Here is a 141,700-nt window from a genome sequence, read left to right on the forward strand (position 1 = left end):
ACTCTATACCAGCAAATACCACAACCACCATTTTTGGACCAAATAATTATTAGTAGTAGGGTTGTTTTCAACCACATTTGCGATCGATCGGTCCATTTTGTCAACTTAGTTAATATGAATTTTCGGAAGCATTAGTTCCTCAGTCCTTTTCACATTATATAAACTGCAGGGACTGTGTATCATTAATTGTTAGAGATTTTGATACCTTAAAATATGCAGATGGTTATATTTTCGTAGTAATTTTGGGACACCAACTGATGTGTTATTAGCGTTTAATTTGTTTTCTTTTTAGGCTCGCCCTCTAGACTTTATTCATTTACAGAATATAAGATATTGCTACATCGGTTTATATCTCTTGTATTTTCTATATTTTTGTCACTAGTGTAGGCCCCCAATAGTACAAGATGGAGACTTCCAACCCGAGTTACATGTATTGTCTAATTAAAACATAACACGAGTTTTAAGTTTTTATTTATAATTTTCAAAATGTAACACAAGTTATGGAGTTCACTCATCTATGGTCAAATTCTGCCTACCACCAAAGTTACCATTTTTCCTTCCTTTAAAAAAATGTCAATGGAGGAGCCGGGATTTCAACTTCATAATACCTCTTCTAATATCAGGATAGTCTTTATTTAGATTTAATTTTAGTTGGTTAAAACCATATTCCAATGTATTTAGTACTAATTATGCTAAAAGAAGTGCAAGAGACAAAGGAAGTGACTATTTCCTATTTGGAAGTTGTGACATGAGAGAGCTGAGACTTGATAATTTGGGATCTTCTATATGACTATGACTCAGTACCAACAGATATCTCTTCACATTTTGCTTAATACAATGTCAATATGTCTATTTGAACTTTACACATCCTTCTTGCCCCTTGGCATATATGGATGTCAACTAATTAACTACTACACTTTTTTTAATCAATTGACAATACCTTTACATATACTTGTATAGTCAAGAGACCTAAATTTTCTTTTTTTTTTTAATTTTTGATAGCGACTTAGCTGATACATAAAGAGATATTCTTTGATTGTTTTTTCATGTAGTAATACATAAAAGATGAAGTTCCTAATAACAACATTTCTCGATATAAACTATGCACCGAACATGTTACAAATAGTCAACTAAACTATATGTACAGTATGAAAACATAACGTGCTACATGACTCCTCGTTTAATCTAAAATAACACGAGGAAAACATAGCAAAATAGTAGTTACAATATATTATATTTGTATACCACAAAGCACTTTAAAGAAAGGGAGAGCATATTAGATAATAAAAAGTAACAACTCAATTAAGCTTCTGCACTAACTCATTCATCCTAAAAGTTTTACTTAATCTAGTGGTAGTGGTAACAATCAATGGGTACTTTACATAAAGTACAGAAACAGAAAGAAAAAAAATTAAAAAAAATCATTGAAAAGCCATCATGATCATGTGGGGGGGGTAAGAAAATGGCATGGACTCTGGAGCTGGCTTCAAATAATTTACAGAAATGAAAAATGGAATTAAGCTTCCACCAACCCTATTACTATTATTATTGTTGTTATTATTATTTTGGGGATGTCTGACATTAATTTCCGTTCTGCGAGTTATAAAAGGCTGACATGCTGCTGATACGCAGCCATTACTTGTTCACTCGTTTTCTTAGGTGAGGAATTTAATTGGGATTTTATATGCTCGCATTTGTATGAACCTATTTATATCTCTTTTTGCTTTTATTTTCGTTTTACTTTTTTTTTTTTTGGGGGGATAATTTGATCGAATGGCAACCAAGTCCAGATCCCAAGGTTTGTCATATTAATAGATGAAATTCGATGTGATAATATGCAAGTACCACATGTAAGAGCATTTTTATCTCTTCAAAATTGTTGCATTCAATCCAAAATTTTATTATTTTGGTTAATTTTCTTAATAATATTACACTCATAAGACTCGATTGCTACCTAAACAAAAATAACATGTCTAAAATTGTCAAAATTGACATGACGGGAACCAAAATGAAAAATAGATCAATAAACAAGGGGCTAAGTTATATTTTACTTAGCCCCTTGTTTAATCCTTTTTTTTAATTATAGAAATTATGAGATTACATTCATAATTCAGCCAAAAAAGTCACTAACCTCAAAGTGTCATTACAATAACGAAGTGATCTAATATAAAAATTAAGACAAAATGGGGCTCCTCCACGAACGATCGTGCATAATTGAAGAACATATGCATCAAAACTAAGAGTGCAAACTCAAAAGAACCAAAAATAGATAAAGCTTGAAAAAAAAAGAGTCATAATACTACAAATAAAACTCGCACAAATGAGATTTGAAATCTACACAGAAAACACAAATAGTCTTTACAACTTATTCCAAACATGAAAAAACTGCAAAAAAGATGGTGGTAGAGATCCAATACTGAAAAGCAGGTGAAGATCCGATGTCGAGACGCATCCGCCTGTGATGAGTGGAGGAAAATCATTATAAAACGAAAACAAATAAGGGAAACCTTGGTCTTGACCAAAAAAAAAAAAAGAAAGTGAAACCTTCTGTCTCTGAAAACGGAGAAAAAGAGGAGAAGAGAGGGGTGGAGGAGAGGAGGAGAGAGGGGAGGAAGTTCTTCTCCCCTCAAAGTGAAAATGGTTGTAGAATATTTTTTGGGAAAGAGAGAACTAGAATTTTCCGTTTATGTACCGTTTCTTAGATTTCATAGAATGTAATTAAAAAAAAAAACTTTGTTAGAATTAATTTATTACTGAATAAAACGTGAGTCATAGATCAAATGTACAACAGTCGGTTAAACTTGATCACTCTATTATTTATTTAATTTTATGGGCAGTTTAGGACTTATCAGAATTTATGGGAAATTTAGTAGTTGAGATACAAAATTAAAACTTATATCATAAGTTGATTGTCGTAAATACAAAAGTTAATTAATTGGACATCAAGGACCTTTTGACAGACATCAAACGATGCCATTCCGCTAACTTTTTCTTCTTCTCCACTGTTGCAATGCAAGTTCATAAACCCACAGGCTTAAGATTAGGGGTAGTAATTTGTGACACAACTCGATAAGTGATTCAAAACCGCATAAAATTTATGGAGGTAAACTTGCACGATAAAATAATTTGGGTCAATGTCAATCCACTACTAGGGTTGAATTTTGGATTAACTTTTTAATTCGTTAAATAAGTGAGTTGTGTCTGTTTGTGACCCGTCACATTTAAAATGTTTCATTTTGTTCATATTTTAGACATTTAATTTGTATTTTTTAATAACATTTTCAAGATGAATGTAATTTTTATAGTATATATGAGTAATATTATTGATAAAATAAATATTTAAAAAAGTAAATAAGTTTAAATATGTTAAATAGATTAAATAGATTAAACATGTTAATAGACATGCTACATGGGTCCTGTAAACACGCCATTTTCGGCATGACACGAAGCAATACCACCCAAATTTGAGAGACCAAAGTTTATCTACTAACAAGGTCAACAATGGAATTTTGAATTAAATGCGCAAACAAATATTATATATAATACTAATACTCCTTGATGAGAAAACTATCGATGTTATCATCAATATTTGATTATGATTGTAAATAAGTACAAATAAGATATATTAAGAATTATAAAGTTTAGCAAGGGCTTGTAGTTCAATTGGTTAGAAGCATTTACATATGTATTCAAGGTTATAGGTTTGATTTCTCCTCTCCTAATATCGCTTTATGTATATATAAAAAAAAAAAGAATTATAAATTCCAGATTGACTCACAACATAAGATGGATATATATGTTGCCAAATTCAAAAATTCAAAAATTAACAATTAATCAAATTGATTATTATATAAATGTTAGGTCTAAATTCATAATCTGACAACACATACATAACAAAACAACTTTAACAGTATAAGTTTGGGAAAAAATATTACCATTTATATATATGTGTATATATGGTCGTGTGTCATATTTCGATTTGATTCGGTTCGGCGCATCAATTTGCTGGTGTTACCGTGTAAGTGCCTGCTCTCAAACTTTCCCTAGTTTGGGCCAAAGTTTTTCTCCTTAAATTTTTCTAACTCAAATGAAAGAAACATGACCTAAAACTTGATTGAGAAAAAAATAAGAGATATTTAGTCATATTTTCATTTTTAGCACTAATAATATGGGTAAACTGCACACAATTTACTTTTATAAACAAACATAAAAAATGACAGCTGGCTCTATTGAATTTAATTTTGATTATTAAATTATTTTGATACCCTGTTGAGTGTTTTGAGTTTTTTTATGACATTGGGATTGCGTTTATTTTAAAAAATCAATGACAGTTTTGTAATTTAAAAGAAGTTAAAAATCTTTTTGTTATGTTGTAAATGAATTTTAAATATGTTTCTAAAATTTATTTCATATAATTTTTTTATAATTTAGATTTCTATATTGATTATAATAATAAATCTTCCAAAAAATAATTCAAATAAGGCGGACAGACAGCAACGCAATAGATGGCCATCACTAGCTAATCTTTTCTAAACAGCTGGGGCTCAATTTCTCGCGATATTTTACCAGTCTTTCGGTCACACGTTGCACGAGTCACACGTGACACTCATCAGCGTACTGTGAACTGAGTTTTGTTGTGTTGTCTTTTTGGTGAAGAGAAAGACTCATCAACTTCTTCTTCACTCTCTCTCTCTCCCCTCTGAAGAACAATTTAAAAACTCCAAAACTTTCTCTCTCATTTGACAACAGACCCCACACAGAAACCGTGACAGAGAGAGAAGAGAAAGAGAAAGAGAAAGAGAAGGAGAAGGAGAAAGACATCGATTTCGAGCCACCGACACTTACATACGTACGTACAAAAACAACCCAACAATTCTCTCTGTTTCTCTGTAGTGAAAATACGGAAGTACCCCTCTCCCACCTCCACGGTCCAGCGCCACCGACACTCCGGTGGGGCACCACCTTCGCCCCACCACCACCACCACGACTGCTGCCTTTGGCTTCCATAATCAAAATCTGGGGCCCACCCAAAAACCCATATTTTGAGAATTAGCTTTGGGGTTTAATTTAGATTACAGTGATATTTTAGATCCAAATTATATATTGTTCTCCTCTGTCTCTGTCTCTATCTCGTCCCATCTGTGTTTATGTGTTGAAATTTCAACTCCCACTTTTAGATTCTCTCTCCATCTCTCTCTCTCTCTAAAACCAAAAGTTTTTTCTTTTTATTGCTCTATATAATTTGGCAGCAACCCGTGTCACAGATCGAAAGCACCAAGTTTTCTTTGCAGACAGCCAATTTGTTAGAGGACTAGGTCTCTCTCTCAAGCAAAGAATCATTCATTACACACAAACAAACATTTTTCATTTTTTTCTTATTTTAATTTCACCCTTTTTTATATTCACTCGTTCTCATTTATCTCTCTCTCTCTCTCTCTCTCTCTCTGTGTAAAGCTGTGTTTTTTATTCATTGTGTAATGTGGGGTTGGTGTTTCTTGTAATGGGTGCCTTTGAGAGTGTGTACTAAATTAAGCAACCTAGAAAGAGAGACACACAGAAGAAGAAGGAGAAGAGGAAGAGAGAGGTCAAGTGGTCTTCCTTGGTGGTTTTTGAGTGATGAGAAAGACAGAGAAAGTGGTTTTGTGAAGTGGGTCTCTTTTGAGTTTCAAGGCTCAGTCTGTGTGTTCTGAGTGCTATGGATACCAAAGGAAGACTTGTTGCAGGTTCTCACAACAGGAATGAGTTTGTTCTCATCAATGCTGATGAGGTTTCAAGAGTAAGACTTTTACGTTGTCTCTTCTCCCTTCCCCTTGTGCCTTTTGCATTTCCTCTCAACTCCATTTCTGATACTGGACATGTTGAGAGCCTTCAAAATCTGTTGCTTTTGTTCACTCTTTGTCCCAGAAATCATTCCTGGACCCTATGTCTACATTTGGAAGATACCCATTTGCTCATATTGACTCTCTCTCTCTCTCTCTCTCTCTCTCTCCCCTAAATTTGTTAGATCTTGAAATAAAGACAGTACATTTTTCCTTCTCTTTCTACAACTCTGTTTATGCTGTTTCCTACCTATTGATGAGCAAAATTTGTCTTCTATGTTTTCCTTTACCTCCTCTCTGATTTCAACTGAGATTTAAAGTTTCAGTTACTGAATTTTGGTTCACGGTTTTTAGTATATTGGATTTGACTTTTCTCAGCCACAATCTCTTTCTGGGTTCTGTGCATTGGTTGTGGTACTCTGTGGTTTCTCTTGAAACGGCTTCCGTAAAATTACTTTTTTTTTGGGTGTCTTGTTCTTTCTTGGTTTTCAGAGCTGGTCAATGAACCGGTGCATAAGGCCTTCAACTTTGCTTCTGCAAAATTTATTTCATAGTTTTCTAGTAAATTAACTAGTTTCCTTTCCAAGCAATTCAGATGTGTGTTATAGGATTTCTTTCTCTTCTTCTGATGCTTTTGGTATTATTTTAGTCTTCGATCTGACGGAGATTGGTATTGCTATGGTACCAATGAATTGCAGGTAACATCTGTCAAAGAACTGAGTGGGCAGATTTGCCAGATCTGTGGGGATGAGATAGAGATAACAGTGGATGGGGAGCCATTTGTTGCTTGCAATGAATGTGCATTTCCTGTTTGCAGATCTTGCTATGAGTATGAAAGAAGAGAGGGCAATCAAGCCTGCCCTCAGTGCAAAACCAGATACAAGCGCCTCAAGGGTGAGTCTCTTCCCCATATCAATCATGGTTTTGGTGATTTTTTATTTTTTGTTATTTTTTGAAGAAAGAATACTGAAATTGCAACTTTCTGTTAGGGAGTCCAAGAGTTGAAGGTGATGAAGAAGAGGATGATATTGATGATTTGGAGAATGAGTTTGATATTTCAAGCAATGATAGGAGAGATCCTCACCACATTGCCGAGGCAGTTCTGGCTGCTCGCCTTAATATCGGACGGGGATCCCACGTCCACGGTTCAGGGATTAGCACACCAGCAGAATTTGACTCTGCCTCCATTGCTTCCGAGATCCCTCTGCTGACCTATGGCCAAGAGGTGAGTTAATTTAACTGTGTGATGTTCTTTCCTTGACAGTGATGGTTATAATTGATCTGTGTCTGATAAATTGATAATTGTTGTTTTTGGTGAAGGATGTTGGGATTGCCTCTGATAAGCACGCTCTTATTATTCCTCCATTTATGAGTCGAGGAAAACGGGTTCATCCAATGCCGACCACTGATTCCTCTATGTCCTGTAAGTTCATTGAATTTGCCTCAATATTTGCCTCAATTTTTGTAGCTGTTCGGACTGCTTAATCTTTCTTAGAGTCTGATTGTGGTGTTGATGATGCAGTTCCACCCAGGCCAATGGATCCTAAGAAAGACTTAGCTGTATATGGTTATGGAACTGTTGCATGGAAGGAGCGAATGGAGGACTGGAAGAAGAAGCAAAATGAAAAACTTCAGGTGGTGAAGCACCAAGGAGGAAATGATGGTGGAAACAATAATGGAAATGAGCCGGATGATCCCGATTTACCCAAGTAGGTGCTCCTTTAGAATAGTTTTATATTCCTGGAACTATTATGTTATTTTATTCTAAATTGAAATGCGAAATTATTATATGAATTATTCTTTGAAAAAAAAGAGAGATGATAGTTTATATTTTATTGTGTGAAATTGTATGCTTTAGGTGTTAGAGATTGGTTATGTATATTTTTAGTTACTCAAACTTTGCAGTTGTTAAAAGAGAAGGTAAACGTTTGTTTAATTTAATGACAGTTTATATGAATGAAAAAGAAAAATCCAAATGGTGCAATATTATTGTCCATTTTGGCACAAGTTTAAAATTTAGCTGTGTCACTACTTAGAATGATGTAATTTTGTTTCAACCAAAGAGAGTTGATTTTTGTAATTCTTTTTACAGGATGGATGAAGGCAGGCAGCCGCTTTCGAGGAAGTTACCCATTCCTTCGAGCAAGATAAATCCATATAGAATGATAATCTTACTCCGTCTTGCAATTCTTGGCCTCTTTTTCCACTATAGAATTCTCCATCCAGTCAACAACGCATATGGATTGTGGTTAACATCTATCATATGTGAAATTTGGTTTGGCTTGTCGTGGATATTGGATCAGTTTCCTAAGTGGTATCCGATTGAGAGAGAAACATACCTTGATAGATTATCACTCAGGTAGCCACTTTCTCTCTCTCTCTCTCTCTCTCTCTGTATGTGGCTTTTTGAAATATCTGTTCTAAGCTAGTGTTATTTTATTTTTTTTGGGTTCAGGTATGAGAAAGAAGGGAAGCCATCTGAGTTGGCCGATCTAGACGTATTTGTTAGTACTGTTGATCCTCTTAAGGAACCGCCACTTATCACAGCAAACACAGTTCTGTCCATCCTCTCTGTAGATTATCCAGTTGACAAAGTTGCATGCTATGTCTCTGATGATGGTGCTGCAATGCTCACTTTTGAAGCCCTCTCAGAGACATCTGAGTTTGCAAGAAAGTGGGTTCCATTCTGCAAGAAGTACAGTATTGAACCCCGGGCCCCAGAGTGGTACTTTGCACAAAAAGTTGACTATTTGAGAGACAAAGTAGATCCGACATTTGTCAGGGAACGTCGAGCCATTAAGGTTTACCACTTCTTTCTTCATTTGTTTGTGTTACAGTCTGACAAGTTTCTGGTCTGGCATCTTAGCTTCTTTGATAACCATCTTTCAGTTTAAAAAAGAAAAAAGAAAAGATGATTTTCATTATAAAAAAAATTGCTTAAATTATAGTGACAACCTTGCAATGATACACACACTTTTGGTTGGTGTTGGATGATGACGTTTCTGATCTGGTGTTGTCATTTTGTGGGTATAGAGAGAGTATGAAGAGTTCAAAGTTAGGATAAATGGGTTGGTCGCCACAGCACAGAAAGTTCCCGAGGAGGGTTGGACGATGCAGGACGGGACTCCATGGCCTGGGAACAATGTCAGGGATCATCCTGGAATGATTCAGGTGAGGCGGTGTTCATTTAATCAATTCATGATGAAGAGCCAGTCCTTATTGAGTATTTCTAATCTTTATCTTTTTTTGGCAGGTTTTCCTTGGGCAAAATGGTGTTCGTGATGTGGAAGGAAATGAATTACCACGTCTGGTTTATGTGTCCCGTGAAAAGAGACCAGGTTTTGATCATCACAAGAAAGCTGGAGCTATGAATTCTTTGGTATAGCTCTCTTGTTGTCTCTGTCTCTCCCTCTCCCTATCTTTCCCTCTCTCCTCTCTGAACTTGTTTAGGTTTTCAGTTGTCTAATTTTTATTTACATGCTGGCGAATAAATCAAGGTACGGGTGTCAGCAATCATCTCAAATGCTCCTTACATACTGAATGTTGATTGTGATCACTATATAAACAACAGCAGAGCACTTCGTGAAGCAATGTGCTTCATGATGGACCCCACGTCCGGAAAGAAAATCTGTTACGTACAATTTCCTCAACGATTTGATGGGATTGATCGTCATGATAGATACTCAAATCGCAATGTTGTATTCTTTGATGTAAGCACCTTGTTTGTTTGTTTATTTTATTCAAAGAGTAGGTGAGAAGTTGCAAAAGCATGATTTTTTGTGTGAGAAGCTAATTCCTTTCATAATTTGAATACAGATCAATATGAAAGGTTTAGATGGTATCCAAGGACCCATATATGTTGGAACTGGTTGTGTCTTCCGAAGGCAGGCACTGTATGGATATGATGCTCCTACCAAGAAGAAACCACCAGGGAAGACTTGTAATTGTTTGCCAAAATGGTGCTGCTGGTGTTGTGGATCTAGAAAGAAGAACAAAAAAGCAAAGTCAAATGATAAAAAGAAAAAGAACAAGGATGCTTCAAAGCAGATACATGCACTAGAAAATATTCAGGAGGGAATTGAAGGTAAGAGGTGCTTTACAAATGGATAGTATAGTTGTTTTCCTCCTTACAGATCAATCTTGAATTTCCTTGCTCAGGCTACTTGTGAATGCAGATTATTAATTTGATTTCTGTAAGTGATTGGTTGTGTTAAACACAGATGCTTATGATTTTACTGAAACTTTTTTCCAGGAATAGACAATGAAAAGTCATCCCTAATACCCCAAATAAAATTTGAGAAAAAATTTGGACAGTCGCCAGTTTTCATCGCTTCTACACTCATGGAAGACGGTGGAGTTCCGAAGGGAACAAGTTCGGCATCACTCTTGAAGGAAGCCATCCATGTCATTAGTTGTGGCTATGAAGATAAAACAGAATGGGGAAAGGAGGTATGCTGCACCATTTATGGAGTTTGACTTATGAATGACTCAAGCTCTTATGATTTGAAGCTTGGCATTTTTCTGTTTTCTAAATCTTAATTCTGTTCCAGGTTGGGTGGATATATGGCTCTGTTACAGAGGATATCCTAACGGGCTTCAAGATGCATTGCCATGGCTGGCGATCTGTGTATTGCATGCCCAAAAGGCCTGCATTCAAGGGTTCAGCCCCTATAAACTTATCTGATCGGCTTCACCAGGTGCTTCGGTGGGCGTTGGGATCTGTTGAAATATTATTGAGCAGGCACTGTCCAATTTGGTATGGATATGGGTGTGGTTTGAAATGGTTGGAGCGCTTTTCTTATATAAACTCGGTTGTCTATCCTTTGACATCTATCCCCTTGCTTGCCTACTGTTCCTTGCCGGCTGTCTGTCTCCTTACTGGGAAATTCATTGTCCCTGAGGTAATTTTCCCCCTTATTTTGGTCTGGACTATATATATGTGTGTGTGTGTGTTAGAACTTTATTTTCCCTGCCCCTTTTTAGGAAATATATATTTTTTGAAAGGCCTAACTTGAGAATGCTGTGCTTGCTGTATTTATTTCTGTTGCAATGCTTTCAGCTAATATTGGCTTTCTCCGATTAACAGATTAGCAACTATGCCAGTATCCTTTTCATGGCTCTCTTTTTATCCATAGCTGCAACTAGCATACTTGAGATGCAGTGGGGACATGTTGGCATACATGACTGGTGGAGGAATGAACAGTTCTGGGTCATTGGTGGTGCGTCATCACACTTTTTCGCACTCATCCAGGGTCTGCTCAAGGTTTTGGGCGGAGTTAACACAAACTTCACTGTCACATCTAAAGCAGCGGATGATGGAGAGTTTTCTGATCTATACCTCTTTAAGTGGACGTCACTTTTGATCCCTCCCATGACCTTATTGATCATAAACATTATTGGAGTCGTTGTTGGGATTTCTGATGCCATCAACAATGGTTACGACTCATGGGGTCCTCTCTTTGGTAGGTTGTTCTTTGCCATATGGGTCATTGTCCATCTTTACCCATTCCTAAAGGGTTTGGTGGGAAGACAGGAGAGACTCCCCACAATCATTGTGGTCTGGTCAATTCTTCTCGCATCGATCTTCTCTCTATTATGGGTCCGAATCAACCCATTTGTATCAAAAGGTGGTATTGTATTAGAAGTTTGCGGGCTGGATTGTGACTAAGGTCCACTTATACAGAAGGTTTAGATGGTGTGAGTTCTATAAAGTAGCTGTTTGGGCAAACAAAAAGAGATCGAGTTCAAATGCGCGATGTTGTTCAATCGAAGGTAAAATTGTTTCGAACAGTTCTATTTGTAAGGATAAATCTTGTGGTAAAAGATGAGATGGGAAGAAAGAGCAATCCTGGGAGGTTGCATGTAGATACAAAGGGACTGGATCTGACACATTGATTGTTTTGCAAAGTGTTCATTAATTCTTTAATACATGGATTTTGTGGGTTGGAAGGGGATTTGTATTCAGGTCTGTCTGTAATCCCATGAGAAGATAAAGTTAGTTTGATTCATAATTTATGTTCCCTTCTCAATAAGGGGGTTGGTTCATATATGTTAGTGTCATAAAACCTTGTCCTTTTGTGCAGTATTTGAGAGGAAATAGCTGCAATCTTAGGGTGATGTATTTTTTGAGATGTCCAAATGTGTTTGCCAAACAAAGGCAACTCTTCTTGTATGTGTGCTTATTTAAGAACAACTCAACATTCAATAAATGTTTGATTTTCTTTCTTCTCTTTCTTTCTTCTGGCTTGTTTGGAGGAAATAATGACTTTTTTCTCACCTCTATGATACTTGAGCGGCTGTGCCTAAAAGTTTGACTTCAGCTTTTGCAATCACATTGATGGTGTGATGACATTGTGACAAGGTTTTGGAATGTCTAACTCAGAGTTTTTGAATGTCTGCTTTTTTCTCCTAGGAATCCTATGGAATTAATTTCCTGGCTTATTAAGTAAAGCCTTAAACTAAATCCACCTCTGAAACAACAAATTAGGGAGGAAATAGGCCTCATTCGCCTCCAAGGATCCGGATCCTCTATTGTGATATGCGAACCTCATTTTTAAAATTAGCACATTTACATATTTGCATATAAACCCTAAAATTGCAATATACGCACATTAACGAACTTTACATATTTGCATTTGCAAACTTTTGTCGCTAGACATTCTCATATTTAAAATAAGCAATCCAATACAACACCATACTTACACTGGACCCCACAAAACTAACTGTACCATTAACAAGTTCATTTACAAGCAATACTGTAAATTACCAAAACACTCTTGAAGATCAGCATGAGGTATGCTTCAGCTGAAAATGAAGGTCACTTTAACTCGTATTTCCATGGCCAACACTAGCAGGTCTACTTCTTTTGGAGATCCTTCAATGCCGGCCTAGGCTGCAAAGTTTTCACTGCTGAGTTGGAAACTTTGTCGTTCTTTGTGTTTCTGAAATTTTCCTTCATATCAGCAGTATTGACAAAACTCTTTGGAGGACTAGGGACCAGACTATCTGTCTTGTTCTCCCTTGGCGCAAAAGAAATACTGATACTTTTGTCCGAATCTGCCTCCCAACTCCTTACCCTAGGTGATTCCAAATTGTCTGAGAAGACATGAGCAAGAAGGTCAAAGAATCAGCTTGCATTTTCAAGTAAATCATGCCCAAAAAAAATACTCGGAGAACCAATAAAGAGAAAAAAATTGACGTTCAAGTGCAAGATGTGTACCTTTTCTCAAACCTGAATCTGCAGATATGGGACATTGATCTGCAGTTACATTCTGTTCTGACACAATCTCACTCTCAACTGAAAATTTAGCATCTTCAACATCAGGGTTCACATTACTTCGAGCTTGCATTAAGTAATTTGGATAACTGTTTGCTGCTGGCACATCAATTGGCACATCAAAAGCACCAGGATTGCTGCCACTCATCTCAGAATCATCTACCGATTTCCCTGTACGTGCCCACACATTAGAATATTCAATATCACCAGCCTCATCAATATCCTCATGATCAACAAACACTTGGTTGATAGGCCTGATTCCTTTCTCCTTTGGTCTTTCATTTACACAGGTGTTCCCATCTGAAACAGGAGGATGAGTGGATTTCAGAAGTTCATCTGCCATTCTCTGCCCATGATGATCACTGTGTTTCTTGGCAACAACTTGAGCAATTCCCAGATCATTTTCTAAACCTTCCTTCACATGCTCACCAACTTCATTCATCAGATTGGCTTTACTCAGACCTGCATCTAATTTCTGAAATTCATCTCTTTTGATGTCCCCTACAATCAGTTCCATCTCAAAATCAGTCAATCCAAACAATTCAACATTTAACTCCAAGGCTTTGTTATTCCCCAAAACACATTATAACATTTGTCTTTACAGATCCTACTACTCTACACTTTTGGAGGCATGGATAAATAAAAAGTATAACATGGTATCATGAGATCAAAGTTCGAAATCCTAAAACTATAACTTCCCAATCTATAGACTTCCACATGTTGGACTATTCAAGAAAAAATATAATAGCAAACTCTTGGAGTCGTAGACTCATAGTTAATTAAAAGTATTACCAGTGAAGTCCAAAATTAAACACTCACCACAACTAGAAAAGTTGGTAACAGGAGAACCAACAGGGTAATGAATACCCATTTCCAGAGTAGATTTTAGCTCCATAACGTCCTCCGATTTATGCTCATGGTCAGTAAGTTGCCCTGCAGCAACTTGTGCAATACCAACAGCACTTTCTTTCCCTTTCTTCACAGCCTCACTATCTTCAATCACTGAATCGACTTTTGACATGTCTGGATATGATTTTGAAAATCCATCCATTTTGTCATCGCTGAAAAGTTGTTTTATCTCATAACTGCTAAATAAAGGCGAGGCAGCATTTAACTCCAAGGCTTTAGTTTCTGTTTAATCACAAAGATACAAAAACCGTTAGAGACGGAACTGTTTTCAATAAAAAGTTTAAGTTGAATGAAGATTAATTTTTTATTTTTGTTAAAAAATAACTACAAGATATATAGATACTCCTTGGGCTCAAACATAGATACTATTCTTCCCCCCACTCCCCACCCCAGGCCACGTGGCTTAGGAAATGAAGACAAATATACATAAGAGTTGAAAATTTTGGAAACAATTATTAACCTGCAGTTGCTTCTTCACCTTGATGCAATAAGCACTGACCATGACTAGAATCGGTAGCTGGAGAATCAGCAGAGCAATCGACACCCGTTTCAGGTTTAACCATAGAGATGGGATGCAAGTTTTCAAAACCAGGGGATTCCTTTGAGTCACCAGAAATGATATCCCTATCGTTAAGATTAAGCAGATCAATTACTTCCTCAGTCTCTTGGGAGGTCCTCGTACGATTAATGCCAACATTGAGACTTTCAACAACCTTTACGCCTGAGACTCTTTCCAGCACTCCAAATTCATTGCCTTGTAATTCAAGATCATCACACTTCGCTGGATCTGGTTGGAGAACAGATTGTATAACTTCATTTGATGCTCTCTCTTGAACTTCACTATCTACCGGCACCACCATATTTGAAGGACCTGGAGATTTGTTCTCATTTCCAAGCTGCATTTTTGCCAAAGCAAAATCAGAAAGAGACCCCGACTGTGTTTCGTCCACCAGGGCATCCATAGAACTTCCAATATCATTTGCTGCCACTGTGTGCTTTTCCAGAATATCAACCTCATCAAAGGATAAATTCTGGTTTTGGCTTCCATGTAACAAGGCCTCAACTCTTTCACAAATTATTCCGCCTTCAACTGGTGATTCGAATTGATCTTTAAGTTGATCTCCTTCTGCAGATTAAATAATTGTTATTGTCTCATAACTTACTGGATGGAACACATTTTTTTCTCGAAGTGCCAGAGAATATAACAAGGTACTGTCATTGCCTATCAAGTGATAAGAATAAACAAGAAGCATATGAACATACAAATTTCTCAACAAGATTAACAAGTTTCCAACCTAAAAGAGAAACTGTACCCCTATCCTCATAAGTCATCTCCTTTTCTTCCGCATTGTTTCTACCCTCACTTTCATTTAATCCACTTAGATCTCCTGCATTTGAGACAATATAAAAACTTGAGTATATACAGTTACTCAAATAAAAATATCATTACAACCAGTAAAATCATATATTCAAGATTAATCATCGAAAGATACCAAGAGATGAAGAATCATTAAACATGAGACAGTGGCACCACCTGAATGCATTTGACGTTTGGCACAAAAGTTATCAGCTGATAGATTGACTTGTGTAATACTTTCAGTATCAACTATTCTATCTGTGTCAGCCAAGCCAGGTTCGTTTTGTGACACTCTATTATTCACACCGGCATTGCCCAAAATAATCCCATGATCACAGCAGCACAGATCACCCAACTCATCTCTGACCAAGAAATCACCAGTATTATCTGAATTAATTGCAGTTTTCGAACTCACATTTACAGAATTTATACCACCATCCAGTGTTCCAATATTATCATCCATATCAGCATTGCCATCCGTGTGCATACTATCAACTGAAGCAATGGAAGGATGTCTCTTCATCTCTAAAGATACTTCCTTATGTATGCCAGGATCACCATACTTCCCTTGATCCAGTAGGAGGACAGATTGCATAACATTGTTTAGTGCTCTCTCTTGAACTGCACTGTCTACCGACACCACCATAGTTGAAGGATCTGGGGATTTGTTCTCATTTCCACGCCGCATTTTTGCCAAAGAAAAATCAGAAAGGGACCGCGACTCTGTTTCGTTCACCACGGCATCCATAGAACTTTCAGTGTTATTTGCTGCTACTGTGTGCTTTTCCAAAATATCGACCTCTTCGAAGGATAAATTCTGATTTTTGCTTCCATGTAACAAGGCCTGATTTCTTTCATGAATATTTCTGCCTTCAACTGGTGATTTGAATTGATCTTTCCGTTGATCTCCTTCTGCAGATTAAACAGTTATTATTATCTCATAACTTACTGGATGGAGCACATACGTTATATCTCACAGATGCAAGAGAATACCCTATCAAGTGATAAGAATAAACAAGAAGCACATGAACATACAAACTTCTCAACAAGACAAGTTTTCAACCTAAAAGCGGAATTGTACCTCTATCCTCATAGGTCATCTCCTTTTCTTCGGCATTGTTTTTTTTACCCTCAATCTCATTTAATCCACTTAGATCTCCTGCGTTTGAGAAAATTTTCTTACTTGAGCTTACTTAAATCAGAATGTCAGGTTATAAGCAGTAAAATCATACATTCAAGATCAATAACCAAAATATACCAAGAGATGAAGAATCATTAAAAACATGATACAATGGCAGACCACCTGAATACATTTGAGGTTTGGCACAAGAGTTATCAGCACATAGTTTGACTTGTGTAATACTTTCAGTTCCAACTATTCCATCTATGTCAGTCAAGCCAGGTATGGTTTGTGCCATGCTATTACTCGCACCAGCATTGCCCAAAATAATGCCATGATCACAGCAACTCAGATCAGCCAGCTCATCTCCGACTAAGAAATCACCAATATTGTCTGAACTTATCTCAGTTTTTGAACTCACATTTAGAGAATTCATACCACCATCCAGTGTTCCAACATTATCATCCATATCAGCATTGCCATCCATGTGCATACTGTCATCTGAAGCAATGGAAGGATGTCTCTTCATCTCTGAAGTAACTTCCTTAAGAATGTTCTCATTTCTATGTTGCATTTTTGCCAAAGCACAATCAGAAAGAGATGTTGACTCTGTTTCAACGACGATGGCACTATCAATTTTACTTGCTGCCACTGTGTCATCTTCCGGATAATCAACCTCATCAAAGGATAAATTTTGGTTTTTGCTTCCATATAACAAGGCCTCATCTATTTCACAAATACTTCTGCCTTCTACTGGTGATTTGAATTGATTTTCAAGTTGATCTCCTTCTGCAGATTAAACGATCATTAATATCTCATAACTTACTGGATGGAATTCACATGTTTTTCTTAAAGATACCAGAGAACAACACAAGTTATTCATTTAGATAAATTAAAATTTTCAATTATCACTTCTTTGCCACTGATTACTAGGAATGAGAAAGAATATCCATCTCTTCTATTCACTTTACAGATAAACCAATATAAAGTAAAAGTTAAGAGTGTCAAACTTAGTTAAACAGCATGGTTCTATACTAAGTCGGGACTAGTGTTGGTAATCTAGACCACAAACACAATTTAACTCAACCTCAGTCCGCAAAGTAAGGTCAAGAGCATTTAAAAAATGTCATGTAACATGGTACTATTAGGAGGAGAATTCATGGAACTAACCATTGCAAATAACGCTCAAACGAAATGAATCATGAATAACAAGATCTAACAGCTGAACTATCAACAAAAAAATTATCATATGAACATGAAAAATTAAACAAGGGAACATCAAATACCTTGCTTTAGTAGTGAAGATTTGGGCAGAGTTACAGCAGTATCACTGGGTACAATTCTATCCAGATGGATATCTGCAACTGTCTCTTCGCTAGTTTCTTCTACTACTTCAGAGGATTTCGCTGTATTTCTGTCTGACTCGTTATTCTCATCACATTCAGTTAGATGATCCTCAACAACTGGCTCAACTAGTACTGGTTGATTAATCCCTCTAGCATCCAATTGAACTAAGTTATGATCCTCAGGAACACTAGCTTTGCTACCGTCTTCTAACTGGTCATCCACCACATCACTTTTTTGGTGTGACGTCTTAACAGTCCATGACTCATCTGTCTCCAGTCCTTTCAAGTCCAACAGGTTGGTACATTCACCTACAAATTATAAGAGCACAATAAGCAGAGCACCAAAATTAATTAGTACATCTATTTGACACCAAAACTTGAATAACTCCCATACCTTCACAATGTGGTTGACAGGTAGGTGAGTGACCATCACCTAGACAGGTCAATCTGGAAAAACTGACATTGCTGAGCTTATCCATACATTCTTCCGAGGTTTGTTCAACTGCAATAATATGACCAGTATCACCTCTGTCCAAAGACGGATAGTAATTATCTTCCATATCACGTACAGTAGCGTTCTCTGGGACATTCAATCCACTATCTACCATAACATTTTCCATCACATTAGTCACGGGTTCCATTACATTCTGTGCGTTTTGGACTGTAAATACACCTTGTAAATTATTATACTTTGATAGCTGATTTTCCTTCAGATGAGCTGAAATGTCCATGGTTTTCTCTATGCTTGAATGTACAGCAGATACTTCAAAACAAACAGGCTGACCCATTGCAGCAGATTCCCACTTATTGCTTGATTTTTCAACAGCTTCTTTGCTGCAGCAAGAATCAGTAGCTGGAACAAAGAGAAGATACAAATATTAATCATGTGAAAAAATACAAAGTGATAGAGGTTTAATACTCCAAGTAGTGATTGAGCCGGACAAAAAAGGTTTAAACAAAGGGAATTTGTTGAAGGCCTCACAGTTGAAAACTACAGTGCCTGAGCCATAGCACTTTCTTGTAAAGTGATTGAACTGTTTCTATCACAGTCAGGGAGATCATGCACATACTTCCCTTTAGTGATAGGAATAAATAATATGATTGATTACCAATAGCACTAAGTTCTACAAAGTAAATCCATCCAAACGATTTAACTGATGAATAACGAGATGAAACAGCTGAACCTATCAGCAATAAAAATATCACATAAACATGAAAATTAAAGAAGAAACCAAACAAGGGAACATCAAATACCTTCCTTTACTAGTGAAGATTTGGACAGAGTTACAGCAGTATCACTGAGAACAATTCTACCCAGATGGATGTCTCCATCTGTCTCTGCACTAGTTTCAGCAGTAGAACCTACATCAACCTGAACCATTTCTTCTCTGTCACAAGAACTGAAAGCACATATTTCTTCTACTAATGCAGAGGACTTTGCATTATTGCTGTCTGACTCCTTATTTTCACCAAGTTCAGTTAGATGATCCTCAAGAACTTGTTCTACAAGTACTGGTTGATCAATCCCACTAGCATCCAATTGAACTAAGTTTTGATCCTCAGGAACACTAACTTTGCTACCACCTTCTAACTGATCATCCACCACATCAATCCTTTGGTCTGACGTTTTAACGGTTAATGACTCATCTGTCTCCAATCCTTTGTTCAAGTCCAACAGGTTGGAACATTCACCTACAAGTTAGGCGAACACAATAAGCACCAAAAACTAATTAATACATCTATTTGACAACAAAAGTAAATAACTCCCTTACCTTCACAGTCCGGTTGATAGGTAGGTGAGTGGCCATCACTTAGACAGGTAAATTTGGAAGAAACGACATTGCTGAACTTATCTGGACATTCTACTGGGTTTTGTTCAACTGCAATAGCATGGCCAGTATGACATTTGTTCAAAGACAGATAAGAATGATAATCCATATCACATGCAGTAGTGTTATCCGGGATGCTATTTTCCATCTCGTTAGTCAGGGGTTCTGTCACATTCTGTGGCTTCTGCACTGTAGATATACCTTGAAACTTCATTGATTCTGAGATCTGATTGTCCTTCAGATGACCTGAAATGTCCATGGCCTTCTCCACGATAGAATATGCAGTAGATACTTCATCATAAACAGGCTGACCCCTTCCAGCAGATTCCCTCTTCTTACTTGATCCCTTCCTCTGCTTGCTTGATCCTTTCCTCTGCTTGCTTGATCCCTTCCTCTGCTTGCTTGACCTTTCCAGACCTTTGCTGCAGCAAGAATCAGTATTGTTCTCATTTCCTGAAGCTTCTGGAATATTCAATCTAATATCTGTACTCAGATTTTCTTCAAGGGGTGAATTGATTTTAGCAAACGAGACCTTTTCCTTTATAATTGGCATCCTAGATTCACTCTTTTTGTTCTTTCCAGCAGCTATACCAGTGCGTCCTGTAGGTGCAACCAAGCCACTTTTGGAAAGAATACGCGAGGATCGTCTTTGTGGGCTTTTGTTTAAAGAATCATGCACAATTAATGAACTTTCCTTCTCATATGTTGGCTCTTGTATTTGCTTCACAAGACCATCCTTTTTAACACCATTGGCAATTCCACACATGTCCCCAGTGGCTTCTGTTAGTATCTTTTCACAAGCATTCCGACTAGACCGCCTTAGAGATTGAGACACATTGGCACCCTTGTCAGGAACTGGTTGCTTCACTGTTCCAGCAGCTGTTGATTGCTTCACAGTTCCAGCAGCTTCACAAATTCTAAACTCCCTATCATCATGAGCAGCAGAGGAAAACAATGTAGTTTTGCGTCTGGATCTCCTTAAAGGACCATTGGGTAGGACAGCAACATTTTCTTCCATTCTTTCTACACTTGACTCAACTTTGGAAGCTCTTTCCAAATCTATATTCCTTGGTCTTTTTCTAGTATCACCTTTTGCCAGTTCCTTGCCCTTCTGGAACACAGGAATTTTCTGCCCGTCCTTTGATGGTTCTTCAAGTTCACATTCTTCTTGGCCCGAAGCTTTTCCCACAAACTTGGTTTTAGACTTTTTGCTCCTACCAACAAGTTTGGTTTCTGCCAATGGCCCACATGCAGAGTCTCTGTCCCTGGCTACTTTTCGTTTTGACCTCCTCAGGGTCTTCCCAGGTACAACAGCTTCATTAGCAAGGTTGTCACCTTCCAGACTCCTCTTCAGAGGTACAGCAGACTTCCTCCTCAAATGCTCTCTATCTAGGCCCTTACAGGTTTCTTTAAGTTGAAGAACTTCTTGTCCCTTTTCCTGAACTATGAGAATATCTGTTTTACTTTCAACTCCAGAACTATTCCCTCCAACCTGACTCCGAGACCGTGTGATCCTACTACCACCAAGATCAGTTTTCCCCGATTTTGTGACATTTCCTTTACATTGCTTCTGGACTTTTTCAGGTTTAATACCTTTTCCTACAGGGACATTTTCTTCATAAGTCTCAGTTGGTAAAAGATCCCCATCACTACCTTTATTTTGTTTGGGTTTCTTTGAACCCCTTGGCACTAGATCCTTCCTCAAAACCAGTGAATTTCCACCATCATCACTCACCACCACCCTGTTTCTCAACTGCCTTTGAATCAACCCTCCATTCAAATTAGCATGTTCCGCATTACTATCCACTCTCTCAATTAACTCAACCTCCGGAGGAGGCTTATCACAGCTATCAACCTTTTTCACTCGATTTGTCAATTTCTTCTTCCCAGGAAGAGGTGAAAAAACTGCTTCTGCATTGCCTTCATCCATTTTTTGTGCCCTGGACCTTGTAACTCTACCTGGGGAGTCAATAATTTTGTGAGAGTGTTCGAGTCCTCTGGAATTTTCAAAAACCTGAACCTTCTTAACAACCATGGACGTCCTCTTTCTCCCCTGTTTCTTCTTTGGATTGTAATCACAATCCGAGTTTGAGTCATTATCCGTACCCACAAAGTAAAACGTTTGATTTTCTGGGCTGAACTTTACTTTCTTCACCTTCTTTGTCTCAACCTCAGAATCAATTCCCCCTTCATTTTCTTCTAAATTTTTGCAGACTGGCTCACTGAGTTTTTCATCTTCCTGTTTATTAGGGAAAATAAAAGGAACAAAAAATATTACCAAAACAAACCAAAACCCCATTGCAAAGTACATAACAAAAGAGAGAAATTGCAACACAGCCAACTGATCCCGTACACAACAGTTGCCCTAATTGGTTTAGGGGTTTCACTTTCTGGAAATAATAACATGAAACCCACAATTTTCTTTTAATCAATTTTATCAGGAACCAAAAAGAAAACAAAATTGAAATTTAAAGAAAAAAAGAAGAAGCAAGAACTATAAGTTTATAAACACAGATAAAAAGCTTTCGTTCTTCGGTGATGCTATTACCTTGAGAAGCAAAGTAAGCTTATGGGCCATTTCAGTGTTCCTTAAATTTGCAGGAATTCCGTGTTGTTTACAGAGTGATTGAAGTTGCTTCCTCTTCATCGCATAATAATCCATCTCTGTAATCAAAATTTTGAACAAAGAAAAGATCATAAATTATTGAAACCAACAAAACAACTAAAAATGTAAAAAAACAAAAACAAAAACATTACAGTTCGAGAATCTTCCACTTACTTTTTTCGCGCCAACGCGAAGTTGGCTTGGCTATGGAGAGAACTCAGAAAACTCAGAACCTTCTGAGAGGAAGATTGTTGATTGTTGATTTACTTTCGATGAAATTAAATTCGATTTTTGCTTTCGATGTTCTAATTTTCTCTTCTTTTTTTCTCGAAGAATCGGTTTGATTACCTTTTGCTTTTTTCTCTGTACTTTTTTAAATTCAAACTGGATGAGTTTCCCGCTTTCCAAGACGGGTTTTATATAACTTGCGATTTCAAAAGGGAAATGGATTCTGTACTTGCGGAATGAGCGACGAAGGAGACGATTGTAGGGGTATGATGGTAATTTTAAGGACAGGCTTAAGCAGGTGCGTGGTACAGGTGTCGGCCAAGGAAAGCGAGTGTGTAACTTTTGTTCGCTGAGACAAAAAGTGAGTTGAATCTTGAGGGAGAAGTCAAGTGAGAAATGCAAATTAACGATATTGTTATAAAAATAACCTGGAATATGTACGAATATTGAGCTGCACGTAAAGTAGATGAGACACAGCATTTAATGAGGTTCGGCTATGCCTACGTCCTCGGAGAGCAGTAGCAGTAACTTTTCACTATATAAAATAATATGGCTACAACTTTAGTGTTTACAATATGTGTGGCTCACTGAATTTTCTCTCTAGGAGAATTTCTCTCTGCTCTCTCTTTCCTCTTTCTTCCTTATCTTCCTCTTGTCTCTTTCCTTTTCTCTCTTTCCTCTTTTCTCTTTTTCCTCTTCTTTGTTTCCTCTTCTCTCTTTCCTCTCTTCTCTCTTTCCTCTTCTTTGTTTCTTTCCGTTTTTTTTTCTTCTTTGCAGACAGGAGGATTGCCTATTTGTAGGCATGATAAATGGCACCCGTGATGTTTCTATCCAATCATCTTCACTATTCACTATTCACCCGTGAATAAACTCATGCACCAAAGTCTACAAACAAATAGTAAGTGGGCTCCACTACTTTATACTTTACAACACTCCCCCTTGGAGACCACATGTCCCTAGATTGGTTGCCTCATTAAAATCTTGTTTGGAGAAAACCTAGTAAGGTAGAGAACTGATGGAAGGAAGAAAGAAGAGTACAACAATCTGTATAGCATACTTCTGGATGCTCCCCCTGATTAATATCTCCCCCTGATGTCTTCATGACTATCTTTTGGAGTGAGAATCTTTCGGAGTGAGTGGAGGATGTAGCCATTAACAATTCTCGTAGTTGAGTAAGTAAATATATTTCCAGTGAGCTATCTCTATGTAAATCATAGAAATTTTCAGAGTCCGCGTTTCTAACAAAACTTGGGCTATTTGTAAGTTCACTTGAAAGAATATGCCCGTACAAGGTGTTATGCGGAGATAGCATTAAATATACCTCACATCATTCCAAAATGATGGTGATGGAGTTGAGCCCTATCTGGAAAATATGATGTCCGGTCGAATATACTTCCGGAAAATCATTAAAGTGTCCAACGGATAATCCTCATAAAAATGCTTCAATACTTTCTTAGTATAAGCAAGAATCTCGTTGGCATAATGCTTGATCCTTAAGTCGAGACAAATATTTCTTGAACTCTTGAGAAGCTTTAATGTGTTGCAAACACATTATAATCAATATACTCACTGATGTAATTTATGTACATTAATATTGAGTACAAATTTTGTGCTTCAGGCACATGTCATTCAGGGACTTGCTTCATGCAATTTCAATCCTTTCAAGGATTTTGTTTAAAGGGATTAAACTTTATGACACATTATATAGCTTTAACCCAGCTATTTATACATCTTTAGGGAATCACTTCAGGTGATATGCTCTGTGCATTTAATAACCCTTAAAGATAACATGTTAGTCTCCGTAAATGTGCAATAAAGGGGCACAATTGAATCTATAAATATGGAGAAAACCCAACATTCCTTGTTTCTGCCAGAAACAATGTGTCATACAAAGTAGGTATATTCCCTTTTATTCCGAACACCTAAGTATAACATTCAGTATTAACAAATTTTGGGGTTCGTACTGTGGGTTGTTCCTTCACGTTCATTCTTATCTATAATGGAATTACCTCATTCCATTTTGGCCAATGATATTGTCGACATTTAATAATTGAACGTGGTTCCAATCAACACAGCCCATTGATGATTTGAGTAGCTACTCCAAAATCAAAATTTGTCATTCATCAATTTATGATCCAACCATTCTCATTTGCATACGCATACATCAATTATAAGCATTTCTTTGCTTTTGGGTACCCAAGCCACTGCAGGGGGCTTTTATTATGTGAGAATGTGGATTATAACCTCCAATGGAGCGTTATTTTATAGTAGGGCGTGGATAATCTCCATTTAGGGAGTTGGAACATTTAGAACCCATATATCTGTCATGCTGCAGGCATGCCACAGATTAATACATACATGTCAATTAATTTATGGGACTTTAACCCATACAATTTGCTACGCATTAGGCGTGCACAATATCAATATTGATATGTCAAAGGATTGTCCTTTCGGGACTTCAATCCACATCATTTGCTACGCAACAGACGTGCATCATATTGATCACTGCTATACCCATATTCTGTTCTTATGGGACTTTAATCTGTGCAGTGTATTATCAATGTATCCAACTTGCAATCTGTAAAATTTGCGTTAATAATTCATGGATACATACAAGCCATTCTTTTGGAACGGACTTATCTCCCCATTTGGTTACCTTTCAAGATAAAATATCAAATAAGTATATAAGCATAAAATAACACAAGGATTGCTTACATCCTTAGGTGGGAGAAACTTTTCTCAAGTATCATTCAAGCTCATATCGGCCCAGTAAATATAATGTAGCGCTTGATGATCTAGTTATATCCTGCAAGAGCAAAAATCACAACTCTTTTGCCTCTGTCAAAACAAATAACCCTCATAGTTAGGATTACTTCATGGATTCATTCTTCAGATGTTCATTCTAAAGAAATAAAATCTCTTATGAACAGAGAGTTATAAAAAGAGAAAAAATGCAAAAATAATGTGATATTGATTGCAAGAGAAGGTAAGCAATCAAGGAAGGAAGCTGGTGGGAGCAGACAATAAGCTCTCATATCTCCTAGTCTAGAAGGACTTCCGGAGATTAGAGCATAAGATCGCCTTCACAGTTTCCTGATGTAGCGGAAACGTGATCAGGGATAGTCTTGCTTCCTGAATGGATGATCAGAGATAATCTTGCTTCTCAGGCATATTGAGTGCTCACTGATAAGAAAAATAAGTAGATATCGCATCACTAGGTATGGAGTAAACTGGATGTCTTCTGCAAAGAAAATTTCGTTAGTAACACATTTATACACAAATACAATGAATAGGTAGAACCGGTGAATTTCAAATTAATCATAGGAAAATTGCGAGATTCTCGGGATACTTTTGAAAAAGTAGCTCCGTGAAATCCGTAAAGCAAGATCGGCTTTGACGAAAATAATACTTGAAAACGCCGAAAGTGCCGACAGGCATTATTAGAGGCCACGTGAAGTTTTGGACTCTAGGAAAGAAAAAGATAATATGGGGATTCGAGAAGATATTGGAATCCTGAAGATATTGCCATATTTTCGTCTATAGATATTGCCTTTGCAAAACTTGATTGGAGCAATTGCGTTTCAACTTAACTTCCTTCATTTTCTGAAACTTTAGTTTTCCTAAGGCTTTCTTCGAAACATTCTTAAAAATGGCTTCCTCTTCTTTCTGCCCAAATTATTTCAATTTAAATGATGCTCCCACAACAACCAGTGACGCCAAAGTTTGGCGTCCATCTTTTGTATCCCAAAATCGTCATATCACAGTTAATGATTCTGTGATGATGAATGATGCTACTGCTGTCATAGTAGCTAGGAATTTCATTACTCCAATGGATGAAATGCTGTTAACAGGGAGGTCTGAGGAAGAGGCTATTGATGACTCAATGGCTTTTAGCATTCAGAGTGCTGCTTCTGTTTCTAACATGGCTGATCGTTTGCGTGCTAGAGCAAACGAGGTTCAGAGGCTAACAACTGAAAATTCGTCTCTTCAAAGAATGCTTCATGAGTCTCAACAGGAGGTTGAGAAACTTAAAGGAGAGAATAATTCCTTGTTGAAACTGGTGAGTTCGTACTCTGTTGATACACTGAGAAGGCTAGACATGCTGCAGGTCTCCAATGAAAGAATTTTGGGAGACCACGAGAAGCTCATGGCTAAGCTTAAGAGGCGCCGTCCTCTTCCTTCAGAGGCTTCCAGAACATAATGTAATTTTATAGATTTTACAGGGCCTGCACCTCATTGTAGGTGGAAAAAATCTATCTGTTATATGCTTCTTTCCTATTATAATAATTGCGCACATTCTTAAACTTACACCTGTGGTTTTTACGTCTTTTCAAAATGACGGTTTGGAACCTTGTGTCTTATAGGTTCAAATAACCACATTGTCTCTCCCAAATTTCATATTTTATCGCATGGTAGCCTGGAACTTTTGGCCTGAGCTAAACACAAACTCAGAATTTATTTGCCCTTTTCAAATGGACATGAAATATGAATTGAGTAAAAGCCACGATAATATCGCAATATAGTAGTGAAGAGCATTAACTACTATATACCCACAACTTCAAGTTCAGGATCTCTCATATATTTGGATCCATGGGCTTCCGGCCCAGATATAACAAAATATGTGGGGAGCCTCAATTCATTATTTGAGGTTTATATTAATATTATCCATTTCGCGGTGTATTCTTAACAACCGAAATTCACAAAATATATTTCTTTCTTGAGGTGTCGATTATAACAAAATCGAACTTTATTAAATTCATCATCTTCTTATGCCAAAGAAATATGTGGCATACCACAATTTGCAATAATACCTCAAGGGTTGTCCTTTTAATTGTTGGAACTTCAGGTTCTCAACACTGTTAAATTTTGAACTTCAGGCCAAAGCCACATATTCTCATGGTATGGACATTTTTACAATTTTCTGTACACATTTCGGGACTTCAAGCCCTTACATAATTGTCCATATTTTGAGGAACTTCTGGCATCTCATTTAATTGCTCATCCATGAGTTTAAGGAACTGCAGGTTCCTTTTTGTATATAGTGACGGTTTACCCAAAATGGTTAATATTTATACATACGTCACTATTCATGTGAATAGTACTATTCATCAAGTCATGAATACGTATCTATTCATGTGTACAGTACATCTGCCAGTACAGTTATCATCCATGTGTACGGCACTATGAACCAATAAAGTACTGTTACATCATTAAGGAACTCTAGGTCCTTATTTACATGTCAGGGATCAAGGACCCTTAAGTCCAATCACATGTTTACAAATATAGTACCGGAGAGACTGCCAGCTCTCATATTAATATCATCATCAAGGATCTTCAAGTCCTGATGTAATTGTATGATGAGGATCAAAGAACTTCTGGTCCTGATCTGCATACTGTAAAAACTCATCATACAGCACAATTAATCCATAAAATAAATTGCTGATAAATAAATTACTGGTATGGACGATAAACCCGCACCATACTTTAAATAAATGTAAATGTGCGGTAAAATAAATTCATAAATTAAATTGCTTGCTGTATGGACGTTAATCCCGCACCATACCTTAAATAAAATTAAATGTGCGGTAAATTAAATTCGTAAAGTAAACGTGCTTGTATGGGCACTAATTCTGCTCCATACATTTAAATAAAAGCAAAGGCGTGGACGATAAACTCGCACCACCCTTTAAATAAATATTGCCGTATGGGTAATAAACCTACACCATACCATAAATAATACTTTAAGTAAAAGTAATTTGCGATAAAGTAAACGTGCTTGTATGGGCACTAATTCTGCTCCATACATTTAAATAAAAGTAAAGGCGTGGACGATAAACCCGCACCACCCTTTAAATAAATATTGCCGTATGGGTAATAAACCTACACCATACCATAAATAAAATAAATGTGGGGATAAAAACCTCCACCTAATATATATGAAGTGCATAATATATTATATAGTGTGGGCAATATAACTGCGCCACTATTCAAGATATAATAGATGAGTTTTAAGATCACACCATCATTTTATTACAATAATTTGTATTACAACGCGATGGGTAAAAAAATACACCACCATAAAATAACAGGACTGATTAAACAACATAGAAATTACAAATTACGTTACAAAGAAGTAAATTAAACAAGCATGGATTAAACAACATAGAAACTGTGAGAACACAAAAAAGAAAGTTTGCATGTCGTTGTAGTAGTAAAGTGAGAGTAGACATATGACAGAGAGGAGACAGAGAAGTAACCACATAGTGTTGAGTTGAAAAAATTTCAAAAATAAAAGGAGAGACTATCGTGCTGATAACGTGTTATAAAAATAACCTGGAATATGTACGAATATTGAGCTGTACGTAAAGTAGATGAGACACAGCATTTAACGAGGTTCGGCTATGCCTACGTCCTCGGAGAGCAGCAGCAGTAACTTTTCACTATATAAAATAATATGGCTACAACTTTAGTGTTTACAACATGTGTGGCTCACTGAATTTTCTCTCTAGGAGAATTTCTCTCTGCTCTCTCTTTCCTCTTTCTTCCTTCTCTTCCTCTTGTCTCTTTCCTTTTCTCTCTTTCCTCTTTTCTCTTTTTCCTCTCCTTTGTTTCCTCTTCTCTCTTTCCTCTCTTCTCTCTTTCCTCTTCTTTGTTTCTTTCCGTTTCTTTTTCTTCTTTGCAGGCAGAAGGATTGCCTATTTATAGGCATGATAAATGGCACCCGTGATGTTTCTATCCAATCATCTTCACTATTCACTATTCACCCGTGAATAAACTCATGCACCAAAGTATACAAACAAATAGTAAGTGGGCTCCACTACTTTATACTTTACAACAGATATTTTAAAAATCGTATTTATTGTTAGTTTTATTTATATTTTCTCTATTCCAAGTTCACAAATCTCTTTTACCAAAAAAATCCCTAAATATACATCATTCTTGAAAAGAAACATAAAACTTACAAGATAATTTATCAATTAAGGCATACGCAGGTTACACCAGTTAGTGATGGTAATAAGTCCGTTCTGTTGCACTCAAGTTCGAATCTTTATATTAGATTAATTTGTAATAATTTAAATTAAAAAAAAATCAATTAAGTGAAACTTAAGACTTTCTTGAATTAAGCAGAGACAACTGCCGCCCAACCAAATATACAACAAGCCACTTAAATGTCCTCCCTTGATTTCCTTGTTTGATGTACATGCATTTCTCTTCTTGATATTTTTCCCTTGTAATTTTTTAATGCAACAATGAACCTTCTTGTTTAGATGTGCTTGTCCTCTCTCCCTCTATCCTCTTAGATCAGAAGATATATTCAAACCATTTTCTTCATTTTCTTATTGTTGCTAAGTTTATGAATTTCTATTGTTTCTACAGTAAAGATGTGTAAAATTGAGAAATCGTTTTACATGTGGTGGGAGATTCCAGTGTTTGGTAGGTAGTAAAGTTGCCGAGAAAATTAGTGAGAAAGTGATAAAGAATGAAAAGGGTAAAGTGATTTGTTTTAATTGTCTGAGTTATCTTTTTGAAACAAAATTCTTATCTATTTATTTTCTAGGGTAAAGTGATTTGTTTTAATTGTCTTACTTTAACTCCTGAAATTGAACTTTTCTCACTTAACCCCTTATAATCTCTGAAACTAGTTTAACTGTTTTCCAACAACTAAATTGACTCATAATTAGGCAAACTCGCAATTAAAGTATGATGCGGCCAACTGAACAAAATAAATTAATAGCCAACTCATAAGAAGGCCAAATTAAACTGAGTTAGCTATACAGTTAGTTATCAGGTTCATCCAGCTAATTAATGCTGTCATATATTTGTGAGGAATTTGAATTAATATCCAAATTTGTTACTAGAACAAGAAATCTAATGCCCCTTTAATTGGAATATAAAAAGAAAAAAAGAAAAAAAAAAGAAGTAAATTAATCTAAAAGAAATTGATGCAAATTGCTAATAATTATCATTAGTTGACAAAGTGGAATTCATCCGCAGCTTTACATCACGATGAACCAATCTACCCTTTCCTCCATGAAAAAATTCAACGTCTAACACATCTAAACTTCTATAATCAACGATGGTAAATCTTCCTCCAAAAGCTGATTGAATCATGGCAGATGAAATCACCATCTTCATTTCCAAGCTCAACCTCAAACGCCTTCTCTTCCTTTCCCTAATTGCCTTTTCATTTAGCTCAGGTACCAAATAGGGCTTCTCAGCACATGCTGAGTTGCTAATGTTCAGCTTCACCGTCCTCTGCTTCAGGCTCCCAATCTCCATCGGTTTTCTCAACCCCGAGGCGCATGAAAATCCGTAGTTTTTGTAATGAAGGAGGGTTTCGAGGTCCGACACGAGGATCCTGAGCTTGTTCTTGTGATAGTTTTGTATGGTGAGGCTGGCTTCCCATTTGGTGGTGTTCAATGGATGTGTGGATTTGGCATGGAAATTTGATGTTGTCAAAGAATGCAAAATCACTTGAAGAGATTTTGATTTTGGACAATAGGTCTCAGACATGTATAGGACACCCACAAACAAGTACCCAAGAAACCCTAGAAAAGCAAGCACTGAAAGTACAATTTTTGTGATGGTTACTTCGGGTACTTGATCAATATAATTGGCTTGTGAAGAAACCCTTTCTGCATGAGGGAAGGATAAGGAATGAATATTTCCCTCATAGTACTGTGTACTCATTTCAGAGTTCGAATCTCGCTCTTTTCTGACCTATTATATCTCCTCCTTAATTCGACACCGAGGAAAGAAAAAAAAAAGGCCGGGAGGGGGGAAATTAAGGAGGCCTACGCAAGTAGGCAATGGAAAGGAAAGAGTATATTCATATAAAGGTGGTTTCATTAGCTGTTTGCAGTTGGAAAGGTTTTGGGAGTTTGGAAAGTTTTGTACCCAAAAACTAACTACTTGTGTATATTCTAAGATGTAATTGTCCATTGGTTGATCAGCAACTGAAGTTGTTTCTAATAAAACTAAAAACTAATTAATTGGATAAATGTGTAGTAAATCATCATTTACCCAAATCATGGTAAGTTTATATAACTCACAGCTGGTACTTTGACTATGAATCTATGGTCTAAAAAATTAATAATAAAAGTTTTTTCTTTGTTTTGTTATTTGACAATGTACTCAACTCTCGAATCTTGCTGGCGTTAATAATTGCTAATTCATGTCATACTCATACCAACTCATGCACTAAACTAATTTCTAATGACATTTACATTATACAAAAAAATATAAAGATCGAACTTGATGCAAGCCTTCCCTCGACTACAACCCGGGGAAGTCCTTGGGCTAGTTCGGTCCCTAGTTTTGACAATATAGCGATATTCTAAACACCTTAATTTTTTTTTTTAGGGCGACAAATTTTTCTACAAAAATATAATTTAAAAATAAAGTGGGTGAGAAAATAAGATATCAGGTGAAAATAATAGATAATGGTTGATTTCATAAAATTTATTAATTGACCCTTCATATTCATTTAATCTACAGTTGGGCCAGCCCCATATAATTAAAGAAACATTTTGGCCACAAAATAAATAAAGAAACTATGGCTGCGATTCGAGTATAAATACCCCAAAAGCACTGAAAAACCGGAGTCGTCACCTGTAGCTCGTTTCACTCCGCGCTTCGAGTCTTCCTCCATTGAAGCCATCCTCGCCCACCACTTCTCCGGTTCAACCCATCATCGCCATTTCTCCCATCTTCAGGTATAGTCCTCTCCCTTGATTGGTTTCAGTCGATCAAGTATTTTTTTTCTTTTTTCTTTTTTCAAGGTTTTGATTATTTTTCCTCTCCTTAAGCCCTGATGCTCTCCCTCCCGCCTTTGATTTTTTCAAATCAAAACTCTCTCTCTCTCTCTCTCTCTCTCTCTTCATTCTCTGTTATGTACGCGTTTTATTTCGTCGTCAATTTAGGGTTTTCTTCTCAGTTCAAATTTCGTTCTTTTCTTTGGCGGGCTAGTAATGTGGGTTTTCATTTTTGTATTTTTCGGGTTTTATATGATTGTTTCTATGGGTTTTTAGATGATTATGATGGTTTTACGATCTGGGTTTGACTTTTTATTTATTTTTAATAGATGGGCATCATATATAATTTGTATGAAGGGTCCGTATTTTGAATGCGAAATGTGTTGCTTTCTTCTGTTAAATATTTAAAAAGTGATTACCAATTAGGGTTTTGAGGGACCTATCAATTTTGATGGGGTTTGTTTGTCTTGAAAGTTTATAGAAGAAAAAATTGTTCCTACTTGCTGTTTCCTGTGCTGTTTCGTTTAGTTTTCTGCTTCTTATTCTGAGCGTGTCTAATAATGTTTGAAAACAGGGTCTTCATTGCACATCCAATGTCTTTTGATCTCAACAACAAACATTCATCAATTATTGGAAAATTTTATTTTATGAACCGAGGGAGGCTCTGGTGTTCGCGGAGGATCTTGTTCCGGCACTGGACTTGACCTAATTTTTTTTTGGGAGTGGACGTTGTTTATAATAGTGCATTATTTTCCTCACATCTTGTGAGGAATTTTTACAGTGGGATTTAAGGCTATTGTTAGATAGTTGAGACTTTACATTTGGATTTTGTGATGGGGAAACCACCGTTGCCTCCTGGTTTCCGGTTTTCTCCAACTGATGTAGAACTTGTACGGTATTATTTGAAGAGGAAGGTAATGGGGAAAAGGCTCCATTCTAACTTCATTGCAGAGGTCGACATTCACAAGTATGCTCCTTGGGATCTTCCAGGTATATGTCATTCTAATTTCTCTTATTTGTTTTCTTCACTGTCATTTACCTTGGTTTTCCTACTTTGTATCATTTAGTTTCTGACTGTATTGTGCTTTTTATTTCTTCAGAAAAATCTGGCTGGCAGAGTGGAGATCTAAAATGGTACTTCTTTTGTCCAACAGCAAGGAAGTATCCAACTGGAGTTAGAGTGCAACGTGGCACCGAGTGTGGTTACTGGAAGTCCACGGGAAAGGATAGATCTGTTCTTTACAATGGTGAAGTTTCCGGGTGGAAAAAAATATTGATCTTTCATAAAGGTCGATCCCCAAAAGGAGAAAGAACAGATTGGGTTATGCACGAGTATAGGCTTGAAGCTAAGGACCTGGCTGATAGTGGTGTGCCACATGTAAATGACACTCTTCCTCTCACTATTTTGTATGCTTCTTTGTTTTCAATAAATTAGTCTGACACTCTGCAGTGATTTAGTAATATACTCTCCTTTTGTAAAAGGTTTGTTATTCTTTAATGTTTTACGTGATTAGAATTTTTTCATGCTGCTGAATTGGACTGATAATGTTAGATTTCCTTACTTCATACAATTTGTTTTACTGCTTTTCATGGCTTGTGGGTTTTTGTTGAATAAGTTTTGTGGCTTTTTGGTGTTGCAGGACTCATATGTGATCTGTATGATTTTCCACAAAGATGGGTGGGGGCCCAAAAATGGTGCACAATATGGTGCACCCTTTAAAGAGGAAGACTGGACTGATGATGAGGCTGAAATTTGTTCAGAAGCAGTCCCACATGAAAACATGCCTGAGCCAAACCTTGTAGTGCAGAGCAACTGTAATAGTTCTGTCACTACTAGCGGACATTCCCCGAAGGATATACACTTAGGTCCTTCTGAATCGTGCATATCAGATGTTTTACCACCTTCTTGCAATGCTCTCCAATTGGTTTCCAGTAATCATGTTACAATGGAGAAGCTTCGTGGTTCCGGTGATGACATCCTGCCAATGTTGAATTGCTTCACTGAAGGAAGCACTTCCTTAATGAAAGTAAATGACAAAAATGAGGTGTGTAATGCGCCCTTCTCTTTTTTCTACATGTAGTATATATCATTCCTGATCTATAGCAAGTGGAAATGCAAATCGCGCAATCAGGATAGGTTTATGTTGTGACACTCTGCTCGTGCCATAGATTTCCAATTTCAGATGTGCTAATGTGGCACAATATAGTTGGGTATATTTTACTTTTGTCATTGATGTCATCCACGTTGTTGAAATAGACAAATTAGCCTTGTTTTTTGTTTGTTTTTTTCTTCTGATGAGGGTCTTGTGTGCTCTGCAAATTCCGTGCATCTGTAGTTTGCTTTATTTCCTCTCTCTCTCTCTCTCTCTCCCCCCCTCTCCAGGTGCTTCTCTTACTGGTTTTCTGTGTTTACTTTTCCTTGCGCAAATTTTCCTATTCTTTATTCATGGAGAAATGATATGTTATTAACTATAGTGCAAATGTTATTTCTTGAAGCTAGAGGTTTAATCTAGATGGCGTAACTAGAAAAGTTGATGGAGCCTCTTGGATATTCTTATATGCTCCTATATCTGTTAAAATAAACAAAATGATTCCATAAGTACAAATAAATTATCTTGCTAATGTTCTTTAAACTTCTAATGTATGCTAATTTAAAACTTCTTCACGGTTTGCAGGAGCTTGGTAACGTCATTCATTCTGGAAATGCTAGTGCTACACCTAATGTCAATGGTGATGATATTTATGAAGATTTAGGAGACTTGGGGAAGATGGCTGGAGTGAGTGAAGATGGATTTTATTTCTCCAATGTGCATAATTCAATCTGTGCTCCGGCTCAAATGCAGCTAGGTGACAATGACCAATTCTTGGAGCTGGATGATCTATCATGGTAAACCGTTGAATTGCCATGATTTGACATATACTCAGCCTCCTACATTGATGGGATAGACGCCTTTTCCGGTTGAAGACGAGTTGAATGTGTTTGATAACGTGACCTCCTGAAATTATTATTGCTCACCAGTCTTTCAGATCAAATTTGTTAACCGGTTTGTTAACTTTCAGAAGTTCACCTTAACAGACACAACTTTGAGTTGCTTCTGCACATTCATTTTTATTGTTGGAACGGAACTACTGTATTGTATTAACAATTATCAGGTTTACCTGGGATTACAATGCACTTGTTTTATGTCTATAATCTTAAACTAGACTTGTGTAGTTTCGTAGTTTGTTTCTTTTGGGTCAATAACGTTGAGGTTATAATCATGAGGTTGTGACTTGGCTTATGTTTTTACTGAACCGTCTTTGGGTCAATAACTCTAATTTTGCACTTTGGAAGATCAAACCAAACTCTCTTACAAGAGTGACAACTTCTACAATTTTTTTTAGTACAAGCGATTCGAGAAAAGGGAACAATGGACTTTACATTAAGCTATATATTTTGGGTTTTTCCAATCTTATATTTTCCACGACCTCTTGTCAAAACGCCAACAACCAGCAATACATTTGTTTGGGGGTTAAATGTCAAGACATTCTAGACCCACTTTTAACACATTGTGAACCAAAACTTAGTAAGTCTCAAGACATTCTAGACCCACTTTTAATAAAAACGAAATGAAATACTTTTAAATTAATTTTAGCAAATACCCCAATAACAAAAAAAAAAAAAAAAAACCTTGAAAATCCAGTTTTACATCTCAAAGCTCAGAATATTTTGAAAGAAAAAACCCACAAAAAAAAAGAAGAAGAGAAAATTGATTAATCATTTGTGAGAGACAGAGAGAGAGTCAGAAATCTCGTGTGGAAGTGCCGCTCATAGAAACCAAGAGATGCCTGGTACTGCGTTTGCACATTGAATATCATCATCCCCTCTCCTTCATATATATATATTAACACGAAACCCTAATTACAGAACCACACAACGCCATTGAAATTTAGACGAGCTTTGTTTGGATAGAATAACAGAGGCTGATGAGGCTTGCCTTTTATAAAGAACGCTGCTCTCATAGCGGTGCCCTAGCCTCGGCTTACGGAGTCGTTGGCCCTAAGCTCTTGCTACGTCGTCGTTTTGAATTAGAGTTGGCCCTAGCCTCTTACTACCGGATAGAGTCGGCCCATATTTACGCTGGCCCAAACAAATAAGAAACTCATTTTAAAATTCTTTTGGGGTAAAAAAATAAATATGGGTCATAAAATAAATAAAGACATTGTTTGGGCCAGAAAGTAAATAATAAAACTTTGAACGCGTTATAAATCGACGAAGTAGCGTGACGAAAACAAAACACTCCGCTCTCTACTGCTTTGTTCTCAGTTCGCTCGTCGTCTGTTCCTGCCTTTCAATCTCGTTCTCCATTTTAGGTATTTCTCTCTCTTTCGATTCAAATTTTCGATTTCTCTGGTTCTTGTTTCTAGGTTTGGATTCATTTTCTTTATTTATCTCTCTCTCTCTCTCTCTTTTTTTTTTGGTTCACGTCTTTGTTTTTCGTCAATTCAAATATTGTTATCTCTTACGGGTTCGTGGGTAGGTGACAGAATTTGAATATTGAATATAATTTAAGGAGATTATTCGCATAGGTTGATTCTGTGTTTCAATTTGGGTTCTTTCTTTTTGCGATCTAGGGTTTGTGGATTTTTTTTTTTGGGTTTTGAATTTTATTGCTTTACGATTATTGATATGATATTTTTCGTGAATTATGCTCATTTTACGATCTGGGTTTGAATTTTTTTTCCTATCTGGTTATTTTGAGGATTCGTATGTGGGATTACTTCTTTTAAATTCAATGTGTCTTGCTGTTGAATATTTTATATCGATTATCAATTAGGTTTTTTGACAATTCAAATATCAATTTTTTGCGATGTTGTTTTGTCTTGAGTTTTTAATATATAAAAGAGTTTACTGCTTCCTGTGTTTCATTGCTTAGTTTGTAGTTATTTTGCCTTTGGTTTTCTGCTGCTTAACTAAGTTTATGTGTAATAATGTTGGAAACAGGGTCTTCATTTTGCACCCGATGTCTTTTGATCACAACAAGGAACATTCATCAATTATTATAGCATTTTGTTTTATGAACCGAGGCAGACTGTGGTTGCGGAGGATATTGTTTCGGGACTGGACTTGAAACTCCTTTTCTTTGGAGGAAAGGTTCTTGATTCATTCACTTCTTGTGAGGGATTTCTAGTTTGAGATTTAAGGGTTCTTATTAGGTAGGGGGACTCTCATGGGGAAATCATCCTTGGCTCCTGGGTTTCGTTTCAAGCCAACTGATGTTGAGCTTGTGCAATACTACTTGAAGAGAAAGTTACTGGGGAAAAGGCTTGGTTTTAAAGTCATTGCAGAGGTTGACATTTACAAGTATGATCCTTGGGATCTTCCAGGTATAGGTCACTTCACATTCTCGCCTTTGTATTCTTTATCTATCATCTAGTTCATTCTTTGTATTATTTAGTTTCTCACTGTGTTTTTTTTTTTTTTTCATTTCCAGACAAATCTTGCTGGGAAAGTGGGGATCTGAAACGGTATTTCTTTTGTCCGAGAGAAAAGAAGTATCGTAATGGGAATAGAATTCAACGTGCCACTGAAGGTGGTTACTGGAAGACCACAGGAAAGGATAGATCCGTTCTTTACAGTGGTGAAGTTGTTGGGTGGATAAAAACTTTAATTTTTCACACTGGTCGAGCCCCACGTGGAGATCGAACAAATTGGGTTATGCATGAGTATAGGCTTGAAGATCAGGGCCTGGCTGATAGGGGTGTGCCTCTGGTAAGTGCTACTCTTCCTCCTTTAATTATTTTTATTTATTCCTTTTATTCAATGGAATATTTTCGTGCTACTGAATTGGACTTGTAATGTTACTTCTTCTTACTTTATACAATTTGTTTTACTGCTTTTCATGGCTTGTGGGGTTTTTGTTGAATAAGTTTTGTGGCTTTTTGGTGTTGCAGGACTCATATGTGATCTGTATGATTTTCCAAAAAGATGGGTTGGGGCCGAAAATTGGTGCACAATATGGTGCACCCTTTAAAGAGGAAGACTGGACTGATGATGAAGTTGAAATTTGTTCAGAAGCAATCCCGCATGAAAATATGTCTGAGCCAAACCTTGTAGTGCCGAGCAACTGTAATAGTTCCATCACTACTAGCGGACATACCCCAAAGGGTATACACACAAGTCCTTCTGAATCATGCATATCAGATGTTTTACCACCTTCTTGCAATGTTCACCAATTGGTTTCCAGTAATCATGTTACAATGGAGAAGCTTCATGGTTCCGATGATGATATCTTGTCAATGTTGAATTGCTTCACTGAAGGAAGCACTTCCTTAATGAAAGAAAATGACAAAAATGAGGTGTGTAATGCGCCCTTCTCTTTTTTCTACATGTAGTATATATCATTCCTGATCTACAGCAAGTGGAAATGCAAATCATGATCTAATTTATGCAATCAGGATAGGTTTATGTTGTGACACTCTGCTCATGCCATAGATTTCCAATTTCAGATGTGCTAATGTGGCATAATACAGTTTTGTATATTTTACTTTTGTCATTGATGTCATCCAGGTTGTTGAAAGAGACAAATTAGCCTTGTTTTTTTTTTTTCTGTTTCTGATGAGGGTCTTGTGTGCTCTGCAAATTCCGTGCATCTGTAGTTTGCGTTATTTCCTTCATCTCTCTCCTCTGTTGCACCGATACGCCGGATTTTTGGGGTATGCTCGTATCCGATACGGCGCCGATACGATACGGTACCGATACGGCATCGATACGTATCCGATACGCCATGTGGCGTATCGTAGACTTTTCTAGGATGTTGACTTTACGATACGGCTCCGATACTCCATTGATACGGTCCCGATACATCAATGGGTAACTTTGACGGCAACTAAAAGATAAGAGGAAGAAGGAGGAAGGAGGAAGAAGGAAGAATGAAGAAGAAGATAACTTACTTGCGCTTGCAGCTGCTGCAAATCTGCAGTTGCAGATAGTTGCTGTGCGAAGAAGAGGCGGCTAACTAGTGAAGAAGATGATGTTGGGTGCCCTAATTACAATACTCACCGTTTTAGTTGCATGTTTGTTAAAAAAATTGTTTTATACCTTTTTAATGGTGCCCAAAAACTGAAACAAGTCATATATGGCCTAGAAAAACATAAGGAACCAGAAAAAAAAGCCCAAAATGCTAATTTTACATATATATATATATATAATTTTACATATATATGTTTATATTTTTATAATTTTTATATTTATATTATTTTAATCGCCGTATCGGTGCCGTACCCGTATCCTATTTTTTAAAAATTTGCCGTATCGACGTATCGTATCGTATCGTATCGCCGTACCCGTATCCGTATCGGTGCAACATAGTCTCTCTCTCTCTCTCTCTCTCAGAGCATCCTAATTGGTTCCTTTTTCCTTTTTCATACTGCTTTATTTTGGAGAGGTTTGGTGTTTCTCTGACTGTTTTTCTGTTTTTACTTTTCCATGGATGGAGGGCAAATTTTCCTATTCATTTATTCATGGAGAAATGATATGTTTTTAATTATAGTGCAAATGTTATTTCTTGAAGCTAGAGTTTTAAACTAGATGGCGTAACTAGAAAAGTTGATGGCTTTGAATTTCAATTTTGAAAATGTCATTATATCTGTTAAAAGAAAAAAATGATTCCATAAGTACATTAGTACAAATTAATTATCTTGCTAATGTTCTTTAAACTTCTAATGTATGCTAATGTAAAACTTCTTCACGGTTTGCAGGAGCTTGGTAATGTCATTCCTTCTGGAAATGCTAGTGCTACACCCAATTTCAATAGTGATGATATTTATGAAGGTTTAGGAGACTTGGGGAAGATGGCTAGAGTGAGTGAAGATGGATATAATTTCTCCAATGTGCATAATTCAATCTTTGCTCCGGCTCAAATGCAGCTAGGTGACAATGAGCAATTCTTGGAGCTGGATGATCTATCTTGGTAAACCGTTGAATTGCCCTGCTTTGACATATACTCGGCCTCCTACTTTGATGGGAGAGACGCCTTTTCCGGTTGAAGACGAGTTGAATGTGTTTGATAACTTCACTTCTGAAATTATTTTTGCTCTCTAGTCCTTCAGATCAAATTTGTTAACCAGTTTGCTAACTTTCAGAAGTTCACCTTATCAGACACAACTTTGAGTTGCCTCTGCACATTCATTTTCATTGTTGGGACAGAACGGTACTGAAAATTGTGTTTACCGTATTGTATTAAAAATTATCAGGTTTACCTGGGATTACCGTATTGTTTTACTATAATCTTTTACGAGGGTTTACGCTTAAACTATGCTTGTGTACTTTCGTAGTGTGTTTCTTTTGGGTCAGTAACGTTGAGGTTATAATCAAGAGGTTGTGTGACTTGGCTTATGGTTTTTTATTCACGTGTACTGGTGTTATTGTTGCTTTTGCTTTGAGAAATTCTTTGTTGTCTTTTGCCTCAATCATATTATCCTAGTATTTGAACATTTTTTATTTATATTTAAAAACTATTTTAGCGAGGTTTTATTTATTTATTTGCTTCAATATTTTGTTGAATTTAACATAATGAATTGAACTTTTTAAATGTTTTTTCATTTTGTTTTTAAAATGTTTCTTTTATCAAGTTCTGAGCGTTTTTCTTTAATTTTAATCTTTAAAGATTTGATTTTACCTTATTTTTATTTTTCTTTAAAATATTGTATGTGTTCCGGCACACAAATATTCGAAGAGGATCAAATCTAGGGATGGCAATAATATCCGTCGGGTCGGGTCCCCATCGGATTAACGGGGGGAGTTTTTGGAGGGAAATCGGGGCCGGGTACAGGGATCCCTGAATTTGCAAAATCCCCGACCAGGGATGGGGCGGGGATGAGATTGTTATCCCCATCTCCGAACCCGGCCCGATAAGTAATATATTTATTTATAATCAATATATATTAATATAATATAATAAACAAAGTTACCCTAGAGACTAGATGGATTTATTGTGCTTACTGAAAAAGTTTCTAAAGATTTGGATAGAAATTATTTCAAGTTTTGTGTCCTCTTTCTTTGCCTTGTTGAGTTATTATTTTAACAAGAAATATCTTGTGGTGGTTGTTTTTAAAATTTCACAATGATATGATTGTGATTTAGAAAATTATTTTAACAAGAAATATCTTATTAAAAATCGGGGATTGGGGCGGGTATATGAGGCACTTCCTCGAGGGGGACGGAGTCGGGGATTCCCCGAAAAACCTAAACTGGGGATTGGGGCAGGGATGGGGACGGGAATGGTGAGCGGGAACGGGAATAGTATTGCCATACCCGGCTCCTAACCGGCCCGTTGCCATCCCTAATCAAATCAAACCTGTTCGAAGTGAGTCGCACATTCCCTGTCCGTAGTAGAGTTTGGCCTAAACATGACTCTAGACAACATGCGGAAGTGAGGATTTCTGAAAAATTAATTAGAATAAATAAATAAATAGCCATCCCAAGAGTAAGTTCCAACGCAAATTTTGATGATATTAGCATCATGTGGAGCAAAACTCTAATTTTTAACTTTGGAAGATCGCACCATACTCATGCAATCTATTCATTTCACTTTTCCGACGAGATCACACTTACAAGCTTTAGCCTTACAAAGAGTGACAATGGACTTTTAAAAGACGAGTGAGAACATACAATTTCCAATAAAGGGAGTGTAAGTAAATAAAAGAGGAGTGGAAAAATCAGCTTCATAGATTAACTTAAAGAGTAATGCTACACTTACCATATTTTTATCTTACATTTCTATATCACATGATGTGACATGTCCATATTATTTGCCATATCAATTAAATCAATGAAGTGTATTTTAATAAAGAAAGTTTAATTAACAGTTTTTTTTTAAGTGTTAATAAATCATTAAAAAAAAAATAATAATAATTGAGTAATGCTACACTTACCATATTATTATCCCACATTTCTATACCACATGATGGGGCATATCCATATCATATGTCACATCAATTAAATGAATGAAGTGTATTTTAATAAAAAAAATTAGAAAAACATAAACTAGTATTTTACATGATGTGGTACGTACACATCAGCTGCCACATCATGTAGTATAAAAAATATGGTAAGACTAGTATTATTCTAAATAATTTTAAGAGTAATGCTAGGCTTACCACATTTTTCATACCGCAATTGTACCACAACCTCTCTAATATAATGAGGCCCACCTCTATTAGAAATGTGGTACAATTGTGGTATGAAAAATATAGTAAGCCTAGCATTTTCCTAATTTTAATTGATGTGGCTGTCCACCTCATCTGCCACATAAAGTGATATGGGAATGTGGTATACAAATGTGGTAAGAGTAACATTATTCTAATCTAAATAGTTTGGGTTTTTGCAATCAAACTTTCCATAGCCTCTTCTGGTCAAAATTTCAACAACCAGCAATAAAAAGCAGTACATTTTTTTGGGTCAAATGTGAGGTCGTTGATGAACTTTAACCAGCAATCAACAGTACATTAGCAATGGAACTTTAACATAATGTGATATTGTTGATGAATTTTTTTATATTTTTTATAACGGGGGTAATGGAGGTTTCTAATGAACTTTACCAAATGGAGATTTACACTCTCTCTTAATTGTTATTTACTTAAAATCCAATTCCATTCAACGCAAATCTAAATTCAAATTGGATGAATTTGAAACATTTTCTTTTAATTTGTTTTTTTTTTTTTGGGTTTTTGACAGAAACGGTCCCCTAATTGTTGCTCAAATAGCATTTTGGTTCACCAACTAAAATTTTCATTTTAATCGTCTTCCAACTCTTCATTTAGTATCAAAACAGTCCTACCATTTAATTTTCAGTTAAATTGAATCACGTGCTCCAATTTTAAGGATAAATTGGACTTTTTAATCATACAGCAGAAATTAAAATTAAAATTAAAATGTATAAATATTATAAATTTAAAACAAAATTTTAAAAAATAATAACACACAAAACCCCCCCTCCCCCTCTCACGACGCCATTCCCCCATCTCAGCTCTCACTCTCCCTCTCCCCTTCCACACAAAAATATGGGTTTGATTGTTCATCGGTTACAGTTTTTTAATTTTTCGTAATTTAATTTTTGTATTTATTTGATTGAACTTTTTAAATTAATTTAAACAATAGAGAATTTTTTAAAATTAATTTTTAAGTCATTCTCAGCCAAAAAAAAAAAGGCTGGTGAGATTCAATTTTTTTTTTTTTAATAAAAGTTTTATAATATTTTTTTTTAATTTTTATAGACAATTTCCTTTCAATTTAACGGCAATATTAGCAGTCTTTAACGGTGAGATTGTTTTGATACCAAATAAAGAGTTAGAGGACAATTGAAACGAAAATTTTAATTGGCGGACAAAAACAATATTGAGGCAAAAGTTAGAGGGCCATTTGGGTCGAAATCCCTTTTTTTTTTTCCTGCTTGAAATAAAAGAATTAAAACAATTCAACCCAGCCAATATATAAACCACAAAACGGAGATTCAACAATTCTCACTCTACAAAACTGTTAATTAGTTCAATTTATCTACTCACAAACAACCAATTAACCTCTAATTTTCTAAACTGAAAGAGTAAGGGTTTATGGCCAGGCCCGGTCCGGCCCATATTTAGGCTGGCCCAAACAAATAAGAAACTCCTTTTTAAATTTATTTGTTTTGTGCCATAAAATGAATAAAGACATTTCTTTGGGTCCAAAACTAAATAAACAATTATTCTGACAATAAAGTAAATAATAAAGATTTAACCGCGTTATAAATTGACCAAGTAGCGTAGCGAAAACAACACACTCCGCACTCTACTGCTGTGTTCTCAGTTCGCTCGTCGTCTGTTCCTACCTTTCAATCTCGTTCTCCATTTTAGGTATTTCTCGCTCTTTCGATTCAAATTTTCAATTTCTCTGGTTCTTGTTTCTAGGGTTTGATTCATTTTCTTTATTTATCTCTCTCTCTCGTTCAGGTCTTTGTTTTTGGTCAATGTAGTTTTTTTTCGTCAATTCAAATATTGTTATCTCTTACGGGTTCCTGGGTAGGTGACGGAATTTGAATATTGAATATAATTAAGGAGATTATTCGCATACGTTGATTCTGTGTTTCAATTTGGGTTCTTTCTTTTTGCGATCTAGGGTTTTTGTGTTTTTATGTGGGTTTTGGGTTTTATGATTTTGGTATGATTTGTTTCGAGAATTCTGCTCATTTTACGAGTTTATCGTTCTTTCTTTTTGCTTGCTAGGGTTTGTGGGTTTTTATTAGGGTTTCCAATTTTATTGCTTTCTGGTTTAGATGATCATTTGTATGATTTTGTCTTGAATTTTTTTTTTATATATAAAAGAGTTTACTGTTTCCTGTGTTTCATTGCTTAGTTCGTAGTTATTTTGCGTTTGGTTTTCTGTTGCTTAACGAAGTTTATGTGTAATAATGTTGGAAACAGGGCCTTCATTTTGCACCCGATGTCTTTTGATCACAACAAGGAACATTCATCAATTATTAGAGCATTTTGTTTTATGAACCGAGGCAGACTCTGGTTGCGGAGGATATTGTTTCGGGACTGGACTTGACTCTCCTTTTCTTTGGAGGAGGGGGACTTGATTCCTTCACTTCTTGTGAGGAATTTCTAGTTTGAGATTTAAGGGTTCTAAGAAGTGAAGGAATTTCTAGTTTGAGATTTAAGGGTTCTAAGAAGTGAAGGAATTTCTAGTTTTTTCTAGTTTGAGATTAAAGGGTTCTTATTAGATAGGGGGACTCTCATGGGGAAATCATCCTTGGCTCCTGGGTTTCGGTTCAAGCCAACTGATGTTGAGCTTGTGCAATACTACTTGAAGAGAAAGTTACTGGGGAAAAGGCTTGGTTTTAAAGTCATTGCAGAGGTTGACATTTACAAGTATGATCCTTGGGATCTTCCAGGTATAGGTCACTTCACTTTCTCGCCTTTGAATTCCTTATCTATCATCTAGTTCCATACTTTATATTATTTAGTTTCTTACTGTGTTTTGTTTTTCCTTTCCAGACAAATCTTGCTGGGATTGTGGAGATCTGAAATGGTATTTCTTTTGTCCGAGAGAAAAGAAATATCGTAGTGGGAATAGAATTCAACGTGCCACTGAAGGTGGTTACTGGAAGACCACGGGAAAGGATAGATCCGTTCTTTACAGTGGTGAAATTGTTGGGTGGATAAAAACTTTAATTTTTCATACGGGTCGAGCCCCATCAGGAGATCGAACAAATTGGGTTATGCATGAGTATAGGCTTGAAGATCAGGGCCTGGCTGATAGGGGTGTGCCTCTGGTAAGTGCTACTCTTCCTCCTTTAATTGTTTTTATTTCTTCCTTTTTATTCAATGGAATTTTTGTGGGATGTTAAACAAATCAAATTTCTTCTGCTGCAACTGATTAAAATTTTTTCATGCATCCAAATTGGATTGATCATGTTGTATTTCCATTTCCTTATCCTTTGTTATATTGCTGCTGATGGTTGGTCAGTTGATATTGATCTTAGTTGTCTCTTTTGATGTTGCAGGACTCATATGTGCTCTGCATGATTTTCCAAAAAGAAGGGCTAGGGCCAAGAATTGGTGCACAATATGGTGCACCCTTTAAAGAGGAAGACTGGAGTGATGATGAGGTTGAAATTACTTCAGAAGCAGTCCAAGTTGCAATCACGCCTGAGCCAGATCTTGGGCTGCCTTGCAATAATGTCAGCCCAACTGCTACTAATGCACATTATGTTGGGGATATTGGCATAGGTCCATCTGGATCAGGTATTTATGATATTTTACCACCTTTTTGCGAGGTTTCCCAGCCGGTTTCCAGTAATTACGTTACACTGGAGATGCCTCTTGCTTCTGTTGGTGATGATATAATTTCAATGTTTGATTGCTTTACCGAAGAAAGTACTCTCTATATAGATGAGCCTAAAAAAGTTGAGTCGGAAGGTCGTTTAGAAACAGCCCAAAATGCAAACATGCCTAGTACACATTCCCCTGAAGTTATATGCGCAGGTCCTTCATTCGAATCATGCGGATTTGATGTCTTACGACCTTGCAATGTTAACGAATCGGTTTCCTGTAATTTTGTTACAATGGAGAACCCTCCTGCTTCTAATGGTGATGAGACCCTGCCAATTATGGATTGCTTTGCAGAAGAAAGCGCGTTTCTTGTGAACGATAATGGCAAAAATGAGGTGCATAATGTGCTCTTCCCTTTTATTTACATGTAGTATTGGCATGTAACATTCTTGATTTTAGTGGCAAGTGGAAATGCAAATTAGGATTTAATATTTGGATTCAATATTTTTTTTTCTGAGTACTGTTATCAGTTACCGCATGTATTGATGTGTTTGCCATTTTCATGAAGTGTGCCGATTTTTTATTTGGTTATGTGAGTCTTGCAGTGCCTTTGGTGTTTATTTGACTAAGAAGTCTTTTCTTTCCTATTTGTGTTATCATTTTAAAACACTCTCTGTGCATCTGTTGTAGCTTGGCAATACATATTTGCTGTAACTAATTAGTGTCCTTTATGCTATCAGATGCTTCTTTCAGATATGTTTGGTTCTTGCCACTGTTTCCTTTCCCATAGCTGGAGAGTAAAGAAAAACCCTGCTTTATTTTGCTAGGAGTAATTATATTCTATTATCCTCTGCTGATGAGGAGTTTCTTACTCTTCCTGCCTTCTTGATCATGCTCTCTTGTTTTTCCAATGAGTAATGATATGTTACTGCTTATAGTAATATCTGACTGTTCTCAACTACAGAATGTCATTGCTTGAAGCATGAGTTTTAAACTAGATGGTGTAACTTCCATACTCTTATTACATTTTAATTTTTCTTACATACATCTGTATCAGTTAATACAAGTATATGGCTTCCCTAAGTGTATTAATGTGTGCATATTATCCTGCAGGAACTTAATAATCCTGAACATTTTGGCAATGCTACACCTCATTTCAATACAAGCAACATATATGAAGATCTAGGAGACTTGGAAAACTTGGGTAGAGTTGGTGAAGTTGGATATAATTTCTGCAGTGAGCCTGATTCTAGGAGCCATTTTCTGGAGCTATATGATCTCGACCAACCTCAGCATCCTAATCTCTTCTTTTAGTCATGAAATTTTTATGGCAAGTTTACTTTGCATTGATGGTTACCGATTCCGGATTTTATTTTGATTTCAACTATATTATCCAATCATGTATCCCCTTGTGTTTCTTAGCTTGTATTACCTTTGCTGCCTTTGGGCTTTTTAATGAATTATTCACTATTGACCAAAGGAAAATTCTTGAAGTTTAAATTTTAGCCTGAGCATTTCCAGAAACACTACTTTTTTTTTGGGTTGCTAATTCTTATTAGTTAAAATGGCTAGAAAGTTATTTTGAATGAAATAGAAAGAGGGAAGGATTTTGGCTGAGTTAGGATTTAGGATTCAGACCACGTTTTCTTTTTCTTGTTTTCATCTTCCCTCATCCTCTCATAATCTCCATCCCTGTCTCACTTTTTTTTTTCCCTTCTTATCTCTCTCGACTCTCTTTGAAAATTCTAGTTTTATTATCTACAACCATGGCAATTAGGGTTATGAAAACAAGACTTGCTGATTTCCATAAAACGTAAATGACAGATTTGTCTCAACCATGTAAAAAGTCCCCAACCAATTCAAGAAATATTACTTGCAAAGGGACTCAGTCAAATTGGTAAACATCATTTGAAGTTAAAGCACCATCAGTCCAGTCGGATTGAACTGAGGTGTGCCTGCCAACTATCTGAATAACAACTGTGTTTTAGGACCAAAATAAGAGCAAAAAAAAAAAGAAAAAAAGAACAAAAAAAGAAACACCAGCAGCTAAAACCCCAAGTGGGAAAACAGAGAGCAAGACCAGTTTCAAACCAGCTAGAAGGTGAAAAATGAAACAGAAGAAAAAGTCATGCACTCAAATTTCTAGGGTGCAGGTGGAAATGACAGAAGCAATTGGTGGAATGGAAGGACTGTAAAATTTTATATTGAGGCAAATTGTCACCATCAATGTTAATGGGAGAATGAGTTTCATAATTCATTCTCTTTGGCAGAATGAATCCATTCCATATATAGCATAAGCATTGAACATTTCCATTGGTTAAATACCACTGGGTTTAAACTTAATATTAAGTAGAAGAAAAAAAAGAAGCAAACTTAATATTAAGTAGAAGAAAAAAAAGAAGCAGCAATTAATTTGAAGTAAAAGATTCAAACCCTAAACTATATGGATCTGTATACCTTCTAGTTAAAATATAAAATTTTGGTCAATATATACCTTCTAGTTAAAGGTGAGATTTAATCAAACACCAAGTCTTGGTGAGATTTAATCAAACACCAAGTCTTGACTTGGTTCTAAATACTAAGTATATATATATATATATATATATATATATATATATATATATATATATATATTCAAATCCTTACCTGCTTCGACATGGAAAATCATATCCAAGAGTACAAGACCAGTTCATTCTCCCCAGTCTATAAATAGGCTTCTAACCCATGAAGGATTTTCATCCCACACCCTCAAACCAAATCTTTATTACGTACCTAGCAAATTAAGCCAACTGCAATGAAAGCTGTTTACTTCCTCATAAGCACTCTTGCCATATTGGCATCTGCAACCTTCCTTGTCTCTGCCTCTGACCCCAGTCCTCTTCAGGACTTCTGTGTAGCACTGAATGACACCAAATCTGCTGGTATGCATGAATATATACTTGTGTTAATTATTTATATTCTGCCCTGCAATTATTCCCACATGAATTATTTTCATTAGATATTAGTTTTATGAAGATCGTTTTTCTGTTAACTATAGCTTCTTCTCATGCATGAAAAATCTATTAGTACGTAATTTTACATATGAATAATGCTATTTGTACTGCATTTACCGGGCATCTTAGTGATCATCTCTCTGAGATACATTAAAGTGGTTTCCACTTACGTACGTGGATTTTACCTCCGAATAGTTCTAACACTAAAGTTTAATATAAATTTTTTTTGGGTTGTAGAAGCAGTGTTTGTGAATGGGAAGTTCTGTAAGGACCCAAAGCTTGCCAATGCAAATGATTTCTTCTTTTCTGGCCTCCAAAATCCAAGAAACACACAAAATCCGCTTGGTTCAAATGTGACAGCCGTGAATGTGGACAACCTACTAGGACTGAACACTCTCGGCATATCCTTGGCTCGCATAGACTTTGCACCAAATGGCCTAAACCCTCCTCACACTCACCCTCGTGCCACTGAAATCCTTGTGGTCTTGGAAGGAACACTCTATGTTGGTTTCGTCACATCCAACGGTGATGGCAATCGCCTATTCACCAAAGTGTTGAACAAGGGAGATGTGTTTGTGTTCCCAATTGGCCTCATTCACTTCCAACTCAATGTGGGACACGTCAACGCTGTAGCCTTTGCTGGGCTTAGCAGCCAGAACCCAGGAGTGATCACCATAGCCAAAGCAGTGTTTGGCTCCCAGCCTCCCATCAACCCTGATGTTCTAGCCAAGGCCTTCCAAGTGGACGACAATGTGGTTGACAATCTTCAGAAACAGTTCTGGTACGACAACAATTAGTAAAATACAACAAATAATTATAAGGCCAAGGAAAGAACAACCAATCGATGTGCTTGGTTGGATGTATTAAGTTGGCCAATATGTTTTTCACTACGTACCTACAATAAATTACTATGATGTAATATTAATTGAATAAGATTGTTGGATACTTACCCTCTGGGTTTTGAAATAACATAATTTCATACTTTAGTTTTGAAATAACATTATGCATTAATTCAACAAAGTTATTATGACAGCTTAATAATACTAAAATGGAGGAGCCTTGCCATTTTAACATTGATAAATTTGGCCCATGCTCTAGGGCAAATCAAGTAGAAATTTCTCTCTCTCGAGGACAGCTATTTGCGTGCAATTAGTGCAGACATTAAATTCAACCGTTGGATCGATTTTAAAAGGTTACATGTGTTAGAATTCAAAGCTTCTAGTAATTAGTTTTGAATATTTTGGATGTTTGGGAGGAAGGAAGAAATCACAGAGAGAGAATGAAGAAGAGAACGTTGCTCTGAATAGAAAAATGGAGATTACTTTTCATTTCTACTCCACTAGCCAATATATCGTCAGGAAAGAGAGAGAAGTGAGATGCTTCTCTAACAGATTTACATCAAGATTGAATCCTTGCCATTGCTCCTATCATCCTATGAGATGCTCACATTTGTCACAAGCTATCACTTAAATCCTAGGCTAGAAACAGAGTCCACTTGGACTATGATCCAATGGCTCACATTACAAACATAAATTAAAACATATAAAATGAAATTCAAAAAACTTTGTGACTTTGGCTCCAAGGTTTTCAGCTCAAGGGTTACACATCAACAACATGTAGAATCTGGTAAAAGAAAACACAAATAAACCTAACTGAGACCCAGTGACCCACACAATCATCTTCTCTTTCCTCTTTCTCTGCCTTCTTCTATTTTCCTCTCCTTCTCCTATCCTCTCTCTTTGGGCATTCAAATTGAAAAATTGAGCTTAATCGAGCAGAAAAAAATCGAAATAACCAAAAATCAGACCGAGTTAACCAAAAACTGAACTAGACCGGTTTGGTCCGATTTCAATTCCAGTATCTTGTAGTGAAAAAAGGGACCGGGCGAACCGAACAGATTGTGGTGAATTTCAGACAACGGTTTTTTTTTTTTTTTTTTTCATCTTCTCATAATCTTCATATCTGTTTCACATTTTCTTCTCCCTTCTCATCTCTCTCTACTTTCTCACTTTGAAAATTCAATAATCTACGACCGTAACAACTCGGGTTATTAAAAATATATATATATATATATATATATATATTCGACTTACTAATTTCCATAAAAATTAAATGACACATTTGTGTGTTTGAAATATTACTGGAGGGACTGTTTAAGAGCTACTCAGTCATGTTGGTAAACATCATTTGAAGTTAAGCAGCATCAGATTGAATTCAGGTGTGCCTGCCAATTATCTGAATAACATCTGTGTTTTAGGATCAAAAAGAAAACATAACAAGAAAAAAAAAAAAAAAAAAACACCACCAGCTAACCCCAACGGGAAAATAATCAGGAGCAGCGGCTGCTTTGAGCAAGACCAGTTTTTTTTTTAATCGGTGGACTGACTGTAAAATTTTATATCGAGGCAAATTGTCACCATCAATGTTAATATATAAGGAAACGAATTTCATTCTCTTTGTAGAATGAATCCATATATAGCATAAGCATTGAACATTTCCATTGGTTAAATACCACCTAATTAAAAAAAATAAATAATTATCTCCTAACTACTCTTTTTTTTGGTACAACTCCTAATACCTGGTCTTTCATCATCATAATTATATGAATATATTCTCCCTCAACTGACCTTGTCTTATAATTAAACAACCCTAATAACCCTTTACAAAAGGTAACTTATTTTATTGAAACACCAAACAGTAGAGCTGAGTCAAAGTTCTTCAAAATTCTATCACAACTGAATTTTCTTTTTCTAGTGCTAAAATATATGTAGGAAATTTATTGTTCAATAGTTAAACTTAAAGGTGAGATTTTGTCAAATACCAAGTCTTGACTTGCCTCTAAATACCCCTATCTCAAGGGTAAGAAAATGACCAAAATACCCCTATCTCAAGGGTAAATTTGTAATTTCCCTTAAATAATGTAAATAACTTAAATAAATGGTTAAATTTGGAGTCGGGGTGTTACATAAATACCACCTAATTAAAAAAAAAAATATAATTATCTCCTAACTACTCTTTCTTTTTGGTACAATTCCTTGCAATGTTATCGAATCGGTTTCCTGTAATTTTGTTACAATGGAGAACCCTCCTGCTTCTAATGGTGATGAGACCCTGTCAATTATGGATTGCTTTGCAGAAGAAAGCAAGTTTCTTGTGAATGATAATGGCAAAAATGAGTCTCTAGGCAACATTGCCAACATCCAAATATAATTTGCATTGTTTATCAGATTATCTCTATCATCATAGACTTATATATATGTGAAAATGCCCTCCATTTTCCAGGTTGTGCCAGCACAGGTTTTGTTCACTGGTTAGCTAAAATATTGTACTTAAATTCGTTTTAATCATATGTGGGCTTGCTTAGGAGACTTTCATGGGGGCCCAAACCTAGCTTCAAAGGATGGCTCAAGCCCAGAATATTTTTTTGATATTTTTCCCGAAAAGATATAAAGCAGGCTTTATGATGTTCCTTGGCCCTCAAACACCAAAGCATACTAGGAGTTGGTAAGGAGGCAACAACCCACCTCTGCAAGCACAACATGTCAACTATATTGGCTGCACATAAGTAGAGCACATACTTTTTGGTCGTCCATTAGAGTTGTTGAAATATCAAGAAGATACAAGAGCACTTCTCCTCATTCTAATCCCTCACACACTCATTTTAGATGGGGTGAATACTTTAGTGTAAGTTACATTGATCGGTTGAGCATGAACACTTGTATTCATATGCATTTGTTTAAGAGTTTTTCCCATCAAGAAACTCTCTAACAATCCTTATTATATTAGGTTAGGTTAAGTTATTTCAATCCATATAGAATAGGGAAGTATCACAAGCCTTGTTTAACTTGTACTACACGTCTGCAAGGCTATCTGATTGGCTATTAGTTAATTTCTTCTGCGTACTTTTATCAGTTACCACATGTGCTGATGTGTTTGCCATTTTCATCTTGGCTTTTTCCAGTCATAAGTATGCCGATTTTTTATTTGGTTATGTGAATCTTGCAATGCCTTTGGTGTTTATTTGACTAAGAAGTCTTTTTTTTCCTATTTGTGTTATCATTTTAAAACACTCTCTGTGCATGTGTTGTAGCTTGCCAATACATATTTGCAAATGCTGTAACTAATTAGTGCCTTTATGCTATCGGATGCTTCTTTCAGATATGTTTGGTTCTTGTCACTGTTTCCTTTACCATAGCTGGAGAGTAAAGAAAAACCCTGCTTTATTTTGCTAGTAGTAATTGTATTCTATTATCCTCTGCTGATGAGGATTTTCTTTCTCTTCCTGCTTTCTTGATAATGCTCTCTTGTTTTTCCAATGAGCAATGATATGTTACTGCTTATAGTAATATCTGACTCTTCTCAACTACAGAATGTCATTGCTTGAAGCATGAGTTTTGAACTAGATGGTGTAACTTCCATACTGTTAATACATTTTAATTTTTCTTACATACATCTGTATCTGTTGGCTTCCCTAAGTGTAATGTGTGCATATTATCCTGCAGGAACTTAATAATCTCGAACATTTGGGCAATGCTACACCTCATTTCAATACAAGCAACATATATAAAGGTCTAGGAGACTTGGAAAACTTGGGTAGAGTTGGTGAAGTTGGATATAATTTTTGCAGTGAGCCTGATTCTAGGAGCCATTTTCTGGAGCTATATGATCTCGACCAACCTCAGCATCCTAATCTCTTCTTTTAGTTATGTAATTTTTATGGCAAGTTTACTTTGCATTGATGGTTACCGATTCCGGATTTTATTTTGATTTCAACTATATTATCCAATCATGTATCCCTTTATGTTTCTTAGCTTGTATTACCTTTGCTGCTTTTGGGCTGTTTAATGAATTATTCACTATTGACCAAAGGAAAATTCTAGAAGTTTAAATTTTACCCTGAGCATTTCCAGAAACACTACTTTTTTTTTGGGTTGCTAATTCTTAGTTAAAATGGCTAGAAAGTTATTTTGAATGAAATAAAAAGAGGGAAGGATTTTGGCGGAGTTAAAGTGGATTTAGCATTTCCAGAAAGACTTACTGTTTTCCATAAAAAGTAAATGACAGATTTGTCTCTCAACCACGTAAAAAGTCCCCAACCAATTCAAGAAATATTACTTGCAAAGGGACTCAGTCGAATTGGTAAACATCATTTGAAGTTAAAGCACCATCAGTCCAGTCGGATTGAACTGAGGTCTGCCTGCAACTATCTGAATAACAACTGTGTTTTAGGACCAAAATAAGAGCAAAAAAAAAAAAAAGAAAAAAAAAAGAAACACCAGCAGCTAACCCCAAGTGGGAAAACAGAGAGCAAGACCAGTTTCAAACCAGCTAGAAGGTGAAAAATGAAACAGAAGAAAAAGTCATGAACTCAAATTTCGAGGGTGGAAGGACTGTAAAATTTTATATTGAGGCAAATTGTCACCATCAATGTTAATAGGAGAATGAGTTTCATAATTCATTCTCTTTGGCAGAATGAATCCATTCCATATATAGCATAAGCATTGATCATTTCCATTGGTTAAATACCACTGGGTTTAAACTTATAATATTAAGTAGAAGAAAAAAAAGAAGCAGCAATTAATTTGAAGTAAAAGATTCAAACCCTAAACTATATGGATCTGGAAGGAAGAAAATTAATATAAAATTTTGGTCAATATATACCTTCTAGTTAAACTTAAAGGTGAGATTTTTTCAAACATCAAGTCTTGACTTGGTTCTAAATACTAAGTATATATATATATATATATATATATATATATATATATATATATATTCAAATCCTTACCTGCTTCGACATGGAAAATCATATCCAAGAGTACAAGACCAGTTCATTCTCCCCAGTCTATAAATAGGCTTCTAACCCATGAAGGATTTTCATCTCACACCCTCAAACCAAATCTTTATTACGTACCTAGCAAATTAAGCCAACTGCAATGAAAGGTGTTTATTTCCTCATAAGCACTCTTGCCATATTGGCATCTGCAACTTTCCTTGTCTCTGCCTCTGACCCCAGTCCTCTTCAGGACTTCTGTGTAGCACTCAATGACACCAAATCTGCTGGTATGCATTAATATATACTTGTGTTAATTATTTATATTCTGCCCTGCAATTATTCCCACATGAATTATTTTCATTAGATATTAGTTTTATGAAGATCGTTTTTCTGTTAACTATAGCTTCTTCTCATGCATGAAAAATCTATTAGTACGTAATTTTACATATGAATAATGCTATTTGCACTGCATTTACTGGGCATCTTAATGATCATCTCTCTGATATACATTAAAGTGGTTTCCACTTACGTACGTGGATTTTACCTCCGAATAGCTCTAACACTAAAGTTTAATATAAATTTTTTTTGGGTTGTAGAAGCAGTGTTTGTGAATGGGAAGTTCTGTAAGGACCCAAAGCTTGCCAATGCAAATGATTTCTTCTTTTCTGGCCTCCAAAATCCAAGAAACACACAAAATCCGCTTGGTTCAAATGTGACAGCCGTGAATGTGGACAACCTACTAGGACTGAACACTCTCGGCATATCCTTGGCTCGCATAGACTTTGCACCAAATGGCCTAAACCCTCCTCACACTCACCCTCGTGCCACTGAAATCCTTGTGGTCTTGGAAGGAACACTCTATGTTGGTTTCGTCACATCCAACGGTGATGGCAATCGCCTATTCACCAAAGTGTTGAACAAGGGAGATGTGTTTGTGTTCCCAATTGGCCTCATTCACTTCCAACTCAATGTGGGACACGTCAACGCTGTAGCCTTCGCTGGGCTTAGCAGCCAGAACCCAGGAGTGATCACCATAGCCAAAGCAGTGTTTGGCTCCCAGCCTCCCATCAACCCTGATGTTCTAGCCAAGGCCTTCCAAGTGGACGACAATGTGGTTGACAATCTTCAGAAACAGTTCTGGTACGACAACAATTAGTAAAATACAACAATAATTATATGCGAAAAGCATAAAAGGCCAAGGAAAGAACAACCAATCGATGTGCTTGTTTGGATGTATTAAGTTGGCCAATATGTTTTTAACTACGTACCTACAATAAATTACTATGATGTAATATTAATTGAATAAGATTGTTGGTTTGCATTACTTACCCTCTGGGTTTTGAAATAACATAATTTCATACTGTGGTTTTGAAATAAAATTATGCATTAATTCAACAAAGATATTATGACAACTTAATAATACTAAAATGGAGGAGCCTTGCCATTTTAACATTGATAAGTTTGGCCTATGCTCTAGGGCAAATCAAGTAGAAATTTCTCTCTCTCGAGGACAGCTATTTGCGTGCAATTAGTGCAGACATTAAATTCAACCGTTGGATCGATTTTAAAAGGTTACATGTAGAATCTGGTAAAAGAAAACACAAATTCACCTGACTGAGACCCATTGACCCACACAATCATCTTCTCTTTCCTCTTTCTCTGGGCATTCAAACTGAAAAATCGAGATGAATTGAGCAGAAAAAGAATCGGAATAACCAAAAACCAGACTGAGTTAACCAAAAACTGAACTAGACCGGTTTGGTCCGATTTCAATTCCAGTATCTTGTAGTGAAAAAAGGGACCGGGCCGAACCAGACAGATTGTGGTGGATTTCAGACAACGTTCTTTTTCTTTTTTTCATCTTCTCATAATCTCCGTATCTGTTTCACATTTTCTTCTCCCTTCTCATCTCTCTCTACTTTCTCACTTTGAAAATTCTATAATCTACAACCATAAGAACTTACTGATTTCCATAAAAATTAAATGACACATTTGTCTGTTTGAAATATTACTGAAGGGACTGTTTAAAAGCTACTCAGTCATGTTGGTAAACATAATTTGAAGTTAAGCAGCATCAGATTGAATTCAGGTGTGCCTGCCAATTATCTGAATAACATCTGTGTTTTAGGACCAAAAAGAAAACATAACATGAAAAAAAAAAAAAAAAAAAAAAAAACACCACCAGCTAACCCCAACGGGAAAATAATCAGGAGCAGCTGCTGCTTGGAGAAGACCAGTTTTTTTTTCTTTTTTCTATGAACTGGGGGGTGTAAAACCCCAAGAAAGAGCAACTACTCACTACAGAGACCAACCGAGTCCTAGTGACACCTAGCAAATCATGAACAAGGCTAGAGCCAATCCAACTCGGAGCCATATCAAGAAAACAAACACCTAGGTCCAGACTGTAGCTCCGCTGAGCAATACAATCAGCAACCACATTTCTTTCTCTATAAACATGCTGAAGAGCCCAGGTGCCAAACTTTCCCATAAGCTCCCAGCAACTTGAAACCAGAGACACCACAGGATGTGAACCAAGAGCAGTAGAATTCTGCATCAACTTAATAGCCACAGCAGAATCCATTTTAGCAATACCACTTTCAACCAGCTAGAAGGTGAAAAAATGAAAAAGAAGAAAAAGTCATGCACTCAACGTTAATTGGTGGACTGACTGTAAAATTTTATATCGAGGCAAATTGTCACCATCAATGTTAATATATAAGGAAATGAATTTCATTCTCTTTGTAGAATGAATCCATATATAGCATAAGCATTGAACATTTCCATTGGTTAAATACCACCTAATTAAAATATATATATATATATATATATATAATTATCTCCTAACTACTCTTTCTTTTTGGTATAACTCCTAATACCTGGTCTTTCATCATCATAATTATATGAATATATTCTCCCTCAACTGACCTTGTCTTATAATTAAACAACCCTAATAACCCTTTACAAAAGGTAACTTATTTTATTGAAACACCAAACAGTAGAGCTGAGTCAAAGTTCTTCAAAATTCTATCACAACTGAATTTTCTTTTTCTAGTGCTAAAATATATGTAGGAAATTTATTGTTCAATAGTTAAACTTAAAGGTGAGATTTTGTCAAATACCAAGTCTTGACTTGCCTCTAAATACTACAATATTCAAATCTTTACCTGCTTCGACAAGGAAAATCATATCCAAGAGTACAAGACCAGTTCATTCTCTCCAGTCTATAAATAGGCTTCTAACCCATGAAGGATTTTCATCCCACACCCTCAAACCAAAACTCTCTACACACGAAGAAAAAACAGTAAAAGAAAGTTCTGAGGCAACCTAGCTCTAATTAAGCCAACTGCAATGAAAGGTGTTCATTTCCTCATAAGCACTCTTGCCATATTGGCATCTGCAACCTTCCTTGTCTCTGCCTCTGACCCCAGTCCTCTTCAGGATTTCTGTGTAGCACTTAATGACAACAAATCTGCTGGTATGCTTTAATTATATTCATTATATTCTGGCATGCAATTATTTCCACATGAATAATTTTCTTCCTAAGGCATTAGGAATATTATGAATATTGTTTTTCTGTTAACTATTTGCATTTGCATGGCTTCTCATGCATGAACAATATATATATATATATATATATATATATTGTCCCTCACACATGTATGTGCTATTTGTACTATATTTACCGACCATCTTACTAATCACCTCTCTAACATATCATGTGGGTTCCGTTTTGCTTAGGTGGATATTTCGGTGCAAACGCAGTGTTTGTGAATGGGAAATTCTGCAAGGACCCAAAGCTTGTCAATGCAAATGATTTCTTCTTTTCTGGCCTCCAAAACCCAAGAAACACACAAAATCCGCTTGGTTCAAATGTGACAACTGTGAATGTGGACCAAATAGCGGGGTTGAACACTCTCGGCATATCCCTGACTCGCATAGACTTTGCACCAAATGGCCTAAACCCTCCTCACACTCACCCTCGTGCCTCCGAATTTCTTGTGGTCTTGGAAGGAACACTCTATGTTGGTTTCGTCACATCCAACGGTGATGGCAATCGCCTATTCACCAAAGTGTTGAACAAGGGGGATGTGTTTGTGTTCCCAATCGGCCTCATTCACTTCCAACTCAATGTGGGACACGTCAACGCTGTAGCCTTCGCTGGGCTTAGCAGCCAGAACCCAGGAGTGATCACCATAGCCAATGCAGTGTTTGGCTCCAAGCCTCCCATCAACCCTGATGTTCTAGCCAAGGCCTTCCAAGTGGACGACAATGTGGTTGACTATCTTCAGAAACAGTTGTGGTACGACAACAATTAGTAAAATACAACAATAATCATATGCGAAAAAGCATAAAAGGCCAAGGAAAGAACAACCAATCGATGTGCTTGTTTGGATGTATTAAGTTGGCCAATATGTTTTTTCACTACGTACCTACAACAAATTACTATGATGTAATATTAATTGAATAAGATTGAAATAACATAATTTCATACTTACCCTTTGGCAGCGGCGGACTTAGGAATTTTTCAGCGGAGGTGCAATTCTTAAAAGCTAAAAGCTCAAAAAAAAAAAAGAAAAAAAAAAGAAGATAATACCTCAAATAGCGTGTCACATAGTCTATTCCCCCTTGAGTTTGCTATTGAGCTTACTAATACAGAGAGTTAAATAAGAAAAAAGTATTTATTAAAAAAAGAAAAAATGCTCAAGAAAAAATATATATGCACCAAACTTACTTTGTATTGGCGTACTCAAGAAGAAGAAAAAAACACAAGACTCTTGTGATGCACACACACTTTGGGTGATGTTAAATTGGTTTTTCATAAAGAGAATTCTCAATCCCTCTTAAATAAGGAATTCCCAAAACCCAATTGAATAAAGAGAAGTTCCAATTAAAACCCAATTATCTAGGAATTATATAAGCCTTTTAGAAGCCCACGAATGGCCCAGTAGTTTCCCCCTTTTTTTTTATATCTTTTTTTTTTAATTTTTAAAACCCTTATTTAAATTGGCTTATCCATGATAGCCCACGAATGGCCAGGTTTTTTTAAAAAAAACCCTTATCCACGAATGGCCAGTTTTTTAAATAAAAAAAATTAAAAAATTAAAAAAAAAAGTAGCGCCTGGTCCAAAACGACGTCGTTTTGGCCAGGCAGTTAAAAAAAAAAAAAAAAAAAAAAGAGGTCGCGCGCAGCACAGCAGCCCTTCACTTGAGCATTTCATCGAACAGCTTCCGTGCATGAGCAGAGGTGCAACTTCAGTAGCTTCTATGGAGTTTTCCGGTGACCGGAGGCCTTGCGCCTGCACAAGTCCGCCACTGCCCTTTGGGTTTTGAAATAATATAATTTCATATTGTAGTTTTGAAATAACATTATGCATTATTTCAACAAACATATTATGACAACTTAATAATACTAAAATGGAGGAGCCTTGCCATTTTAACATTGATTAGTTTGGCCCATGCTCTAGGGCAAATCAGGCCGAAAATTTTCTCTCTTGAGGACAGCTAGTTGCGTGCGAACATCAAATTCAACCGTTGGGTCGATATTGATGGTTGAGATTAAAACATGGGTTTTAAAATGTTACATGTAGAATATGATAAAAGAAAACACAAATCCAAGTGGGATGGTAACGGGTGGGTTAGGAGTCAGGTATCCCCGTCCTTACTCTCCATTCTCACCCCTGTCTCTGTTCCCATCCCCGATATGAAATTTCGGGGAATCCCCGTTCCCATCCCTGTCGGGGAATGGTATCCCAAACCCAGCCTAAATCCTTTTCGTTTTGTTTTTCTTTTTTTAAATTATCCATATTGTAACACTTAAATTTAACCTTAAACTATTATTCAACTCAGTTACATTCAATTGAACTATACAATTTCACTCAACTACTCAAAATCATCTCAATTTAATTTGACAAAACTAATAAAATCATATAATAAAAAACATATGTCAAAAGTTTCACCATCTTACAAAGTTTAGGGTAACTTTTTAAATGTTATATTATATATTTAGTAATTAAAAACGTGATCAAAGTTCTTTTATACATAAATATTTTCTGGATGAGCTTTTAATTTAGTTCACGTAATTAAATCTTCCCTTTGGAAATGGATAAACCATTTATGTGTAAACTAGCTGACATGAATGAAAGTTCATGTCAATTTCATCACTTAATTATTTAAGGTAGTTTTTTAATTGTCATATTATATAATATAGGCTTATTTACTGTAGTACCCCTTGAAACTTCGGTCAAATCTTACTTTACCCCCCTAACCATTCAAAAGACCGTAAAAAATGCTGACGTGGCAGGGTCATTATGGTAAAAACACCCATGGTGGCCAATTGCTTAGCATAGTTAGCATCCTACGTGACACAGTAGACCCCACATGCTTTTAAAATCCAAATCAAAGTAGATCACTTTGGATATTTGGCCAAAAAAAGAAGCTTCTCAGTCGAAATAATTTGGGAAATAGGTTTTAGAGTGTATGATCGGAGAGAGAGAGAGAGAGAGAGAGAGAGAGAGAGAGAGTGTGTGTGTGTGTGTGTGTGTGTAACGACTCAGTCCTAAATAAATTAGTGAATATTAATTTATTGAGAGAAAATACCATTGTGCCCCTAAAATATTTTATTAGGATTAAAGTTGACTACACATGGTGGGCTCGAATCGGAGTTGTAATGAGAGAGATACGATCAAAATACCCTTAGTGGCATAATCGTAATTTTGGCGAAAGGGTTGATAAAAATCTGATTTCTCTCTCTCTCTCTCTCTCTCTCTCTCTCTCTCTCTCTCTCTCTCTCTCCCGCGAGCAGCCCTTCCTTTTTCGTTTTTTTTCCCAGCCGTGGCTTCCAAGACCCACCATAGCCACCACCGGCCACCACTTGGGGCGGCACTAGTCCCAAAAGGACCGTCGTGAGTTCCTCTTCCAGTCCCACCTGGTCTTCGTCGCCAACCACCAGCACAGTCGCCGGAATCTACAGAAATCGCGCCGATTTTTTCAAAAATTCAAACCGCTCATTCTCTCTCAATTCCCCACCAAATTTGATGAGTGAGGTATGGATATCTACCTATTTTCCATGCTCTAGCTGATGGTTGGGTAGGATTTCTTTAATTTTGAGCCTAGGTCAGTCGATTTTCAATTTAGGGTTCGGCCGATTTTGCATTTCCGATTCTGGCCACTTCCGGTCACTTTTTGAGGTAGGCCCGAACAAAAGTGACTCCAAATAGGGTGTTATACCTAGGGTAGAAGTCTTGGCCCGAGATGTTGAGATTTTTCGGTGATGTGTAATCGCTTTGGGCACCTACGCGCTGCCGGCTCCTGGGGCGGAGCGTGGGCACTGTAGAAAAAGGGCACTATATCCCGATGTAATCTCCTGGTCCTCACGAGCACGTAGGTGTGCTTGGATTTCAATTTGGATGTTGTTTGACTATCGAACAGATTTCGCATATTGTGCGTTATCCGGGTTCGATAGGTTTGAACCGTTGGATAGTCTTGAATTTAATATAGGTTAATCTAGGCATTTGTAGAATCGTGTAGGAGTTCACGGGTCATGAATCGGAGCCCCGGATGTTCCGATTTAATAAATTAAAGTTTATGTTTTATAATAACTGTCCGATTGTGCGATCGTGAGCAATCCGACAGTCCGATCTGGACCAAACTTGCAGGACGTTTATCCTAAACCTTGTAGAACCCATAGGAACTTTCAGATCATAATTTGGAGTTCGTAGGCCCCATGGGCCCATTTGACCGAGTATGGGGTAGTTTGACCATTGGTTGACCGTGAGTCTTCCAAGATAGTTTTACCTTCCTAGAAGGATTATAATGACCCTAATGACTGGTCTTGAGCGTTGTTGAGCCATGTTGACTAGGTTGAGATTTTTAGAGTGTTTATTATTATCGTAGGAAACTCTTGGCTATTTTTTAATAATTGAAATTATGAAATTTATGTTTATGTGCATGATCGTTGGTCTAAAAATAATATTATTTTCCTGATTAAATTACGTTGCAGTCTACTATAGACTGGTATCACTAAAGTGGGAATACCTCTAGTATTAGTTTAGATAATTGAGAGTATATCAGTTTGAAGTGCTATACGCACTACCCTAAATATCACCCTGTGATTGTTAGGTCCCACGTGGCGTTATCCGGCATGAGGACAGACCCCATACGTGGCGTTGGAATTTTCGGCGTATGGGAGAGATGCTATGATTGTTAGGGCACACGTGGCGTAGGTTATCCGGTGTGCTGACAGACCCCATATGTGGCGTTAGAATTTTTGGCATATGGGGAGATTATGTGATTGTTAAGTCCCACGTGGCGTAGGTTATCCGACGTGAGGACAGACCCTATACATGGAATTAGAATTTCCGGCGTATGGGGAGATACTATGATTGTTAGGTCACACGTGGCGTAGGTTATCTGGCGTGCTGACAGACCCCATATGTGGCGTTAGAATTTTCGGCATATGGGGAAATTATATGATTGTTAGGTCCCACGTGTCGTATATTATCTGGCGTGAGGATAGACTCCATACGTGGCGTTGGAATTTCTGGCGTATGGGGAGATGCTATGATTGTTAGGTCACATGTGGCGTAGGTTATCCGGCGTGCTGACAGACCCCATATGTGGCGTTGAAATTTCCGGCATATAAGGAGATTATGTGATTGTTAGGTCTCCATGGTGTAGGATTTTCCGGTGTTGAGACAGACCCCATATGTGGCGTTGGAATTTCCGACGTATGGGGAGATTATGTGATTGTCAGGTCACCCGTGGCGTAGGATTTTCCGGCGGGATGACAGACCCCATACGTGGCGTTGGAATTTCCGACGTATAGGGAGATAATATGATGGTTAGGTCACACGTGGCGTAGGATTTTTCGGCGTGATGACAGACCTATACGGCGTTGGAATTTCTGGCGTATGGGGAGATTATGTGGTTATTAGATAGATGAATTAAGGAATAGTACTGAGCTGGGAACGAATGATGTTGAAAAAGATTTTGTTTGGGATTTCTAGAATTGATTGTATGTTGATGGATTTAGAAATTTTGTATGGAAGAACTACGTGTGACTTGATCCCTCAGTGAGGGTACGTAGGCATCCTAAGGTTATTAGGTGCAGCCGCGGACATAGATGTGATTGTGTTAGGAGGTTAAAACCTCGTAAGTTGGAATTGGAAAAGTTAGATGATGTATGTTGTATTTATTATTCATAATTTCATATTTGAGTTTATTAGTTTTCTTGCCGAAGGAAATATTTTGGGCTCAAGGGCTTTGTGGGTAGTTTGGTTTCGCTTCGATTTTTTTTTTAGGGCCGAAGGCCGAGTGTGTGAATTGCATGAAATTATATTGTGCTTGCTGCCTGTTGGGATATTAAATGTGTTTTATGCATGTTGAAAATTTTGGAAAATGATCAATTTACAGGAGAGATTGCCGAAATTTAGGCAGAAAGTCCCGGTCTTTAATAAGTGGGCCCGGCATCGGGGTGATGTCGGGAATTTCACAGGATTCATCTCGGGTTTTGGGAAATTCGGGGCAGGTCCTGTCACAGAGAGAGAGAGAGAGAGAGAGAGGGAGAGAGAGAGATTCAAAAATCTGAGAAGGATCGAATATTGCAAAAGAATTAGGGCAAAAGAATTGAAATCTTGGGAGAAGCGCGAATATTGGAGAGATTGAAAAGGACAATGGCGGTGCCGAGAGAGAAATGAGGTTCTCAACCTGAGTTTTGTAAGTGGCCCTTCTCTTTTGAAATGGAATCAATGAAAGCGAGAGATTTACAAAATGTTGTCCAAGTTTAAGCTTCTTTATTGTCTGCTTGCTTTGTTGGGTCAGGTTCAAAGGTGTTGAGTTTGAAAAGCCTAGAATAAAAATTGTTGTGGTCCCCTATGTTTTGTTGCTATGTATGTTTTCCTATTTACTAGTTGTTTAAAGGTTCTTTTAGTGCTTTAAAATTGTTAGTTGCGTGTGAATCTTGCTCCATGATTGTTTATTGGTAGTTTGGTGATTGTGTTGTCCTTTTTAAACTGTACATATGACTAGGCAGTGTTTAAAGTGTGTGTTTTTTTTTAATGTTCTGTTGTGCAGATGACAAAGGAATAGTCACGTTTGAAGTACACCATGGAGGTAGAATAGTAAAGTCCTTAAATCTCAATGAGTTGTGGTTTTATGTGGGGGAGAGGGGGGTCGGTTGATTATTTGGATTGGTGTCTTCTGAACCACATAAAATTGTTAGAGATATATGAGTATGCAAAAGAGCTTGGCTACCATGACCAAGTGGTTGTGACAAGGATACAAAATGGTAAAAAAGTGTGTATAGATAGTGATGCTTAGCTACTTGGTGCCTCCTATAGCTTTGAAAGAGTGATTGTAATTTACTTGGAACACCCCATTAATGTGGATGAAACTACAGTGCCTTGGAGGGAGAGGGGTCCTATTGTAAGAAATCTAGTTGCTGAATTTGAACATGAAGATGATAGTAATGAACAATCTAGTTATGAGGATATGTATAAGGAGGATGAGGATGATGAAGAGGCTCTTGAAGAGGCTATAAATGTGGAGGATGAGGGTGATGACGCTGTAAATGAGGAGGTTGAGGGTGATGAAGATGCTATCTATGAAGAGGCTGAGAATGACAAAAGGACTGAAAATGAGTATGAAGACAGTGAAGAACATGAGAAGACCCTAAATTTTATGACAATGTGTGAGCAAAGTGAAGATGAACAATGCTTGCTAGAAAAAGATGATAAAGCTTTTGACAATTATGTTGACCACAATACTCCAGATATTGTTCCAACTGCATATGAAAGAGAAAAGTCGAATGATATGGCTGTAAGTTATGTTAATAGCTTGGATAGTAGCTTATGTGATGAGTTTGATATGCTTATGAGAAAGAGAAAGAGGAAACTACCCAAGTTTGATGATTTTAGGCCTAACACAGGTTTGACTAACCTAATCTTTAAGATTGGTCTAAGATTTTCCAGTGTCTATGTATTTAGGAAAGCAGTGAAACTATTCAGTATTTAACATAAGGAAGATTAGATTCTCTAAGAATGATAAAGATAAGGTTAGAGTTGTTAGAGATGGGATCAAGAAAAGAAAATGTCCATGGTTTGTTTATGCTTCAGTTGTAAATGGAAGTAGCATGGTTCAAATTAAGAGTTATGAAGAGGAGCACACTTGTGAGACTATTGAACACAATGTCCATGATAACTCATCATGGTTAGCAGAGAGATATTTTACATAGCTGTCTAGAATAATAAATTGGGATGTATGAGCTCTTAAGGAAAGGATAAATGAAGATCTATTTGTCATAGCTTCAAGGTCACAAATATACAGAGCAAGGCAAAAGGCAACTGCTGCAAGTGAGGGGACTTACACAAAATAGTTTGAGTCTCTTTGGGATTATGTTGATGAGCTAAAAGGGACAAATGTGGGAATTACTATAATCATTAAGTCCAATTTGGAGGATGGCAAATCTGGATTTCAAAGGATTTACATATGCTTGGCAGCTACAAAGAAAAGGTTTATTGATGCTCTAAGGCCAGTTGTTGGTTTGCATACTTGTCACATGAAAGGACAACATGTTGGCCAATTACTTTATGTGGTTGGTGTTGATTCTAACAACGGCATGTATCCAATAACTTATGCAATGGCAGAGGCTGAGAATTATGAAACTTGGACTTAATTTTTGGAACTCTTAGTTGTTGATTTCGGCATTGAAAATAGCAAAGGGTATGTGTTTATTACAGATAGACAAAATGGCTTAATTGATGCAGTGGGTGACATGTTCCCAAACTTTGAGTATAGGCACTGTCTTAAATATCTGTATGCCAATTTTATACTTGCTGCCACAGAGGATTAGTTCTAAAAAAACATATTGAGATTGTTGCAAAAAGTACAACCATACCTTGGTTTCAAGCAGAGATGAAAAATCTCCAAGATTTGTGAGGACCATCTTTTGATTGGTTGGTGAGGCTTGATCCAATGCAGTGGTGTAGATCTCACTTCAAAACACACTCAAAATGTGACATTCTCTTGAATAACATGTGTAAGGCATTCAACAAGTCTATCCTTAATGCTAGAAGCAAGCTTATTATAACAATGCTTGAGAGGGTCAGGTATTACATCATGTTGTTGATGGCAAGTAGAAGAGAAGCTATGGACAAATGGGCTCATGATGTGAGGCCAAGAGTTTTTGCAACTCTTGAGAAGCTTAAGAAGCAGTCAGCCTGATGCATTCCAAGGCTTGCTCGGGAGGGAAAATATGAGATTAAGTGGAGAAAATATGAGGTTAAGTGTTTTGGAGGCACTTAGGTGGTAGTTGATTTGAGAAACAAAAGTTGTTCATGTAGGCAATGAGATTTAACTGGGATCCTAGGTAAGCATGCTTGTGTTACCATTTGGTAGTTAAATGACAATCATATCATCCGTGTACATGATTATTACCAACAAAAAAAAAAAGCCTTTATAACAACTTACAAACCCATGGTTTATCCAATGGCAAGTCAAGACTTGTGGGCTAAAATGTAACAACCCGATCCTAAATCAATTTTTAGTTATTAATTTATTCTGAGAAAAGACCATTTTGCCCGTAGAATATTTTAGTAGTATAAAAGTTGACTTTTTCACCGAGAATGAATGTAGAAATTTTGATCATACTGTTGTGTAGATCACGTTGAAACGAGTCTGTAGACACGTAGTGGGCTCAAATCGAAGTTATAACAAGGAAAATACGATTAAAATACTTATAGGGGCAAAATCATAATTTTTAGAAACTGGTTTTAAAGACCATATTGTTATTTTCCTTCTCTCTCTCTCTCTCCTCCTCCCCCCCCGACAACCCTCTCCTCTATAACCACCACCATATGAACGAACCTGCCCGGTCTCGCTGTCACACCCCAGCCTGCACCCACTGTCAGCCGCCGCCAAACAACCAGAACCACCGCGAAAACGAGCTGGTTTTCACTCTAATTTTTCCAGCTTCATTCTCCGTCCTCCGGTCACCATTTTCGACAATCAAGGTACTCGGGCACCATCAAACCCGCGGGAAGGACCTTCAAAGGGTCAAGCTAGCTCGGACGCCCAGTGAGTGGACTTTTGTTTTATAAATGATTTTATGCAATTAAGTTTCATTATTTGGTCTTGAATAAGTATTATTGACTATGGCTTTCCAAGCATGATTAATTGGATTTAAATATTTTTATTTATTTATTTATTTATATATTGCCATATTTGAAATAAAAAGGGCTTGGAAAGTAAGAGTTGAGATGATTATCGGTTTGAATGGTTCGATGAGGAATAAAACTATAGTTTTTAAGAAAGGCATGTATTTTATTTTAAAAACCACCATAGGTACCCAAGGTTGCCTTCAGATTAAATGTTGCCTTCAGAATGAATGTTGCCTACGGAATAAATTGTTGCCTTCGGATATGACGACATCCACGGACATCCTAGTTGTCTTCGGTTGAGTCAGCGCGCGTTTGACAATGCCACACGAGTTTCGGGGACGCCCGGACTATTTGGAGCGAGGAATACGAATCAGGTTGACTAAATGTCCCTTAAATCCTGTGAGGATTGCGGCTCGAGTTACTTAGTGTTCCCGAGGCCTGCCAAGACGTGTCGCTTAGGTGGCATGAGGAATTGACGGAAAATAAAGGAATTGACGAATATAATAAGGGTACACCTAGGTGGTAGGGAAATCTTTATTTTCAAAGTTTGAACTAATGTGAGAATTTTGTAAATGTGTGAATTACTATATGAATAAAAATATTCGTGCCTGTTTTCAGTACGTGTATGTAATTTAGTTTTCTAACTGTTTTTACGGAGGGGTTAGTATGTTCATATGTTATTTTCCAAACCTTTATTTTTGTCCACTCACATTTTTCAATGTTTTGCGCCCCCAGGCAGTAGTAGTGCACCAGAGCGCCACCACAGGGCAAACACCACACTCCACTCCACCTTTTCTTTATGTAGGATTTCTTCTGTAATCAAATTGATCTGTTGTAAATTTCTGAACCAGTTGCTCTGATATTGCCCTAGGATTACTGTATGGCATGAGGCCATTTATTTGTGGCTGAATTGTTTGGATATAAACAGATGCATGCTGAACAGTTGGGTTATATATATGCTTGTTGATAGGTGGAAAATTTTGGGAATTAGCAAATTAGAGGGGAGACTCTGCCGAATTTTTGGCAGAAGTCAAACTTGTAGAAACTTTGGTTTCTGGTTAGAAGGGCAATTTAGTCATTTGTGCCCGGCACCCTCCAGGTCTCAGACACGCACAGGGTTCGGCTCGGATTCCAAAGTGGAATTTAGGTTGGGTCTTGTCATAAAATAAATTTCCCATCTTTGCTACCACCTATGTATCACAAGCAATTAGAGAAGCCATAGAAAAGCCGGGTAAGGTCAGCCGCTGAACCACCTCCAAGCTCTAATCCTAAAGACAAACACTTGCGAAGGTATAATTTGGAAACCAAGTGTTGCGTATATAATCAAGCGGGCCATAATAAGAGGAAATGTGCAAGGACAAATGATGCAGGGAGTAGCAGTCAGGTATAATCAAAGCATCTGATTTTAAAAGTTTTGTATGTTTAGCATTATGATATGGATTCATATGTGATGTTTGTAGGTCAGGTACCATCACAAAGGCAAAAGAAGAGAGCACCTCAAGGCAACACATCAACTCATAGAGTTATAAGACAATCAAGGCAGAAACAAGCATCATCTTCTACACAATCAAGGCAAAAATAATTAGTAAGTTGAGTTTATTTTATTTAAGTAGCATTATGGAACTCTTCAGTTTTTTATTTTAGTAAATGCTCATGTTAATCTAACTCTGCCACAATTTTCAGATCATATCAAAGGCTAAAAAAAGGATCAATCATCACAAAGCATCTTCTCAGTCTAACCAAGGTCCTCAACCATCTCACTAACCAGCTCAACCATCTCAAGCTTCTCGGTTTGAAGAAGCATCTCAGTTTAAATAAGCATCTCAAGCTTCTCAGTTTGACGACCATCTTAGTTTGAACAACCATCTTAGTCTTAAGAACCAAATTGGTCTCAGCCTCAAGCATCTCAACCTCCACAAGCTTCTAAATAAAGGAAAGTTAGGTTTAAGGAGGTTTAAGTCTCAAGCTAAGAGGAAAGCATTCTTGGCCAAGTTTGAGCCATGAAGATATTGAAAAAACTCTGCTCAATTTTGGTTAGCACATGTGTTTTGGGTCAGAAAAAGCATATGAATGTGTTTTTATGGGTTGAATGTTGGTTTTATGTTTTGTTGTGTCTTGGTGAACATATGTGTTATTGGGTAGAAACTATTTGTTTGGTATTTTGTTGTCTATTTTATTTTTGGATACAAACTGTTTGGCATTGCCATGGGTATCACAGGTGCATATTCAGTCTTTTGTATTTTGTTTTGGCATTGCCATGGATTGAAAATGTACAATTTATGTACAAGACTATGTACAAGTTATGTACAAGTTATTAATCAATGGTAGTTCATAAGTTCCGAAAGGTTTCAAGAATTCTTGGTGCATACAAAAGTGTTTAGTCTTAACCATTACAAAAGGGCTTTGAAACCATTACATTTGCAAAATGCTTCAACAATTACATAAGCCTCTCATCTCACTAAATTGTCATTCTACTAGTACATTACATTACACTACATTACCTAACTTTCAAACATACCACATTGCCTAACTTTCAAACATATCACATTGCCTAACTTACATTACATAACATTCCCAAACCAAACCATAAACACAAAGGCCCAAGAAATAAATAGAGCAATCCATAACTTCTTCTCTCTTACTCTCGCACGCCCAATCTGATCTTCAACCTCTCTCATTGTCCTCAGCAACCAAGCCATCAGAGCTCTCTCACGGGGAGGCATTTCAATATCAAGCCATACAAAAAACCTACAAAAGTTTTCCCCCTTTGCATTCAAACAAAAGTTCCATCACATTCTCACAATTTATTGTCAAAATTTTGATAAAATAGCAAATTCAAAACCTACCTCTAACTTTGGACACACAAAACAAAAAATCTCCGAAGTGGGTTAGACTATATCCAAGAAATCTGCAGCCGAGCAAGCCTCCCACAATAGCAATAAGGTGCAGCAACGACCAACTCTTCTCCTCATCTTCACACCTTTTAATCAAACAAAGATGGAGAAATTTTTCTTTGCGTATAAAACCTTAAATCCTCGAAATGGTGGTAAGTAATTTTTCTGTGTTTAGAAACCATTTTATCAAAGAAGAAGAAAGTGGATTGTTCACTGGGGTCCATTTGACCCCTTGAGCTGCTTCCATTTAGATTTTAAAAGCCTATGGGGTCCATTGTGCCACCTAGGATGCTGACTATGCTCAACAATTGGCCATCGTAGGTACTTTTACCATAATGACTCTGCCACGTCATCATTTTTTATGGTGTTTTGAATGGCGTTAATGATGTGGGGTAAAGTGGAACACAAAACCACAGTCAAGGGGATTAAGTGTGCCATTGTAACTTTGGGGGAGTAAAGTGATATTTGACCGAAATTTCAAGGGGTACTATAGTAAATAAGCCTATAATATATTTTGTAACTAAAAATAAATACATCCCTTATTGGGCCAGGTTCATAGATGAGGATAACAATATTATCAATGACTCGTCTCTGATCAGATATTTTAAAAAATCAAGAATCCTCGTACCTACCCCGTTAGGGCCGGGGACCCGACCCGAAGGGGATTTTTGCAATCCCACCTAACTGAGACCTATTGACTAGCACAATCATCTTCTCTTTCCTATTTCTCCGCGTTCGAAAATTCTATAATCTACAACCATAGCAACTAGGGTTATTAAATATATATATATATATATATATATTCAACTTACTGATTTCCATAAAAATTAAATGACAGATCTGTCTCTTTGAAATATTACTAAAGGGACTGTTTAAAAGCTACTCAGTCACGTTGGTAAACATCATTTGTAGCTAAGCAGCATCAAATTGAATTGAGGTGTGCCTGCCAATTATCTGAATAACATCTGTGTTTTAAGACCAAAAGAAAACACAATCAGAACCAAAAAATAAAATAAAAAACCCACCAGCTAAATTGTCTAAATTGTCACCATCAATGTTAATAAGGAGATGAATTTCATTCTCTTTGTCTAAATTATATAGCATAAGCATTGAACATTTCCATTGGTTAAATACCACCTAATTTTATAAAAAAATATAATTGTCTCCTAACTACTCTTTCTTTTTGGTACAACTCCTAATACCTGGTCTTTCATCATCATAGACATATAAATATATTCTTCCTTACCTAACCTTGTCTTATAATTAAACAACCCTAATAACCCTTTACAAAAGGTAACTTATTTTATTGAAACACCAAACAGTGGAGCTGAGTCAAAGCTCTTCCAAATGCTATCACAATTGATTTTTTATTTTATTTTTCTGGTGCTAACATATATATAGGAAATTTTCTTGTTTCAATGGTTTATAGAAAATTAATATCAAATTTTGGTCAACATATATATATATATACACCCCCTAGTTAAACTTAAAGGTGAGATTTTGTCAAATACCAAGTCTTCACTTGCTTCTAAATACTACAATATTCAAATCTTTACCTGCTCAAAGGAAAATCATATCCAAGAGTACAAGACCAGTTCATTCTCTGCAATCTATAAATAGACTTGTAACCCATGAAGGATTTTCATCCCACCCTCAAACCAAAACTCTCTACACACAAAGAAAAAACAGTAAAAGAAAGTTTTGAGGCAACCTAGCTCTAATTAAGCCAACTGCAATGAAAGGTGTTCATTTCCTCATAAGCACTCTTGCCATATTGGCATCTGCAACCTTCCTTGTCTCTGCATCTGACCCCAGTCCTCTTCAGGACTTCTGTGTAGCACTCAATGACACCAAATCTGCTGGTATGCATTAATTACATTCATTATATTCTGCCCTGCAATTATTTCCACATGAATTATTTTCTTCCTAAGGCATTAGGAATATTATGAAGATTGTTTTTCTGTTAACTATATGCATTTGCACGGCTTCTCATGCATGAACAATCTATTAGTACATCATTATATATATATATATATCTGCATTATCCCTTACACATGTATGTGCTATTTGTGCTATATTTAACCATCTTACTGATCACCTCTTTAATATATAATCTGGGTTTGGTTTTGCTTAGGTGGATATTTCGGTGCAGGTGCAGTGTTTGTGAATGGGAAATTCTGCAAGGACCCAAAGCTTGTCAATGCAAATGATTTCTTTTTTTCTGGGCTCCAAAATCCAAGAAACACACAAAATCCGGTTGGTTCAAATGTAACAGCCGTGAATGTGGACAATCTAGCAGGACTGAACACTCTCGGCATATCCTTGGCTCGCATAGACTTTGCACCAAATGGCCTGAACCCTCCTCACACTCACCCTCGTGCCACCGAGATCCTTGTGGTCTTGGAAGGAACACTCTATGTTGGTTTCGTCACATCCAACGGTGATGGCAATCGCCTATTCACCAAAGTGTTGAACGAGGGAGATGTGTTTGTGTTCCCAATTGGCCTCATTCACTTTCAACTGAATGTGGGACATGTCAACGCTGTAGCCTTCGCTGGGCTTAGCAGCCAGAACCCAGGAGTGATCACCATAGCCAATGCAGTGTTTGGCTCCAAGCCTCCCATCAACCCTGATGTTCTAGCCAAGGCCTTCCAAGTGGACAACAATCTGGTTGACTATCTTCAGAAACAGTTCTGGTACGACAACAATTAGTAAAATACAACAATAATTATATGGGAAAAACATAAAGGGCCAAGGAAAGAACGACCGGTAGATGTGCTTGGTTGGATGTATTATTTAACGAATTACTATGATGTAATATTAATTGAATAAGACTGTTGGTTTTTGAAATAATATAATTTCATGCATGAATTCAACAATGATACCATTATTCCAACGTAATAATACTAAAATGGAGGAGCCCGCCTTTTTAACGTTGATAAGTCTGGCCCACGCTCTTGGGAAAATCAGGTTGAGGGCCGAGTTTCAACAACTCTTCAGCCAAAGATCATGGTCCTCTTGAAGTTGACTAGAAATATTAAAAGGAAACATTTTGTAGCTTGTGAAGTTCTTGATTAGTTCTTGGTCAGAAGATTTTAAAACTTGGGTTTGGGTTTTAATCCATAAAAAAATTGGGTTCTTGTTGCAACAGTTTGGTTCCAACTTGGCCTAATTCAAGTCCTCTATGGGAAAGTAATGTACAGGGCCGGAAGAACAAAGTTCATATGAGGAGAAACTGTGTAGACGTAGGCCAAAAAAGCCCAATTGCAAATCTTGAATTCAATAGAGTAAGGATAAATTTCTTTTTTCCTTTTCTGTGGATGCCACAAAATATTAACATAAATTCAAACTCTTCTACATTGAAACGAACCAGTTATGCTGCGTAGTTTTCCTTCCAGCTTAAGCTGGGTACATGCATCATCTAGTGCAATAATCAGGGTAGAAAAAAAATTAACCCATCTGATAATTCATTGCTTTAGACTTCACGATGCTTCTTTCGGTACAAACTTCCACTCTTCGCAGTGATCTTTGCCAAAGAGAGAAGACAGAGTACTTTAATTGAAAACCAGATGATCTTACATGCTCTGTTATTTTTCACTCAAACGTTCATTTGCTGCAGAAAGAAAAACAAGTTATTGCCTCATTGGCCTTAAGCATGGGCACACATTAACTTGTGGCTTAAAATCATACTCTTTTTGGCTGTTCTCCGCGTTTTCATTTCATATAAAAGTTTGTGCTATAAAGAAGAAGAGAACCAGGATTATCAATGACAACAAATGCTGCAAACTGGATAACAGAATAACAGAATATACCTCAATGGAGCAAAAATTGGTCTAACTTTTTCAAATATTTCATCGACTGTTCCCACTGCATTGATCTGCACAAATAAACTTGCCAATTTATTGTTCAGACAATTTATAAGTAGGACCAGAAAAAAATGGAAGGCAATAAGCTCACCAAGAATCTGAAAAGAAAAAAAAAAAAAAACACTAACAATTAAATATACATGTCTGAAACAAAAACATAAAAGGGGAATAACAGAGATCAGCTATTCAGCAAAGAAAACTTCATATAAAAAGATGAGAAACTCTAAGGTATCGAGTGCTACTAACTTAAACACAGGATCCACTCAAACCTTGAATGTGTCATTTACCTTGTGAAGTTTTCCCCTCTGTGAGTAGTAATTGATAACAGGCCAATTTAATTCATCGAATATTTCAAGGCGTTTCTTGATTGTGTCAATATTATCATCAACTCGGCCCTGCAATAAAACATCAAACTTTAGATAAATATGTTCACATAATTCAACCCTACAGAAAATTATAATACATAAGCACCTGATTACGATTTAGTACTCGCTTCACCATCTCTTGTTCAGGACAGTCAAAGAAAAGCACAACATCCGGTTCTGCGCCAATCTGCAACAGTTTGGTGATGCCAGTGATGAGGAATAATTTGGTTGAAAAATGAAAAACTACTAAAGATGTCACAGTTGGATTCATGATATGATATCTTTAGTTTTCTTTCATAAACTTATTTATGCTACGAGTTTGCTATAAACTGAGTTGATCCTTGCAGCCAGGTCTAACAAGAATTGAATTTTCTGAAAGATTAAACAGAGTTGAATAGCAGGAAACTCACAGTTTGTTCAAATGCCTTGCGGTTCTCCTCGCTTCGAGGGAACCCATCAATCAGAAACTTATAATTGTCATTTGATTCCATCTCCTTTTGAATGAGTTCGACTGTCACTTGAGAGGGTACTATTTTTCCTTCTCTAATTGTACTAAGAATCACAGAGCTGAAATTGAAGTTACAAAAATCAAGGAAATTAAGAAGACCACAAAACAAGTACAGAAACTACCATGAACAACAATAATGAACAATTATTACCCATACGCGCTACCGGAAGCTATTTCCCTCCTCAACAAATCTCCTGCACTTACATGAGTGAACCCAAACGCCTCAACTATCTTTGCACACTGAGTACCTTTTCCACTGCCAGGGCCACCTGAGATTGAGAGCACCAACATGTTACAAGCTCTTTGGTTCTCTTCAAAGCAACATAACACTTATAAATAATGCCATAACCTTACCTAAAACAAAAGTTATGAACGGAGAACCTTTCGACTGCATCCAAAGTTCCAAACAACATGATTTAGTCAATATGATTAATTAAAATGGCATCTCTTTTTGATAGATTAAGATCTCATTAAACAATTCATCATTTGTGTATAAATATATAGTCTCCAAAACTGTTTCAGACCCCAACCCATGACTCATAATAATGGAATTCATCCGTACCGGAGTTGGTATCTCTGATTCTGAGGTAAATGTTTCCCAAATCTTGAATGTGCTTGCTCCCTGCGGTCAGTAATCAATTATTAGTCTATCTGGAAACAAATCCTAATTGTTGATTGAATACAAGCTTATCGAATGTGCAATTGTATACCTGGTTAAATTTGGTTGATTTCGAATGAGAAAACAGATGAGAAACTGAAGCTACGCGCCTCCACATCTCTCTCTAGCGTTGTAGCTCCTTTTGGTCTGTCGAAAACTAAAATATGATCCACAATTTTCTTCTCTCAAACAATCCACCCTCATTCCTGTATATCTTCTTCCTTTTTTTTGGTGCAATTATAAAATACATAATGAATATGCGTGATATATAAAGACAGTAACCATAAATTTCAATTTCAATTTCAATTAAATTAAATTAAAAACATCTTACATCACCATCAATTGGGAAGTAGGGTTTAAAACTCACTTGAATGGAGAGATTTGATAAAAGTGGCGGAGGCACACCAGCTTCCGGACGACGGCAGCAGGTGGAGGTTGGGGACCTTGGGCTTAGGACTTGAGGAGCAATTAGACAGAAATGGAAAAAACCTGGGCCGAAACGACGTCCTCTTTCCTAGGCTATAAAATTTAAATTTAAAAAAAATAAAGAATAAAAATAAAAAACAGAGGCTGGCAGCGGACTGTGGAGGTTCGTTGGGGCATTCTATCGAGCAGGTGCCAGGTGGTGAACATAATTTCCTAACCCTTGCAAGTCTTGGACTACTAATTCTTTTTCGAGTAGAACAATTTGTGCATAACATAAAGGGCAACTTTGTTTAAGTCATATACTACGGAGGGTGTATTCAATTCTAACTTTTAAAGACATTTTTTAAGTGAGTGACTTTCCTAGAGTTGACACATTCTTAATGACTTTTATATACTTTAAAAAGTTAAGTAACAAACTTTCATATACTTTTGTCATAGACTTTTATAGACTTTTAAATACTTATTTTTTAAATTTATTTTACGAATAGCATTTATCTTTTATGTTGAATGAACTAGTCGGCATACATGGAACAAAAAATTAGGAAAAAAAAAACAATTGGATACAAATCCTTATTAATTGTGTATATTTTCATAATAGCTTATAGGTAAAATGCATCCAATGCACCTTTTAAATTTTTATTTATCAAAATCTAATCACATAGTAACATATTCTTATCAAAAGAAATAAATATTACTCAATCATCAATAATATTTCATAAACACTTACAAATCAACAGAAATGGTCAGATTACAACTTACAAGAGTCTATATTCCTGCAATTCTCCTAGCCCAATACATGGGATGTAATCAAATTGAGAATATTATATGAAAAAATTATCCACCTAACGAATTATGGGTTAAGAAACAATACCTAAATAATAAATTAATGGGTTTAAGGGCAAAAAATTATATAATAAAATATTGTATGCAAACCTAGCATATGAGACAATCAATATAATAAAATATTTATATGCAAACATAGCCTTGTGATGAAATATTGATAAGCTTCAGGATGCAAGCATGAAGAAAAGAATAGAAGAAATATTCACCAACAGATGGAAAGTACACGTGTGGATGAGAAGAGAAGAAAAACATTCAAGATTTTTTACTAACCTGAAGGAAGTGGATGACAAGATGGGATACCAAATTGGAGCCCTAACCATAAAGAAAAAAGATACATCTGCTTGCTACTTGATATAACGAGGGAAGAAAGAATTGGAGACGTTTTGGTTCTATCTTCCTAGCTTCCCAATATTTTCATAAAGTCTGGTGTAAATTAGCAAGACTTTTGGTAGTAAGAATTAGCTTCAAAAGTATTGAAAAGTCATTTATTTCACAAAGTTTTTAAAAGTCATTTACATTTTGAATACCTCAAAATTTTTACATACTCTTTAAAACTCACAAATGAATACAACTAAACTTATAAAGACTATTTAAAAGTCACAATTGAATACCTTCATACTTCTAAACTCATTAAAAGTCATTAAAAGTTAGAATTGGATACACCCCCCGTTTCATTCAAGACTTAACTCTGATTTTCTCGTAAAATTCAAAATTCAAAATCTTCTTGTGGTACGTTTTCTCATTGAAACTATTGCATTTATCTATACGGTTTTGTTTTTTTAATTTATTTTTCTTGTTTGTCTTGCATGATAATTTTATTGTTTTGTGTAATAAGGCCTTGTTTGGTGAGCCAGTAAGAACAAGATTGGATTCGATTTTATCTTATGAACTAGACTGGTTGAGACTCGACCAGACTTTCAATTCTAGCCATTGTATGATGACACACTTTTTGAGATTGGACTGGAATTATATTTTTTTTAAACTATCTTTTTATCAAATTAATTTTTGGAAATTTATTTTCTAACTCCTCTTTTATCCACTTACACTTTTTTTTTCTTTTTTTTGTTATAGTAAAAAAATATTTTTAAAAAACATTAGAGGAGTGGAAAAATTATAACCCTAATTCTTTCAACATCTTTCTTTATTGAGTAATGCTATTTAGACACACAATATTAACCACCTTAGCTGACCACCTTATGTGGCAGTTGATGTGTCTTGCCATATCAATTAATGAATGTTGCCATGTGTATTCTATTTTTTCTTTTTCTTTTTTCCAATAATTCTTAAAAAAAACAAAAACATTAAAAATTAAAAATCAAATTAAAAAACCCTAAGGTCCCTGGCAAGTGGCTTCACGTCGTTCTCAATTCTTCCTCGTGTCTCCATAGCACTCCATTCCTCCATTGTCGCTGCACTCTGATAAGAGTATCACTAGAACGTGGCTGAGAGTTGGAGCCCCCTCAATTACCGTATTCTCTACTTTGCTTCTCTCATACTGCTTCTCATTCTCTACTCTGCTTCTCTACTATGCTTTTCTCAATAAGAATGAAATTTGCAGTCCTAGGCAATTGGGTGGGTTGAAGAATGGAGAGGTTAACTGGTCTATTTTTCTCCAAAAGCCTGTCTGACAGAGGGTTGAAGATTGAGGTACATACCCAATGTTTAGTGTAATTTTGTTGTAAAAATTGTTGTACAGGTTCTTAACTTTGTGCGCCCTGCTGTTATTTATAACAGATGCCTATAATGCTTTGAACATTCAGCCTTATAGACGCCAAAAGGACAAGGAATTTACAGGTACCTTATGAACAAGGAATTTTAGCTACCTCAAGATTTTTGTCTTAAAAATTGTCATCTACAGTAAAATTCATGTTTGCTTGTCTTCTTTATTTTCCTTTTTCCTGTTGAAGAAACATGCATTGAATGAACAAGTATTTATACTTTGTGAATGAATGAGGTTTTGTTATTCTTAGTCTGTATTTTATTTTCTGGTTATTATTTAGATACCATAAAGAAGACTCTACGATCTGATAAAATTTTGAGTCACTGAGTTTAGATACTATTGCAAATTACTGTTGCTGAACAATCACTTACTAGGTATGTTTGCTGAATGTGTATTATTGCAATTTGTTAGGGTCTAGCTAGCGTGTAGTTCATGGGTACTGGTTACTATAATGTCAACTGAATGTGTATTATTGCATATGTATTACAGGAAGTTTATATTAATATTTGGAATCTTCAAGAAGCCATTCAAATTTGGAGATGAGTGAAGAAAATGATGAGGTTGAGATTGGTGAGACTGGACTGAAAAATACAATAAGTCAGGAAGAAACAACACAAGAACCTAAGGTAAATATGATTTTTAACACAGCTGATGAGGTGCTTGATTTTTATAAAAAAATATGCAAATCGAGTAGGTTTCCCAATGAAGAAGAGATCATCGAAGAAAGGAGATTGTGGGGAGTTGAAATATGTGACTTTATCATGTTCTCGATCAGGGATCCCGCAAAGTACTGCAAGCAATGTCTTAAAGCCATATCCAAGTGTAAAATGCAATTGCAAGGCTCAAAATGCACAGGATAGTCATGGTGGTATGGATGATGATTAATACCCCTACATTTCCCATTCAAAATGTGAGTTGTGAAAAGATTCATCTGATGTTGTTCTATTACTTTTGTATTTAATTGTTTGATTTTTAAATTAGTGATGTATTTGAAATTATTTGGTTACTGGATTTGTTTATGGAGTTTGCTCAAGCAGATCGTCCACATCACTTGAATGGAGAGTATATGATAGAAAGCACACGACACCCTCCTGTTATTTATCTACAACCTCACGAACACATGAAATAAGGAAGTGCTCTAGTCCCATAGTCCCATTTTGGTGTCCAGAAGTAATGGAGTTGATCTTGTACTCAACCACAAAATTAGTTTTTTTTTCTTTTTCCTTTTCATTCATATATATCACTATTATAGCAATTTAATCTACATGGTACTGTTAATCATGTCCATTCGTGGATTGAAAATATCATTATTAATTTCTATAGTTATTCTTCCAATATCAGTGTTGTCTAATTACTTCCAGCATTTCTATTAAGAGTTACTTGGGCCTCCCTGCATTGTTGCCTAAGAGTAGGATGGTTATCATCCAGTCAGAAAGAACCACATTCAAAGAAACGCCAATACTGATCCAAAGAACTAAAACATATATGAATTTCCTTACAAAAATATATGAGTATAGCCACTTATTCATCAGTGAGCATTTACAATCAAGACAGAGAAACCTATCTGCAATTGTAGGAAAAAAAAATAAAACAAACTTGGGGTTGCAGAATTTGGACTTGTAAAATCACTCAATTTCCTTGTCATTGTAGACCAAGCCATGCAACGTTCAGATTACAGAATGTAAATATACTGCTTCAGAATCCAGTGTCACCTGAGCGACCCCTTGTGTGTAAGTATACTGCTACAAAATCCAGTGTCACCTGTATTGAAGTAGAACTTTTCCTGGTAGCCTACAGTAGAGAAATAGTGGCTTTTATCATAATTAAAAGATGAGATCAAATAAGAGGAACATTATGCAACTTGAAAGAAACTAACTGAGTTGTAATGGGCATTATTTGCCTCTTCAAAGAAACTAACTGGTATTACCACACCCAACTCTTTTGCAAGTTTTTGCATCCTACAGAGCAAGCAATAAAATACATAAGTATTACTGCCAAAAAAGTGTTCCCAAGTCAATTAAGAACCTAATTTTTTTTCCTCCATTTTTCTTTCTAAAGGTTCTCCTGGTATGTTACTAGCACGATGCAGAATCCAGGATAAGGACAGCTAGGAAGATCAAACCAAAATTGAAAAGCTATTGCCCAATGCTTTCACCTAAGAATTGTTGGATGATCTTTGTAAGGCTTTGCTCGCTGAAAGAAGTCCTCCCTTTGTGCCTGACAGAAGTAATGTCCCTCAAAAAGTTCCTGCAACAATCCAGCAGCAATAAAAAGAAAAGACCACATATAAACTATCACAAATTGCATTCAATCACAAGTGTTATGATCTTTATAATTCAAATATTATCACATTCAGTGACATTATAGCCACCCAGTACCCACGAACTACATGCTAGCAAGACCCAACTAATTACACTAATCAATTTTTACAACAAATTGCAGATTCAAGAAACAAAAACTAAGAACCTGTACAACAATTTTTACAACAAAATTACTCTAAAAATTGGGTATGTACCTCAATCTTCAACCTCTCTGTCAGATAGGCTTTTGGAGAAGAATAGACAAGTGAACCTCTCCATTCTTCAACCCACCCAATCGCCCAGGACTGCAAATTTCATTCTTTTTTAGAAAACTCTTAACTCTCACCAATAACAGTGGAGGATGGGGATGGATAAATTTGGTGGAGGAAGGGAGGCAATGAGAGAAGCAAAGTAGAGAATACGGGGGGACTCCAACTCTCAGCCACGTTCTAGTGATTCTCTTATTAGAGTGCAGCAACAATGAAGGAAGGGAGTGCTGTGGAGACGCGAGGAAGAATTGAGAACGACCTGAGGCCACTTGCCAGGGACGTTAGGGTTTTTAATTTGATTTTTAATTTTTAATGTTTTTGTTTTTTTAAGGATTATTGAAAAAAGAAAAAGAAAAAATAGAATACACATGGCAACATTCATTAATTGACATGGCAAGACACATCAGCTGCCACATAAGGTGGTCAGCTAAGGTGGTCAGCTAAGGTGGTCAATATTGTGTGTCTAAATAGCATTACTCATTATTTAATTACATGACTATTTTATACGGGTTGAGCTTTTAATACTCTTCTTACCTGACTAACTAATATAACTCACACACTTCGGTTTAGAAGAACACACACGTTCACATGAAAAATCCGACGACGCTATTTTCATCTTCTTCTCCCTAGGGTTCTTCTCTGCTATCTTCTCCAAGGTTATTCTCTTCACTCTTCTCTAGGTATCCATCTCTCTCTCTCTCTCTCATATACTTCTTCTCTCTTCTTCTTTCTTCATCTTCTCTTTCTTTATATATTTCCTATTTTATTAAATCTTAGTGGAAACTAGGTTATGAGTTTTTCCTTTTTGACTTTTTTTTATATTGGTTTAGGATTTTTTTCTTAGCTGTGTATCCAACTCAATAATCAAATAATCAAATAATCATCATGCGGGTGTGTATCCAATCAATACATGTTGTTGAGTTTTTTTTGCTCTTTTTTTTCCTTTATGTATTCATCTTTTTCAAGTATCCAACTCAATAATCTAATTATCATCCCAAGTCAGCAATTAGAACAATACATGCGACTATGTTTTTCTTGCTGCAACTTTTTTTCCTTCTACTTTTGGTGCTTTGTTGTTTTATTTTCTAGTTATTTCCGTGTTGCAACTACTGACTGATGATTCTCTTCTTGACTGCTTTTGTTGGGCTTCAATATATTCTTTTTTTTTCTTAATTATATATATGCAAATTATATTGTCTATATTGCCTATATTTTCACTTAAATTATCAAAGAATTTTTTGTAAAAGAATAGTCTGACCATTTATCCGGAACAGATGTTATCCGAAACAGCACCAAATACAATATAATATTATGGATAAACAGGCAGTACTATATGGAATATATTAATACTATCCGATAGAAATTAGTCAGTACAGTTCGACATACCAAACGAGTCCTTACACTCCATTTTACTTTTTAATACTTTTTAATCAATTTTGTTCTTTCCCTTTCCTATTCTACCCTTAATTTTGTTCTTTCTCTTTCCTATTCTACCCTTAACCTACATTAATTTCTTTTTACTTCACTTTTATATTAGTTCTTTTTCTTTATACTTAATTTTCTAACTTGCACTCTATTTTTAGTATTTTTTTTTTTCCTTTAATCAAGTAAGAAATTAAGGTTTTCTTTTAATAGTGAAAATGGACTGTAGGTTGAAAAATGAAGTATAAAGAAAAATAAATAATATAAAAGTGAAGTAAAAAAATAATAATAATAAAGGGTAAAGATAGAATAGGAAAGAGAAAGAACCAAATTGATTAAAAAATATTAAAAAGCAAAAGAGAGTGTAAGTGGAGAAAAAGGGAGTGGGAAAATCAACTCATTTTTTAAATTATTGTACAACAGTTATAAAAATATAATTACGAGAAAAATCAGGAATCCATATCTACAAAAAAAAAAACAATTCTATAAAAACCTGAAAAGAAGAAATGCAAATTCTGGAACCCCTATTAGGGAAATCAGATATGAAGATGTAACAATAATATCGAAACAAAATTAAGATATATATTTTTTCATTCATTTTATTGACGATGGTTTTGTAACTTTTTTACAAGTTGGGGTGAAGAATTAGGCCAAGTCCAAGATATTGATGATTCTTTCACTACTATATAATTTTAAACTTGAGAGATTATCACTTAAAAAAAAATAAAAAAATAAAAAAATAAAAAAATAAAGAAGAAAAAAGGTTGCAACAGTCACCACTATTTCACAATCGATTCAAATAGTTATTACGACGGCTTCAAGGAAATGGCCAAAAACCAAACATCTGTATTAATACACAACAGATTACAATAAAGAGTAGTTAAAACAAAAGGCATGCACGTAAATAAATGTACTAATTACAAGTTATTTGATCCTGGACAGAATGATCAATCATGAGAGAAACTAATTAAGCAGTTGGTGATTAAACACTAAACTCTCCACTCTTTTTTTTTTTTGGTCGAAAAGATCTTCTATTCAAAGCACAAGAACCTCAAAACAAGAGTCTCAAAACAAGTCTGTCCATGCAAGGAAGCAGACAAAACATAGAGAGTCTAGAAACAAACAATACAATAGACTGATCAAGAAAAAAAGCGCCAGAAAGACGATCCAACCACAAGGATGTCGAAACGATTCAAGACCAATCAACAACCAAATTGGGCATGGTGAGGACAAGGGAGTCCATCTTTGCAAAGGATGTGCACAAGAGAGGTGGGGGGCCATTCGACCCAAACTTCCGTACTCCTCCTCGATAGTGCCAGCGTCGCAAGATGATCCGCCGCTTGATTACAATTTCTGGTCGTCCAAATCCACCTGCACTCTTCAAAATATCGTTGCTCATCGTGGATGAGGCTAAGAATTGGGTACAAAGCCCAACTCCCTCAACAAAAAGAGCCACGAACACTTTTGATAAGCTCCAAAGAATCTGACTCGAAACAGACCATGTTGTGACCCCGCTCCTTAGCAAATTTGCAGCCCTCCCATAATGCTGTTGCCTCAGCAATAAGAGCATTCTCCGCTTGAAAATCCACAGATTTGGCCCCAAGAAATCTTCCTTCAAAGTTTCGAATAACTATGCCAGCCCCCGCACGACATGTGCTTTTCCTCCAAGCGGCATCAACATTTATTTTGACAAAAGGCTCAGCAGGGGCTGCCCAAGGCGCCTGGGCAGAGGGATGAACTGATCTTGTGGTGGAAGGGGTGATTAGATGCTTTAGAGAGAATCTTTCATTTACCTGGTCGAAAATGGCCTTGAAGGTTTGCTGGAGTTGGGGTGTGAAATTGTCAAACACCACCCTATTTCTAGTCTTCCATATATTCCAGCAAGTCACTTTATGCAGTCACTTTTCCGCTTGCATCTCTTTTCCTGTGGTCCCTGTGAAGTGAACCCCAAATTAGTTTATATACATTATCAGAAACTATATAAAACTCATACACTTGTAGAATCTGATTCATTCATGTATTAATTTCACCTTAGTTTCTTCTCCTTTGGGTTCGTCATATCTCTCTCCCTATATTCTTCTTATCTTGTTTTTGTTTTTGCTATAGAATATTTGCATGCAATTTGATTATTTCTTTTTTGAAAGTAAATAATTAAACTTATAAAATTTGATTATGCTTTACAAATATTAAGTTAATTTATTATTGTTATACTAGCCCCTTGACACATGTTTACGCATGTGCCAATTGGTTTTTTTTTTTTTTTTTTTTTTAGAATTAATAAAAGATAACAGGGTAGTTATGTTCCATAAAAGTAGGACCTATTATCTTATTTTGTTTTTAATTTTAATTTTTTTAATATTAAAAAATATGAATTTACCATATTATCCTCATTTAATTAATAATTTCAATTCTTAATGTTTGAATTAACAAAGGACATTTTCTGGTATTTTGAATGTTTCACCATTCTCTGCCTTTTGCTTTATATATATAGATATAAAGTTGGTTATGTGTTTAAAAAAAATTTAATACGAAAAATTATGTAACTAGTTGAATAAAATAAATTTGTTTTGTACAAGAGCATTTTGGTAATCAAATTGATTTTGATTCCGATTCATGACAATAATAAACTGTTTTAATGGAAATTATTTTTATTTTCATTCTGATTCCTAATAGTTAGTAAACAACTTTAATTAGAATGCATGACTCGATTACCATTTAACCCAATTCTTGCTTAACTTGATGCCTTGTTACTCCGATTCATGCTTATCCTGATTCCTGATGAGTAAATATTCCCTAATGATTTTAGATTTGAACCTATATGATATCTTGACAGTGTGTATGAGAAAACCTCCTTATCCCTAATATAACTTGTATAATAATAAAAATAGAAATTTAGTTATATACCCAATCTTAGACATGGTTTTATAAAGAAACCCTACACCGTTTAAAAACTATAAACACACCCAAAAAAAATCCAAAAATTGACAGCTATCAATTTTTTTTAATTTAATAGTTGTTTTTTAGTTTATTTGTGTGTGTTAAATACCTATATTGTCCTTGTACTATGGATTTAAGAGAGGAAAATCAGATCTGCCCAGATCTGCCATAAAACCAAATATTTCCATGTCTGCCAAAAAACCAAATCTGCCAAAAAAACCAAATCTGCCAAAAAATCAAATCATATTTATTTTCTCCTTTCTCGCTGGTGTTTTCTCTGGTGTTGGAGCAAGAGGAGCTTCCATTGAAGCTCAGTCTCAGGTCCAACTATATTATTCATCTTTAATCTACAATTTTCAATATTTCACCTTCAATTTCTTGTTCTAAAATCGTGCTTCTATTGATTTTTTCTTTTTTCGGATTGTTCAAGACCTTGAAAAAACCTCGATCAGATGCTTTTAGCTCTACTCCTCATCTTCGAGCTCTACTCCTCTTTCGTCACATCATTGTCGTTGTTATCGTCGTCGCCGTCGTCGTCGTCGTTTGGTTTGTACTTGAGATTTTTGATCTTTTGCTTCAATTATGTGTTTCTCTTCGGATTTTAGTTGATTTTCGAAATGTATTTGAAGCTTTGATGATCGATTCAACTTTTGTTACTATTTCAGTTATGAATCTCATTTTTGTTTAACAATGTACTTCTGTGATAGGGTATTAACAATGTACTTCTATGACAGAGTATTAACAATATACTTCTATGACATAATAGTATTAACAATCTGGGCTCAGCTTGTTTTGAGTTGGTCTGGTTTGTTCTTTCTTCATCTTTTCTTTGGTGGACATGTATTAGAAATAGCAACATGATAAACATTAATCAACATGACAGTAAACTAGCAGTGTTATTACCCTAGACTAGAACATTACAGGGGTAAACATGCATTAGAAATAGGATGTCATAGGAAATAGCAGTGCTATTACCCTAGACTAGAACATTATAGGGGTAGATATGCATTAGAAATAGAATATCATAGGAAACGAGCAGTGTTATTACCCTAGACTGGAACATTACAAGAGTAAACATGCATTAGAGATAGGATGTCATATGAAACTAGTATTGTTATTACCCTAAACTAGAACATTACAACCATTAATCAGCATGACAATAAACTAGCAATATTATTACCCTAAATTGGAACATCAGCCATTAATCAACATGACAATAAACTAGCAATGTTATTACCTTAGACTGAAACATTATATGGGTAGACATGCATTAGAAATAGGATATCATAGGAAACTAGCAGTGTTATTACCCTACACTGGAACAGTACAGGGGTAAACATGCATTAGAAATAGGATGTTATAGGAAATTAGCAGTGTTATTACTCTACACTGGAACATTACGACCATTAATCAACATGACATAGCAGTGTTATTACCCTAAACTGGAACATTACAACAATTAATCAACATGACAATAAAGGTGTAGAACATTACAATGATTAATTAACATGACACGTTAATGAAACTACGGTTTTCAAGACCTTTTGTTTGTAATGAATTGTTTGGGTTTTTTTATAAAATTGGGTTGGGCTTGTTTTGGGTGCTATTTAAGTTTTTTGTGTTGGTCTTCTTTTTTAAATTGATCAATGGCAGTCATGTAATTTATAAGAACTTAAACACTAATTTTTTATGTAGTAAATGAGTTTTGGGTGTGTTTCTAAAGTGCAATCCATGTGGGATTTTTTTATAATTTCAGCCCCTATTTTGGATATATTAGTGAAGCTCCCTAATAAAAAATTGCCCTGGCCTTGGCCCAAAAAATTGTGGCTTAGCTTTTGCTGGTTTTGGGGCCTCAAATGAACCTAAACAATGTGGTTTTGCTTTTGCTGGTTTTGGGCCTTGGGCTCACAAATATACATGAAAGGGGATACTGGGCTTTTGCGGAATTAAAATAAAGTTGAGGGCATTTTTCGTGAAAGGGGTTATTATTTAAACGCCAACAGACCTGCTAGGGTTTATTCGTGATACTGAGTGGGTGCATTTCGCCGCAGCTAGAAGCTCAGGTTCACCCTCTCTCTGTGCCTCTCTCTGTGCCTCTCTCCTTCTCTCTCACACACTAGTTTAAGTGCTGGTTTGTTTATCTTCTGAGAAAATGGGATTTCTTGTCACTGCGATTTTTACATGAAACTTTGTTTTGGTCTTGAAAAGAGAAAACACTGATGGTTTCTTTTGCTCATATTCTAGTATTTTTCCGCTTATCTGTTTATCTCTCGTTTCGTTGGTGAATTTTGGTAGAATATGTTTTCATTTTGTTTAAACATCTTGTTTCCGAATTGATTTGAATATGTGGAGCTTGTTTGTTGTTATGATTTCTTCGGAAAAAAAAAAGTTATAGTTTTGCTAGATAGTGAGTTCGGTTGAAGCATATATTTATAGATCATTTTGTCTCCTTTAAGATGAAGTGTTAAATCTTGGATTTTATGTGGACTTATTTTTTATTTTGATTTTTGAATGAAGGAGGAAAATGTCGCACAGGAAGTTTGAGCACCCCAGGCATGGATCCCTTGGGTTTCTTCCAAGGAAGCGAGCTGCTCGTCACAGAGGCAAAGGTATATAAACTGATTTGGTTTTTGGTTTTAAATGGAGAGATTCATAAAATATTTATCATCCGCATGGTAATGGTTTATATGTTATGAAGAAGATTCGTAAAACAGTTGCCTTTCTACTAAAATTTATTTTAAATCAGCATTTTTACATTCAATTCCATCAGCCAGGGTTTTTGTATTTGTTACTTTTTATGTGGTATTCTAACTGTTGTCAATGTTGTCGATATGCAGTGAAGGCTTTCCCCAAGGATGACCCATCCAAACCCTGCAAGTTGACTGCTTTTCTTGGTTACAAGGCTGGCATGACTCACATTGTCAGAGATGTCGAGAAACCCGGATCAAGTATGCTACATTCTAATCAATTTCTCTTGTAGATTCATATTTAATTGATGAGTTAACAGTGTATTATGTTATTCCTGAAGACTGCATGCATATTTGTATTATATTTGACTGACATGGACACACAATCCAATCACTAAATGGGTGGTGACAGCACACTACAAATAACTTATTTACTTTAATTTGTGTGTTATTATTTCCTTTACTTAGTTATTTAATGTAAAATTTGTATTGTAAGATTTAATCTTGTAGAAATTTGTATATTATTATGTTTTTCTTACTTAGCTTTTAATGTCTTTAGAGCTTCACAAGAAGGAGACGTGCGAGGCTGTAACTATTATTGAGGCTCCTCCAATGGTTGTTGTTGGAGTTGTGGGTTATGTGAAGACACCACGTGGCCTTCGCTCTCTGAACACTGTGTGGGCTCAGCATCTTAGTGAGGAGGTGAAGAGGAGGTTCTACAAGAACTGGTGCAAGTCCAAGAAGAAGGCTTTTGCAAAATACTCCAAGAACTACGAAAGTGAAGAGGGAAAGAAGAGCATTGAATCACAGTTTGAGAAACTGATCAAATATGCTACTGTCATTCGTGTTCTGGCTCACACTCAGGTGTTGATTACAGTTTATATATTGAATTGATTATATGCATGTTTGCCCTGGATGTTTGGTTTTTTATGTTTTCTATACCCAACTTTCGAAAACATTATGCACTTTTAACTTTTTTTTGTAGGTAGAAACTGTTTGAAATACGTGTTTCTATTCTATGATGGTTTTTCTGTTTTCAATTAGATAGAGTTGATTGTTTATCTGCAAACTTATTGCAGTAGTGGTATGATGCATAAAATGCTCTCTTCTCTGTTTTCCTTACATGTATGCTTGTTTCTACACATACAGATCAGGAAGATGAAGGGACTGAAACAGAAGAAGGCACATCTTATGGAGATCCAGGTGAATGGAGGGACTATTGCTCAGAAAGTTGAATTTGCAAAAAGCTTCTTTGAGAAGCAGATCCCTATTGATGCTGTTTTCCAGAAAGATGAGATGATTGACATCATTGGTGTCACAAAGGGTAAAGGTTATGAAGGTGTTGTTACTCGTTGGGGTGTAACTCGTCTTCCCCGTAAGACTCACAGGGGTCTGAGGAAGGTGGCTTGTATTGGTGCCTGGCATCCTGCTAGAGTCTCATTTACAGTTGCCAGGGCTGGTCAGAATGGATACCACCACCGTACTGAGATGAACAAGAAGATTTATAAGCTTGGGAAGGCTGGGCAGGAGTCACACACTGCTGTCACTGAGTTTGACAGGTTAGTATACTCTATTAACTTGGGTAATTTTAGTAGTGTCTAGTATTGCATTTTGGAATGCTAGCAAGGATTCCTCTGAAAAATTTTGTTGGGTTCATGGATTTGGTTTTATAGAACGCCTGCTTTTGATTATGTTTTTTGGTTGTTGAAAGATTCTGATGTGGATGATGTTTCAGGACGGAGAAAGACATTACTCCCATTGGTGGCTTCCCTCACTATGGTGTGGTGAAGGATGATTACATTCTGATTAAGGGATGCTGCGTTGGACCCAAGAAGAGGGTTGTTACTCTTCGCCAGTCCCTGCTCAAGCAGACCTCTCGTCTTGCTCTTGAGGATATTAAACTCAAGTTCATCGATACCTCTTCAAAATTCGGGCACGGTCGCTTCCAGACAACACAGGAGAAACAGAAGTACTATGGTCGCCTCAAGGCATAAGTATGAGAGAAACTGCCCAAGAGTTTTCAGCTATCAAATTATTAGTCAACTTTTTAGTTTCTATGCCAGTGACGTTCTGTTGCGATAGTTCCGTTTTTTATTGTTATGCATTTTGGTTTGAAGTGCTGAGGATGTTAAACGATATGAATTCAATTTTGTTTTGTTGGAGGTACTTGTTGGATATTTAAATGGTTATTTCTCCAGGATTACTTTTAATATTTTTTCAGAAACTGTTTTTAATTTTCTCCATTCATGGTTAAATTTTTGAAGGATGAGAATCCATGAGGAGAAAAGAAAAGCTTGACTGAAAACTTAATTAAGGTAAGAGTTGTGCTAAACGAATTTTAAAATTAATTGAGTACATCTTATTATATAAGTATATTTTAATATTTTAATCAAAATATAAAATTAACTAAGTATATCTTATTTAATTACCAAAAAGATTTCTAGTACACTTTAATACACTATTAACACAATCCTAATACTCTGTATAACTCTTCGACATCACACATCTCTGTAATTAATTTCCCAATAAACACTCACGTTCATGTTATAATTCTGAATATCGTAATAAATATTTCTTCAAGGGATCTCTACTCTGACCTACCATTTTTAAGGACACAAAATTATGAATTTTTAAATCCCAGCAATATCTTGCTGTGTCTAAAGTAAATAAACAAATTCTATGTAAAACCATTATAAAAGAACAGTTGGTAGTTCCATGGCACTCGCCGCAAGTCCGAGAAAGTTACAAATTTAGTAGGACCAGTTACTTCACATTTTGATGTTGCTTGGCTTCATCCACAACGTGTTTCAGACCGGAGACTTGCTCAATGTTGTGGTCATTCTTTTGGAATTTTTCATTCTCTTTTATTCCAGTCATCCTACTTGCAAATATGCAGTTGCGCCTCCGTTAGTGTTTGCTGGGTTGTTCGTTATATGAAAACTTCTCTACATTTAATTAGGGTTGAATATAGTGTACTTATTAAAATTATATTTTGTACACAATTCAATATATCCCTTTTAGTCATTTTATATTAGGATAAATGAGTAATTCAATAAGTAGTTTAATAGTAAGGTGTACTTAGTTAATTTTAAGGTTCATTTAGCAGCACTCTTAAAGTAATTTTATCTTATTATCCAATTTACCATTTTCTCCATGTGTTTTGGTCAGTCCTAATTTAAAATCAATCACTAATTTGTGTTTAGGCGTTTCTCAGTATTCATAAACTCAAGAAACCCAGCAATTCTTCTTTGTGTATTCATCAATTTCACAATCATGTTCTCTAGTGTACCACAATTGGCCGCCTAATAAACCTTAGGATTATCCGAAAAGATGGGTTTCAAATCCAGGATTCAATCAACAGTGGAGGAGTGGAAAATGGAACAACATAGTTATAAATTTCTTCTATTATTAATAACAAATCAACAAATACACACGGACTAAGGTGTTGTTGGTGGCACATTGAAGCCCGAATTGAGGTCTCTGTCGCATACCAGCGTCGGCCTAATTGGAACGATGGACGAATCGAACACCTTACTATGACAAACAGGGCACTCCATTTGAGAGGTGAAGAAGAAGAAGAAGTGCTACCATTTGTCCAAACAATCCCCGCAATATAAATGACCACATGTTGTGAGTGTGAGCCATGTGCTATACTTACTCGATCTTTTTGTCTCTCACTTGTATGCATACCTGAAATTTAATACTCCTTATTGTTTTTTCTTTTTGTGGTTCTTGTCATCATTGTAGTTGATTTGTTGGTTTAGTGAGGAAGTAGCCCACTAAAACTTATTGACTTGGTGGGATTTACAGATGATGTGGTTTTTGGATGATGACGTATCTCTTAATTGAGGAATCAAATTAATTAGCTATAGAATTAAATTGATTAATTTAATTTAACGGCTAAAAAATAAGATCTCGTCTAAAGAAAGGCACAAGGCCCTCACTACAGAATGACTCGTTTGTTAGCACCAATCGTGTCTTGAACCAAACAAGGGCTTATTTAGCAACTGAACTAGCAGGATTAGAAGCTCCCTAAGTGGGCTTAACTAACAGCAGCCCAAATTTACACACACGGAAGCGAGCCCAAACACGCGAGCTCGGGAGCTCTTCGTCTTCTCCCGCCTTCAACAGCGAACCAAATCTTCGGTAGTCTTCAACAAGTCAAATCTTCGATTGTAGTCAAGTCTTTGTTCGTCTTCAAAGCTTTTTCTTCGCTGTCGACAAACAGGCAAGACCTTTTTGAAGTTGTGTTTTTGACCTGGACAGTGAACTATCAATTGACCTTTTTGAAGTTGTGTTTTAGAAAATAACCCTTTTCTAATAAAGACACAGGATTTACATCCACATCTCTGAATAGTTGGCATCTTTACACTTTAATGGGGGTCACTGACGGATCTACATAGGCGCAAGGAGGTGCACTTGCACCTCTCCTCGCCGGAAAAACCATTGTAGGTGCTTCAAACTGCCCCTTTGCTCAACTGGTGTACAGATTACCTTATTTCCATTTTCAACATTTAAGTAAATGTCTTTGTCATTTTACTTTAATTTATTTTTATATTACTCCATTTACTTAAGTTTACAATGTAAATAAGGAAGTACCCCCCATTTGGATTCAAATAAAAATACTAGAAAATCAAATTCCTATCAAATCAAAATATGAAAAATTGGTTTTAGTGCAAAATACGATTTAGGCTAAAAATGATGGCTCATTAAGTCAATATATACTTCATACTAAAATCCCATAAAATCAAGTTTTCTTATTTAATGTGTAAGGAATAAAAGCTGCCAAAAATTATCTTGAGAAAATGATTATTCCGAAAAACTATTTTTCATACTTAATCAATTTTGCACCTCCGTTAAAAAATTTCTGGGTCCGCCACTGATGGGGGTTGCAAAACTTTTGTGATATTGTCTCTTCCCTTTTCACATGATGTTTCAATTTGGGGTCAGTTCTATTTTTCCAAGGCCTAGCTTTGTTATGAAATAAACCAGTTGCAACTTGCACGCCAAGACCCTTAGTCGAGTACTGCTACCTAGGCAACAACAAAATTTATGTTTCACCAGATTGTTTGTTAAAGCTGCCTGTCTTAATTTATACCCCATGCATTTTTTTGAGTATGATTCCATAAAACAACTAATTTAAATAGCTTTCTTATTCTTCCTGCGCAGCGTCATGAGACACGACTTTGCAAATTATCAATTGCAGAACACAAGAGAGAGAGTCGGCTAAAAGCACAAGACATTGTAGCCTTTCCTGTAGAGGAAGAATCAATACTCTTCGTTTTGGTATTTAGGGGCTTGAAAATCTGTTTCACCTTCGACGTCATGGTGAGTCCAACTTCAATTTTCTATCTTTCCCCTTTCAAGTTACAATTTTCTCTTTCCTTTTCGTTCTCCTGATAGGGATTGATTTTGTCACTCAAATTGATTAGATCTTATTACAATCAACTTTTTGTTTTCGGTTTTCAATTATTGCAAACTTGTTTCTATGATTCGTTCCTGTTTGGTTGCTCAGAAAACTGAAAGTCAAATTTTAAAGATTAAAGTTGATTGTTTTCACTCTTGGAGGACAAAATGAGTACTTTAAGTTTAGATTCTAATCGACCTGTTTGACTCCTTTTACACTTAATTTCCGTTTTTTTTTTGTTCTTTTCAATTTTATGATATGAAGAAAATGACTAATATTAAATACTTAAGGGATCTTTTTGTCTTTCACTTGCATGCATACCTGAAGTTTAATACCCATTATTTATTTATTTTGGTTCTTATTATCATTGTAGTTGATTTGTGGTGGCATTTACAGATGATGCAGTTCTCCCTGTAAGTCTTGTTTTTGATGTATTGAGGGAGATTGGGAGTGGAGCTACCGAAAAGTGCGAACCTCAATTATCACTGAAGTGTCTTCTTTAAGTAAGTTTCTTATTCTGTTTTGTGCTTTAAAGTAGTAGCGTGTCTTGTATTGTTCCCCTCTAAACGATGTAACCTGCAAATTTGTTTAATATTTGTTATAAAATGCTTGGGTAATTGTATCCATTTGAATGACCATTTAACTTATAGCCATTTAATAGTCGTGCTTTATTTTTATTGCAAGTCTCTTGGCCATATAATAGTGTTCATCTGATTTTGTTTTGACTTATGATAGGTCAGCTTCCCCTGGGGCCTTCCTCAGTGAACGTTGTTTTTACTCTTTGTAGATCGATTGAATTTCTTAATGAGCAATTGTTAGGGGAAATCTCAAGAGTCTTGGAGCCTGGTGGAACAGTCCTAATTTACAAGACTTCTGATTCTTCCAAAGGGGAAAGTGATAAGGTAATTCATGTTCACATTGTCACATTATGGATTCAGTTTGAAGTGAGAAATCTATCTTTGGGTTTTCTTGCAGGCTGCCTCTGTTATTGGGCGTAAGTTACTGTTGTCTGGTTTTCTAGAAGCACAAGCTCTTCAAATTAAATCAAATTTACCATCTGAGTTGTCCTCTTAGCATGTTAAATTCGTAACACGAATCTCAATTCAACTCATCTCAGCCTGAATACTAACTGTTTGGGGTTGGCTACATGGAACCTTATCAGGTTCTAATTGGGATCCTACATACATGTGAGGTTTCTTATGTACTTCAATCCCATCTACGGTTATTTTCTCTATTAAATCTCTTGCAGGCATGCCATTCGCAATCCCTTTTATCCACCTCATCAATCTTCCTTTATTTTAAATTGGCTCCAACTTGTTTGTATTGGTGCACTTATATTTTTTATGTAGCACATGAACATACCATCTAAAATTGTTCTCTCATTGTTGGTTGATAATGGATTCGATGAACATGTCCAATGGCTTATCTGATTTTGCTAGTTACTCTAGCATTTTTAATAAACTTTTCTGTCTACATATAAGAATAGAATCTATGGTTTCATGATAACTTTATCACTGGATACACACTTTGGATGGACTTTTGGATGGATGTGATTTTGTTCTCTTCTCTTTCTGTAGGTCAAGGCAAAAAAGCCTTCCTGGAAGATTGGTTCCTCCTTCGCCTTAAAAAAGACCACCAAAAGTTTACCAAAAGTTCAGATCAATGATGATTCAGATCTGATTGATGAGGATAGTCTGTTAACAGAAGAGGACTTAAAGAAACCGCAGCCGCTTCCACGTGAGGCATCGTGGTTCTAATTAGTTTTTTTTTTTAATTTTGTGAATTTCCTACTAAGTTTGACTTTGTGAGATTCTTTTGGGGTCAACTGCAATTTTTGTGAGTTTTGTAACCATGTACTAAGCAATGTGCTTGTGCAGCTGGTGATTGTGAAGTTGGAAGCACAAGGAAAGCTTGTAAAAATTGCACTGTGGGAGGGCTGAAGAAGAGCAGAAAGTGGAGAAGTTAGGCTCGACGGTAGATTTGAACAATTTCCAGTCTCAATGTGGCAGTGTATGTCCTAGAGTTGCTTATCTGCTTTTAAAGAATTTTTGTTTCTTCTGTTCTGTTTATTTTGGTCTGAAAGTTGCAATATGAAGTGCGGACCAGGTGATGCTTTTAGATGCTCTACATGTCCTTTTAAAGGTCTTCCTCCATTCAAACCAGGCGAGAAGGTATTTGTTGGATTCAAAATCAATCCCTCCCCCCTCCCCCCTCCCTCTGTCCCTCATGTTTAATGGTTCTCTTTTCCAGGTATCATTGTCAGCGAACTTCCTTGCAGCAGACATCTAAACTCGAACCGCTTTCTTGTTTTGGGGATGAGGCTTTGGATAATTAAGATTTTGGGTTGTAGTTTTTCTGAATTGAAACATAAAATCTGGTTCAGTATCTTTGATTTAGTATGGTCCATTGTTATTAAAGATGAAATTTGGTTCTTGGATTTGCATCCGTTACATTTGTCTTGGCTACTCATCTCGAGATACCTATACGGGGCAGGCGGTCTTGGTTTACCTTAAAATTAAAGCCACAAATCGCTCTCGGGTGTCACTAACTTGGAGCCTGCCAGGATTTGTTCTTTTTTCTTGATTGTATATTTTTTCTTCTTTTACAGTTCACTGATTGTGATGTAGTACTGCTGCCAGTGCCAATTGCTTTTGTTATGTCCCAAACCTCACAACATTTTCCGCTTTCTACGACTCAAAAATAATCATATAATGTATACAATAAAATTATGCAAACTCTAAACGTGTTTAAATCCGTCAAGGATCATAGTCAAGCTATACCATCACTAGAATCAGCATTGTTGATTTAAATGAACATCATTAGTTTCTTGTATACAAGTTTTTAGCTTTTAACCTAAAACAACATAATTCTCAGGATTTAGGAACTCTAGAAAACCAGCAAACCTTCTTAATATATCCGTCAAATTCACAATCATGTTCTTTAGTGTCACGTCCCGAATTTTCAACAACAAATAACATGCTAAGTTATTACAAACAAACTGATTCGGAACGTGAGGCTTGGAACCTTCACCAAATGTACAATGAATCTTTTCTTTTTCCATAATACAATACCACATGTTCGGAACCACAATGTCAATAGTGACTCCATCTTCCGAGTCAAATATTACATTACAACATATATAATAAATTGAACAATCAACATATTACATACTCTGCTCCTCAAAGCTTAATACATACAGCGGAAGTCTAAACACACCAACTCTCTCAAACCAAACTTTGTCCACTGCAAGTACACCTTCTGCTTTCAGCTCCTTACGAAGTCATGGGTTCCTATTCCCTGTAGGATTAGCCCTTACACCGTCGAATAGTGTACCGGCTTCATCAAAGAACAAACCCGATAAGCTTTCTAAAACTCGTATGAGTAAACCACAACCAACAGTATAAATATGTCATTTACACATAATATACAAACACATGCACTTTCATTAGCATACCACAATCCTCGTATAACCAAGGTAATCATACTCAATCATCTCATCACAATCACAATTCTTTTAAATTATAAGAACTGTTCGGTCCTCAGCTAACCCAAAACCTATTTCAAATTCGTTAGAAACACAACCCATAAATGTCACTCTTGGACAACAGAAGTGAGAATACGCTAGACTCTCCCAACTCACGAACACTAAAGTACACATCCATTACTGCATGTTCACAAATTTGCGCTGAAGCCAAGTAAACTATGTGTTACCATCATGAACATCAGCAATGGCGACAACTAGAGCTCTAACTGGTTTAGGGCCTCGCACCCCAGGCCTATAATCCCTAATTACTTGTCACGGTCAGACCTCTTTACGAGGTCCTCTTCCGATTGAAGGAATCAGTGCATTCTCACATCTATCCTTCCAATCACAACAACACACACCGAAAACAATAAATATGTATTTCCACATCAAATATTGTTTTCTATCAAATTACATCCATCACAACAATATATATTTACTTATATATATATATATATATTCACGTGGCCATTCATTCATGAACACCACCACACAATCATAATATATATGGTCATTCCCAAGAATACCATCTATTTTGCAAAGACTTGCAAATTCATTTAAAATTAAAACACATTTAAATGATTTTAAACTCACACCAAAATTGTTTCTCAAAAACCACATCAGCATGTTAATTATATCTATTAACATTATCAGAACCACATTATATTAAATATAATAATATTTGATCTTACTCACAACCATAATGGTTTGCTCACCTCTCGTCCAAGCTGAGTAACTTTAACAACTCACAAGTCCACAACAACCACTCAAGCTCTACAATCCTCAAACTCTGGCTCGCAAAACCTAAGAAAAGTTTGCAACTTAACTTAGAATCCAAAATTCAAGATTCCGCTCCCAAATGAGGAAAATGCCCTTTGGACCCACCTGGGGGTCCAAAGTGATCAAATCTCGTCCAAATAATTCTAAAAAGTGACATACACATTGTTGACGTCAAAACATGACCAATGACACCCATTGTCCAAAAAGTCACTATTTGGGTTCTGTGGGTCCCACACATCCAACGACACATCTAAAATTCGCCTAGGGCCCCCAACCTCAGATTTCAAATCCGATCACACTAATGGATTCTAAATAGTCCCGACATCACCCTACATCAATTTGGGCCCGATCCAACGGTCGGATCATTTTTTATCGCATGATCAAGCACGATCGAACGGTGATCGCTTGCCTTAACTTTGAAACACAATAACTTCATATCGAGAAGTCTAATCTCCATTCCGTATGATCCTACAAACTCAAAAAACACCAACTATAACATATATAAATCGGAAAAAATGCAACGGTCCGATCATCTCCGATCAATATTTTAGAATTGCAAGGCTACCATCATCAATCAAATGACGGAATCTCAACACTTAGAGCACACCACCATGCTCAGCACCTCCGGGATTACAACCTGTCTCAAACCCTCCAACTCAGAATCCCCACCATGGGCCTCCACTCGCCGCACCGCTAGTGGTGGTTCAGGGTACTATTCCAGCGACGGAAAAGCTTAGACTTGTCGGTCAAGACTTATACCAAAACGTTCGCAACAACAAGTAGAGCAACTTTAATTCTTACCTCAAAGTCAATTCGAAGCGGAAGTGGCTCAAACCGCTGGTTGAAGTCGTTGACTTCACTATTCATGAGCCAACTTCCCAACACCGCTGCGCCTTCACCATTGCTCAGATTGCTCCGATTCTTGTTGTTTTATGCTCGCGAGATACTCAACTTTCGATCGACATGGGTGGTGTCGATCACCTTCTTCGGACGCCGCCTCAGCAGCCGCCGAAAATCGCCCCTTTAGCCTTGCATAATTTATAGACAAAATCTGTAACTTTTCACTTTTGCAATGAACTCCCTAAAAGTTCAAACGAGCATAAATTCTTCGTTTCAACTCAGATTTATGAACCGTTTCAGCTTACGCATTCTTGAGATCAAGCTTGATTTTCCAATCCAAAAATTATAATTTTCTCACTTCAATTTATTGTACTTCCTTTAAAAAATCATAAAATTAAATGTAATGGTATTTTAGTCCTAATTTGATAATAAACTCACTTAATTCCATTATTTTCATATCAACCCAACTTTAAAAAAATCCCAAGATCACTATCCACCTTGTATGATTTTTCAAAACATTAATAACAAAAAAAATAGCAATTTGAGGTTATTTCATCTAGTGTACCACAATTTGTGGCCAAATAAACCTTAGGATTTCTGAAAAGATTGATTTCAAATCCATGAATTTTTTGTTGTTGTTAAGGTTCGTTTATTCAATCAAACATTTTGGAGGAGTGGAAAATGGAACATAGTTATAAATTTCTTGTATTAAACAAATGAACATAAAAACATAAGGATTCATAACAAATCAACAAATACAGACGGACTAAATAAGCTGCCTACAAACACCAATATTTAATTGAATGTTCTTCGAAAGCAAAGCCCCCCCTTTGGTGTTGGTGGTGGCACATTGAAGCCAGAACTCAGGTCTCTGTTGCATACCGGCGTTGGCTTAATCGGAACAATGGACGAATCAAACACCTTACTGTGACAAACAGGGCACTCCATATGAGAGGTGAAGAAGTGCAACCATTTGTCCAGACAATCCCCGCAATATAAATGACCACATGGAGTCACCACTGGCTCCGTTGCCATCTTCAAACACAACTTGCAGTCAAAATAGGCTGCACATCTTGGTGGAGACAGTGGCTCTGGGCCGTAGATTTCTTCATTCTCATGATCGTGATCTTGATGATGGGTAGAGCTCAAATTATCACTTTGTGGGCTATATATCTCATGATCATGTTCAGTTTCATAAGTAACACATGAATCGCACATTGAATGAACAGAAGAACAAGAAAAGTCGTCATCAGATTCAGAGATAACATCTTCTTCATCCATGTGCTCATACTCTTCTGGTTTTGGAATGGTGAAGTGGAAAACCTCACGGGGCATCATAACGCGCATCCGTGGCTTATGGGTTTCGTTGTTATTGGAAGCCATTGATGATGCAACGCCTAGCTAGCCTGCCCAAAACTAACCAAACCCGGAATGCAAGAACACAAACAGAGTGAACAAGAAGGAAGGAACCCAAAGATTGAAGAGCAAAAACTACAGAGTGAAGTGAGAACAAATTTTAGGGGTTTCTAATTTCCTCACCATCAGATATGAGATAGGTATATATAGGGATTTCGAATCCTAAGTCTAATAGGAGTAGTGGGATTCCGTGGTCCGCAAGGTTTCCAGACGACAGTAGTATTTTTTTATTGGTAAATAATCTTTTTTGTTTAAAATAAAAAGTAGAAAATACCCTCTCTTTTTTTCTTTTTTTTTAAATAGAGAAAAAAAGAATTATATTCGTTTATGATATACTATTGTTTCTGATGGTTTTGTTGGGCCAAAGGGACGGAGCCACTTAATAAATGCACTTATGAGATTTTAAAGAAAAGGGAGACTTTGGAAAAACCCAAAGGAGAGAGAAATTTTTTAAAAGAAGTTAAAATGGACAAAGTTGCCCTTATTTATTTTTGGATTTTTTAATGAATCATTTACATTTGCATGTCTTTAATTTGAAAGTCGAGAGGTTTTTCTGTCTTTTTTGAAAAAGCTTTGGCTTTTTCCAAAAGTGAAAGTTTTTTTATGGCCAAAACCTAAATTTACTTAAAGGGGGGGAAGGGAAAGCTCACCAAAAATAAATAAATAAAAATTCAGAATAGGATTTTCCTTTGTTGCACAAGCAGAGAGTATTGATGGTGTATTATCAGAACCAAGTCATGGATATGCACCAATTAAAACTGAGGCATGTAATAATTTTTTTGTTTGGCAAAGAGAAGATAAGAGACGAAAAAAAGTTGCAAACATAATAACAGTATTCAAGGTAGGAAGAACTCAAACCAGCTCACTTGCAATAGAGCTGCTATTTTTTTTGGCCAAGAGCAGTAATTCCTTGTAACATAATTAAGGGGCTTGTAACTCAAGTGGTTAAGAGCATTTATTCATGCACTCGAGGTCTTAAATTCGACTCCCCCTCTCCTAATATCACTTGTATAAAAATATATTTTTAAAAAATAGTTAAGGGGAAAATTGTCATGCTAATGCTCGTTCCTTGTCAATTGTCACCATCCATGCAAAATAGAGAAGAGAAAAACAAACATTCTAGCTGGCCACAAAACAAAACAAAAAAAAAACAAAAAAAAAAACCTAATAAATGTTTCATTGCGTATTATTATCATACAAGGAATGAATAATTTCATTTTGCATCTTGGAAGTGTCACATTTTTGCTTTGTTGAAGTGGGGAGACTTAGAATTTGAATTCTCCTCTAATAAAAGAGATTTTTGTAAAAATGTCACATAAACTTTTATACCATTTTCAATTTTTCACTTTAAATAAAAATTTAAGAGAATTGTCACTTTAATTTTTTAAAATCTATGATTTGCCATCTGACTTTAACATCATCTAATTTTTCATATATTTTAAAGGTATTATAGTCTTTCATGTTTGGCTAATAGTTAGATGACATGCCAGTGTTGTTAGTCTTTTAAAATAGAGTCACGTGTTTAGTATTAAAGTTGGTTAGATTGGTTAGCTGGTTTGCTTAGCACTTAAGCTAAGCTTGTAATATAAAACTATTCATCATGTGTATTTTCCTATTCAATTAAGAAATGAGAGAGAGAGAAAAAAAAAAAAAAATCGGTGGGCTGCTTGCTTGCTCGTCCTTAGAGGGGTTTCACCGATTTGGATTGTCATGGCAAAAGCCCCCCCGGCTGCAAAAACGCACTTCACTTAGAGGTGTCAAACGGGCTGTGCTGCGCCGGCCCGTCCCATTTAAATTTGTGTTTTTAACGTTTTCGTGTCATGTCAGGCCGGCTTATTTAATTTATCGTGCCGTGCCGGCCCATTTAGTAAAATCATTGATCTCGGCCAGGCCCAAAGTCCATGTCCACATTGAAACGGGTCGGGCCGTGCTTGTGCTGTGCCCGTGCTCGTGCTCGTGCCATACTCAGGCCTAAGAACCAACCCGTTTAATTTGAAGTTTTTTCACTTGATTTATTTTTTTTCACTTGATAATAAACATTAAAAATATACTTAGAGGCAAGAAATGATGAATTATTTGAAAACATTAATCAATCAAACATCCAAACAATATAAAAGGCGGAGGGCAAAAAGTGTACAACTCCACAAAGTGTACTTCAACTTTTCATCTTTAAACAACTTATTATTTTATATGTGAAGAAATGTCTTGCTTTGATTATAAGAGAAGCGTATATGTCATATGTACTGATTAAATATCAAGTCCAATGTTGTTAAATTAATTTGTAGTTGATATGTTTAATTAATTAAGGATGCAAGAAATTTTCCTAAAATGAAAGACATCAAATATATGTTTAGATTATAAAAAATAAAAAAACCATATAAACAATGATATTAGATGTCAAATTTTTGCATTTTGACTTTTGAGAAAGAAAAGAAAAGGTTAAGTGGGCTGTGCTTGGGTTGTGCTTGAAGCGGGCTCGGGCCAAGCCCGGCCCATGTAAAGCCGTGGGCCGACCCGGTCCATTGGACCTCATTTTTTATCCCGGTTCGGCCCAAGTTTTTGTACCGTACCGAGCACGGCCCATTACTATTCGTGCTCATATTGTGCCGTGCCTCATTTAAACGGGATGGGCTCGTGCCGTGCTGGGTAGGCCCGTCCCGTTTGACACTTGGAGTCTCCACCAATCAAATCCAACTAGGGCAAATGGTGGGCTCCACCATGACTAGGCAGACCCGAAGATAGGAACAGTCCAAGCTATTCCATGAGGGCGTTGATGTCAGTGAAGGAAATTTTTTTTAAAAAAATTGAAAAAAATTATGAAAGAATACCAATAAATTCATTATTTTATTTTATATTTTATAATACCTATTAATTTTTTATTTATTAATCTTATACGTATAAATAAAATTAATCCAATGTGAAGAGTAATTGCCCTTGAGTTGCCATGGCAATGAATGAGCAAGGACAGATACTATTTATGTGAACAGTAATCGCCCTTGCCCTTTACCATGACAAATGAGTGAAAGTGCTTTTATTGGTTCAATAGCGAGGTTGATGATAGGGTGGATTCGGAACAGGGGTGGCGGTGGGTTATCTCGCACTCTCTCCTCCCTTAATGGCTACTTCTCTCCATTCTCTCCTCGCCCTTGCTTGGAATTTGCTTGGGCAGCCGCACTCTCTCCAACCTTCCATTTGGCAAGCTTAGTTTTCAATTTTTTTTTTTTTCTTCAGATGAATTGATTTATCTAGTTTTCATTTTTTGTTCTTAATTTCTGATTTTTTTTTTTTTTCAATTTAAGACTCAAACACGAGATCTCACTCTTTTGCTCACCATGGTAGAACCAGGGATCTCACTCTTGCCCTTTACCATGGTATATTGGTCGGGTTGGCCACGGTTGGGTGTCTTGAGGAATTCTTTTGGCGGGACATGAGGAGTTTTTAGGTGGGAGTCTGGCCGTGTGATATGTTAGAGCACTTCCACCCATTTTCTATGGCAAAGGGTAAGGGCAAGCAAGGGTTACTGTTCACGTGAATAATATATACCCTAGCAATATTTTTGTTGCTTTTTCACCCATTGCCATGGCAACTCAATGACAATTACTATTCACATGAGATTAATTTTATTTATATGTATGAGATTAATAATAATAAAAATTGCTAGATATGTTTTTTTTTTTAAAAAAATTATTCTGAATTTTTTTGGTGATTTTTCAAAAAATAAAATAAAATATTTCTTTGTTAATATCAACATGATGTCACAGCCCTCAAGCAACAGCTCGAGCTGGACCTACCGCTGGAACTGCTCTTAATGGAGTTGGGGATGATTGAGTTAAAACCAGCGAAAAGGCTTGGGTTAAAAGAGATGAAAGCATTGTCCTATAAAAAGAAGGTTACATGGCTTTATAAAAATAAAATTAAGGTTTGCACATTAGAAAGACTAAAATACTCTTTAAAATGGATGAAAAATTGAAGAATAATACTAGTCTTACCACATTTTTTATACCACAATTTTATGCCACATGATGTGACAGCTGATGTGTACATACCACATCATGTAAAATACTAGTTTCTGTTTTTCTAATTTTATTTATTAAAATACACTTCATTCATTTAATTGATGTGACATATGATATGGATATGCCACATCATGTGGTATAGAAATGTGGGATAATAATGTGGTAAATGTAGCATTACTCAAAATTGAATGGTGTTAAAGTCATCTGACTTTTCTACAAAAATCCCCAAACAAAATGAAGAGAATTACCGCTAGATTGGCGTCACTTATTCTAACTCATTTTCGTTTGGCCATTTATTTAGCCTAGAATTGGTTTATAAGGAAGCTATTATCTCAGCTACAAACGGATGTAGCAACACGATTTGAGCTGACCTCCAAAGCACCAAACTCGAGATAGATTCGAAATTTGTTTTCTAACATATAACAGTCAGGCACATACTCAATGATCTGGTTCCAACAAAATCAACCAGGCTCAAGACTGCAAACCCTATACCCTAAAGGTCGGTGACCTAAAACTTATGCATGACTTTTTCCTGAAGCAAAACAGATTGAAGAGTTTATTTATAAAAAGAAAAGAATGAATGTACTGCTCTATTATTTTCTAAAAGAGAAAGGTATACAACTTTCAAGTTTTGGTCAGATATTAAACGAGAACAATCCTTATCCTACCTTCGAACTACAAAAACATGGCTGCCACACACATTGAGCGGGCAGCTCACTAGCTAGTATCCCTCCCTAGAAAAGGATCTTAAACTTCACTACTGACGAACCCCAACCCACATTTTGCCCCTAAAATAGACATAATTAGCTGAGCAGGCATCCAAAACTTTCTGCAACCTAACGCAGGTTCGGTACCTCCTCCTGAGGTCAGGCAGCAGCCTGGGTAGGAGTAGGAGGTCCATCAACTCGGAAACCCTGACCACGCCCACGACCTCTTGCCCTGCCTCGGCCACGCCCTCGTCCTGCAAGAACCAAGATAGAGGTTATATTACATTCATAAAAAGGTTATATTACATTCATATATTAAGAATGAAAGACAAATTTCGCAGATTGCCTAAGAAAAATATCAAACGCATCAGCACCAAAGGAAACTGAATGCTAGCAACAAAAATGAAGGCGGATTCCACCTTTCTTCATTCTAATAAAAGATTTGTTATTTGTATGACAATTTGCAACATTCAAAGTCAATTTTGTTATTTGTTAACCAAAATATTTCAAAAGCGCCCTCGACAATGTAAATTATTCATCCCAACATACACTTCCCATGGAAGCTTTAGTTTACATGATTTGACTATTTAAATTTAAAAATCCATATCTTAAGAAAAGGATTCATAATACAACGGGGAAGATTATAATCATAGATATACATTTCTCCATTATATTATTTGCCAAACTATTTAAACACAATGGATTTAATGATGTGAAAGCTTACCACGACCTTGTGTAGGAGGTGCCCCACCTCCATAATCATTATAAGCATTATAACCACCTGATTCCAGTTGCATACTTCCACCACCATATCCTCGTCCACGTCCACGATAACCACGGATTCTTCCACGACCTCGACCCCTGCCACCATAGCCGCGCCCGCCATCAAAGCCACCATAGCCACGCCCACCATCAAAGCCACCATCACCATTGTATTCTACTACTCCATTGCTGACATTCCCTGTACAAAAGAGATACATGAACTATTACTGCTTTTTACATCATACAAAATTAGCTGGTATAATGTAAAACAACACCAAATGCAAATATACTGAATAAAAAACAGATAAACAGCCTGCTACTGAAAATCAAGGTATTAAAGAACAAAACTGATAGAAAAATGAGAGTTTAAAAACAGAAATATTGACAAAAAGTAACGATATAGGTAAAATTTTGAGAGAAAGGACATAAATTTTGAGAAAAGATGGAATTTTAAATGAAATTTGAGAAATTATCTACTATTTTGACCAAATATAACGAATCACACAAGCAACTCAATACTGCATAGAATTCCTAGGTTTTCAAAGTTTTCACTCTCTTATCATCTCTATGCGTAGATATGGTTTATTTTGAGGAGTGGATAACCATATGAACTTGGGATTGGTGGGGCCTGTTCCTGCCAGAAGTTAGAGTAAATGATTTTAAAAAGATTTCCAAAGAACAAAGAAAAGAAGAAGAGGACCAATCAAAGGTTCAACCCTTACTTCCCAATTGATGCAAACCCTGCACTTGATGGAAGTCTATAATGCTTTAGCAAATTGACAACTGATCTAAAAGCTCTATTTGATCTAATAGACTCAGTTTAAATATTCTAAACAATAAAAATAAAAATAATAGAAAAACAGCTGGAGATGCAGTCACATCATCCATCATAAGCAAGTTAATTTCACCAATACACTGACAACTTCAACCACTCACCTAAAAAACTTACCTATGTCTACATCTGAGACACCGTGACATAGACTTCACCAATTTATTCACCAAAACCTTCCTGACACTATACCCTTATCTCCCTCACTATTGACGTGTTACACAAAATCTCTCTCTTTCTTACAGAAGTACTTGTATTTCTTACAAATTGTTTTCTGCAATCAACAATCTCCTAACTTAGTCTTAGTTAAAATATATATATATATATATATATGTTATAATCTCCTAACTTAGTGTTGTTAGTTTTTATTTTTATTTACTTTTACCAACAGTATACGTTTAAAACTAAGTAACATATATTAATAAATGACTGAGCACTTTTTTAAATAGGAAAGAATGACTTCTATTAAATCAAAGAAATACAAAGATAAACGTCCTTCAGCAGACCAGCAGTGCACTAACTCAACTATACAATCTGGAAAGTAATCTCTCAAAAACAAAGTTATCAAAGCTAAACTGAAACCACAACAACAAACACTCAACAACAGCTCCCCAACCAGAATCAATAAGAAAAGAACCAAGCCCATAATTAGGTCCAAAAACACACTCCAATCCCATAGTTCAAGTGCATCCTTCTTTCCCCTATCTTTCTAGTATTTCTGTCCAACCAAATCACCCAGACAAAACAAAAAAGTTTCAAAAGAACTTTTGCCTTAGATACATCCCCACAGTGTTTCTCCACAAATATTAAAGCACAACAAACCAACACAACGCATTAACCAATTGTTTGCATGATTAAGAAACTTGCTGGCCGAATGCAAATTAATGTTTCTTCTTGTATTTGTACGGACGATTAAGCAAATTCCTGAATGATTGCATACTTTTATGCATTGATTGGTGAGGTATTTATTGTATATGATAATGTGTACTAATTGGTGTGTAGTAAGTGATAAACTAAATAACTACTGTGATATGTGCATGATTAAGTACTTGAATAAAGTAATTGGAGAGGTATTACATATACTACATAATTTATAACTAATTAGGGTGCAGTTATGAAAAATATTAAGGGCAAGTATGATATCTAGCAGAGGAAAAGAGACATGATAATGCTTGGGAGCATGGATTTTCATTAATGGAAAAAAAAAAAAAAGGGCACAATATGCAAATATTGTGGCCTTGTGATTAGGACTGGTGGGGGTGGTACAGCTTTAGTACCACCTCAGAGGTTTAGAACTTTGGATCCGAGACAATATGCAGCGAAACATTTCCCCATAAGTGAAGGCATACTTATTGAAGAATAAACAGCAACTGACGAAGAAGGCACATTGCGCTTAGGATGTATACAATGATTGGGAATTCCTGATGTACCCACCAGACAAAGAACATAAAAATGAGCAAGAAATCGGGAGGTACTGTGTGCTTCCAAATATTTACTAGTAAGCAAGAGAAAGAGAGCATATCCACAAGGTTTTCAAACAGGGTGCAACAATTTGGGTCTAATGGTGGTATTACGGCAGTTTTTGCACTATGTGTATAGTTATAAAGAGCCACGACCTCTTAAATTCTTAAGTGGCTCCCTCCCCTCTTTGTTTTCTCTCTCACTCTCATGTTTAAATTCCTCTTGAATTGCAACTATTTTTTTAGTATGAATTAGAATTAATACAAGAAAAAAAATAGACTGACAAATAAAACTTAGATTGATTTGTCACAAGAAAGAGCCTGAATTTTGCGAGGTGCCCCACCCTCCCTCTTGCAAAAATAGAGAAGAGTGTCAAGTAAGAATTAGCGTCATATGATCATTTAAAAAATCTGGTAGAAAGATGTGAACAGGTCAGGGATGGGAGTGCAACCTGGTCACCCCACACCTTATTAAGATAAGGAAATAAAAATTGGAAATAACACTTCATGACACCAACGAGCATTTGATTTCAATGAAGACAAAGTAAGGGAGGTTGCACATGTGGGATGAATGGACAAGGCCTACTCAAATATCCCCATAAACTTTATGATATTACTCCAAAAGGAACACTATTTTCCTTAAGTTGGTTGATGTTTTATATATATGATCTTTGCTTAAAATTAACAATCCTAGTTTTCACATTACCACTAATTTGCCACATGTCACAACAAACCATCTAGGTTCTTTTGTTCCTTTTAAGGAAACTATCAGGCCCAACAACATTAGTCTTTTTCTCCGTACCCATACTACTTTGGATATTCAATATGAAATACTTCCAGGTTATGTCTAATAATGAATTGAACATGCTACTTCCCAAATTTCTATATATAATTTTTTTCCGCTTTAATTCATTTCACTCCAAATCAACTCATCTTTTCTTCATTCACACGTTATTGGGTCTTCAGTGCATACAACCATCTAAAATAAATTTCTCTAACCACACTCTATGAAACTACCTCTAGTTGTACCAATTCAAGGAAAATCCATCTTTCATCTAGCTGTTTAAGGAGGTTTGAGTAATCAAACCAATAATTCACAATGCTCGAAGTGCAAATAATGAACAAATAAAAAATAAAAATCACTTTGGAGCATTTAGAAAATTTGTGTATTACCTCTGCCTCTACCCCTTCCTCGACCGCGTCCTCTACCTCGCATACTAGGAGAGCCCTCTATACAAAATAAAACAAATAATTATTCATTTTTGTACCCAAAAAAAAAAAAAATTTATTAAATGCTTAGAGCAGGATTAAATTCAAATCAGTGATCATAAGTTGTGGTTACCTCCTTCATAACCATATTCAGTCCATGGTCTCACTTGATCTGCTGGAATCGGTGCCTGATATCTGCATCATATTAAAAGTAAACCAATGTAAATCATCACACACATAGAACAATAATACAAACTCTTGTCTGAACTTTTTTTTTCATGTCAGCAAAGAATGTGACTTTGAAGATGGTAATCATATAACACAGCAGAAACTCCATGTGCATCAGATTTTATGAGCTAAAGACGATAATGGAAGCACAAAACACAGCCTGATATTGCTAGAAGCAGAGAGAGAGAGAGAGAGAGAGAGAGAGATGAGTATCTGTAAACCCATGCTCATTACTGTTATTAAAAAAACAAAAATCAGAAAATAGCTTGGGAAAAAATCCAGTTCTACATACCCTGTAGAGGATCCATCCAATTCTTTCTTGGACAAAGTAATTGTAATCACTGATACATGGCGAGTAGTTTCTACACTGCATCAGTAGAATTTTATTAGCCAAACATAACACTCAATATGACAGAATGCATGAGAAATTATCATTGAGAAAGGATCATATTATGGTTCTCACGGATCGAGGCCTTCTTCCAGCGGCTCATACAAGTCAGTTATATCAGTAGAGCCAATATATGTGTTTTGATGAAGGTCAGCAATCCTTCGCTGGAGAGAAAACAATTTTGTAATGAGCAACATAACATGTACAGAAAGGCACACAAAATTGTTGAGTCGCTGATTTAAAGAACCTTAATAAGTTCAGCAATCATCACAGTCTTGTTGATAGCTCTGCCCATGGCTTTGAGAGCAATTTCATCAGATCCTTTCTCCTGTAAACAGAAAATAATAATGACATAACAGTGAAAACATAACAAATGGTATATAATAAAGTTAGTAAAACATAACAAAAAAGAGGCCCAATAACTTTTCTGCTTTTTTTTCCCGAAAATAACAAATGATCAAAAAATTCTTTCCTTCTGCCACAGTTTAAGCCGACACAAATTATCCAAGAGGCAGACAACTACAGATGCCTTTCTCAAAAATTATTTAAACCAACATTAAAAAAGAAAAAAAAACCCTTCACGTAAACAGGAATAACAATGCGATATATATATATATATATATAAGCAAACACATCTCTTAAAAAATGGGCTTCTCCCACAATGGTTCTTTTTTCTCATCAACAATGTACATTGGTACAAGAAAAACTGACTAAATTAACAAATAAATCGTAATAAAATTACAGGATGGACAACAAAAAGCAAGCTGAAATTGCATCAGCACAAACATATACAAATCATCATTTACAATGCACTAGGGTCTTAAACATGAAAAACCGTTGAGAAATGATCCCCAAAATGCACGGACAACAACAAAAACAACAGCAACAACAGAGAGAGAGAGAGAGAGAGAGAGAGAGAGAGAGAGACAGAGAGAGAGAAGGACCTGAAGCAGAGTGGTGGCGTAGGTAATGTAGTTCCTGATCCTGCCCTGAGTGGTAATGCGAATCTCATTCTCGTTAATTGGCGTTTCCTCCCGCGGTTTCTCTATCCTCTGATACCGATCCATTTTTCTGTCTACGTATTTCCTCACACAACAGAGAGAGAGAGAGAACTGAAATTCAAATTCAAAACCTAAAAGAAGTCAGAAGAAAACAACGCCGGCATTATACGACAGATACCTGAATGAAGAACAACAACCAGAATTAGGGTTAGGGCTTGGGATTGGGATTGGGATTGGGATTAGGATTGGGGTTGGGGTTGGGATAATGGTGGCAGTACCGTTTGAGAGTTGTTTCAGTCAAAAAGTGAAAGCTGAATACCCGCTCAATCAGAGAGTGACAGAACAGAAGGAACCCTAAGCTTTGTTTCTCCTTTTGAAGTTTAATGACCAAAACACCCCTGAGCTTTAGATAACTCCAATTTTCTGTCCAATATTTTTTAGTAATGTTATTCCAACCCGTGTTTCTACTTATTTTATCTTCAAAATTTTAAAGATAAATTTTACTTTTTTGTAAAATGATTTCTAAGAACTTAAGGAAAAAAAAACATCAACTCACGTAATCCACCTATTATACTGTTTGAAAAAAAAAGAAAAAAAAAGATCAAGACCTGCATCTACAAAAGGGAGGTGAACACAAGATGAAGAAAGGAAAGATGCCAAAAGTGCACGTAATGCAACAAGCTGCATACCACCCCAAAATATCAGCAGGTTCATTCAGTTGGTAAATGTTTGTTGTTCTCACAAGCCGATGCCCCTTTAAGAGAATTAGTAATGTTTATCAGAAGAAGATCAACATCTCATCGTCATCCTTCAAATTTCAATGCACCACCTTGTGAAAAAGAAATATAATATTCATGTTACTCATTAGTATGCTTTGGTGTCAAAAAAAGTACGTTAAATTCTATCCACATAAAAGTAGATTGGGAACACGTGAACTTTGAAAGCCCATACGCTTGTTCTATTAGGACACATGAACGACAAAACTTGACTACTTAGAGCATCTTGAAAGGGATAGGCAAATGAAGTAGGCAAAAGTGTACTATATAGATTAGTCTTGGACACGGTACGTGATAGTACAGTATTAATGTCTCGCTCTGAATTCAGGGGTATGTGAAAACCCCGCACTCGGTGCGTGAGAAAATAAAAACTAAAATAAAATAAATAAATGCCGAAACATGGGTTCAAAATAAACTTATCTTATAAAAATAACTCCAAAATCTTATAACTTTACAAGAAATAAATAAAGCTCTACTACTCTCATCAAATTCAGGCTCAATTGATTTAGTCCTCGTCTTGCCCACTAATTTATCTGAAAAGTTAAACAGGTGAGGGATGAGCAACCACCACTCAATAGGGACATAAGACTTTACCACTGTAGATTGATATAACTAAATTAAGTGACATGCAATCACATAGTCAAATATTAATAATAATAATAATGCATGAATGCTCTTCATCTACTCTCGTTAATTCATATAACTAGACAAACAGACCTGCACGTCCCATACCATGCTTATACCACTTAGTCCCCAATGCCTATTTATATGAACTAACACCCATTTCAATCCATAATTCCCCTTTTGTTAGTTGTCTTGTCTACACCATTGATCTCCAAGCCCAAATCACTCAATCGACAATTATACTACTGATTTCCTAGTTTACTGTGCACACGGGCTCGCCTGGATTTGCTCCCTACAATGGTCAGACTCTACTACACAAAAGATCCTTCCCATTACCCTCTTTTCCATCAATATTTTCTCAATCCAACAATTTCGACCAATTTCCATAACATGATATAATTATGCCGTTCACATATCCCATGTTTCTCACAACAATGTAACCATTTAAAACATCACCAATGTATATATAATTACACCAACATAATGTAAACATCCGATATCAAGAACATTATACAATATCAAAAACATCTATTATAATAGCACAGATAATATAGAACTCACGAAATTTAATTAGATCAATCTTTACAAAAAGTCACCAAAAAACCCCTACAATAGTTAATATGTTTGGCGGTTGAGGATAAGTTCTAACTTTGGTATTAGGATAATATTTTGATGAAGTAAAGCCAGCTAGCCACTTGGATAGCAAGGCAACAACCTTATGTGTTTACACGTCCCTTAAGCAACCAAGGAATGGTGCCACCTCCAGCTTATGTTATCCACTCCATGCTTCTTACATACATATTTAATATAATAAAATACATATAATTATTAAAATGGTAAAACAACTCTATATATAATCAATTTAAATATATATAACTAAATAGGTAGCCAAATATTTATTGTTCATAGATTTTTTAAAAATACGGGTCTTCACAATTGACCACATCCCGCAGCCCGCTCCTGATATCGGTATTTTCAAACAACACGGTACGGTATGGTATGGAATTGGTGTTTTAGTTTTTTGATACCGAATCATACCAGAGTCGATCGGTTTCGATATGACACGGTACCATTTCAGTACCACTGTTGCTGAATGGAATTTTCATAGCCAAGATTTTCAAACTTGAAAAGAGAAAGATGAACAAAGACAAAAAAAAAATTGAGATTTGAAAAGAGAAAACAAGAACTGAAATGAAAGAGAGGAAAAAAGAAACAGAGAAAGAGAAAAGAGAGGAGAGGGAAAAAAAAGATAGTAATGGAAAGAAAGAAAGTGACGGGGATGGAAAGAAGAAAGAGAAGAAAATAAGAGAGAGAGAGAGAGAGAGAGAGAGAGAGGAAGAAGAAGAAGAAGTAGAAAGGAAAAAAAAATAACAAAAGGGAGAAGATATATGGGGATGGAGTGGGAGGGCGGCTGGGAAGAAAGAACAGAGAAAAAGAGGAAGAAGAGACGAAGAAGAAGGGATAAATAATAAAGAAAGATAGAGAGAGGGAGAGAGAAGAGAGAAAAAAATATTAAAGAAGGGAGGGGAGATATTAAATAATCGGAAAGAAAGAGAGAGAAAATAAAAAAGAATAAAGAAATAGAGAAGATGGATACTATTCGATACGGTATGACACCAAACAATACAGGAAATATGAAACCAGTGTCGTGTCAAACAGAAACGGTATGATATGGTATCTGATGTAGCGGCACTCGAGCAAGGATGTTGGAAAACACGAACCACCAAGCCCCACTTAGTCTAAGAACACCCGAAACTTGGCATAAAAGATAGAATAAAATACTCAAACCCGTTAATTCTAAGAATCCCAAATTATGAGCAAAGATGAGAGAACACTCTCTTTGTTTTCAATTTCAATATCAACAACCACCATTAATTCAGGTACATTAAGCCCCATCCAAATAATTATAACTCTAGCTATTTCATTCCAAATACATGGAATTTATTAGATGCCAAAACAAAACCTTCATGCATTGAACTTACTAATGCATTTGATTCAAATTCCTCATAAACTTTAATGGCTCTTTGTCTGCATCAATATCATACCATTTACACTGCAACAACGAACAACACGATATGAGATTGGCACAGTTTGGCATGGTTTCGGTTGTAACATCCTGACCCAAATTTAAGTATTCGTTTAATTTAATTAAATTAATAATCTATGAAATTACAATTTTGCCCTCGGGGATAGGATCATTTTGGTCACTTTTTAATCCGGAAGGATTTTGGGGAAGTGAATGGCACCATGATGTAGATTGTGTCGAGATGAGTCCGTGGACACGTAGTGGGCTCACATCAGAGTTGTAACGAAGAAGTTACAATCAACGGAAGCATAATGACATAATCGTAAATATTTCGAAATAGGTCTTTTTAAAAATCTAATTTTTCTTCTTCTTCTTCTTCTTCTTCTTCTTCTTCTCTCTCTCTCTCTTCTCTCTCTCTCTCTCTCTCTCTCTCTCTCTCTCTCTCTCTCTCTCTCTCTCTCTCTCTCTCTCTCTCTCTCTCCCTCCCTCCCTCCCTCCCCCTTTTCTTCTGCGCCCAATCAACCCATCTTTTTTCTTTTGACAGACCGGCCACTTTTTTGGCCATCACCACCTCATACGGCCACCAAATCTGGCGGGATCGATACCAAAATGACCACCGCGACTTCCTCTTCCTACCCTACCCCACCTCCAGTCACCGGAAATTGCAAAAAATAGGCCCGTTTTTGGAACTCGATCTATCACTTGAAGTTTATACAGTTTTCGGCTTGTGTTTTCGGCAAGTTCCAATCACTTTTTGGCCATGGTCCAAGAACAAAAATTACTCCATTCATTGTTCTAATCATGTAGGTATAGGTTTTGACTGGCGGTTTCGAGATTTTCCAGTCATTGGAATTTCTCTTGGCACCCACTCTTTGCCGGTGCGTGGGCACTATTTGGGTAACTCTTTTGGTCCTAAAATGATCCTCATGTCGTCCTGAGCACGACGGTATACTTGGATTTGAATTTGGTTATCGTTTGACTGTCGATCGGATTATGCATATTAGGCATTATTCGGGTTCGATATGTTTGGACCTTTGGATCGACTTCATTTTCAAATATGTTGATCTAGGCACCTCTAGGATCGTGTAAGAATTTATGGATCGTGAATCGGAGTCTCGGATGCTTCCATTCAATGATTCAAAGATTAGGTTAAACGGTAACTGTCTGTTCGATCACGAGCGATCCAACCGTTTGATTTAGACCAAACTTGTAGGAGGTATAATAAACTTTGTTGAACCCATAGGAACTTTTGGATCGGAAATCGGAGGTCGTGGGCCCGGTTGACCAAATTTGGGAAGTTTAACCACTCGGTTGACCGAGCGTCTACCAAGGCTATTCCACCATTCGAAGCACGTAGTTGGACCTTAGGAACTTCTCGTTCGTCGTACACATATTTAAATCCTAGGAAAACTAGGATTTTATTTAAGGTTCTTGTTCGAAGAAATTTATGTTAATCTAGTCCTCATATTCAGAAATAGGTACTCCAACTCAAAGTACGCAGCAAGCAGGACCATCTTAGGGTCAAGCAGCGTGAGACTACTTGTGAGTGAACTTTATTTTTAAATAATAATAATTATTTTCAAGAATGGAAATTATGCATATTGGTTTCTTTGATTGTGGAGTTGTTATTTATTTAAATGTTGAATAGAATATTTTATGAAAGTATTTGAAGCATATTGAATATTTCAGGCTATGATTATTTTGTATGGATATATGCTATGTTGAGGATGATTATCTATACTTGGATATGTATTTTGTGCATGGGTGGTTGGAAAGAGTTTATTAAATATGGATTTGGGTTGTGGTTAAGTCAATTTTGAGTGCTATAAGCATTACTCTATGTACCCCCCGGATTTGGAATATTGAAATTGGATACTTGGTGATATGGGATATTTGAAAAAGTCAGAGCCTGGGCACCCTTGACAAGGTGTTTCGTAGAACTTTAGCGGGGTTAGTCTACGTGTGTAGGACTTGTCACCGGCGTACGAGTGTTAAGGATTCTGCTGTACTTGCTAGTGAGCTTAGTCCTAGTTGGACGGCTTGTTCCCTAGCCACTAGGGGTGGGCACAGTCCAGTTCTCACCTCAAACCAAAACTGAAATCGGTACTATTTAACCGGTCCAGTTCAATCCAATTTAAACCAATTTTTTTTAAAAACTGGCCGGTTCGGTTGTGAACCGGATTATTAATTTTTTATTTTTTTAAATAAAAAAAGTTTTTTTTTGGCTTAAAAATTAACAAATGACCCAATTCATACAATGAGAAATTTTTTGAAGTTGAATTTGGAAAAATAGTAATTATAAAATTTATAATATAGCATTGGATTTTAAAATTTTGAAATAAAATAAAATAATACAATCGGTCTAGTTTGGTGCGATGTAAAATCGAAACCGAAACTGGTTGGAATCGATTCGATCCGGTTCAAGTCCAGTTTGTTGACTTTTTTGGTCAACCGATTTTTTTCTCGGTTTTTTTCACCGGTCCGATTCGGTATTCCAATTTTCCGGTCCCGATGCCCACCCCCACTAGCCACATGGTCAATTGAGAATTCTTCCATGTGGACTAGTCAAACAATCCCCCGGTTGGATTATTTCCCTACTACAAACTTGGTAGTAGTCATAAATATATATATATATATGTGTGTGTGTGTGTGTGTGTGTGTGTGTGTGTGTGTGTGTGTGTGTGTGTGTGTGTGTGTGTGATATCCCTATATTTGACGAACAAATAGGTCAAGGTATAGAAGATGGAGTCAACACTTTGTTTTACACAATAATTGAGCATTTTATAGGAACTCCTAGTAACACTACTGCTAGGATTCATGATCAGTTAAGTAACCTCAGATGCCCCAAATTGTCCGACTTCAGATGGTACAAAGACGTCTTCATTTCTAGAGTCATGCTTAGAGATGATAGTAATCAACCCTTCTGGAAAGAAAAATTTGTTAATGGCCTTCCCAACTTATTTGCCCATAAGATCCGAACTACCCTCAGTAATGAACAAGGTCATATTGACTGAGATAGTTTAACTTATGGAAATATTATAAGCACAATTAATCAAGTTGGCATGAAAATGTGTGTTGATTACAAAATTGGTAAACAAATACAGTCCGATAGAAAATCTGCCAAATATGAATTAGGAAATTTCTGTGAACAATACGGTCTCAGTAGTATTCCTCCTTCCAGGAAAAATAAGCCTAGTCATCTTAGAAAAAACCGGTTTTATTCAAAAAGAAAACAATTCTCCAAAAATAATGATAATGAATTTTATAAAAAACGAAAAAGCCTTAAAAAGAAAAACTGGTCAAAACCCTCCAGAGATTCTAAAAAGAATTGGTCCAAGAATAATAAGACCAAAGTTAAATGCTTTAAATGTCAGAAATTTGGTCATTATGCTTCTGAATGCAAAGTAAAAGATACTATTAAACAGTTGCCAGAAATAGAGAAAGAAAAATTAATCCAAGTTTTAGAGTTGCGAGACTCTGAGACAAGTAGTCCTGAAACCCTAGTCGTCAGTTCTGAATCCGATTCTGAACAGCTTACAGATTCCCAGCCTAGTTCCCCTGATATTCAGTTTGGTTGCACAGACAAATGTTGTAATAGACTAAAATCAGTGTCTGTCCTCACCAAACAGGAAGAACAGGAAGAATTATTGATAGATTTAATTAGCCGAGTAGGAAACCTTGAGTTGAAATCCGATTACTTAAAAAAGTTAAGAAATGTTATCAGTCAGGAAAGTCCAAGTAGTCCCAAGCCACAGCAGATTAGTCTAAATACCACTATAGAAAAATTTGCCCAAAAAAGAAAAGAAATCACCTTACAAGATCTCCAGTTAGAAGTCAAATTAATTAAAAAAGAATTATCTAAATTAAGACAGACTAGCAACCAGTTGCGGGATGAAAATAATACAATCAAACAAGATCTAATAAGTCTTAGAAAAGGCAAAATGCCTTTAGACACTAAAAGTCAGTCAGTAAGCCCTGTCAATTCTGATGGTGAAACTCCAGTTGTTAATTTAATTAAGCAAGTTAATTTCAGAAAATGGTATTCAAAAGTTACGATATTTGTCCAAGATTTTGAATTCACCACAGTTGCCTTATTTGATTCAGGAGCCGACCTTAATTGTATCCAAGAAGGTTTAATTCCTACAAAGTACTACCAAAAATCTAGAGAAACCTTGAGTACTGCCTCAGGAAGATCCCTCCAGTTAAATTATGAATTGCCTAAAGCCCATATCTGCCAAAACAAAGTTTGTTTTAAAACTTCATTCGTCTTAGTTAAAAATATTACAGATGAGGTCATCCTAGGATTGCCCTTTATAAGTCTACTTTATCCCTTCCAGGTAGAATATGATGGCGTTATTTCTACACAGATGGGTGAAAGAGTCAAATCTGCTTTCCTCTCTAAACCTGAGTTGCATAATTTAAAAGCTCTGCAAAAACAATCCATTTCTAAGTCAATCCAAGTTATCTGAAAAACTTGTCAGTTGAATTTCCTTAAGGAAGAAATTAAAATTAAAAGAGTTGAGCAACAACTTACTAGTCCGTCCTTACAGTCGCAAATTCAAAAATTTGAACAAAGAATAAAAGATGAAATTTGTTCTGAGTTGCCCAATGCCTTTTGGTATAGGAAACAGCATGTCGTCCGTCTTCCTTATATCAAAATTTTTAGTGAGAAAAATATTCCTACTAAAGCCAGACCAATCCAAATGAATCAAGAAATGATGGAATTCTGTAAGAAAGAAATCAGTGAGCTACTCCAGAAGAAAATAATCCGCAAAAGAAAATCCCCCTGGTCATGCCCTGCTTTTTATGTTCAGAAAAATGCTGAACTAGAAAGAGGAGTTCCAAGATTAGTCATCAACTATAAGCCCCTTAATGCAGTTCTAGAATGGATTAGGTACCCCATACCTAATAAAAGAGATCTCATTAACCGACTCGAAAAAGCAGTTGTTTATTCTAAATTTGATATGAAAAGTGGCTTCTGGAAAATCCAAATAGAAGAGTTAGATAGGTATAAGACTGCATTTGTCACTCCTTTCGGTCATTATGAATGGAATGTAATGCCCTTTGGTTTGAAAAATACTCCTAGTGAATTCCAGAATATCATGAATGATATATTCAATCCTTACAGCCAGTTTTCGATTGTCTATATTGATGATGTTCTGATCTTTTCTAAGTTAATAGAACAGCATTGGAAACATTTGAATAAGTTCTTTCAAGTTGTTAAACAAAATGGTCTAGTTGTTTCTGCCAAAAAGATCAAGTTATTCCAAACAAATGTCCGTTTCCTTGGTTTCAATATCTGTCAGTCACAAATATCCCCAATTGATCGAGTCATTCAATTTGCTGATAAATTTCCTGATCAGATTCTTGACAAAAATCAACTTAAGAGATTTTTAGGATCTTTGAATTATATTTCTGATTTCTACCAAAATCTGAGAAAACAATGTAAGCCCTTATTTGACAGATTGCAAAATAATCCTTCTCCTTGGTCGTCCATTCATACCAAAATTGTCCAACAAATCAAAACTCATGTCAAGACGCTTCCCTGTCTTGGTATTCCTTCAGTTGATTCTTTCAAAATAGTTGAAACTGATGTCTCTGATTTTGGTTTTGGTGGTATCCTTAAAAAAAAAGCCTGTCCAAAATCTCCAGAACAAATTATTCGTTTCCATTCTGGAACTTGGACACAATCGCAGTATAATTATAGTACTATTAAAAAAGAAATATTAGCTATTGTATTATGTATTAGCAAATTTCATGATGATTTACTTAATCAAAAGTTTTTAATCCGAGTTGATTGTAAATCTGCAAAACATGTTTTAGAAAAAGATGTTCAAAACATTGCATCTAAACAGATTTTTGCGCGATGGCAAAGTATCTTAAGTATATTTGACTTTGATATTGAATATTTGAAAGGAAGTGAAAATTCTGTCCCTGATTTTCTCACTCGAGAATTCTTGCAGGATGCACAATGGCTCCCAAAAAAGACAAACAGAAAGAATCAGCCAGCCAATCTAAGCCCTCACAGTCCCCCAAGTCGTCCCAGTCGCTCCGAGTCCTCCCTTCTTCCATGAGTCAGCCAAAGCCAGAATTGCCCAAACAGATAGTTCCCTATCCCGGTTGCCCCCCTATTTCAGTTGCCACACCAATCTCAGTTGCCAATAGATTTTCTTCCCTTGGATCGATAGTTGGCCAAATCCGCCCTAGTTACCAATCCACCCTAATTTCTAGTTATGATCCTTTCTCAGTTGATACTCCTGCAGGTCCCTCAGTTACCTACAAAAAGTCATCCCCTTATTTGCCCAAGAGTAACTCCAATTTATTCGTCATTGAGCCCCTGTATGATATCCATGCAGACCCCATCGAAATTGCCAAACACTACTTCCCTCCTGGATTCCATTATATGCCTCCAAGTCCTTATAAGTCTCTCAAGTATTATAGAGATATATTACTTGAAACACAGTCAGTTGAAATTAAGCCGATAAAGGATCGGGATCATCCTGAAACCATTCTTTATCATTCTTTATATATTCACAAAATTCTAAGCCAAGAATCCTTCAGTAGCCGCCCTTATGAGTTAAAAGTTCTTAAATCAAAATTACAATATAATTATTCTGATTATATTGAAGCCTGGTATACTATTTTCCTTCACCACTCTGAAGATTTTAGTCATTCCTGGTTTATTAATTTTGATAACAAGTTCAAATGTTCTTTCCCATACTGGTTCCTCCATTGGTGGGAAAAACATGGCCCAGTTGAAGAAATTCTGCCTGTTTCAGTTCATGAGTTGATCCGCCACTACACTAAGCATGCCAAGTTCTCCCAAGTTGACATGTTCTTCCCAAAACAGTTGCTTTTTATTGCCAGATACAAAGTTCCTTGGATTCTCAAGTGGTCTTACAGAATTACCAAGGATGTCCGAATTTTTGCCCTCCAAGTCTCTGTCAAATGGTGGGATAAATTTGAAGTTGACTGAATTGCCAAATATGTCTACAATGATCTTCCCCGAGAGCCTGTTCCGCGCCCTGCATCTCCTACCAGTTCTGTTCGATCTTCCTTATTAGTTGAAGGAAAATCCAAAGCTGAACTCCAGGAAATTACCCGCCAGTTGATTATTCAGGCCTCTCAAATGGATGATGATGAGGACAATGATTCTCCCTCGTCGTCTAGTTGCCAGCCCATGCAGAGTCCTGCCAAGCCAAAGACGTGGTACGAAGATAGTCAAGATCCATATGATGCCTACGATCTACAGTCAGATTAGAGGTCATCATAACCTATACGCCCAAAGCAGTTGCCGACATCTCAAGTACTCAGTTAAAGCATCTTCCAAAGCATCAGACAGACCACTGTTTGCTTTAGTCACTTCACCGAAAGTAGCCGAAAGAATGAAACAATCAGTCTGCAAAGTCAAAAGTTGCCCCTACAGTTGCCCGACAAAGTCGAAAGTCGAAACAGTTCGCATGCCCGTGCTCCTACAGTTGCTCGAACCATAGTTACTTCCTACCTTAGTTACTTAAACCTTAGTTGCTTGTTTCTATAAAAGCAGGCTTCGGCCTCAGTTGTAATCACCGCTTAATTTTCATTCAGTTTTAAAGATTCTCTCTGAAACCTCCTTTGGAGAAAATCATCCTTGTAAATACTGTATAAAAGCTTGAAGTTGCAGTTGCTTTCCCTTTGTGAGTATAAATAAAATTGTTATTTTAAATTATCTCTATTTTTAGTAATTTCATATATGCATTATTTTCTGCATTAGTCTGAAGTTTGAGCTAAGTTGCTGCATCATATTCATCTAATATTCATCTTCATTATCTCCTTTGTTGGTGTCTCCTTTGTTGGTACACACACACACACACACACACACATATATATATATAGGACACTTCCTCGCTCGTCGTGCCAACGGGCACACATTTCGAGAGAATGGTTTGGGGAAATAGTGTTATATGGGATGGATATTTGGATATCTTTATGAGATATAGATTTCATCATGGTTTTGACATGGCTATATATATATATATCTATGATGGTTTTGAGTGCATGTTTTTTGCATCGTTTTCCAAACAGTGGGGTTATTATATTTTGTTTTCAACTAACAAAACTTTGTTTTTGTTTACTCACACTTTTCTGTTTTGCTCCCCCCAGGTAATAGATCGTCTTGAAATCGAACGGTCATATCAAGTCATGAACTCCAAGTCGAGCTTATGTAGGATAAACTTTGAATCGTTTCACTTATGTTGAACTTTATTCTTCGTTTGTGAACTAAATTCTGTTAGATATGTCACCCATGTTAGGGTTTGATTGTAAGGCCGGAGGCCATTGATGTTAACTGCATGATATTATCTTGTGCATGTTGCCTGTTGAGATGTATAATTGTGTTTTTAACAGGTTGAGAATTTTGGGAATGTCCATTTTTCAAGGGAGACTGCTGAAATTTCGGCAGAAAGTCTCGTCTCTTTTAGTAAGTGGCCCCAGCATCAGTATGATATCGAAAATACCACAGGATTCGTCCCGGATTCTGAGGAGTTCGGGGCGGTCCTATCATCGATTTTCTGGTTTTGATGCCCAGCTCTAATATAGACTGATGTGGCATGTTGCCTATTCAATTGCCTCTTGGAAAAAACTGTTGACTCCAATGGACTAGGCAAATGAACTAGGCAATGCAAATATTATATTATTTATTTTCATCTTTTACATTTACCTCATTTCACCAATCACAAAAAAGCAAAAGAAAATTGTATTTTATAATAATAAAAATATGTGGGGCCCAATATACCTCTTCACTTTGAAGTAGGCAATATTGCCTTATGAGCATATCTAAGGAAGTATGCAAATGTAATAGGCAAAATTGTACTATAACAACCTAGGTGGCATATTGCCTACCCATTTTCCTCATCAAAAAGTTGTTCACTCCAAGGGACTAGCTAGGCAATGCAAGTCTACAAACTATTATTATATTATTTATTTTTATCTTTTCCACTTACAATTATATTTTATAGAAAGTGGATGAGAGAGTGGAGATGATATTTTATTATAAAAAATAGGTGTGGGCGAATATACCTCTTCACTTTGAAGTAGGCAATATTGTCTTGTTGGGAAGAGTATGTATATTTTGTCTACCCATTTGCCTCTTCCCTTGGAGCATGAAAATACTGATGTAGCAAGGCAAATGAGGTTTGCCTACTCTTTTGCCTCTTCCCTTAGAGATGCTGGAGAATAGGTATATTTTGTCTACCCATTTTCTTCTTCCCTTGGAGCATGAAAATGCTTATGGACAAAGAATTTAAAATTGGGCCCGAAAAAATCAGCACGGTGGATGATTAAAAAGTTTGCAGAGTTTCAAGTACATTTTCACCTTTATTTATGAACCAAGGCCATAATGATTATAGTATAGACCTACAATTCCCTACATCATGAGTGACACTTTTCTAACACTTTTCCAACTAAAGGCATTTTTGAAAATTATTGAATCCTAGAGTCAAGCTCCCTCTCCATATCTCAACTACTAAGAGCATCTCTAGTATAGTTGTTATACTTTGATCCTTACTAATTTTGGTGAGAATGAAGGCAAAACGCAGCTCCAGCAGACTTTCTATTTGACTCTTCATTTTGGAGAACTCACTATTTGACTTTGGTGGCTCTCTACATTTAGAGATGATGAGAGAGAAATTGATGGTTCTCTATTTCTTCCTCTTCTCTCTCCCTAGGCCCACACCCTCTTTCACCTCTTACTTTTTGATTTTGTAATGAACTTTTAATTTTAGTTACTAAAATATTTAAATTTTAAGAAATAATAAATTATTGGAGATTAGCCAAAATAGAGAACATTGCTGGAAGAAATATGTTTAAGTAGTTTGCTATAATAGCTTTTTAGCCATTTAAGCTAAAATTTGGCTAAGATTTAGACTCTCCTTGAGATGCTACAAGGGCAAGCTCAATGGTAGTGCCTTAATGGGGCTCTAAAAATGGTGGATAAAGACATTAAGAGCTCTGATTGAATATTCCGGGCCCTAAAAGTATCTTTCCCACAATAGAGAGCTTTATACTTGAGGCTCTATTTATAATGTAATTTAGTTTATGTGCTAATTTTTTTTCATTGTTAACTTATTTTGTGTTAATGCATGTTTATATTATGTTATTTTTTTTTTTTTTTAACATTTCAACCAAAATAAAATAAAATATGGACTATACTTTGGAAACAACATTTTTTTGTTTTGGGTTAATGTATGCTTATGTTATGTTAAATTTTTTTAATGATTATGATTATGATTATTTTTTGTTGCTAATGTATGTTTATAACTTGCCCAAAAGTGTAATGATGTTGGTGATTTTTGCATTAGCTTTTGGCAGCAGCTGGGGTCCACTCAGGCTCTATGGCTCTATTAAGGTCTTCATATATGGGGTAAGCTCCAATTGGGCTCTGGGATTTTGAGACTCATATGCACCCCATTGGGGATGCCATTTTTGCAATGGGGTCTTTATATAGGGCCCCCATGGTGGTCTCTTTTAGGGCCCATATTAAAAAGATAAGATTGTGTTTTTTCAAATTTACATGGTGAGTGGGAAGATAAGGTGGGTGAAAATAACATCACTCTTTTTGAACTAAATCTTTCTTTTTGGAGTCGGTAGTCTTTTTGAACTAACTCTAGAAGGCCATTTTCTCAATCTTATTTCTAAGTTGCTTGTGTTTGACCTTCATTCTAACCAGCTTCAAGGACGAATCACAATTCTCCAAGCATTTGCCTTTTATCTATATAACTCCAAAAAATAATTTCAGCTTTAACATACAATCTGACATCGGTGTGCAATGCGACGTCTCTTCACCTAACCCTAAACCCTTGAAACCCAAGCTTGATCAGTTATGGAATACTTTTCTTGTTGGAAGACAGGGATCAACGTTTGACCCGTAGCTCATGGGCTCAAGTAGGTCAGCCCAGGTCCAATCGCCCTTGCTTGCTCTAAGATTCGAAAAAGTTTGGGCCAAGGATTTGAAATCTTTGGCTCGCAGCCCAGCCCGTCTAAACTCGGCCTGGTCCGCCATTGATATAATGATACACTCACAGAGCTCATTTTAGACTTAATTGAAATAATGTATATGTAGCATGAATTAATAAACTTCTTATTTTAGTTTACACATCTTATGAATTAAGTTAGTTTTATAAATGTTGTGTAAAATTTGTGACAAAATGTTATAAAAGACTTTGAAAAAAAGGCCCGGCCCATTTAAGCCCATGTCCGGGCGGGCCTACGCTCATACATTTGAAACCCTGACCCGTCACGCCCGACCTGAAAAAACAAGAAAGTCTGATAGGCCTAACCCTAGCCCGAGCCTAGAAAATAAAAGTCATGCTAGCCCATTGCCGAACCCTATTGGAAGCCATGGAGTGACATATGCCCAAAACGAAGGAAACCCATAATGCAACAAAGAAATTAAACACCAACAAGAAGTAGAATCTAGAACGACCCAAGACAAAGATTCAAGAACAAGTGGACACTAGGTAAAACGTTGAGGGTTTCTAATTTCCTAGAGAGATTAGGTATATATTGGCATATGGGTTTGATTTAAAAGGACTTGTTTTATTTACAATTGCAATCATTTTCCATGCTTGTCTATAAACATTTTTCCTATCACAATCTCCATGCCTTGTACGCGCACGACAAGTTTTTTTTTGTTTTTTGTTTTCTATCACTATGATCACATATCAGCACACAGGTCTGAGTAGTGCCAAGGATATCATCTTCACTACCAAACTTGAGGGTGTTGAGCTTATCCAATTGTAATCTTTTTGGCCCTATTGATATTTCCTTGCTGAAGCTTCATTCAATCTCAATCAATCATTTAGAGTACAATGATTTGTCTACTGAAGTTCCAGAATTCTTGTCAAATTTCCGACATTTGACTTCCTTCCACCTCATAATCTCTAGGTTACATGGTTCATTGCCAAATAAGATCTTCTAGGTACCTATACTACAGATTATTGACTTATCGGTTAATCCACAACTTCAAGGCTTTTTACCAGATTTTCCTAAGAATGGATTTCATTCATTGGTTCTAAGAGAGGCAAACTTTACAGGGCTTCTTCCAAACCTTATTGGCGGCCCCAAAATGTTGTCTAGTATAGATGTTTCAAGTTGCAATTTCATTGGATCGATAACAAGGTCAATGGAACCTTTACACAATTAAGTTATGTGGATCTATCGTTGCACAAGTTCAATGGTTATGTTCCTTTCTTCAGTATGGGCAAGAATCTCATGCTAATAAATCTTTCATTTAATCTAGGGATCATCATTTGGCCCTAAGCTCATAGGTTGAAGTGGGTAACTTAAGGCCTGACCCATTCTTCAGGCCTACTCGGTCTGGTCTATTCTTGAATTAGGTAGGGCTAAGGCTTAGGATTTGAAACCCTCGGCCCGACCCCCTAGGCTCATTTAGGCCTTTTTTTAAAAGCCTTAATTGATGCACTCCTTAACCTTATTTTAGACTTAATAGAAATAATATAGTATATAGGATAACTTAATAAACTTTTTATTTTGTTTACACATGTTATGAAATAAGTTAATTTTTTTTAATGGTGTCTTCAAATTTGTAGCAAAAATTTATAAAAGACATTGAACTACAACCCACATCCAAGTGCACTCCCTAACCTTATTGTATACTTAATTGAAATAATGTAATATGTAGCATAAATTAATAATTTTTTATTTTTTACACATGTTATGAATTATGTTAATATTCTTAATGCTGTCTAAATATTTGTAATAAAAAGTTATAAAAGAATTATTAAAAATAAATAAATAAAACAGCCCGACTCCTCCCTGCCAAGCCCGATTAGGACTAGCTCGATAGGCAGGCTCGGGCCTTAACATTTGAAACCTCATAATAATTCCTCTCACTAGGAAAGCCTTACTAATCTAAAAAGTATCGACCTGAGTTTCAATCTTCTTGATGGGACTATTTCATCATCTTTGTTTTCTCTTCCCATGCTACATAAACTACATCTTTCCAACAATCAATTCTCTGGTCAGTTGCCTGTATTTGCTAGTATCTCTCTTCTAGACACCCTTGATTTGAGTAACAACAATCACCACACATGTGATGATGATACCAATTCTTCTCATTCTTCATTCCTCAATTTTCCACATTGAAATTAGCTTATGGAAAGTTGAGAAGATTCCCAGGTTTCTTGAAAAATTAATCTGAATTAAGCACTTTGGACTTTTCACAAACCAGATTCCTGGAGATATACCCAACTTGATTTGGAGGCTCGGTATTTTTTTTTCAACTAAATATTTCTTGCAACTCTTTGGTAACTCTAGAAGGTCATTTCCTCAATCTTACTTCTAAGTTGCTTGTACTTGACCTTCATTCCAACCAGCTTCAGGGACGAATCACAATTGCCCAATCATGTGCCTTTTATCTATATTAGTCGAAAAATAATTTCAGCTTTAACATACAACTTGACATCGATGATTTTCTTACTCACACTAAGTTCTTCTCTCTTTCAAGTTGACATCGGGATCACTGTGCAATTCGACATCTCTTCATATTCTTGATTTGTCCAGGAATTCTTTGAGTGACATGATTCCTCAATGCTTATATGCAATGAGTAATCTTGTAGTACTTAAGATAAGGAAAAACAACCTTATTAATAGCACAATTTTTTCATAATTTTCCTACAAATTCTGGTTTAGAAACTTTGGACCTGAGTGGAAACGAAATAGAAGGCAAGTTTCAAAAATCTCTAGCCCATTGTGCAATGTTAGCGGTTTTAAATCCTTTGATACAATAAGATAACATATACCTTCCCGCACTTGTTAAAGGAAGTATTCACCTCGCGTGTCCTTTTCTTATAATCCAACAAATACTATAGGCATATTGAATGTCCCAAAACTAATGGAACCATGCCAATGCTTCAAATTGACTTTGCAGACAGTCATTTTAGTGAGAAATACCAGAAGATTGCTTGATAGCATGACCAATAATGATGGTTGATGAAGATTAGAGGGGTCAAACAAGCCATGCCGGGCTAGCCCAACTCATTTAGAGTTAGTCCACTTAATAATCGGCCTAAGCCCGTGGTCCTAGCCCATATAGGACCAAGTCCTGCTTGTGTTGGGCCACTCAATGGGCCGATATGGGCCCACACCAAGCTCAACTTCTATATTGAATTTTTTGCAATTTTTTTTTTTTTTTACAATTTCATTTCAATCCTTTTGATAATTATGTATATACTAACAAGATTTGGTATTTGTTGGAAAAAAAGAAGTCAATGGCTCTTTCTGAAGTACATTTAAATAGAAAAGGGCTAGAATATTGTTCAAGTTTAAAGAATCGAAACTTGAGGAACATAATCATTATTTTATTTATAAAGAAAACATTGATTTTAAAATCTATTATTAGAGAAAATATACTTAAATTTAAGATAAAGTATAAAATTATGTATTATTTTTCTCTAAAAATAAATTTATTTTAATAAATAGGCCATAACTGGCAGGCACGGTCTGTACCGAGCTGGGGTCGACCTCTAATGGAGATAATCTAGCTCTAGTGCTCAATCACGTCCCTCAATTTCAGGTCATAAGGTTCCCCAATGTTTACTATTAAGATGTGGCAACTATTACCAGCAAAGATCTAGAAATAGAACTAGTAAAGATTCTAACTATCAACACCTAAGTTGACTTCTCGTGCAACATCTTCAATGTATCGATTCTTAAGGAAATTAGAGAGCTAAAACACATTATATCCTTAACTTGTTTAGTAATACTCTCACATGTGAAATTCCATCCTCATTGGTTAACTTATTAAAAGTTATCCTTAAACCTCTCAACAAAAACTTGGGGGGAGAATTCCTTCCAAGCTTGCAAAACTTAAATTTCATTTCATTCTTGAATCTTTCAAATAATCACTTTGTTGAGAGGATTTCAACCATCACTGAGTTTTCAATGTTTCCAGTAGCTTCTTTCGTGGGTAATGAAGGTCATTCCCAACATTAGAAAAAGATCATTCCCATTATAGGCATGAGATTGATTTCGATCTTATAAGTGTTGATGAGGATACATTGAAATGGTGGCTCCATATGTTTGACTTAGAATGAGCATAAGATAAGGGCGTCAAGGATTAGAATGGGCTCGGCCCAAAATATCTGAGTTCGGGCTAGCTCCAGTCGAGTCTCATGGGATTTTTTGAATTTTAGGGGCTGGCCAGGCTAGGTTGAGGTTTCAAATGTCAAGGCCCAGGCTCATCCAATGGGTTGGGCCTTGAGGTGGCCTAATGTTTCAAAAGGGTTGGGCCACGAGGGGGCCCAATTTTTCAAACTCTTGGCCTCCATCCTACCCAATCTTAGAGTTGACTGTGCCGAGTGGGCTTAACCAACGAGACATGCTGGGTTTTGGCTCATCTGGCCTCAAGCTAACCACTTCAGCCCATGAGTCGAGGGCTAAATGGTGATCCCTAAGGCTTTCCCACTTATTTTATTTTGGAATTTTTTTTTAGGACCTTTTCTATTGAAAGTGGCGATAACATATTTAACTGACACACACAACACGAATGCTAGGACTCGAACCCAAGACCTTACCTGAGGGAGTAAATACTCCCAACCATAACACTATGGGTCCTTTGCTTATTTTGGAATTCTTGAATGGCCTATGATGGACCATAAATGAGTTTCCTAATTTAAATTTACAAACCATACATGAAAATAACCTTCAATTGGAACCATTCCATTCTATTCCACCCCACTCATTCCTTAAAGCAAGAATCGCATCAACTACCCCCTCCTAGTTGATCCGATTCCTAATTTTAAGTGAGACATGCGTATTAAGTGATTCTTTTTGTGTAAGTAAACGTAGGAGAAGTCATGAATGGAAATCATTCCCTTTCTTCCTATTACCATTACTAATAAGTAAGGGTGCCATAAAAATGATTCCATTGCTAAGATTGGTAAGTTGTTGATTTTAGCTTAGTAGCTTTCAACTTTTGGTACGGATAAAAAAGCTATGTTTACATCACAATTACATATCAAGCACTCGATCTCTACGGTCCTGATGCAATCACTTATATTCACTTACAAGAAAAAAATTATTACTTTGCGTTAAATACACTGACATATGTGTGAGTGGAATACACATGACACAATATGAATGAGGAAGACAAAAATAGGAAGGTAAGATTCCTCATAATTTATATAAACGGCACAATTCCAATGGAATCTCACTTGCTTATTAAAATCTCATCTATTTGGATTTTTTCTACTAGAATCTACTTGGTTTTTAACACGAGACTGTCACTTCAATACAGTATGATCCAACGGCTAAAAGAAATAACGCATCAGTTATGCTAGTTTTAAAAAAGAAAAATATTTTGACAACCAGAAGCCAACAATTTTATCTCTCTTCTTTTTATTCAGAAAGTATAACCCATAAAACTTAAATTTACAAATTAAAAGCTCCAATTTTATTTTTAGTCGCATGAACAACCAAATGGTTTTTCCTTATTTTCTCATTCTAGAATTCAAAGAGACCTTTTTTTTTTTTTTTTTTTTGCAGCCCCATTATTAAACTCAATTTGATCTTCTATGTACGAGGAGATACATACATACAAAGAATCCATGCCCGTTTCTATTTTTTTTCCCTTGTCTTCTATTTGTTTTCCTTTTAATTTACATCTCTCTTGGACTCTCTCATATTAAAAATAAAAGATACGAAATTTATTTATTTTTATTTCAAAGCAACTAATGGGAGAATCATTTTTGTGTGTCATCTTATTCCAATCTTTGGGTGAAGATTTTTTTTTTTGGTTCTCAGAAGTTAGAAGTTTAAGATCTACAAAAGCTAACGGAAAAAAAAAATGCAATTTTAATTTTCAGCTTAGAAGAAGAAAGATGTGCAATTTGATTTTGTCAAGGCCATGGGTTGAGTTTCTCTAGTTGGGTTTTCTCTGTGATAAGAAGAAGGAAGAAGGAAGAAGGAGAGTTTATCTTGGCCAATTGAAGAAGGAGAAAATAATAAGTTGTTAGATTCTATTTATTAGCATTAAGTGTGGCACGGTTCGGATTGTTCAGTTTACCCTCAAACCACAATTAAACCAATAAGAATTGAACGACATGATTTGGTTCAGATTTACCTAAAATCAAAATGAAAACCAAACCTAACCAAACTAAACCATTCATTACTGGTTTTGTTCTGTCGGTTTATGCATAAAGATAGTCATGTACTTGAGTTGTTGGGGTCCCAACTAATTCAATAACAAGCACAAAAACAAGAGCAAAAAAGATCACATTTTTCTGCAAGCGGTCTCTGAAAAAGAGCTTGTGCATGAACAAACAAAGGATGAAACAAGATGACACAACCCATGAAGGGCTCATTGACTTATATCAATTGAAGATATAAAAGCTTGTCGAGTTTGGGCTTGTAAATGGCAGATAATTCATGTCTGTTGGGGGCAAATTGATGTAAATTATGTTATAAGTATGAAATTGCCATATAAAATGTACATATTTATGAAAAAAAAAGAGACACACCAAACAATTAAAGATAACAACTAGCCTAATTTCCATTGCGAGCTTTGAAGCCAATCATGACTTAGAGCATCCACAATGTGCTCCCTAAACTACCTCTTTAATCAAAATTTAAGGAGAAATTGAAAAAACCCACCTCCAATCATGCTCCCTATCCAAATTCTAAAATAGAAAGACATTTAGGAACTCCTAAATCTATGGAGAGAGAAAGGGCTCATAGTGACTCCCTATAATTAAATGCTACTATATTTTATTATTATTTTAAACATTAATTTAATGATGTCTTTAATTTTATCCTTTTTTTTTTCCGGTATTTTATATTTTTAATTATCTTTCTATTGCAACGCTACCTACGTCATGCACCATCTTTTCTATTCTTTTTGCTATAGGTGCTTTGCAAAGCACAAGCAAATATTTTTTTTCTGGTTATTTTAACTGTAAACATTTAGCAGCACACAAACACCCTTTTTTATTTTTATTTTTATTTTTATTTTTATTTTATAGTTCTTTTCCTTGTAGGTACTTTACAAAACACAAACACTTTTAAAACACAAAAACCATAGAATTGTTTTTGTAGTTTATTATTTGGGGAATATTCAGTATTTGAATATGAACATTTTATTGCAAATCAGGAATTGAATTTAAAAAGAAGTAAAGCATTTGTGACTTTTCAAATTAGAGAGTATGGTTGGAGTTGAAATTTTTTAGAGAGCTCCTAAAATAGTTTTTTTGTTGTTGTGTTTTTAGCTAAATTTTAGCTAAGAAATAAGGAGCATGATTGTGGATGCTCTATCTATTTGTTTGTTTTTCTTAAACAATGGGTGAGTATTTGAGCAGATATGTTGGTTCTTGACAATGTCATGATCAAACTCTTGGATGCATATACAGGGCTTGTAAACACAAATGTATTGTATGAACTTTTTTGAAAAGATTAGGTTCTAAATTATTGAAAGAATCCTTTACGGAAGAAGAACATATTCTGTTTTTGATATTCCAAAGAGCTTTTTATACTTTAATGAAAATTTATAGAGGTTGGATTTGGTATTTGGATATTTTTTGCATCAATGATCTAATAAATTATGAATAATTGATTATGCAATCGTAGAAATGGAACTTATCTTTAAATGATGAAGAGAACAAAAAAATTTCATTTATTTCTATTATGAAATGTTCATAAAGTAAGAAAAATCACAATTTATTAAAATCACACTTTGGGAGAACGTGGCTAATCCGAATCCAATTCACACTTTGGGAAAATTTACTTGGGAAAATACAAAAAATTCCTAAGTGAAATTGCAATATATTAAAATCACAAGTAAATTCTGTAATTTCAATCTATCAAAATCACATGTAAAATCCTATAATTAACAATCATGCTAAAATTCATTACATTAAATCATGTAATTATAATATATTAAAATTCCAATTGAATACACTCTCACAAGTTGAAGAATGTTTCTCTTTCTTCAAATATTGATTTTCAATTTCCCTATGTCAAAATTGATTTTGATGCTTCATTGTCGAAGATAATGTCACGTGACACACCGTTTAGACGGTGCTGCGGGTCATTTTCTTCAATTTATTGTTATTTTCAATGTTTAAACTTCCTAAATTCGTAATAAATTCATAAAAATTCAGAAAAATAAACCGAAAAATCATAGGAACTGACTGGTGAATGGGTCCCAGGACTGCACATGGCCTCGCACGTGTTAAAAATCCAGGTTTAGGGCAATGGGTGGATGTTTGTACCTTGCTGTGCGCATTGGAATCTAATCGTCTGTACATCGCAAATTACATGTCAAGCACTCGATCCCTGCAGTACTGACTTGAGCTCTACCCCTTCACTCCTTCTTCGATCCCTCTCTCTCTCAGGCAAGTCCTTTCTTCTCTCTTACCTTTCATTGCCGATAGCGTTAATCATATTTTTTTGGATGAAGGTACGCTGCCTTCGGTTGCAGAGAAATTGCGAGGGAGAACTTTTAATCTATTAACCAAAATGGGATCTGTCACTGGACGTGTTTGATTCTTCAGCTATTTCTCTCCTCCGGCTTCTCGGCAACCAAACTGGTCTTTAGGGTTTTCAGTTGTAAACGCTCTCTTTCGTTTTGTAAGATAAGCTTTGTTTAACAAAACCATTTAATTTTTGGTTCTTTCTTTCTTTCTTTTGTTTTTTCCCCTCCGAAGAAAGCCTGAGTCTTTTGTTCTTGTTACTTTGAAAAAAAAATTCTTTGGTATTTTGAAGGGAATTGTTGATATTTGAAGTCATTTATCTGGTGCATTTGGTGTTGTTATTGAACTTAAGAATGTGTTTTGCTATGAGTGGGAAGTCAAGAAAACAATTTATTTTGCGTGCATTTTGAATATAGGACTGACACTTGAGTTTGAGTTTTGGTGTTCCTGTAAATGCTAATATGTCGTTGGCTATGTTGGGTTTGTTACAGGGTTTTCCACGATGACAGAACCCTCTAAAGTCATTCACGTCCGAAATGTGGGGCATGAAATTTCTGAAGTATGTTTCTGTCATTCACTGTTTTCTATGTGAATTCCTCCTCATCCTTACTATATGTTTTGAAATTTAATACTTGTTTCATTGGCTTGTCAAAAATTGTATGATTGTCAGAATCTATTAATTCAGTTGAATTCACGATCACCGAGAAGCATAGAGTGAATTGATATGTATGACTCTCAATGCATGCTTATTTGTTTATTGATGGTAATTACCTTTATTAACTTATTAGTGTTTCCCTTTTATTTTTCCTTAGCTTTCGTATTTGAACAACTGATAACTAGCATCAGTCTCCCTAATTGATGTTGTGGAAGCTACAAAGTAAAGATTTTGAATTCACGAGTTGAGGTTATGGCGTGCATCATAGGAGAAAGTCTGAAAGCGAGACAGATAAATTTTGATTCATTTAAAGAGGCTCATTTCATTTAACAACTTGGAGGTGAATTATAGGTATAAAAGCTTAATCTCAAAAGATAAGTTAACATACCCAGTATTGCGGTTTTACTTAACAACTTAGAGGCCTATTTTATAGTGATAAAGCTTTTCATTTTCCTATCTTGAACTAACACTGAGAATGTTTGGTTTGGGATCCACCCTTGTTGAGTGTTTGAATAAGAGACTAGAGAGTTGGGAGAGCAGCTTCCTATCAAAAGGGATGGGTGGGGGGACTCTTTGATAACAACACTAGTTTGCTATAATTTATCTCCTGATTTCAAATTGCAACTGTCTATAGCTAGGAGGCTAAAGAAGTTTCAAAGGGACTTTATGTGGTTAGGGTTGGTGAAACTTTTTTTTTTTTTTTTTCATGTTTATGGAGGTAATGAAGGATAGTTTGCCTTCGTAGGGAGCTTGGTGGTCTTAAAAGAGCTTTCTCATGAAAGCGGTTATGGAGGTAAATGGTGGAGGGAGGTGGTGTAGTGGAAGGTTGTCTTGGGAGAGGAGAGATGTTAGAAGGAGTCACCGTTTTGGACTAACTGAGGCTACTGTGGTTGGTTTGGATCCTTTCTGGGGTAAGTTTTGGTATGACGTTGGGTAAGTGACTACTTGTCCTGCCAGTCAAAGAGCGGAGCTGTTCTGGAATGTTAGTTTTTGTTAAGAATCGATGACAGAGAGGGGGAGGAAATTGCTTGTTTCTTTGATTTCCCTTATGTTTTGAAAGTGGGGAGAGGAGACATTGATAGGGTAGAATGGATGGGAGCCATCCAAGATAGGTTTTCTGTCAAAGTAACATTTTGAGCAGCTGATAAAGCTGATGATTGTTTGGCAGGTGTATCTACAAAGGTATCTTCCCCCCACCCAACCCCTCCTCCCCTTCGTTTCTAAATTAACAATACTTAGTGCCAGATTCTGTTCCTTGCCTGGGTGGTGTCACCAACGGGAAAGTTTGCTTTTCCAATAAATTGGCAATGTTGGTTTGGACGGAAACCTCCAGACAGGTTTGTGGACTATTTGCAGGGAGAGAAATAACACCTTTTTATTTTTATTTTTTATTTTATAGGAAAAAGAAGTTATAGTTGTATAGCTAAAGAACTACGTTATAGTAGTCTTCTTTCGGGGTGGTTCAATGCTAGAGCAAGATTTATGGGGTTCAAGATTTATGCTTGTACTGGGGGTTCTAGCCCTTGTTTTGTTAACACAATTATTTGACTTATTGGAGAAATGAAAAGAATTAACCCCATTAGGATGAAAGTTTGGTTAATTACACTTAAGAGTAAGCAATAGAGCCTTCAACTCTAGAATTTTTTGTCAGTGTCCTGCATGACGAACACAATTATGTATTGGTATGCTTATGGTTTAAGAGGTGCTCATTATGAGGTATAAACAGGAAAGCGAGTCAATTTACTTTAGAACATCTTATGCCAACCAAGCCAAGAGAATAAACTTAAACAGGATGATCGTTCCTTTTGTCTCATTGTGGGTTGAACTTATAAAAATAAAGGGGTAAGTTGAACTTATAACCTTGTCGCTCATGTTGACATCAATTAAATAATTTAGGGAACTCTCATTAAAGTTATTTTATTTTATTTATATTTGAACCATAACGAAGACAATGCATACAATGTCAGCATCACTTTGTTTTGTTTTGTTTTTAAAAAAAAAATTATTGTGCTTAGTAGATCCAGTGGCTTGCATAATCTAGCAGAAAGAGTTGCAAACTAATTTGCAAAGCCTCAAAGCTCTACCAGTCCAAGAATAAGTAGGGCTCCACATAAAAGCAATTATGATTACGTTGAATCCCATTTTAGGCAATTTCCATGGAATTAATGTGTTAAGAAATTTATGTTCTTGTGGTATTTTATCTTGTTCAACTTTTATTCATATATAATCTCAGACAGAAAATAATAAAGCTTTATCTAATTTGGTGTTTCTGGGACAATTGAGAGGAATTATTTTTTCAAAATTGATTTTTTGCTATATCTAAAGGGAGAGAAATCTAAAAAATATATTGTTTTGAAAAGGTAAGCAAGAATCGTAAGATTTGTAGACCATTTTATATTACAATTTTTTCAGCTTTGTGTGAGTCAGTCGGTTATTCGTAGTATATATACTAATTTTGAGAAGTAAAGTTTTATGGTGGTATAGAATCGAAGCAGTGCACTTTTTTAATAGTATGGAGGAAACTTTATCAATGGAGTTGAGTGAAAACTGAAAAACTAAATGACAAGAGATTGTTTTGACAATAGAAATACGAGAAATGACACCACAGATTTTAGCACGTACTGTTGGGGAGACTACCTTTCTCTCTAAAAGAGCTTAATTCTGTAATTTGTTAGATGTAATGTGATAGATTTCTTTCGGGATTATTATGCTTTCATGTCTATCAATCTATTTTTAATGCGTCTTGTGTTGTTCTACCAGAATGATTTGCTCCAGCTATTTCAGCCATTTGGAGTCATAACTAAGCTTGTGATGCTTCGTGCAAAAAATCAGGTTTTTTGTTTTTCTATTTGTATAATATCAGTAACACATGGTAGAAGTAGAGGATTTATGTTTTATATGTCGAGTCATGTCAAATCACCTGTGCAGGCTCTTATCCAAATGCAAGATACTCCTGCTGCAGTAAGTGCACTGCAATTCTATGGAAATGTTCAACCTGCCATAAGGTATAAATATGTGCCTTTCGTTTTTTTTCTTTCACCATTTTGAATCACTCTGTTGAGAATGCTTTGTAATTATCATTGTGATTTGCAGAGCACTTAAAGTAACAATTTTTTGTTTTTATCATCCTATGTGTTTTTAATCTCTATTTATACTTTCCTAGGGGAAGGAATGTCTATGTCCAGTTCTCATCACATCAAGAATTGACAACAATGTATCAGAATGCTCAAGGACGAGGAGATGAGGTTGGTACCTTGTAGGCTTGATATTGTCTTTAGGAAAGTGTGAATCACTTTTAGGTGATAATAATACTTTTTACTCGTTGCTACTAGAGCCAAGTTGAATACAGCAAGTGGTGAAGATAAATACACATCGGTCTGATATTTCCAGATGTTGCCTTTCAATCAAGCTGTTTTTTGTTTTTAATATAAAAGAAATCCAAACACCCATCCCCAGCTACCATTAAATCTGGATTTGCTTTGAATGCTAATGGATGTTTGAGATTGGGTTATGCAGAGGCTTGGAAGAGAAAGAAAAATAAGTGTGAAAAAAAGAGTGGGTTCACTGCCATTGTTACTCTGCAAATTAAGGAGAGAGTGAAGGTCCTGTAGCGTGAGAGAGGTTTTGGGCTTAATTAACAAAACTGGACAGTGCATAAGTGGTTTAATTAATTGTGAAGGGAGTACCTAAGAAGATGGATAGTAATGTAGTAAAAAGGGCTGGTGGGATTAATGGGGAAATGGTGGGCTAGTAGACTTTTTTTATTTGACGCAGGTGGAAGTGGCATTTGTGGTAGTGGGCTTCTACATTCTTTAATAGAAAAAACAACCTTGTGTATTCACTTAAAATTAAAAAAAAAAAAAAAAAAAAATCAAAGATGCACACATTTAAGCCATAAAACTGCGTTATTTTGAGCTTTTCTTATATATTCACCCAAGTTAAAAAATTACTGTACATATTGTCATGTTATTCCATTTTCACTTTAATTTTAGGTTTTGTTTGATAAGTATACAAGAATTAGTGGTATAATGACTACATAAGAAAGGCCTAGACAATATTCTAATTATATCACCGTCAATAAATGCACTAATCAGAGTACCAGGCCTCGTGTTTGTTTTAAAGTCATATCTGTCGACAACACGCATTGTTGTGCACAATTGAACTTATGCTATTTTGGTTTAATATTCAAATGTTCAATTATGTATGTATACATTGCTATTTTGGAAGTTTGATTGTTTAATTGATTGGTTTAATATTTTCAAAAATCTTATTCAATATTTCTATGTTCTAAACAAAATTGCCATCGATATAGGTATATTTTCCAAAATTTTCACCCATGTTGATATTTCTGGAAATTTGAACTAGCTGTATATCATTGACAGCTATCTATTTTGTGTTAGTAGCATATGGTAGGAATTATGACACAGCTGTAATTGATGGTTGAATGAATTATATTCTTCCTCTGATTCAGGATGTCACTTCTAACCTAATCAAGCGTTACATTTCGTATATATGTATATAGATAGATTGTCATTGAATACTCAAGCTAAGATAGTTGTTCTCAGGTATATCAACTGTAGATAGATTCTCTTATTATTATTCGATGAGTCCTATATCGGTGGGTGCAGCAATAATGGTTCTTTAGGCTGTGACATTACATCTGCAGGTTTTGAACTGCTAACTTTTTAGGATCTTATGTCAAAATACAGATTAGAAAGTCTTTTCAATCAGTACGAGGACAGATGTAATGCTCAGAGCTTACCTTGTTGAATCCTTGGTCACTTTAACCTAATGTGTTTCCTTTTTCATTTGTGCCTCTGTGAAGGCCCATGAGATGCATTTAGAACTTTTTCTGGAGGCCACTTCTGTGTTTCTTCTATTTTTTTAATTTTTTTTAAAACTAAGTTATGGAGTGTATAGCATTGCAGGCCAAATGAAATTTCAAGTGGTCAATGAAATTTCAAGTGTGGTCAATGAAATTTCAAGTGTGGTCAATGAAATTTAGTCAATTATATGATAAGTGATAGGATTAGCATACTCCTGAAGGCTGCAATACTTTTTTATCTTCTGCAATGCGCATACATATGTTATTGGACAGATGAAATTTCAAGTGTGGTCAATGAAATTTCAAGTGTGGTCAATGAAATTTAGTCAATTATATGATAAGTGATAGGATTAGCATACTCCTGAAGGCTGCAATACTTTTTTATCTTCTGCAATGCGCATACATATGTTATTGGACAGATTGTGCGGTAACCTGAATAAGAGATTTTTCTTTTTCTTTCCTTCCTTTTCTCTATGTAGCATATAACCTACAATGAAGTAATTCTCTTTATTATGTCTAAACAGTGCCTTCTAGTTGAGCCCTCAATTCTTTAAATATAAATTTTCCCCGTATTTCAAAATTATAATCAATCTTTGATTGTCAGTTTGCTCTGTTGATTACTATTCAAATTTAGAAGATTGTCTACAGGGGTTTTCTGGATTCTAGGATGAAGCAAATAGTAAAAGATTACATAAGTCAAGCCTGTTCTGGATTTCTTTACTGGCCCCTATATCTGATCTTAATCCTTTCATTTTTTCTTCTTCATATTTTACGCGCTTTCTATCCTAATTGTGGTTAAATATTAATTTAAATATCAGTTTATCTGTCGCATTCTATATCTGTACTTCTCTATTTATTCTCCTCTCTCCTCTGTCTATATGCTGGTCTGCTGTCGGACATTCTCTGGATGCTCAGCCAAACCGAATTCTCTTAGTTACAATTCATCACATGCTATATCCTATAACAGTGGAAGTTCTGCATCAAGTGTTTTTTCCTCATGGATTTGTAGAGAAGATCGTCACTTTTCAGAAGTCAGCTGGTCAGCTTCTACAAGTTTTCTCCCTCTTTCTCTCTTAGTCTGCTTCTTTTATTTTAGATTACAACTCTCAAGTTGACTCTTGATCCAATGCTGGATGCATATGTGCTTGTTTTTGTGGGAAATATCATATTTGCTTTAATTTTCCATGATCAGTGGTTTAGTACTTAGAAACAAATTCTTCTTAAGTCAATATGTATCGCCTTTGTATGCATGCCTTATGCCTTGTAAGCAAGAAAGGGCACATAGTCTAAACAAACAATGCATGAATTTTTTTTATTTGTTGTTTTATCTTTTGCATCCTGTTTGTGGAACCGTGTAGGTTTTCAGGCCCTAATCCAGTATCAGTCACGCCAGAGTGCCGTTGCAGCTAGAACTGCGCTGCAGGTATTCTTCAAACATCCACATATTGCTTGTCAGCTTGAACAGGAGGCTTTGTTCGAAGTCTGTATCCAAGTTTTCCTGTGGGTTAACATATTGCTTTTTACAGGGACGCAATATTTATGATGGTTGCTGTCAACTGGACATTCAGTTCTCAAAGTAGGTTTCAAATGTTCTATCATTATATTGTAGTTTGCATCTGTATGCAGAGATTGGTCCTATATATATGTGTGTGTGTGTGTGTGCATGTATATATATATATATATATATATATATATATATATATTTTCTCATTGCCTATTTGAGGATACTAATTTATTCATCACTCTTATTCATAATCCAGCCTTGACGAGTTACAAGTGAACTACAATAATGAGCGTTCAAGGTTTGCTGGAAACAAATGGATTCTCAGTTTGTCTTTTTGACATTATCCTGCTGTTAGTGCTGAATCATTTTTCTTTTTCCCTTTGCCTAGAGATTTCACAAACCCCAATTTGC

At 36.0% G+C, this 141,700-nt stretch overlaps 11 protein-coding genes, 1 long non-coding RNA gene and 2 pseudogenes across 30 annotated transcripts in view; 10 read left to right on the plus strand and 4 right to left on the minus strand.

Moving 5' to 3' along the window:
* On the plus strand, nucleotides 4,757–12,053 carry LOC18767664 (cellulose synthase A catalytic subunit 2 [UDP-forming]). Its single transcript, XM_007199627.2, has 14 exons — nucleotides 4,757–5,776; nucleotides 6,518–6,713; nucleotides 6,809–7,044; nucleotides 7,140–7,242; nucleotides 7,342–7,528; nucleotides 7,912–8,178; nucleotides 8,275–8,620; nucleotides 8,853–8,990; nucleotides 9,073–9,198; nucleotides 9,317–9,529; nucleotides 9,636–9,903; nucleotides 10,072–10,268; nucleotides 10,370–10,720; nucleotides 10,906–12,053. Exons 1-14 carry the CDS (start codon nucleotides 5,696–5,698, stop codon nucleotides 11,485–11,487), a joined length of 3,291 nt encoding a protein of 1,096 aa, XP_007199689.1. The 5' UTR covers nucleotides 4,757–5,695; the 3' UTR covers nucleotides 11,488–12,053.
* On the minus strand, nucleotides 12,423–22,727 carry LOC109950632. Of its 8 annotated transcripts, none has more exons than XM_020570233.1 (14): nucleotides 22,436–22,727; nucleotides 22,205–22,320; nucleotides 19,600–21,895; nucleotides 19,082–19,519; nucleotides 18,222–18,680; nucleotides 17,768–18,136; nucleotides 16,665–17,270; nucleotides 16,443–16,520; nucleotides 15,539–16,273; nucleotides 15,318–15,392; nucleotides 14,483–15,130; nucleotides 13,915–14,226; nucleotides 13,039–13,596; nucleotides 12,423–12,914 (listed from the first exon to the last, which is right to left on the minus strand). In XM_020570233.1, the coding sequence occupies exons 2-14, from the start codon at nucleotides 22,316–22,318 to the stop codon at nucleotides 12,676–12,678; spliced, it is 6,927 nt and encodes a 2,308-aa protein (XP_020425822.1). In that variant the 5' UTR covers nucleotides 22,319–22,320; nucleotides 22,436–22,727; the 3' UTR covers nucleotides 12,423–12,675. The 8 variants fall into 8 exon arrangements, with proteins under 8 accessions (XP_020425822.1, XP_020425821.1, XP_020425817.1 ...); XM_020570232.1 differs by having other exon boundaries at nucleotides 15,300–15,392; XM_020570228.1 differs by having other exon boundaries at nucleotides 14,465–15,130; nucleotides 15,300–15,392; nucleotides 16,662–17,270.
* Nucleotides 32,068–35,505, plus strand: LOC18767449 (NAC domain-containing protein 82). The gene is made up of 5 exons (XM_020570465.1): nucleotides 32,068–32,205; nucleotides 32,819–33,234; nucleotides 33,345–33,622; nucleotides 33,885–34,289; nucleotides 34,920–35,505. The coding sequence occupies exons 2-5, from the start codon at nucleotides 33,078–33,080 to the stop codon at nucleotides 35,133–35,135; spliced, it is 1,056 nt and encodes a 351-aa protein (XP_020426054.1). The 5' UTR covers nucleotides 32,068–32,205; nucleotides 32,819–33,077; the 3' UTR covers nucleotides 35,136–35,505.
* On the plus strand, nucleotides 36,495–40,635 carry LOC18768042 (annotated as a pseudogene). The gene is made up of 5 exons (XR_002272944.1): nucleotides 36,495–36,597; nucleotides 37,229–37,611; nucleotides 37,719–37,996; nucleotides 38,179–38,583; nucleotides 39,985–40,635. The product of XR_002272944.1 is annotated as an NAC domain-containing protein 82 (transcript).
* On the plus strand, nucleotides 44,030–47,546 carry LOC18767392 (NAC domain-containing protein 82). Its single transcript, XM_007200983.2, has 5 exons — nucleotides 44,030–44,115; nucleotides 44,683–45,155; nucleotides 45,259–45,536; nucleotides 45,768–46,430; nucleotides 47,149–47,546. Exons 2-5 carry the CDS (start codon nucleotides 44,999–45,001, stop codon nucleotides 47,347–47,349), a joined length of 1,299 nt encoding a protein of 432 aa, XP_007201045.1. The 5' UTR covers nucleotides 44,030–44,115; nucleotides 44,683–44,998; the 3' UTR covers nucleotides 47,350–47,546.
* On the plus strand, nucleotides 48,761–56,129 carry LOC18768429 (germin-like protein subfamily 1 member 11). 3 transcript variants are annotated; one of them, XM_020570469.1, is made up of 3 exons: nucleotides 48,761–48,956; nucleotides 49,266–49,792; nucleotides 55,925–56,129. In XM_020570469.1, the coding sequence occupies exons 1-3, from the start codon at nucleotides 48,830–48,832 to the stop codon at nucleotides 55,955–55,957; spliced, it is 687 nt and encodes a 228-aa protein (XP_020426058.1). In that variant the 5' UTR covers nucleotides 48,761–48,829; the 3' UTR covers nucleotides 55,958–56,129. The 3 variants fall into 3 exon arrangements, with proteins under 3 accessions (XP_020426058.1, XP_020426057.1, XP_020426056.1); XM_020570468.1 differs by lacking the exon at nucleotides 55,925–56,129 and having other exon boundaries at nucleotides 49,266–50,006; XM_020570467.1 differs by lacking the exons at nucleotides 48,761–48,956; nucleotides 49,266–49,792 and adding an exon at nucleotides 54,918–55,088 and having other exon boundaries at nucleotides 55,398–56,129.
* LOC18768078 (germin-like protein subfamily 1 member 16) lies at nucleotides 58,032–59,304 on the plus strand. Its single transcript, XM_020570466.1, has 2 exons — nucleotides 58,032–58,276; nucleotides 58,540–59,304. Exons 1-2 carry the CDS (start codon nucleotides 58,150–58,152, stop codon nucleotides 59,115–59,117), a joined length of 705 nt encoding a protein of 234 aa, XP_020426055.1. The 5' UTR covers nucleotides 58,032–58,149; the 3' UTR covers nucleotides 59,118–59,304.
* LOC18768845 (germin-like protein subfamily 1 member 16) lies at nucleotides 72,479–73,731 on the plus strand. Of its 2 annotated transcripts, none has more exons than XM_020570502.1 (2): nucleotides 72,479–72,711; nucleotides 73,002–73,731. In XM_020570502.1, the coding sequence occupies exons 1-2, from the start codon at nucleotides 72,585–72,587 to the stop codon at nucleotides 73,559–73,561; spliced, it is 687 nt and encodes a 228-aa protein (XP_020426091.1). In that variant the 5' UTR covers nucleotides 72,479–72,584; the 3' UTR covers nucleotides 73,562–73,731. The 2 variants fall into 2 exon arrangements, with proteins under 2 accessions (XP_020426091.1, XP_020426090.1); XM_020570501.1 differs by having other exon boundaries at nucleotides 72,481–72,711; nucleotides 72,984–73,731.
* Nucleotides 74,090–76,917, minus strand: LOC18768455 (UMP-CMP kinase). Of its 4 annotated transcripts, none has more exons than XM_020569555.1 (11): nucleotides 76,614–76,917; nucleotides 76,299–76,393; nucleotides 76,151–76,210; nucleotides 75,943–75,976; nucleotides 75,740–75,857; nucleotides 75,491–75,647; nucleotides 75,187–75,267; nucleotides 75,003–75,110; nucleotides 74,662–74,726; nucleotides 74,540–74,585; nucleotides 74,090–74,462 (listed from the first exon to the last, which is right to left on the minus strand). In XM_020569555.1, the coding sequence occupies exons 2-10, from the start codon at nucleotides 76,362–76,364 to the stop codon at nucleotides 74,564–74,566; spliced, it is 711 nt and encodes a 236-aa protein (XP_020425144.1). In that variant the 5' UTR covers nucleotides 76,365–76,393; nucleotides 76,614–76,917; the 3' UTR covers nucleotides 74,090–74,462; nucleotides 74,540–74,563. The 4 variants fall into 4 exon arrangements, with proteins under 4 accessions (XP_020425144.1, XP_020425143.1, XP_020425146.1 ...); XM_020569554.1 differs by having other exon boundaries at nucleotides 76,299–76,467; XM_020569557.1 differs by lacking the exon at nucleotides 74,540–74,585 and having other exon boundaries at nucleotides 76,614–76,916.
* On the plus strand, nucleotides 88,126–91,068 carry LOC18768414 (60S ribosomal protein L3). Its single transcript, XM_007199858.2, has 6 exons — nucleotides 88,126–88,226; nucleotides 88,681–88,772; nucleotides 89,001–89,111; nucleotides 89,410–89,714; nucleotides 90,000–90,409; nucleotides 90,586–91,068. The coding sequence occupies exons 2-6, from the start codon at nucleotides 88,688–88,690 to the stop codon at nucleotides 90,842–90,844; spliced, it is 1,170 nt and encodes a 389-aa protein (XP_007199920.1). The 5' UTR covers nucleotides 88,126–88,226; nucleotides 88,681–88,687; the 3' UTR covers nucleotides 90,845–91,068.
* On the plus strand, nucleotides 94,425–96,886 carry LOC18768198 (annotated as a pseudogene).
* On the minus strand, nucleotides 97,294–99,798 carry LOC109950726. 2 transcript variants are annotated; one of them, XR_002273029.1, is made up of 3 exons: nucleotides 99,362–99,798; nucleotides 98,497–98,584; nucleotides 97,294–97,568 (listed from the first exon to the last, which is right to left on the minus strand). It is a non-coding gene; the product is annotated as an uncharacterized LOC109950726 (long non-coding RNA). The 2 variants fall into 2 exon arrangements; XR_002273028.1 differs by lacking the exon at nucleotides 99,362–99,798 and having other exon boundaries at nucleotides 98,497–98,958.
* Nucleotides 105,378–111,767, minus strand: LOC18768477 (keratin, type I cytoskeletal 9). 3 transcript variants are annotated; one of them, XM_020553676.1, is made up of 9 exons: nucleotides 111,695–111,767; nucleotides 111,360–111,527; nucleotides 110,663–110,743; nucleotides 110,491–110,579; nucleotides 110,320–110,394; nucleotides 109,933–109,994; nucleotides 109,764–109,820; nucleotides 106,264–106,500; nucleotides 105,378–105,793 (listed from the first exon to the last, which is right to left on the minus strand). In XM_020553676.1, the coding sequence occupies exons 2-9, from the start codon at nucleotides 111,480–111,482 to the stop codon at nucleotides 105,699–105,701; spliced, it is 819 nt and encodes a 272-aa protein (XP_020409265.1). In that variant the 5' UTR covers nucleotides 111,483–111,527; nucleotides 111,695–111,767; the 3' UTR covers nucleotides 105,378–105,698. The 3 variants fall into 3 exon arrangements, with proteins under 3 accessions (XP_020409265.1, XP_020409266.1, XP_007200344.2); XM_020553677.1 differs by having other exon boundaries at nucleotides 106,270–106,500; nucleotides 111,360–111,490; nucleotides 111,595–111,764; XM_007200282.2 differs by having other exon boundaries at nucleotides 111,360–111,490; nucleotides 111,595–111,761.
* Nucleotides 134,100–141,700, plus strand: part of LOC18768386 (polypyrimidine tract-binding protein homolog 3) — a 10,474-nt gene continuing 2,873 nt past the window's right edge. Inside the window, exons 1-10 of one of the 2 annotated variants that reach the window (XM_007200974.2) lie at nucleotides 134,100–134,227; nucleotides 134,797–134,864; nucleotides 137,721–137,792; nucleotides 137,889–137,965; nucleotides 138,124–138,205; nucleotides 140,701–140,824; nucleotides 141,144–141,208; nucleotides 141,312–141,361; nucleotides 141,546–141,587; nucleotides 141,678–141,700. The exon at nucleotides 141,678–141,700 is cut by the window's right edge and continues 29 nt beyond it. In XM_007200974.2, the coding sequence (XP_007201036.1) occupies nucleotides 134,808–134,864; nucleotides 137,721–137,792; nucleotides 137,889–137,965; nucleotides 138,124–138,205; nucleotides 140,701–140,824; nucleotides 141,144–141,208; nucleotides 141,312–141,361; nucleotides 141,546–141,587; nucleotides 141,678–141,700 (592 nt within the window). In that variant the 5' untranslated portion in view covers nucleotides 134,100–134,227; nucleotides 134,797–134,807. Of the gene's footprint in view, nucleotides 134,228–134,372; nucleotides 134,463–134,796; nucleotides 134,865–137,720; nucleotides 137,793–137,888; nucleotides 137,966–138,123; nucleotides 138,206–140,700; nucleotides 140,825–141,143; nucleotides 141,209–141,311; nucleotides 141,362–141,545; nucleotides 141,588–141,677 lie in introns of those variants that run through there. The other variant, XM_020570092.1, reaches the window with a different exon arrangement.

Source organism: Prunus persica, chromosome G8, assembly GCF_000346465.2.
Source record: "Prunus persica cultivar Lovell chromosome G8, Prunus_persica_NCBIv2, whole genome shotgun sequence".
In the NCBI taxonomy this organism is placed as follows: Eukaryota; Viridiplantae; Streptophyta; class Magnoliopsida; order Rosales; family Rosaceae; genus Prunus; species Prunus persica.

Bases quoted from the DNA above. Each gene is read 5' to 3' on its own strand.
- LOC18767664 (XM_007199627.2), top strand. From the start codon at position 5,696: ATGGATACCAAAGGAAGACTTGTTGCAGGTTCTCACAACAGGAATGAG. The intron at 5,777-6,517 runs GTAAGACTTTTA...AATGAATTGCAG, and splicing joins ATGCTGATGAGGTTTCAAGA to GTAACATCTGTCAAAGAACT. The intron at 9,530-9,635 runs GTAAGCACCTTG...ATTTGAATACAG, and splicing joins GCAATGTTGTATTCTTTGAT to ATCAATATGAAAGGTTTAGA.
- LOC109950632 (XM_020570225.1), bottom strand. From the start codon at position 22,318: ATGGATTATTATGCGATGAAGAGGAAGCAACTTCAATCACTCTGTAAA. The intron at 19,520-19,599 runs GTAAGGGAGTTA...CCTAACTTGTAG, and splicing joins CTATCAACCGGACTGTGAAG to GTGAATGTTCCAACCTGTTG. The intron at 15,131-15,299 runs GTTGGAAACTTG...TTTAATCTGCAG, and splicing joins GGGTACAGTTTCTCTTTTAG to AAGGAGATCAACTTAAAGAT.
- LOC18767449 (XM_020570465.1), top strand. From the start codon at position 33,078: ATGGGGAAACCACCGTTGCCTCCTGGTTTCCGGTTTTCTCCAACTGAT. The intron at 33,235-33,344 runs GTATATGTCATT...TTATTTCTTCAG, and splicing joins TGCTCCTTGGGATCTTCCAG to AAAAATCTGGCTGGCAGAGT. The intron at 33,623-33,884 runs GTAAATGACACT...TTGGTGTTGCAG, and splicing joins CTGATAGTGGTGTGCCACAT to GACTCATATGTGATCTGTAT.
- LOC18767392 (XM_007200983.2), top strand. From the start codon at position 44,999: ATGGGGAAATCATCCTTGGCTCCTGGGTTTCGGTTCAAGCCAACTGAT. The intron at 45,156-45,258 runs GTATAGGTCACT...TTTCCTTTCCAG, and splicing joins TGATCCTTGGGATCTTCCAG to ACAAATCTTGCTGGGATTGT. The intron at 45,537-45,767 runs GTAAGTGCTACT...TTGATGTTGCAG, and splicing joins CTGATAGGGGTGTGCCTCTG to GACTCATATGTGCTCTGCAT.
- LOC18768429 (XM_020570469.1), top strand. From the start codon at position 48,830: ATGAAAGCTGTTTACTTCCTCATAAGCACTCTTGCCATATTGGCATCT. The intron at 48,957-49,265 runs GTATGCATGAAT...TTTGGGTTGTAG, and splicing joins GAATGACACCAAATCTGCTG to AAGCAGTGTTTGTGAATGGG. The intron at 49,793-55,924 runs CTTCAGAAACAG...GTGGTTGACAAT, and splicing joins ACGACAATGTGGTTGACAAT to CTTCAGAAACAGTTCTGGTA.
- LOC18768078 (XM_020570466.1), top strand. From the start codon at position 58,150: ATGAAAGGTGTTCATTTCCTCATAAGCACTCTTGCCATATTGGCATCT. The intron at 58,277-58,539 runs GTATGCTTTAAT...CGTTTTGCTTAG, and splicing joins TAATGACAACAAATCTGCTG to GTGGATATTTCGGTGCAAAC.
- LOC18768845 (XM_020570501.1), top strand. From the start codon at position 72,585: ATGAAAGGTGTTCATTTCCTCATAAGCACTCTTGCCATATTGGCATCT. The intron at 72,712-72,983 runs GTATGCATTAAT...GGTTTTGCTTAG, and splicing joins CAATGACACCAAATCTGCTG to GTGGATATTTCGGTGCAGGT.
- LOC18768455 (XM_020569555.1), bottom strand. From the start codon at position 76,364: ATGTGGAGGCGCGTAGCTTCAGTTTCTCATCTGTTTTCTCATTCGAAA. The intron at 76,211-76,298 runs GTATACAATTGC...TACTGACCGCAG, and splicing joins AATCAACCAAATTTAACCAG to GGAGCAAGCACATTCAAGAT. The intron at 75,648-75,739 runs GTAATAATTGTT...CTTCAATTTCAG, and splicing joins GCTTCCGGTAGCGCGTATGG to CTCTGTGATTCTTAGTACAA.
- LOC18768414 (XM_007199858.2), top strand. From the start codon at position 88,688: ATGTCGCACAGGAAGTTTGAGCACCCCAGGCATGGATCCCTTGGGTTT. The intron at 88,773-89,000 runs GTATATAAACTG...GTCGATATGCAG, and splicing joins TGCTCGTCACAGAGGCAAAG to TGAAGGCTTTCCCCAAGGAT. The intron at 89,715-89,999 runs GTGTTGATTACA...CTACACATACAG, and splicing joins GTGTTCTGGCTCACACTCAG to ATCAGGAAGATGAAGGGACT.
- LOC18768477 (XM_020553676.1), bottom strand. From the start codon at position 111,482: ATGGATCGGTATCAGAGGATAGAGAAACCGCGGGAGGAAACGCCAATT. The intron at 110,744-111,359 runs GTCCTTCTCTCT...TTCTGTTTACAG, and splicing joins ACGCCACCACTCTGCTTCAG to GAGAAAGGATCTGATGAAAT. The intron at 109,821-109,932 runs GTAACCACAACT...TATTTTGTATAG, and splicing joins TGAATATGGTTATGAAGGAG to AGGGCTCTCCTAGTATGCGA.